At 49.7% G+C, this 117,364-nt stretch overlaps 4 protein-coding genes, 1 long non-coding RNA gene and 1 pseudogene across 23 annotated transcripts; 1 reads left to right on the forward strand and 5 right to left on the reverse strand.

The window, feature by feature from the left end:
- Nucleotides 1–11,920: 11,920 nt before the first annotated feature.
- Nucleotides 11,921–16,930, reverse strand: LOC306661700. The gene is made up of 4 exons (XR_013763940.1): nt 16,811–16,930; nt 15,754–15,793; nt 13,147–13,299; nt 11,921–12,107 (listed from the first exon to the last, which is right to left on the reverse strand). It is a non-coding gene; the product is annotated as an uncharacterized lncRNA (long non-coding RNA).
- Nucleotides 16,931–21,606: 4,676 nt separating this feature from the next.
- On the forward strand, nt 21,607–44,255 carry L3MBTL2 (L3MBTL histone methyl-lysine binding protein 2). Of its 4 annotated transcripts, none has more exons than XM_079140171.1 (17): nt 21,607–21,729; nt 26,693–26,933; nt 29,202–29,335; nt 31,336–31,459; nt 32,251–32,330; nt 33,959–34,076; nt 34,497–34,631; nt 34,900–34,988; nt 39,079–39,310; nt 39,680–39,756; nt 39,925–40,029; nt 40,561–40,708; nt 41,079–41,161; nt 41,499–41,733; nt 42,184–42,249; nt 43,192–43,322; nt 43,776–44,255. In XM_079140171.1, exons 1-17 carry the CDS (start codon nt 21,706–21,708, stop codon nt 43,791–43,793), a joined length of 2,040 nt encoding a protein of 679 aa, XP_078996297.1. In that variant the 5' UTR covers nt 21,607–21,705; the 3' UTR covers nt 43,794–44,255. The 4 variants fall into 4 exon arrangements, with proteins under 4 accessions (XP_078996297.1, XP_078996296.1, XP_078996298.1 ...); XM_079140170.1 differs by having other exon boundaries at nt 43,192–43,308; XM_079140172.1 differs by lacking the exon at nt 43,776–44,255 and adding an exon at nt 41,919–41,974 and having other exon boundaries at nt 43,192–43,308.
- Nucleotides 30,106–54,100, reverse strand: LOC306661290 (chondroadherin-like protein). 15 transcript variants are annotated; one of them, XM_079140166.1, is made up of 8 exons: nt 52,864–54,096; nt 51,399–51,576; nt 49,291–50,991; nt 48,668–48,834; nt 47,786–47,984; nt 34,719–34,805; nt 33,836–33,872; nt 30,977–31,100 (listed from the first exon to the last, which is right to left on the reverse strand). In XM_079140166.1, the coding sequence occupies exons 1-7, from the start codon at nt 52,869–52,871 to the stop codon at nt 33,846–33,848; spliced, it is 2,367 nt and encodes a 788-aa protein (XP_078996292.1). In that variant the 5' UTR covers nt 52,872–54,096; the 3' UTR covers nt 30,977–31,100; nt 33,836–33,845. The 15 variants fall into 15 exon arrangements, with proteins under 15 accessions (XP_078996284.1, XP_078996282.1, XP_078996288.1 ...); XM_079140165.1 differs by having other exon boundaries at nt 31,050–31,136; XM_079140158.1 differs by lacking the exon at nt 47,786–47,984 and having other exon boundaries at nt 30,106–31,100; nt 52,864–54,100.
- Nucleotides 54,101–60,086: 5,986 nt separating this feature from the next.
- LOC306661140 (ran GTPase-activating protein 1-like) lies at nt 60,087–69,902 on the reverse strand (the record flags this gene model as incomplete). Its single annotated transcript, XM_079139925.1, is given in 14 exon segments — nt 60,087–60,444; nt 60,688–60,809; nt 61,133–61,221; nt 62,736–62,838; nt 64,279–64,379; nt 64,382–64,397; nt 65,031–65,150; nt 65,153–65,222; nt 66,299–66,383; nt 66,467–66,566; nt 66,885–66,998; nt 68,028–68,186; nt 69,237–69,425; nt 69,897–69,902. Coding segments are annotated over 14 exon segments (1,344 nt in total). The 3' UTR covers nt 60,087–60,374.
- LOC306661141 (chondroadherin-like protein) lies at nt 69,879–72,371 on the reverse strand (annotated as a pseudogene). Its single transcript has 2 exons — nt 70,602–72,371; nt 69,879–70,147 (listed from the first exon to the last, which is right to left on the reverse strand). The product of its transcript is annotated as a chondroadherin-like protein (transcript).
- An 8,481-nt stretch (nt 72,372–80,852) lies between these two features.
- Nucleotides 80,853–107,356, reverse strand: RANGAP1 (Ran GTPase activating protein 1). The gene is made up of 16 exons (XM_079141198.1): nt 107,066–107,356; nt 103,644–103,793; nt 99,427–99,554; nt 96,301–96,360; nt 94,369–94,548; nt 90,616–90,750; nt 89,404–89,562; nt 88,257–88,370; nt 87,839–87,938; nt 87,671–87,755; nt 86,400–86,592; nt 85,639–85,758; nt 84,094–84,196; nt 82,486–82,574; nt 82,038–82,159; nt 80,853–81,794 (listed from the first exon to the last, which is right to left on the reverse strand). Exons 2-16 carry the CDS (start codon nt 103,753–103,755, stop codon nt 81,725–81,727), a joined length of 1,770 nt encoding a protein of 589 aa, XP_078997324.1. The 5' UTR covers nt 103,756–103,793; nt 107,066–107,356; the 3' UTR covers nt 80,853–81,724.
- Between the last annotated feature and the right edge of the window lie 10,008 nt (nt 107,357–117,364).

Raw genomic sequence — 117,364 nt, forward strand, 5'->3', positions numbered from 1 at the left:
ATTTTCTCCTCTCTCTTTGCTTTGGGTTTATTTTGGTCTTGTTCTCATTCTTGAGGTGGGATGCTTAGACCACTGATTTGAGATTTTTCTTTTTACTTTTTCTTTTTTTTCTTTTCTTTTTGGTAGAGGGATTGAACCAGGGACACTTAACAACTGAGCCACATCCCAGCCATTCTTATTTTTTATCTTGAGACAGGATCTCACTAAGTTATTTAGGACCTCACCAAGTTGCTGAGGCTGGCTTTGAACTTGCAACCCTCCTGCCTCAGCCTCCAAAGTCACGGGGATTACAGGTGTGCACCACCACACCTGGCAAGATTTTTCCTCTTTTCCAACGTAAATCTTTAATGCTATGTATTTCCCTTTTCATTCTGCTTTCTCTTCATCCTGCAGATGCGGACATGACATGCTTCATGTACCTTCAGCTCAACTGTAAGGGTTCAGCCTGCCCCAGCTGCAGCCACCCAGAGTCCCAATGAGCATGACTGCCCCCTAAGTAACCCTGCTCTGTTTTTCCTGCCGAACTTCCCAGTGTGCTATAAATAGACCAAATGTTAGAGTGGTATGTGCATCTTTATGACCTGGACCTTAGTGCCATCGGTGACAGGAATGTGCTTGATGTCCTTGATATTAGCTTGATACAAACCAAGTACATTCTGGCTTGGATGAAGTCATTTTTATCCTGACCTATGCAAACCCCTACTTCTGACCCAAATTATAGGGATTCACTGGTCTTGCTATCACTCAAAATACCCTTCTATACATAAATCCCCAGTAAATTGCATTCTGTGATCCTGGATCTGTCTGCTTTTTCCCTTCTGACACTCTGGGACTGGCTTTTTCTTTCTTCCTTTTTTTTTTTGGGGGGGGGTACTCAGGATTGAATCCAGGGGTACTTTGCCACTGAACTATATCCTTAGTCTTTTTTATTTTGAGACAGGGTCTGCTAAGTTGCTGAGGCAGGGGCTCTGGGGTTTGAGGCCAGCCTGGGCAACTTCTAAATAGACCAATGAAAAGCGAGAATCTACTCAAAATAAATAAAAAGGGCTGGGGGTATAGGTCAGTGAGGGCACCCCTGGGTTCAATCCCCAGTAACTAATACTCTCTGGGTCACTATGATCACAGGTGTGCTACACACCTGGTGGGACTGGCTTTTTTCTGGAACATCAGTTTCGTGGTTTATTTCCCTTGAGACTTCATCTTTGACCCATGAATTATTTGAAACTGCACAATATACTGTTTAACTTCTTTCTCTAACACCCCTCTCTCTCTCTGGTACCGGGGTTGAAATTGAACCAGAAGCAGTTAACCGCTGAGCCACATCCCCAGCCCTTTTTGTTTTTTGAGACAGGGTCTTGCTAAGTTGCTTAGGGCCTTGCTGAATTGCTGAAGCTGGCCTCGAACTTGTGATCCTCCTGCCTCAGCTTACGAGTCACTGGAATCACAGACGTGCACCACTGTGCCCCATCCATGATGGTTACTTTCCAAATGGTAAGAGATTTTCCTGGTATCCTCCTGTTTTTTGTTTTGTTTTGACTAGGAATCAAACCCAGGGGCAATTTACCACTGAGCTACATCCCTAGTCCTCTATATTTTGCTTTAAGACAAGGTGTCTCTAGATTTTTTAGGGCCTTAAGATTTGATTTATGGCCCAAGGTAAGTTCTATCTTGGTATATGTGCCACGGACATAGAAAAAGAACGAACAAGCTGCTGCCATCGGGTAGATTGTTCTGTGACGTCCGAGAGGTCCAGGAGATCCTGCTGGCTGGTGGCGGTGTTGTGTTCTAGACTTTGTATATCCAGTTTTCTATCAATTGCTGAGAAATGGCACCAAGGTCTCCAAAACCAATTATGAAGATGTCTATTTTACCTCCAGCTTCTCGGGGTTTTGCTTTACACATTCTGAGGCTCTGTCATTTGTTACATATGCATTCAGGATTCTGTCTTCTCGATGGACTGACCCTTCAACCAGTATGTATTATACCTCTCTGTCCCTGCTAATTTTCTTGTTCCAGAGTCCACTATTTGATTTTAAGATAGTTACTCTTGCCTGTCTAGTGTTTCCACGTGTATTCTTTTCTCTCACTTTTCTTTCAATCTACAATTATTATATTTTAATCATTATATTATATTGGAAGGGAATTTTCAATGCACAACATACAGTTGGGTCATGGGTTGTTTTTTTGTACCTGGGATTGAACCCAGGGGCACTTAACCACTGAGCCACATCCCCAGCCCTATTTTGTATTTTATTTAGAGACAAGGTCTCATTGAGTTGCTTAGCACCACGCCATTGCTGAGGCTGGCTTTGAACTCTTGCTCCTCCTGCCTCAGCCTCCCGAGCCACTGGGATTACAGGTGTGTGCCACCGCGCCCAGCATGTTTTTACATTCATTCTTCTGCTGTCTTTTCATTGGTGTATTTAGACAGTTTTCAGTTAACATAATTGTGATATGTTAAGACTTAAGTCTGCCACTGGATGTTTTCATTTTGGTCTGTTCTCTATGTTTTTCATTTCTGTGTTCTTTTCCAGGCCTTAGTGTGGGCTACCCAAGCATTTTGGGAATGGTCTGACTTATCTGCATGTTCTTGAACATCTCTGACTCTTCCCACCTTGCCCCAGGCACTACACGGCACAGACAGGACCTAATCCGGGTCTGCTGCTGTGGACATTTTCCCAGGTTGAGTGGAGCCCTGAGACCTCACGCCCTCTGCCACCTCTTGTCCTTCCTCATCACAGGATGATCCGCTGCCTTCTTCTACCTGAGCCCAACGGTAGACATTAGGCAATACCATGGCTTTTGTTTCAATTGTTAAATGCGACTTAGAAATCTCAACACAATAGGGTAGTCCATTTACTTACCCATAAATTTGTCCTTTTGGTGTTCTCTTTTCTTCCAGGACAACCCAAGATTCCCTATTTCATAGTTTGCTTTCTCTTTAACACACTTGAAGGTCTGCTGGCGACAGACTACCCTGGTTGTCTTTCTTCTGAGAATGTCCTGGTTTCCTCTCTGCTCTGTCTGTTCGCTGCTTTGACTTGAAGAGTTTCCCTGTACCTGCTGATGCTTTTGGGTCCTGCCTTCTCCAGATCCAGTCTGGGAAATATGAGGCAAAAAGACCTCGGGAGCACACCAGCATGTCCTTCCGTGAGTCCCAGCCACCCTCTCTGGTCTGATGTCTCATTTTCCCCCTTCCAGTTCTGTGTGGGTAGAACAGTCTCCAAGGGCAATGTCTGCAGCTGCACTGAGCGAGGGAAACAGGGAGGGCACCTCTCGTCCACCTTCCCAGAGAGACTCAAGCAAATAATCTGAGTATTTACAGTAACGTTAGAAAATGAAATGCTTTGGAATAAATCTACGAAACATGAGAAATCCCTGTAGCCTGAGAGCTACAAACAACGGGAGAGAGAAAGTAAAAGGCCGCAGGAGGTGGAGAACAATACCCTGCTGGACACTGGGACACTCAAGGTTGTGGTCATGTTTTAAAATTGACCTAGAGATTTAATGTGATCTCAGTACAAAATTACAGGATTCTTTTTCAATTAACATGTGGATTATAAAATTCACATTGAAATGCAAAATTTATAATAGCCCACACAATTTTAAAATAAAAAGAGCTGGGGATGTGACTCGGGTAGAGCAATTCCCAGTACTGGGAAAAAATGGGCATTTATTGAAATAAAGTTGAAAAGAAATGTAATTGACTTTTCCCTCCCCTCAAAAAACATCTTTTTGCAAGGTATGTTGCTGTCACCCACTCCTTCCTTTACAGCATTCTTTCTTTGACTTCCCTGATGCCATCTCTGTGGATTTCCTCCCTCTCCAACCATACTCCTAAATCCCGGTTATAAGCTGGATGTGAAGTGTGCGCCACACTCTCAAGTTCTAATTGGGTCATGAGGGCTCTGACCCCATCAGTGGATTGACTGCTGGGAGGTGGTGAGAGAGAGTTAGTTAGTTACTGGGGATTGAACCCAGGGGTGCGCTCACTGACCTATACCCCCAGCCCTTTTTATTTTGAGTAGGTTCTTGCTTTTCATTGGTCTATTTAGAAGTTGCCAGGCTGGCCTCAAACCCCAGAGCCTCCTGACTCGGCCTCCTGAGTCACTGAGATTACAGGCATGCACCACTGCTACCAGCTATGAATCTCTATCTGTGCTGGGCAGGTAGCACAGTGGTAGAAGCCCTGGGTTTGATCCCAGCACCGAAAAGAAAAATCCTGTCTTGGGCCTGGATACCTTCCCTCAGGCCCAGGGCTACACTTTTCCCAATGGCAAGGGAAACAGCTCCACCTTGAATATGCAGGCGGCCTCCAACCCCTCCAGCCCCTGCTGAGCTCATCACGGCTCCCTACATTCTCCTTGGGGCCTCCAGGTGTTCAGGTAAGACACCAGGGCATCCTCCTGGGCCCCTCACTCCTGTCTGCTCACAGTCACTTAAGACCACAACCCTCCTCTAGTCAGGATCCAGATCCCTCAGTGGGGCGCTTGAGGGTGCTCACAGTCCAGCCCCTGCCTCCTCCTCTGATTCCACCCCACAGAAGACGGTGCTATTTCCCAATCAAAGGCTTGAGGACGCGTTCTCCCCTCCCTGGGTTCACCATGCCACCCTGCTGGAGGCCCATCCTGTCACTGCTTGGTGAGCAACGCCCCCTCACCTACCACCTCTGCAGTGCTCCCTGACCTTGGGGACCCTCACCACACCTGCAGCATCCCTCACATGGAATCGGAACACCCCCCCACCCCACCCCCACCCCCGGCAAGGCCATGGCTCGGGGAATCGCACAGTGGGGCTCCACAGATGAATGATGACCGAGTGGGCAAGCAGGCTCCGGCCACGCCTGCACGCACACCCCACCCTCCTTCAACCTAATCCTTCCGAACATGGGTGTGATTTCTTTTCCTATTATATTTTAGAAACAACCAAAATTTCTTGAAGGAGGCATCTGGAACGGCTAGCCTGGTCAAGCCGTTGTCATGGAAACAGGACTGCACAACCAGCTGTGGGTTCACCCGGCCTCCCCTTCTGGGGCCGGGGGGTGGACACCTCCAAGGGTAGCTAAGGGGATTCCGAACGTTGGCCCTGATTTTCCCCCGCAGCCTCTGAATTCCGGGAAAACGCTCCCTCGGAGAGGGAGAAGGAAAGGCAGCAGGTGCAAGCGGAAACCTGCTGCCTCCGTGTGAAGGACCCAGATCCAAGTCCTGCCTTCCCTCGAGGCTGCCCTCCCGTCTGCAGCACAGGCGCCAGCTCCTTCTCCACCTTGTGCTTCTGCCAGGCTGGGCGGGACCTCTCAAGTCACAGGCCCCTCTGACCTGCTGTGACTTCACCATACAGACACCTCAGGGTCAGAGCCCACCTCTCTGCCACCTCCCCACACCAGCCAGGCACTATGCTTCCTATGCACCCCTTCAAGTCAGTGTCTAGACAAGACTTTCTGTGAGTGGAAAAAAATTTTATTGGCAGTACTGGGCAATGGAACCCGGAACTTCACATATGCCAGGCAAGCTCTGCCCCTGGAGCCACACCGCCAGCTCTTTTCATTCACTTTCATTTTGAGATAGGGGGAGGCTGGCTGGAACTTGCAATCCTCCTGCCTCAGCCTCCTGATTCGCTGGGATCACAGGCGTGTGCTACTATGCCTGACTGGCTTGCTTTCCTTCTTTCTCTCTTTTCTTTCTGGTGCTGGGGATGGAACTCAGGGCCCTGCACAGTCTACACTGTTATGGTTTGGATCTTGATTGTCCCCAAAAGCTCATGTGTTGAAAACCTGGTCCTAGGATGAGGGTGCTAATTAGGAGATAGTGGAACCCTTAAAGGGTGGGGCCCGCTGGAGGAGGCCAGGTCACTGGGGGAGTGCCCTTGAAGGGGAGTTGGGATCGAGCCCCTTCCTCTGTCTCCCCTTGCTTTCTGGCTGCCATGAGTCGTGCCATGAAATGCGGAGCTGCCACAGGTCCAAAGCAATAAGCCCAGCAACAGCGGGCTGAAACTCAAGCCGAAATAAATCTTTCCTCTTTTAAGTTGATTCTCAGGCATTCTCCCACTGAGCAAGTCCCCCAAGTGATGCTCCCCCAAGAGCAGTCCAGGAAGAGGATGGTCAAACAGGGCCTCTGCTACTCCACCTTTACCTGGCCCAGCCAGCCATGGCCTCCCAAGGTGTCAACCGCCAGCCACTAGCCAACCAGCCCCCATTGCTGGGGTTCCTGGATCTCCCAGCGATGGTCTAATACTAACCTAGTGACACACGCGGCCTGCCAGGGAGAATGCTGGCCAGTGATCTTCCTCCCTTATAAATTTCTGAACAGCATGGTGTCCATCATGCTGCGTCCTTGCTGAGGGTGCAGGTGACCCAGTGGACAGCAAGTGTTCTCATGGCACTGGGCTGGGCCTTGCAGGTAGGGATCCAGCCAAGGTCTGACCCTGGCTTGCCAAGGTACCCAGTGTCCCCTGGGTGTGTCCATGTGGGTGGGGACAGCTGACTTCCCAAGCTCTCCCAGCCTCTCTGCAAGTCCCCTTCCAGTTCACACTGTAACTGTCCCCAGTGCTCAACACAGGGCCAGGGGCACAAAGGAAGCTCTCGATCGATGAGGTGGGGGCTCCTCTTTTAGAAAGACACCCTGATCACCTGCACACAGGATGCCTTCCCTTGAACCTGCAGGGTGCTGGCCTGGGCTCCTGGTCAAATGCTGTCCCTACTTCGTGCAGCAGGAGCACCCCCCACATCCTGGCTGCCTCTGGGCCTGTAACCAGCGCTCGGGCTCTACCCAGCCTGTCCAGCGACCTGCCGCCTTCACAAAGGACAGGACTTGCTCCTCGGTCCACCACAGTCACCTGGCTGCCCGATGACTCCCTCTAGCCTCTTACTGCTCTCCAGATCCACGTCACTGGCTGCTCCTTTACCATCCGCCCCCAACCTGCTCGCAGAGCCTGGGTCCTGCTTCTACCACCATCAACTGAGCAGTGCTCACAACCTGCCAGGAGCTGCTAAGCACTGTGTGCATCACCTCACGTGATACTGTGTTTTTTGTTTTTGTTTTTGCAGTAGAAATTAAACCCAGGGCTTTGCACATGCTCGGTAAGCACTCTCCCACTGAGCTATACCCCCAGTCTTTGTATTTTTTAGGTTGATACAGGCTCTTGCTAAGTTACCCAGGTAGCCTCAACTTATGACCCTTCTGCTCAGCCTCCTGAGTAGCTGGGTTACAAGCAAATGCCACTACATCCAGCCATATTTAAACTCTATCTGGGAATGTACTCAAGAGTGGACTGCTGGATTACATTCTTAGTGTCTTGACCCACCACACTGCTTTCCACAGTGGCAAGGTCATTTGATATCCCCAACAACAAATTGGCCCAAGAGTTCCAATTTCTTGATAGCAGCCATCCTAAGGGATGTGTGGAGGTGTCTCATAGTGGCTGGGACTTTTATTTCCCTAATGACTGAATCTTTTCATGTGTTGGCTGGACATTTGTACATCTTTATTGGAAAAATACCTATTCAAATCCTTTGCCCAATTTTTAATTGAGTTGTTTGTATTTTAGGTTGAATTATAGGACTTCTGAAAGTATTCTGGACATGACCTCTTTATCAGGTATGTGGTTTGCAAATGTTTCTCAGGCTCCCTGGGCTGTCCTTTCACTATTGATTGTGTCCTCTGATGCATACATTTTTGTTACTGGTTTCCTCTTGTCTTTACAGTGCTGAAGATTGAACCCGGGACCCTGCGCATGCTAAGGCATGTTCTAACACTGTGCTCCATCCACAGCCTATGCAAAAGGTTTTTAATTTTTATTTGTATCTGTTTTTCCTTTTGTTGCCATGCTTTCGGTGTCATGTCCAAGAAACCATCACCAAATCCAATATCATAAGGCCTTTCACCTGTTTTCTTCTACGTTTTATGATTTTCGCTCAGAGCGGGAGTCGGGCACAGGTGTGCAAGGCCCTGGACTCAACGCCAGCACTGGGGAAAATCGCTTACACCTAGGTCTCGAATCCATTTCTAGTTATAAGAAACAAGGTAAGGGTCCAATTTCATTCTCTCACATGTGGACATCCAATATTCCCGTCTTGCGGAAGTCCGTCCTTTCCCCCTCTAAATGGTCTTAGCACTTTGTCGAACATTATTTGACCTTATGCATGCAAGGGTTTATTTCCGGGCCGTCTCCTGGATTGAGGGGCCAGTGTGTGTCAGGTTCAGCATTTCAGAGGGAGAAGACAAAGGTTCTAGAGCTGTACAGTGGGGACGGTTGCACAATGACCATGAACTTAATAGCACAGATTCTACACTTAAATGGTTAAAATGATAAATTGTATGCTATGGATATCTTACTACAATTTTTTTAATTTAAAGGAAAAAGAAAATCACAACATTTTCAGATAGGCAAAGGCTGGACTAACTTGTAGCCAGAAGACACTCCAGGAAATGCTAAAGATCTTCCTTCAGATTGGAGGGAGCGGCACATCCAGACAGGCAGTAAGCATGCCCGAGAACGCCAAATACAAACCACCACTGCAAGCCCATGACCCCAGCAACTCAGGAGGCTGAGGCAGAAGGACCTCAAGTTCAAGGCTAGTCTCCGCGACTTAGGGAGACTCTGTCTCAAAAAATAAAAAGGGCTGGGGATGTGTCTCAGGGGTAGAGTGCCCTGGGTTCAGTCAAAGGGAAAGGAAGGCCAAAAGGGCAAAGGAAGAAAAGGATCGAATACTTAAACATAATTAATCTGAGCAACACAAAAAAGGAGGAATAAAAGAACAGAGGGTACAAACAGAGAACAAAGAGTGGGACTAATTAAAAGTAACCACTTCAATAATTACATTAAACACAGATGGAATAAGCATTCTAATTAAAAATCAAAGATTGTCAGACTGGATGAAAAAGGAAGACTCAGCCAGGCACAGTGATGCACACCTGTAATCCCAGTGGTTCAGGAGGCTGAGGCAGGAGGATCACAGGTCTGAGGCCAGTCTCATCACCTTAGTGAGGCCCTGTCTCAAAATAAAAAAATAACTTCCCACTTCAGCCTCCTGAGTCACTGGGATTATAGGCATGCACCACCACACTCAGCTAGGAATTGGATCTTAAGTGCAATGAAGAGTGGGGAGAGCATTTTAAAAGGAGGACGGCAGGACTTGACTTAAATTTCAAATAAATCAGTCAGGCTGTTGTGTGAAGAATCATTTGGGCATTATAAGAGAGGAATCAGGGAAACAAAAGGAAACTGCTGTAGGTTTGCAGGCAAGGGACAGTGATTCTGTCCGAGTAGCTGGGAACAGTATATTTTGGATGTCTTAGATACAGAATGAACAAGCCTTTCACTTTATGCACAGTTCTTTGTTTTTTTTTCTTTTTTTGGTACCAAGTATTGAGCTCAGGGGCACTTAACCACAGAGCCACATGCTCAGCCTGTTTTTATTTTTTATTTTGAGATGGGATCTTGGTAGTTGCTTAAGGCTTTGAATTTGCAATCCTCCTGCCTCAGCCTCCCGAACTGCTGGCATTACAGGCCTGTGCCGCTGTGCCCAGCACTTTAGGCACAAGTTCTGACCCACAAAGACTTGAATGTTCTGCCTGATACCAGTCACTGGGTTTAGGTTTGCTGCTTGGGTTTAGATTTGCAGCACAGAGGGCTTCAGACATGGATTTGGATTCTGCTCGGTCACTTAGTCACTGTGTGACTCCTACGAGTTCTGTGATAGCCCCTCACCTGTAAAACGAGGATCCCAAAACAGTTCAAAGGGCAGTTGTGAAAGTGAAGTAACCTGGTGCAGGAACGGACTCTGCACCACTGAGCAGGTGCTCAGGGACTACCTCGCACCTGCTCAGCGTCCTATGCTGAGGAGCTGCTGGACATCTTCCCGTTCACCCCGTGGGACTACAGGCAGCAGTTCTTTCTCTGGCCTCCCTGCTCACGGTTCCCACCTGCTCCAACCTGTCCTCTAGCCTGCCACAGGGCCTGACCTATGGCATAAATCAACTGCGCCTGGGCTCCATAAGTGCTGCCATGGCCCCGCTGCCTGCGGGTTACATCCTGACGACCTCGGCTCCTCCATGCTCAGAACGCCTGCCTACCCACCAGCCCTTCCCTCGCTAGCTGGTGGCCATCCAAACCATTTAACCGTTGTTCCCTCTTACAATGCTCTGGCAATGCTCTTCCCTCTGCCTGAAGTGCCCTTTCCCTGCATCGCCTCATCGCCCGTCTGTCACTCAGATGACAGTCCCTCATCTGTAAGACACACCTCAAGCATTTACCCCGGCATGCCCACTGTCCGCCCCGGAGCAGGGCTGCTGGCTCCTGAGTGTACACAGCCCACAATTCCAATGGCACCTAGGACCCCTGGGCAGATGCCGTCACCACAGCTGTGCTGCCCAGGCCCCTCCGCCCACGGGAGACGGCCCATAAATGAATGCAGAGCCAGGCAGGTGCGGACCCTCGCCAACGTGCCTCTTCAGGGGCGTCTCTTTAGTCCCCATCAGTGAGCTTCTGGGGGAGGTTTGCAGGGGTTGGCTTGTTTTGTGGTGCTGGGGAGGGAACAGGTCCTCCGGCAGGCGTGCTGGGCAAGCTGCTACCACCACGCACACACCTAGCCCTGGGGAGGTTTGCCTCCTGACAGTTGGGAGAAAGGGCTTTGGGACCAGAGGCAATACACTGGAATGCCAGTCCACCACCCCCTCCCTGTGTGACCCTGGCATGCTGCTACTTAACCTGACTCACTTTCTTCATTTGTAAAATAGAAATGATAATAAGCTCATAGGGCTATTGCTAGGATCAAAAGAGGTTATTTACTTGATGTGCTCAGCTGAGCACCTGGCACAGTTAAATGCTTAATAAACTAACTTTTAAAAAATGCAAAAACTGGGCTGGGTTTGTGGCTCAGTAGTAGAGCACTTGCCTAGCATTTGTGAGGCCCTGGGTTTGATTCTCAGCACCACACATAAATAAATAAATGTCCATCAATAACTGAAAGAAAAAAAAAGTGCAAAAAGCCAGGCATGGTGGCACATGCCTGTAATCCCAGAGGCGTGCAAGTTCAAAGTCAGCCTCAGCGATTTAACAAGGCCCTAAGCAACTCAGCAAGACCCTGCCTCAAAATAAAAAAAAATAAAAGGACTGGGAATGTTGCTCAGTGGTTAAGTGCCCCTGGGTTTAATTCCAAGTACCAAAATAATAATTTTTTAAAAACCTGATCCAGGAGTTCTAAATTCAAGTCCAGTGTTTTTCACATATTTACCAAGTCCGAGGAGAAGGGTCATATTTATGAACAGGCACAGCTTTGGCAGGTTTGGGGGCTGGCATTTAGAGAAGAAAATGGTTTCTTTGCTGCTTTGGGGGTTGAAGCAAGAGGATGACTTGATGAATGTTAGCCTGGACAGTTTGACAAGATCATCTCAAAATAATTTTTTTATTGTTTGCTCTATTTAGTCATACATGACAGCAGAATGCATTTTTTTTTTTTTCCCCCGGTGCTGGGGATTGAACCCAGGGCCTTGTGCTTGCGAGGCGAGCACTTTACCAACTGAGCTATCTCCCCAGCCCAGCAGAATGCATTTTGATTCGTTGCACACAAATGGAGTACAACTGGTGGTACACCATGTAGTCACACCATTGGTGCAATCATACACATGCAGAGGGTTGATGTCTGTCTCCATCCACCATCTTTCCCACCCCTCAAAATAAAAATTTTAAAGAGGGCGGGGGAGGAGGCTCAGTGGTAGAGCCTTGCCTAGCATGCAGGGGGTGGGGCTGGGTTTAGTCCCCAGTAGGCAGACAAGAAGGAAAGGAAGGAAGGACAAGGCTCTCTGGAATCCTTTGCTCTAGAATGTCCACTCTAAATCATCGAGGAAGGAGACAGGCTGGACTCAGCCATGAGCCTCCACTTGGCAGCATTAATTCAAAAAGGACTCTTTAGGAAACGAAGGCTGCGGCAGCACGATAGCCATCTGGTAGCTAATACAGCGAGAGTTTTTTCCCAACAGCTACATGTGAGTAGGGATGCATGGGTTGTAAACGGGAAGCAGCTCATGGCTCTGGTCGCTTCCTCCCCATCATCAGGCACATCTGACAAATGCGGCTCTTAATCTGTAGGTTGCCCAGTCACTGCTGCCCTCCTGCAAGGGAGCACCAGGGTTGACTTACAAAGCTGGAATCCTGAGTGTATTTGTAAAGCGTAAACATTACTTGGCAAAGTTTCTAACCGCGATTCAGGTCAACGAGACACTTTTGCAGCCCATATGAGGCTCCAGTTTGCAACATTCTTAAAAAGAAGATTTTAGGAAATGGAGGCCAGGGCAAGCCACAACGTGAGTGCTTCCAACAAGCTAGTCTTCCTCACCTGGTGTATGTGCGCACAGTGGTGTAAGCCTGTCTGCCTTCACCTTCTCCCCAGTCGACAATACAGCTGCTACTCTTTTTTAAACCTGCACTCAGCATGCTTTTGTGCAAACAGAAGAAAATTCTGCTCAGTCTTCACAGCTCAGCTCAGGTGGAAGCTCCTCCGGCACGTCTCCTCTGATCCTAACGTTCACTGTGCACTGTAGTAATGACCGCATTATAGGCACATACTCCATGCCAGTCCGCTGTATTTTGCTTTTAAAAACCCACCTACTCCTCACAGCATGCCTATGAGGTAGGTACTGCTACCATCCCCACCTTACGTAAGACGAGGTGATTGCCCGAGATCACACTAGAGGGAAGCTAGCATCATAATTGTGTTTATTTTTTTGTACTGGGGATTGAACCCAGGAGTGCTTTATCACTGAGCTACATCCTCAGTCCATTTTTTTTTTTTTTTTTTTTGGGGGGTGCTGGGGATTGAACCCAGGGCCTTGTGCTTACAAGGCAAGCACTTTACTGACTGAGCTATCTCCCCAGCCCCCTCAGTCCATTTTTGACATAAATTTTTGTAGTTGTAGACGGACACAATGCCTTTATTTATTTGTATGTGGTACTGAGGATGGAACCAGTGCTTCATACATGCTAGGCAAGCGTTCTGCCTCTGAGCCACAACCCCAGCCCCTCATCCATTTTATTTTTATTTTAAGATAAGCTCTTGCTAAATTGCTGAGGTTGGCTTCAAGCTCTCAATCCTCCTGCCGCAGCCTCCCAAAATGCTGGGATTACAGGCAGGTGCCACCACACTAGGCTTACCTTAGTCATTTAGTGCACTGTGGCACTAAATACTTGTGGGTGGATGGATGGATGCTGCCCCATAGGCATCATGTATGTGGCATTCTCTGAAGGGTGATCTTGACCACACAGGTGTTTGTTCAACTGCAATTCTATGCCTCAGACCTGCTGGCTCTAGACATGAACAGATCAGGGTTAGAGGGCTCACGTCTGGGGCAGGTGCCAGATATGTAAAAATAATAGCACTGTCATTTGATTTTGCTTGGAAAAGTCAGGGATAGCTTCCTGGCAGAGTCCAGTCTGAGCCTTTACGCTTCAAAGAAAGCGCATGCTCCGCCAGCAGGTGAGGACAGGAAGGAGAGCCCAGGCAGAGGCAGCCTGTGCAGAGGCACCAAGGGACTGAGCCTTTATCCAAAGATTGGCTGCCAGCTCTAAATAGCTCGTTTGCAGGGAACATAATATGCAGGGCCGTTGAGAGTGGCTAGAGGGGAAGACAGCATCTTGGTGCCCAGGACTTTGACTGGATAGGTGTTCAGGAACCAAAAGGAGATTTTATTTGTGTATTTACTGGTACTGGGGATTGAACCCAGGAGAGTGTCACTACTGAGCCAGATCTCCAGGTCTTTTTTATATTTTATTTAGAGAGAGATAGGGTCGCATGAGTTGCTTAGGGCCTTGCTAAGATACTGAGGCTGGCTTTGAACTTGCAATTCTCCTGCCTCAACCTCCCAAGCTGCTTATTTATTTATTTATTGACTGACACTGGGCATTGACCCCAAGAGCACCCTATCACTGAGCTGCACCCCCAGATCATTTTCTTTTTATTTATTTACTCTGGAGTTAGGGTTAGAACCCGGGGCCTCATGCATGCTAGGAAGTACTCTACCATTGAGCCACATCCACAGCCCTCCCAGACCTTTTTATTTTTTGAGAGAGGGCCTATGTTGCTGAGACTGGTCTCAAACCTGCAATCCTCCTGCCTCGGCCTCCCAAGCTGCTGGGATTACAGGCCTGTGCTACCACACCCAATAAAAAGTTTTACTGGGAGGTATAATTTAGGACCATGATATTCATCTCTTCTATGAGAACAATTCCATAATTTTTAGTTGATTTAGAGTTGTGCAGCCATCACCACAGTACAGTTTTAAAGATTTCAATCACCCCAAAAAGACCCCCTCTGCGCAGCAACCAGGAGCTGCTTCCTGTTTCAATCACATGCCTTCCCACTCACAGCAGAAAGAAAAGAAAAAAAAAAAAAAATATCAGAGTTCTCTTTTTAAAAAGTCCCTCCGAGCGTGGAGGTTGGTGGAGAGGGTTAAGAACAGGGGACGTGTCACTCTTTCCCTCCCTGCTCAGGTTTACCCAGCTCAGGGCCTTTCGATAAATACACCGTCAATCAACTGTGTGGCTGTCAGAAGGTCCACCAGATGCTTTTCAGAAGGACACCTAATTGGTCCAAGTGTGACAGAAATCGCATTAAGCAAGGCTCCACACCGTCGTTACAGGAAACCTGTGGTGTCTTTAGATCTGTCATCAGAGAACAGGCTCAGGGTCCACACTGGTGTCCTGCCTCCCTCCTGAGATCTCAGGACTATTAAGGGAGCCACTGCTTGAACCCCACAGCACCGCATGACTCAGGGGGGAGGCTGTTGGTGTCCCTGTGGGTTTACAAATGCTTATTTCCCTGTTCTGTGTAAGGCAATAAGTTATTTATTATTATTATTTTTTTTAATGCTTGTTAACTGGTTTTAAAGTGATCAGCTGCAGTGAGCAAAAGGCAGGGTGGGTTATCATGAGGATTAAAAAAAAAATTCAGGGCTAGGGCATAGCTCAGTTGTAGAATACTTCCCCAGCACCTGCAAGGCCTCGAGAGCAATCCCCTGCACTGCACAAAATGAGTCAATAAAAACAAATTAGGGCTGGGGATATAGCTCAGCTGGTACAGTGCCTGCCTTGCATGCACAAGGCCCTGGGTTCAATCCCCAACACTACAAAAAAATTAAAATAAAAAAATAAATTCAGAGCTGGACCTAGCGGAACACACCTGTGATCCCACCTACTCAGGAGGCTAGGAGGCTAAGGGAGGAGGATCCCTTGAGCCCAGGAGTTTGAAGCTAATCCCACCTCAAAAAAAAAAAAAAAAAAAAAAAAAAAATCAAAAGCACCAAGCACAAGATGTTCGAAAAATATTTGTTGATTCTGAACTGTATCAACAAGGTGAAAACTGGGTTTTCTTGGCACATCCAGAGCTGGTTTACCTAACTTTCCTGAGTTGCAATCTCCTCATTCTAAAAAGGATAAGAACTCCTCCTGCCTTTTAAATTTGTTTAGAGGCCACAGGGTAAGTCCCGCATCTAGCACACATCAGCCATCAGGGGGTCAGCTGGTTTCTCTTTCACAGTTCTGAGGACTGGGGTGCGGGGAGGGCATCTCCCGATATACTGTCAGTATTTATGGGGGTGCAGACTTCTGTGTGTAATAAAAACACCCTCCTACAAAATGTGCATTTGATAAGCACCTGCCAATCAGCTTTCTACATCCAGAAATGACATCACCAAATTAACTGTCATTATTTCATAAACAAACAATTCTGGTTCTTTTAACTGACACTTCAGAATCCCTACTTACTTTTCTCATGTTCCTTCGAATAATTTTCTAGGAGGTAGACCTGTCAATAGGAAGGACAAAAATTATTATTTATCACCAGTACTATGTTAATTAGAAAATCCAAAACACTCAGTTGGCATTTTCAGAATTAAATCAATCCTATCCAAATTTCCTCCCAGTTTTGATTCTGCCTAAAGAACAGGCAGAATCAGTTGGAGGAAGAAACATTCAAAAAATAATGAAAACTGCGTGGTGCTGTGTGTTGCTGGGATACGGTTGTTGGTAGCTGGAGATGGGTAGATCCAGCGAAGTATCCTAACTTAAACCAGGAACCAGGAGATCCGGGATGAATCTCGGTCTGGGAGCTTTATATCCTCCAAGGCAGTTGGTGCCCCAAGAACCATCTGACCCATTCATCAATCCAGGTCACTAGTCTCTGAACTAATAAACCCCTCGAGGACACAGTCTCTTCATCTGTAAAAAGTAGGCAAATAAAGGTCTCTGCCACCGCAAGTCAAAGGGCTTTCCAAGTGCAAAGCTCGACTTACAGACGACTTAGGAGGTGGCACCGAAGGCCTGTCTGCGGCGGAGGAGGCGGGCGCGCTCAAGATCAAACGCCTTCCAGGTTCTCAACAGCTAAAGCGCCCAGGCGCTCCGCTGTCTCGCCCGGGGACTGTCCGGCTCTCAAAGCCGGGCTCAAGGCACCCGCTCAGCCTAGCGCAGGGAGCCCAGGGCGAAACGTGCCGCGTTCGCACGCCAGCTCGGCCGCCGGCGGGGAAGGCTGGAACCGCGCCGGCCGCCCGGGCGCTTCTGCCGGCGGTTACCCTGCCGGCCAGCCGCCCGCACCCCTCCCCGCCTCCGCCCGCGCCGGGGCTGCAGCCCGCCGCGGACGGCGAGGCTCGCTCGGTGCCCATTGCTCCGGCCCAGCGCAGTCCCCGCGCCTCGGCGGGACAGAGACCCAGCAGGCTCCGCCGTCCGCCGCCCCGACCCCCGGGCCAGCCCAGGCGGCGACCCCTCCGCCCGCGCCCAGCCGGGGGTCCCCGGGTGTCGGCGCCCCCGCCTCCGCGGCGCCACTGACCCCGCAGGCTGGACCCGGCCGTCCAGCAGTCCCGGCGCACCCGCCCACGCTCCTGCCCGCTCCCGCCGGGCCCGCCGGGCAGGGGCTGCAGCCTTCCAGCCCGAGGGCGCCGGGCGGGCGCGCGGGGCGGGCCGCGGGAGCGCGGGCGGGGCGGCCGGCGGTTGGCGCTCGGGACCCGCGCGCCGCCGGGCCACGTGCCCCGGGCCGGGAGTTGGGCGGGGGAGGCGGGGCGGCGCGACCCCCTGCGCTCTGCCAGCCCATCTTGCAGAGCCGGCCCACTGAGGCCGCCGGGGCGCGGAGGCGGCAGGCGGCGGAGCCGGGAAGCGCCGCTCTCTTGCCTCCGGATGACATTGGGACGGCTGGCCGACCTGAGTTGACTGTTGTGCCCACCGGCCCCGAGCAGGCTGGCCACGCAGTGAATTGCTTGAACGATTAACTCCAACCCAATCCTTCCCTAACTCTCGATTTACTGGTACCTGGGATTGAACCCAGGGGCGCCGAAACACTGAGCCACATCCCCAGCCCTTTTTAAATATTTAGAGACGGGGTCTCGCTAAACTACTTAAAGCAGGTATTTGCTAAGTTGCTGAGACTGCCCTTGAACGTGCGATCCTCCTGCCTCAGCCTCCTAGTCGCTGGGATTGCAGGCGTGAGCCACCGTGCCCGTTTCCCTAACCCCTTACTCTCCACTTAACCACTCCCCAAGGGTCTAATAAAATAATGTAGGAAAGGCGAGAAGGAAGAGGGTGGTAGGGAAGGGACACAGTATGAAAATCCCTGATGCAAGAGAATTAATTTATCCAATTTTTATGTTTTAAAAACTGGTAGGTAGAGAATTGGCTGGGTAAGTTAAGGTGGAGCCCAGGTAGGGGGCCTTAGTGAGATCTGTTGGGATGATGGTGACCTAGATTTGAAAGGTGGCATTAGGGATGGAAAGAAGCGGAAATATTTGAAATAGATTTTGGAGAAGTAAAGAGATTCACTGATGGTTTCAACCCTGAGTATGCAGACTGAAAAGTCAAGAGGAAGTTCCCAAGTGGTTGGTAGTGCCATGTACAAAAATGGGGGAAACTACTAGAAAAAGAGGTGGGGGTGAGGGAATAAAGTGTTTCCTTTGCTCTATGAAGTTGCATCTAGACAATGGACGTGTGGGTGTAGAGCTCAGATAGCAAGAGGCCAAGGCTGGGGGCACTAAGTGGTGTTTACAGAGCTAAGAAACAAAGTCATCTCTAAAAATGAAAAGTAAAGGGAAAGAGGGCCCGGCTCTGGGCACCAGAAGAGAACTGGCCAGAGAGGAAGGAGAAGAGGGGCCTGAGAAAGGACAGTGTTTCAGGAAGAGGGAGTTATGCCAAGAGGCCCTGAGAGAAACACCCTGGCCTGACACAGCTTCTGACACAGAAGCTGTGTGAACTTGACCACAGGACTCTCCGTGGAGCAGGGAGACAGGCAGGGAGATTGTAGGTATGGGAAAGTCTCTCAAGGGGTTGTGGGGCAATACTGCACAATGACAGGGGACAGAGGAGGTAAGTTGAAGGGAATTATTTGTACAGAATGGGAGACATGGGCACATTTGTGTTGGTATTGGGAATGACTCAGTAGAGTGGGAGGTCAAAGATCCCAGAGGGAAGGTCAGTGACACAGGGAAGGTTCTGGAAAGAGGAGGGAATGAGATCTGTGTGTAGAGTGACCAGCCAACAAGTGTGACTTGGCTGCAGCCTGAGACCCAGGCCCAGGAGCTCCAGAGCAGGAGGAACCACCACGGTGGAGTGGCCACTGTTGCTTAGCAGCCTGCGTTTAATGTGTCTCAAGTGCATTCCTAACTAACAGTCGTTTCAACTGTGCTAACAGCTCCTGTCGCTGGGGCTGCCCTATGCTTCTCTCCCTCCCCTAAAGTTGGGTGCTTTCTAATCATAAATCTGGAAAGCTTGGATTTCTACTTTCTCGTAGCGCTGATGATATGTGATAAGACAAGGCAGAGAAGACGGATTCAGGGGCTCTTGTTCGATTCTAAAGGGACAGTGCCCCAAAATGCAGCATCTCCACCTTCAGTTCAGGGCTCTCCTCTGAGCTCCAGCATCTGCAGTCATCTCAGATAAGCAGAACCCTTCTGCAATTCTTTTTTTTTCTTGCGGTTCTGGAAATTGAACCCAGGGCCTCACACATGCTAGGCAAGCGCTCCACCACTGAGCCACAGCTCAGCCCTCAGCCCAAGCAGAACCCTTCATTCCTTCCGTTCAACCACCCAAACCCATTCGTTCCTCCTACTGTTGTTACCACTACAGAACATGGTGCCACCACCCACCCAGCCAAGGTTTACCTCAGACTCGCTCTGGATTCCTCCCGGTCCCAAACCTACCCCATACCACTAATTCTCAAAAACTTCTCAAATTCTTCCACTTTCTTGCATGCCCTCTGCCCTCCCTGGTTTAAACCATCATTTTTTTAAAAATATGTTTTTAGTTGTCAATGAACCTTTATTTTATGTATTTATTTTTATGCGGTGCTGAGAATCAAACCCAGTGCCTCACACATTCTAGGCAAGTGCTCTGCCACCGAGCCACAACCCCAGCCCCAAACCGTCTCTCTTTAATTGCCCTCAAGAAGAAGCCTGTGGTATTCTTTAGAAATCTTATTATCTAGAAAACTTAAAATCATATTATCCTATTGCTCATTGAGTACCTACTGTATTCTAGACTCTATTCTTGGTTCTGGAAATATAGTAGAGAATATGACTAAGTGCCTGTCCTAATGGCAATTACATTCTAGTGAAGGGAGATAGATAAGGAAACAAATGAACATTCAGACCAAAGCAGTGCTATGAAGGATTGTAAAATGGGTGGGGAGGGAACGACTAATTTAGAAGGTCCCTGAAAAGATGACTCTGAACTAAAATCTGAAAAATTAAGAGTCAGTCATAGAAAAACTCTGAGAAAAACTGTCTTAGCAAGTGCAAAGGCCCTGAGGCCAACTCAAGGTTGGTACTCAAGAAACAGGAAAAAGGGGAGAGTACATGGAAACAGCAAAAGAGGGAGAGGTTGGCACAAGAGGAAACTGGAGAGAAAACTGATACCAACTGTAATTCAGGACCTTGTGGAGAGTTTTTATGGCAAAGAGAAGTCATTAGGGGTTTTAAGCAAGAGAATGACCATGATCAGCTTTTTGATTTAAAAATATTACCAATGGCCAGGCATGGTGCTGCATTCCTGTAATCCCAGAGACTGGGGAGGCTGAGGCATCTTAAAGAGACCCTGCCTCAAATTAAAAATAAAAGGAGTAATAGAGCTCCTCTGGGTTCAATCCCCAGTACCAAAAATATTTAAAAAGCAACTTGTGTGAATTAAAAAAGGTGAGGGTTCAAGCAGTAGACCCATCGAAAGGCTGTTTCAGTAGGCAGGTGAACTGAATTAGGGTGGTAGTGATGGAAGGGTACAGGACATATTTTGGATATGAAAGAACCAACACTTATTGACAGCATGGGTACAAGAACAGGGCAGAAGTAGAAGTAGTCCACACATGTGCTGCATCTCCAATTAGGGAATATATTTTGCATATACTCAGCCTCCACTCATGACATTTAGATTCTCAATTATTTAATTGGGAAACAGCCTAATATAGGCTAGGAATTTAGACCAAATCCTAAATTCCAATCTTGTGTGATCTTGGAAAGTGTTCAAACCTGAAGAGCCACTGTTTCCTCTTCTTTAAAATGAGTCTGGCTGTCTTATGGATCTGAGATGATGTCTTTAAAACTCCACAACAGTGCCTACAACTCACGGTGTGTAGATGGGGAATCCAAGTGAGATGGGGCAGAGAGGTATTTATATTGGAGGTTTTACTATTTATTTTGGAAAAGCAATACAATGATTTCTATAGAAATATACACATAGAAAGTCCTAATACATATACATGTGCACACGCACATGCACACACAACAGGAACTAATAACTTGGCAAAGTTACAGGATATGAGGTCAATATATGAATATTAATTGTATTTCTGTACTAACAATGCATAACCTGAAAAAAGAAAGGTGAACAAGAACCCCAAGTCCAATAGTATCCAAAAGAATGAAATACTTAGAAATAAATTTAGCAAAATAAAAGGTTTATACACTGAAAACTAGAAAACGATGCTAAAAAATTAAAGATGTAAATAAATAAAAGGTTTTATTTATGAAATAGTGATGAGGGCGAATGTTGAGTATTTTGAGCGAGGTGGACATTTATAGCATTGGGCATAAGAGTATTAACGGTTCTGCCTGAATTGGAGATTAGTCCCCCTTCTAGGCATCCTGACTCAAGACACTTTATATTATCCTCCTCCTCCTCCTTTCCCCCAGTGCTGAGGATTGAGCTCAGAGGCACTCCACCACTGAGTTACATTCCCATCCCTTTTTATTTTGATATAAAGTCTCGCTCAATTGTCCAGGCACGCCTCCAATTTGCGATTTGCAATCCTCCTGCCTCAGCCTCCCCAGTAGCTAGGATTACAGTCGTGCGCTAGCACCTTAAATTTCTAACTAGGGAGAATGCAATGCTATTCGTGGCGCCTACAAATATCTGTCATAAATGCTCAATAATCAGCTAATGAAGAATACGACTGGGATGAGAGCACAGGTTATCTTAACGAGAAAAAATAAGTGCTAGCAGTCCCAGCACTGAGGTTTCCGCGTCGCTAGGGCGCCGCCCCACGTGCGCACACACGAGAACTACAAGTCCCACAACCGCACGCGGCTCTCCAGCTCCCCGAGTGAGGGGGGCGCGGAACCGGCTTTCCCTCTTTCCTGCAACGTGATTGGCCCGCGGCTCAGGGCGGCAGCCAATGAGTGTGCTCCGGGAGAGCGGCGAGGCCAATATGGCTTCCTGCACCTGGTGACGGTAGAAGAAATAAGTCTCATGGAGAAACCCCGGAGCGTTGAGGTGAGAGGGAGGAGACTTAGCACGACCGGGAAGGGGAACCCCGAGAGCCTCGCTCGACGGATCCGTCTTCAGGCCTTTCGGCGACGCTTTGCGGGCGGACGGCGGAGGGTGGACGGATTGGTAAACTGAGGTAGTGAGCCGAGCCGGGGCCAGAGGCGGTCGGCGTTACTTTTTGCTCCGGTGGTGCTGGGACCCGCGTCGCTCCAGGAGCTCAGGGAGGAAGAGCTCCGAGCCCGGAAAGGGGAACTGGGTTCAGATCGGTGAGCGCTCCGATCTTTGTCCTCCTCGTCTCGCGGTCGTGTTCCTGAGGGACTGCGAGGCCTTTCGCATCCAGGTGGGAAGCGGAGGGAGATGCAGTTTGACGTTATTCCGTGCCCGAAGCGTTCGTGCGCATGTCTCCCAGCGTACCCGCCGTCCGGTGGTGTGGTTTCCTGTTTATGGTTAAAACAGCTGAGGCTTAGAGAGGTGTGGGTTCCCCAGAGGTTCGACACAGCTGGAAAGTGAAGGAGGCGGGGTACGTCAGCCTCCCAAATCTCGTCGTGCCTTTTCCGCTCTGCTACAACAACGTGTAACCCACCCATCCTTCAGTCACTTGGCTTCTGGGCTCCTCAGAGTTTAATTCCGTTTCCTTTCTAGCATATTTGCATGGGTACTTGAAAATACAAAGAAGAATAGCTGAGAAACTCCAAAAGGACAAAGGAGAATAATAAAGTGGAAAATAATAGCTAACGCTTCCAGAGCTGTTACTGCTGAAAATAGAATGAAGCTTTACCTCTTATCTCAGTCATCTTGTTATTGTCTCCATCGTTTTGATGAAGAAACTGAGGGCAGCAAGGCTAAATATCTTGCACAAAATCACAAAAACAGTTAATAAGTGTTACGGCCAGGTCTTAAACCCAGGCAAATCTGATTTGAGAAACCATGCTTTTAGCCAACAATTTGCCACGACAATTTATTGAGGACTTACTCTGTGTAAGTCACTATTCTGAGTGCTTTATTGTATCATCTCTTTTCTCCTAAATTTTTTTTAAATTTATTTTTATTGTAAACAAATGGGATACATATTGTTTGTTTGTACATGGAGTAACAGCATACCATTTGCATATTCATAAATTTACATAGAGTAATGATGTTTGATTCATTCCATTATTTTTTCCTCCCCCCCCACTCCTCCCACCTCTCTTTTCCCTCTATACAGTCCCTCCTTCCTCCATTCTTGTCCCCCTCCCACTCCCCCATTATGTGTCATCATCCGCTTATCAGTGAGATCATTCCTCTTTTGGATTTTTGAGATTGGCTTATCTCACTTAACATGATATTCTCCAATTTCATCCATTTGCCTGCAAATGCCATAATTTTATTATTCTTTATAGCTGAGTAATATTCCATTGTATACATATACCACAGTTTCTTTATCCATTCATCAACTGAAGGGCATCTAGGTTGGTTCCATAGTCTGGCTATTGTGAATTGAGCCGTTATGAACATTGATGTGGCAGTATCTCTGTAGTGTGCTGATTTTAAGTCCTTTGGGTATAGGCTGAGGAGTGGGATAGCTGGGTCAAATGGTGGGTCCATTCCAAGTTTTCTAAGGAATCTCCACACTGCTTTCCAGAGTGGCTGCACTAATTGGCAACCCCACCAGCAATGTATGAGTGTACCTTTTTCCCCACATCCTCTCCAACACCTATTGTTGCTTGTGTTCTTGATAATCACCATTCTAATTGGGGTAAGATGGAATCTTAGTGTAGTTTTGATTTGCATTTCTCTTATTACTAAAGATGTTGAACATTTTTTCATATGTTTGTTGATTGCTTGTAGATCTTCTGTGAAGTGTCTGTTCATTTCCTTAGCCCATTTGTTGATTGGGTTATTTGTATTCTTGGTGTAGAGTTTTTTGAGTTCTTTATATATTCTGGAAATTAGTGCTCTATCTGAAGTATGAGAGGCAAAGATATTCTCCCACTCTGTAGGCTCTCTCTTCGCATTGCTGATAGTTTCCTTTGCTGAGAGAAAGCTCTTTAGTTTGAATCTATCCCAGTTATTGATTCTTGCTTTTATTTCTTGTGCTATGGGAGTCCTGTTAAGGAAGTCTGATCCTAAGCCAACAAGGTGAAGATGTGGACCTACTTTTTCTTCTATAAGATGCAGGGTCTCTGATCTGATTTCAAGGTCCTTGATCCATTGTGAGTTGAGTTTTGTGCAGGGTGAGAGATGGGGGTTTAGTTTCATTCTGTTGCATATGGATTTCCAGTTTTCCCAGCACCATTTGTTGAAGAGGCTATCTTTTCTCCATTGCATATTTTTTCACCTTTGTCTAGTATTAGAAAATTGTATTTACTTGGGTTTGTGTCCGTGTCCTCTATTCTGTACCATTGATCTATCTGTCTATTTTGGTGCCAATACCATGCTGTGTTTGTTACTATTGCTTTGTAGTATAGTTGAAGTTCTGGTATTGTGATACCCCCTGTTTCATTCTTCCTGCTAAGGATTTCTTTAGCTATTCTGGGTTTCTTAATCTTCAGATGAATTTCATGATCGCTTGCTCTATTTCTGTGAGGTACGTCATTGGGATTTTAATTGGAATTGCATTGAATCTGTATAGCACTTTTGGTAGTATGGCCATTTTGACAATATTAATTCTGCCTATCCAAGAACATGGGAGATCTTTCCATCTTCTAAGGTCTTCCTCAATTTCTTTCTTCAGTGTTTTGTAGTTTTCATTGTAGAGATCTTTTACCTCTTTGGTTAGATTGATTTCCAATTATTTTATTTTATTTTTTTTGAGGCTATTGCAAATGGAGTTGTTTTCCTCATTTCCCTTTCAGCTGTTTCATCGCTTGCGTATAAAAATGCTGTAGATTTATGTGTGTTGATTTTATAGCTTGCTATTTTGCTGAATTCATTGATGAGGTCTAGAAGTTTTCTGGAGGAGGTTTTTGAATCCTCTAAATATAGAATCATGTCATCCGCAAATAGTGACAGCTTAAGTTCCTCTTTTCCTATTCGTATCCCTTTAATTTCTTTAGTCTGCCTAATTGCTCTGGCTAGAGTTTTGAGGACAATGTTGAATAGAAGTGGTGAAAGAGGACATCCCTGTCTTGCTCCTGTTTTTAAAGGGAATGGTTTCAGTTTTTCTCCATTAAGAATGATGTTGGCCATGGGCTTAGCTCCCCTAAATTTTATTAAATAGGTCGTGTTATCCTCATTTTGTGGAAACTGAGGCACTGAGAGATTGACATGTTTTAAGTCCTTAGCTAGTAAGCACTAGAGATGGTATTTGCCCAGAGCCCCAAACTCTACCTTATGTCCTGTCTTTTCTGTTACATCTAAGTGGATTCATGTACAGCATCCCATTCACATCTCACACCCTGCGAGCCAAAAATTTTCTTATTTCATAGATAAGAAAATAGGCCCGTAGAGGTTGAATGACTTGCTCAAAGACCAGTAGCTAGTTAGGGTCAGAACTGAATTTAAAACTGTGCTACAACTTAGTGAGACCCTGTCTCAAAAATAAAATATAAAATAATCACCTGGGGATGTGGCTTAGTGGTTAAGTGCTAGAGGTTTATCCCCAGGACCAAAAAATAAATAAAGTAATAAGTAAACAAGGGGCTGGGCTTGTAGGTCAGTGGTAGATAACTTACGTAACATGTGAGGCACTGGATTTGAGCCTTAGCACCACATAAAAATAAATAAATAAAACAAAGGTTTTGTGTCCACTTACAAACTTTAAAAAAAAAAAAAAAAGAAAGAAAGCCAGGTGCAGTGGAGCATGCAACTGATGCAGAAGGATGGTGATTTCAAAGCCAGCCTCAGCAACCTAGCAAGGCCCTAAGCAACTCAGCAAGACCCTGTCTCTAAATAAAACATAAAAAAGAACTGGGGGTGTGGCTCAGTGATTAAGTGCCTCTGGGTTCAATCCCCAGAACCAGTAAATAAATAAATAACGAAAGAAGGAAGGAAGGAAGCAAGCTGTGCTGTGTATTGCCATGCCAAGCTACTGGTGTGTTATCTGCCTTTCATATCTTCCTTGGTGCAGTCTGGGTCTCAAATTAACTTTTCTCTTACTTAAATTTTTTTTTTAGTTGAAGTTATTTGGGGCACAAATCAGAATGAGTTTATAATATAGATCTTCCACCCTAGAAAGTCTTTTTTGAAGTACTTAGGATGTTTTCACATTGTTAAACAGACTTCAGATCTCCAACTTAGTTTTTTGATCTTACAATGGTATGAAAGCAATATACATACAATAGAAACTATACTTTGAATTTTAATCTGTCCCCAAGCTACCAGTACGTAGCATAATCTTCTCTCATGATGCTGGGCAGTGACTGTAAGGCTCAGCTTCCAGTCAGTGACACAGTCATCTGGGGAAAATAAGTTAGTGCACTATAGTGTACTGTGTTCCTTAGCCGTGATGGTGACTAGGGTAAGCATATTAAGTGCAATTTCCACTTAAAATATTTTTAACTTTTGATGAGCTTATCAGTATGTAACCCCATTAAAAGTCAAGGAACATCTGTATTCTATTTCCTTTTTTAAAAAATAAATTTTTTAGTTGTAGATGGACAAAATACCTTCATTTTATTTATTTTTATGTGGTGCTGAGGATTGAACCCAGTGCCTCACACTTGGCAAGGCAAATGCTCTACCACTGAGCCACAACCCCAACCCCCTATATTCTATTTCATCCATGTTCAAATATCCTTTGTAGATCCACAGAGGAGCCTAGTGAGTTCCTGACATTTTCTGTCTTATGCTATTGTGTTGAGTCATGGTGGAGAAATGTGTAAAAAGAATAATGATGCTCGTGTTTGCAAAAAGGGGTGTTTCAAATGTTTCCCAAAATGTTGATTTGACAAAGAATCAGAAAGGGGGTTGGTAGCAGATCTGCAGATTCTCTCCCTATATACTAATACCAGTCGTATTTTCTCCTACCTGGTCTGTCATCCTTCACTAGGAGACCCCATCTTCAGAACCAATGGAGGAAGAAGAGGAAGATGATGATTTGGAGCTGTTTGGAGGCTATGATAGTTTCCGGAGCTACAACAGCAGTGTGGGCAGTGAGAGCAGCTCCTATCTGGAGGAGTCCAGTGAAGCCGAAAATGAGGACCGAGAAGCAGGGGAGCTTCCCACCTCTCCCCTGCATTTGCTCAGCCCTGGGACTCCCCGCTCCTTGGATGGCAGTGGTTCTGAACCAGGTACCTTCACAATATGCCTTGAAGATGGAGAGGAGTCAGGAGGTTATGAAGGAAAAGGAATGAGTACAGGCAGTTTGACCAGAGCCATCCTGATGTAAAAGACGGCTTGATCTTACAGATCAGATGTCTAAGGACTCGGCCACAAGGGCCATTTCCTCTGTTGCAGTCTGGTTTCAAATTGCGATTTCTTTGATTCAACTAATGTTTAGGCAGCCCACGTTAGCCCATGTTAGTCAGTAACATGGTGCTGCTTTTACATTTGTGTGAGTAGGCTGGAGGTTTCTAAGTGTGAATGTGGAGAAGATAGGAAATCTAAAGAATTGCAGGTGCTTTCCCAGAAGGATAAATAATAGCTTGTGGAGGGCTGGGGGTGTGGCTCAGTGGCAGAGTACTTGCCTAGCCTGTGAGGCCCTTGGTTTGATTCCTAGCACAAAAAAAAAAAGAAAGAAAGAAAAAGAGCTTGTGAGTTGGTGAGAAATGAGGGAATTGCTGGTTGAGGGTACAGGATAAAATGACCTCCAGGAAAGAGGATTTGGGTGGAACCAGGAGCAGTGGCTTATACCTGTTATCCTGGCAAATCGAGAGGCTGTGGGAGGAAAGTCACAAGTTTTGAGACCAGCCTGGGCAACTTAGCAAGTCCCTGTCTCAAAATAAATTTTAAAAAGGCTGGGGATGTGGCTCAGTGGTAGAGCCCAACTGGGTTCAATTTTTTTTTTTTTTTTTTTTTTTTAAGTTGTAGATGGACATGGTACCTTTATTTTATTTATTTGTTTTTATGTGGTGTTGAGGATGGAACCCAGTGCCTCACGTGCTAGGCGAGTGCTGTACCACTGAGCCACAACCCCAGCCCTGGGTTCAATCTTGAGTACTGCCAAAACAAAAGAATTTGGATGGGGGTAAACAGCTAAGAATTCCCATGGATCATCTGGAAGCCACTTGGGCATCTGAGATTTGATTGTTGGGTAGCTGCTGGACCTGTGTCAGGGCCTCCAGTGTGTGAAAGGGCTGTGAGTGAAAGAGGCAGGCTAGATGGTCTGTGATGACATCCCTTTTCCTTGGTACCTAAATTCTGTTTTTGTTTTGTTTTGTTTCCAGTACTGGGGACTGAAGCCAGGGGTGCTCTACCACTGTAGTACATCACTGGTTCTTTTTTTGTTTTGTTTTGGGCGGTGCTGGGGATAAACCCAGGGCCTTGTGCTTGCAAGGCAAGCACTCTACCGACTGAGCTATGTCCCCAGCCCTGTCATTGGTTCTTTTTATCTTTGATTTTGAGACAGGATCTGAGTTGTTAAGGCTTGCCTCAAACTTGGAATCCTCCTCCCACAGTCTCCCAAGTCACTGGAATTACAGGCATGTGCAGCTGCACCTGACTTCCTAAACTTTTTAGAACAGTAATCTAATATTTTTTACCAGTTGATCCTTCTTTCCATTCATCTTTTCTTCTGTTCTGTTTTCCTTTTCTTTCATCTTCCTCTCTTCTATTTTCTTCCAACCATTTTCTTAGAATCTTAGAACTTTAGAACTAGGAGTCATTGGAGACCAGCTAGTCCAGGGGTTCGCCACCCTGACTTCACCTGGGAGTTAGACTCACCTGGGAGTTCATAACAGTGCAATGCCAGTGTCCCACAGCAAACCAGTTAATTAGACTCGCAGGCTCTGGCCTTTTTTAAAAACTGCTCAGGTGATTGAAACATGGATCTAATTCAGTCTCATTATTTAGATAAAGCCACAAAGATTCATTTGGGTACTTTGCTCTTTTCCTCCTTTTATACATATTTTCTCCCTTTCATTTTCTCTTGAAAAGTTGCCCACCCCTGCCTGTGTGCCTGGTTCTTCTCATGCATTGCCTCTAGCCCCACCATTGACATATAACCAAGGGAGGTCAAGTAGCATAGCTTGGGTGAGACAAATTTATGTGTACATACCAGGCTGGGTGTGTGGCACACGCCTGTAGTCCCAGCTACTCAGGAGGCTCGGGCAGGAGAATCCCTGGAGCCCAGAAGTTTGAGGCCAGCTTGAGCAACGTAGGGAGACCCTGTTTTGAGGGGCCAGGGGATACACACACACACACACACACACACACACACACACACACACGCACACACACACAGCAGTACCAACCTCCTCTTCTTCCTCTAGCCTCGTCAGCCTTAGTGGGTACTGGGGCTTATCTGGTTAGTGCAATGTCCCAGGTTTTGAAGGGCCCATCATTTTGTTGGATTTGAGGTGACTGTATTGGGTGAGTCATGTGCTAAGTTCTCTTCCCAGCTGTCTGTGAGATGTGTGGTATCGTGGGCACACGGGAAGCCTTCTTCTCCAAGACCAAGAGGTTCTGCAGTGTCTCCTGTTCCAGGAGCTACTCCTCCAACTCCAAAAAAGCCAGTATCCTGGCCAGATTACAGGTGAGAGGCAACCACTTGCACCCTTCCCTGGGCCCTGGGTGCTGAGACAGGAACCACCAGCTGATCAAAGGCAAGGAACTAGCAAGGGCTTGGGGAGCTCTTTGTTTATGGTTGTCTGAGGCTGCAAAATTTCCTAGTGTTTAGTGTGCCCTTAAACTTCAGGGGACAGAGGAATTCATTCCTGGAGCTGCCCTCCATTTTCCACCCGTGAGGGCTGGCATGCTCAGTCAGTTTTATCTTGGGGGAGCTTGATGCCCTTGCATGCTGCCCTTTTTTTTTTTTTGGGAGGGTGGGTGCATACCCCAGGGATTGAACTCGGGCACTGGACCACTGAGCCACATCCCCAGCCCTATTTTGCATTTTATTTAGAGACAGGGTCTTACTGTGTTGCTTAGGGCCTCCCTTTTGCTGAGGCTGGCTTTGAACTCTTGATCCTCCTGCCTTAGCCTCCCAAGCTGCAGGGATTACAGGCGTGGGCCACTGCGCCCAGCCGATGCTGCACTTTTATAAATGCCTTCAAGGAAGCTGGGAAACAAGCCCAAGGATTGCAGGCCAGGTTGGCTTAGGAAGTTAGTGTCTTTGTCTCTGACTGCATGTCAGGCAGCCACGTAGATAATTTTCCAGTCTCTAGTGGTTGACATTTATAGAACTTGGAGACATGGAAACAGTCAAATCCACACATCGATTCGGTCCAGGGACTTGGAATGACTCCCAGGTGGCTCTGTAGGAAGAGAACAGTGGAACCCTGGCTGGAACCTAACCACAGTTGTTCACGTCTGCAGCTCTGATCTTCAAACTTGGCTGCAGCTTGGCATCACCTGGAAGGTTGCTTGCCTAGCTTGTGTGAGACCCTGGCTTTGATCCCTAGCTGTGTGAAAAACAAACTCGGATATTTAAAAATTCCTACTTCAGCCATTGACTGAATTAAGAACTAAAAATAAATTTGAAATTCCCCCTTTAAAAGCTCAAAAATTTTAGTATCTTAAAGATGTATCACTAAAAATTATAGAAGTATTTGACTCCAGGTGTGTCTTGGATTTAAACCCACATTTCTGCTAGGCACAGAGGCACACACCTGCAATCTCAGTTACTTAGGAAGATGGACAGGAGGCCAGGCCTGGATAACTTAGCAAGACCCTCTCTCAATTGTTTTCTTTTTTTTTCTTGGCTTTTTTTTTTTTTTTTTTTTTTTTTTGGTACTGGGGATTTCACCCAGGCCACTTTACCACTGAGCCATATCCCCACCTCGCCCCCTTTTTAGAAATTTTTATTTTGAGCCAGGACCTCCCTAAATTGCTGAGTCTGACCTCAAACTTGGTGATTCTCCTGTCTCAGCCTCCCAGGTTGCTGGGATTACAGATGTGCTTTTAAAAATAAAGGGTTGGGGATGTAACTTAGTGGTAGAGTGCTTGCCTAGGATGTGTAAGGCCCTGGGTTCCATCACTAGTACTGCAGTAAGTAAATAAATAAACCCATATTTCTGCTTCTCTGATCTCTTTAGTAAATTCCTGGCCTTTCTCGTCAGTGTTGAAGTTACAAGGTACAGGACTAGTGATGTGGCTCAGGAGTAGAGTGCTTTCCTGCACATACAAGGCCCTGGTTTCTCTCTCCAGCCCCACAAAAAGAAAAAAAATTATGACCCAAGGTACAGATCACATCAGTCCTTAAGGGCTGTGCTCTGATGAAGGCCACAGACTGTCTTTCCAGAATTGTTGGCTCCTGTTGGAGAGTTTCTTGCCTCTTTGTGGCCATTCTTCTCTGCAGCCTCAGGAGCCTGGGAGCGGGGAGAGGAGAGTTGAAACTGTTCGGGAGAAGTTCCGAGAGGAAGCAGAACACGTCCCTCCCTGCCCTGCAGCTCCAGTGATCCCCATCCTTCCCCATTCCCACCCTCTGAGCCAAGTGCTGTTACCCATCCTTCAGTTTTACAAAAGAAACTGAAGCCCAGAAGAGGTGAAGTAACTGGACCAAGACCAAGAATGCTCATCTTCTCTCTCCTCCAGGGAAAACCGCCCACCAAGAAAGCCAAAGTCCTTCATAAGGCAGCCTGGTCTGCCAAAATCGGAGCCTTCCTCCACTCCCAAGGGACAGGACAGCTAGCAGATGGGACACCCACAGGACAAGATGGTGAGATAGCAGAAACTGGGGTGGGGGTTAGGGCGGGAGTGGGCTTCCCTAGGATCAGGGACTGGAAAAGCCTGCTGCAGAGTGGACAGACCCAGGTTTGCTGTGGATTGTACCCCCCACCTGCTGCTGTTATGGAAATGACTCCAGAAAATCCCTCAATTATCCTTAGGCTGGCAGGGCTCCTACTCGTGACCACTCAAAAGCCAAGAGTTTGCTTTTGTTTCTCTTTGCCTTTATCCCTAGGGCTTCTCTTTCCTTGGGGCAGTGGAGGCCGGGTCTGGCTCAGAGGGCTTGTGAAGCAGGGTAGCAGGATAAGGAGAGGGACCTTTCTCTCATTTTTCTGAATGTAGCAGTTTCTGAGCAAATTATATGTAGGCCCAAAGCATCTCTGCTAGGTTGGTCTGAGTTCCTGCTTGAAGTTGCCCCCTGTAGACAAGAGGGTTGGGGGCCTAGGTGTGCCCTCCTCCCACCTGTTCAAATTAGCTGTGGCCATTAGGAGACCAGGGAAGCCTGGGATTTAAGCCAGGGATATTGAATTTCCCTTGATTTGGAGTAAGAGGGGGAGAAATTTCCCTCTGAATGTCACTCTGCTCTTGAGTCTAAGCGTCGGCAGCTGTAGGTTGGTCCTCTCTGTCCTGATGGCTGCCGTGGAGCAGGTTTGGTGATATGTGAGGGGCTGCTGGGCTGAGGAAAGGGCTCCGCTTCTGTGCTCCACCTCGTCCTCAGGGTGCAGGCCCCTAGTGTGGCTGTAGGGGTCCCCAGCCTCCACTCTTCCTTTTTCTGCTCTGCAGCTCTGGTCTTGGGTTTCGACTGGGGGAAGTTCCTGAAGGATCACAGTTACAAGGCTGCCCCTGTCAGCTGCTTTAAACACGTGAGTGCCCTGACAGGGAGGGAGGGACAGCCAGACATGGGCTCAGGCTGGCGTTGGTGCTTCCCACCTGGCAGGACGGAGGCACTGCAGAGAGAAGGGGTGTCCATGGTTCCTTGCTGACTTCGTGTCCACTGCTCAGAAAACCCCCTGCTAACACCTGTTGAGGGCTCTGCCCCATGCTCAGCGCCTTCTTCCTGAGGTCCCTCCCTGGCTTATTTACATTATGCTACTTGATGTCTAAGGACCCTTCTTTTTATTTTTCTTTCTTTTTTTTCTGGGGGTGAAACCCAGGTCCTCATGCTTGCTGGGTGCGCACTCTACTACTGAGCTGCTCCCAGCCCTTACCTACAGGCCTCTCCAACTCTGAAACCCTCTCTCCTTTCTCCCCCTGTGTAGCTTTTCCCATTGAAAGCACAGTGCTTTTGTCCTTGCCTGCGCCCCTTGGTCTCAAGAGGCAGGGGTAGATAGCTCTGGGGGCCTATCACTGAGGAGCCAGAAGGGTGAGGTCCTAATGGGGTGGCCTTGAGGTCAAAAACCAATACCTGGCATCTGTAACCTCAGTAGCCTGCAGGCCTGGGAGACAACTGTAGCAGAGTCTGCATTTGTTTTTCGCTGCCATTTCCTGAAGTGCAGACCTCTTTAGTACTGAGGACTCCTCTAACCAAAAAACCCCAGTGCCTACCCTCCTTTCTTAACTGCTCCTGAATGCTGGGAAGTGCCCTACACAAGGACAAGTTGGCCGTCATCAGCTAACTCACCCTGCTCCTGAATTGCTGCTGAAGGGTGCGTCTTCCTGACTGGGGCAACCCTCTTCCTGCCCAGAATTCTCTAGTAGTCCCAGCACTGTCATTGCGGGGGAGTTACATTTTATTCGTATTTAACACACAAGATTCAAAATGCTTTGTAGAAACCTGCCCCTGTGTGTCTGGGCCAGCACAACTATTTCCTGGTTCAGTGACAAAGCAATATTTGTGCCCAGGGAGATGGATAGGATGCCCCGACTGGCTTAGGCCAGGCCTGAGAATGGAAAATGGTGAATTTTCTCAAACTCCTTTAGTCTCACTACTTACCCTTACCATTGGCAGAGAAGCAGGTTAAGCAGTGGGAAGGCAGCCGGAAGGAGCCCACTGCTCCTGGGGGCTTGTCACAAAGGGTGAGGTGGAGAAGGACGAGCCAGGGGTACACTGTGGGCAGGCAGTTCTGTGTGAACAAGGGGTTGTGGTACTTCCTGCCCAGGTTGAGTGACAATTAATAGGTGACAGTGTTTGCACCAAGAACAGTGCCTGCTACAGGGTAAGTGCGACAAAGTGATGCTGCGCAGGCTGGCACAGTGACAGAGATCGGGGGTTACCAAGGAGTGATGTGCCCCAGCCCCAGTGGGGGCTGGCCCTGTAATGATTAGAACGTAGGTCTGTGGCTCTGGCCTCCACCTGTCACCGTGCCTGCCCATCCTCCTGCACCCCGTTCTGGCTCAGTCTTGAAGCACTATGGACACACCTGCTCACCTGTTCCCCTCTACATCCTGAGGACTGGCCTGGTTTTCTGTTGAGGCAGAGAGGACATGAAGACTCACTCTCTCCTGCTTCCCAGGAAGCTCACCCTGCCTTGGTGCTCTTGTGGCCACACAGGTCCCACTGTATGACCAGTGGGAGGACGTCATGAAGGGGATGAAGGTGGAGGTGCTTAACAGTGACGCTGTGCTCCCCAGCCGGGTGTACTGGATCGCCTCTGTCATCCAGGCAGCAGGTGGGTACCCTCTGGCCAGGGCAGCACTTGAGATGTGTCTGCAGAGTGGCATCTCAAGCAGGTGGGTAGTATCACTGGCAGAAGTGGGCTTCATAAATCAAAACCCCACCCACTGGCATTTCTGTTCCCCCTCTTGGGATTATCCTGCCTTGGAAGGGAGCTGGGCCAGCTTGAAGGCTGTAGTTTTATTCCAGGGATAGTCAGGGTATAGAAAATGGATCTCGCCACCATGCTACCATATGCTTCCAAATAATTGGCATGAATTTGTTTTGTTTTGGACAACAGGGGCTCCATTTGCCTGAAAGGAATTCTTGGAATAGGAAATGGGAATTCTGGCTTAGGCTGGAGAAGAGGAAAGACCCAGCAGTGTTCCTGTCCCCATCCTATTCTCCCTCACCAGGGTCTTGTCTTTCCTTTCAGGGTATCGGGTGTTGCTTCGCTATGAAGGCTTTGAAAATGATGCCAGCCATGACTTCTGGTGCAACCTGGGAACTGTGGATGTCCACCCCATTGGCTGGTGTGCCATCAACAGCAAGATCCTGGTGCCCCCCCGGAGTGAGTTGATGAGAGCTTTTCCTGTCTGGGCTCCTGAGTGCCCTTTGTAGAGGGGGAGCCTCTTGGGCTAGAACAGAACCCACTTACCTGTTGCCTCCTTCCCTCCCCATCCTCCTGGCTCCTGGGTTGATCATCTTGTGGAGTCTGGTTTTGTAAGATGAACTCATTGCTGACCTGAAAGGGCAGAAATAAATATTCAGTCCCCTTTGCTGACCAGTGGTGAAGGTACTGCCAGTCTGTAACCAGGATTATGCTGGTGTCTCCACAGCCATCCATGCCAAGTTCACTGACTGGAAGGGCTATCTCATGAAGCGGTTGGTGGGCTCCAGGACACTTCCTGTGGATTTCCATATCAAGGTCTGACAGAAGCCCTTTGGGACTCTTAGCTGCTTCCCCTCCCACCCCTCCCATTTTGCTCTGTCCTTCCTACTATTTATTGTGTATTGAATTAATTTTTTGCGTGTGGGTGCAGTGTTGGGGATTGAACCCAGGGCCTTGTACGTGCAAGGCAAGCGCCCTACCACTGAGCCACACTGCCCCCATCCCCTCAGTGCATCCCCTTGCTTTGATGATCTTCAGTGGCTCCACATTCTTCAGGACAGAGTCCAACACTACCTTGGTGGTGGCCTCTGATTTGGCCACATCAGTCATGTTGCTTTTTCAGCCTTTGCTTTTCTAGGTCCTTTCCTTTGCTCATTTGTGTTTTTCTAGAGTTTTCACATAATAGATTTTATTATGTACTTATTATATACAGAGCACCATGGGAATGAATACAGAGAATACTGACCCTGTCATCCAGGAATATCCCTGGTCTGGCAAAGGAATTGAAAGTCATACACACAAATAACTATACAGTAGTCTCCATTCTTATGTAGGGATGTGCCTCAGAATCATCTGTGTGGCATTTAATTTTTTTTTTTCTAACTACTTTGTTCTTTAACTTAAAGTCACATGTACAAGGCAGCCAATCAGAAGGGTCAGGAGGAAAGACTCGCGCTTTCTGCTGGCGCCTCTTGCCCTGGGCCTCTCCTGTGTAGGTGCTTGGGCTGCGTGTGAGGTCTCCTGAGCCAGGTGTTTATGGTCCCACATGGCCCTGGTAAGCCTCACAGCAGGGGGGACATGGCTTTTGAATTTGGATGAGCAGAACGTGTCTGGTGTGGAAGGCAACCATAGAAAACAAAGATGGGATGGAAGTCAGGGCCATCACACCTAAGGCGCTGGACCCCAGGTGGAAAGGTTGTCCCTGTGGGCCTTAGCTAGGGGAGAGCCGGCCTGGCGCAGGGAGGGGCTCTGAGCACCTCAGAGGAGCTTCCCTGGCTCGCTTGCTCACTGGCTCTTGCTCTCTGTGTCTTTCTGTCTCTCTCTGTCTGTCTCTCTCTCTCATGAATAGAATCTATCAGGCACCACTTGTTTGCTGTTACCTTTCCTATAGTTGCCTTTTCTTACTCTCCATGTTCTTGTCTGGCTCAGGGACACTGTATTGAGCCACATTCCCAGCCCTTGTTTTTTTTTTTTTTTATGTTGCATTGCATTTATTTTCACTGATGTATAATATTACTAGTTTGTTCTTCCATCTTCAACAAGTCTCCTGATTCAAACTTTTTCAACTCGAGAATCGCCAGTAAGAGATAGGTTTTACACGTGACTCAGTATGTATATGGATACATACTCAAGAAATCATGTTGGGTTTTTGATTGAATTACATTGGAGTTGTAGACCAGCTTGGAGTAATTGATACATTTACAATATTCAGTCCATAATTAACTTTATTTCTTCTTTTACTTAGATCTTTAATGTCTTGTGATTTTAATTTTAATAATTTTCACCATAAAAGCCATATGTTCATTAACTTTGTTACAGTATACCTTGGCATGATCATGTGCTTTTTTTTTTTAACATGATAACATAATATAAGTACTAGATTCAATTTTTCAACTTTTTTTTAGTATTTTTTTCATCAATTTGAAAGACTGAGATCAATCTTTAATTTCCCTTTCCATAGGTGATTATATACATATTGAACTTAGATTTTCTGCCCTGAGGGGTAGGCACCCATATTCTTATTTTAAAAATATAAAGGCTGAGACTTGAAAAAGTTTAACTGACTCCAGACCACACTGCAGTAGAGCCAGAGTTGAACTCATGTTCATCTGACTCCGAAGTCTGCAGTTTGAACCTTCATGTATTCCTGCTTGCCAGAGGGAATAGAAAGGGAAAATAGATACTTTATTTATTTATTTTTACATATATTTTTTAGTTGTAGGTGGACACAATATCTCCAGCCCTTGTTTTTTGTTTTATTTATTTTGAGACAGGTCCTGCTAGTTGCCTATGACCCTCTTGTAGTGGGCCTCACCCCGCCTGGCTCCATGTTCTTTCCAACAAAACCAAGCCTTGTCTCCTGTGTGTCCCACAGTGCCTTGCACAGTTGGTGGGCTGGATGATTGGAGGCAATCACTCACTTTCTGAGCCAGCATCTATCTTAGGATAAGGCCGATGATGGTGTTCCGTGCAGACTACTAGGAGTAACAAGGTGGCCTTTGTTTTGCTTAAATTAAAAGGGGCTTGATTCTGGGTAGAAAGACTGGGGTTCCAAGCTGGCAAGCATGGGCTGGCTGTCATGTACCCTGTCCTGTGTATGCACAAAAGGGGACACGGTGTGTGCTTCAGCTGCACATATACTAAAATTGGAATGACACAGAGAAGATTAGCACGGCCCCTGCACAAGGATGACATGCTGACATGCAAATTCATGAAGTGTTTCATATTTTTTTAAAAAGGGGGTGGGTCACAAGCCAGGTGTGGTGGTGCACACCTATAATCCCAGCAACTTAGGAGGCTGAGGCAGGAGGATCACAAGTTTGAGGCCAGGATCAGCAACTTAGACCCTGTCTCAGAATGAAAATTAAAAGGGGCTGGGAATGTGGCTTAGTGGTTAAGTTCCCCTGGGTTCAACCCCTGATACCAAAAATAAAAAAGATAGAGAGAGAGGACACTAAAGAAGAAAGAGATGGCCCCTGGTTGAGGCAAGATGACGTGAGAGAATGAGAAGGCACCAGGAGGGTTCTCATGGCTACCAGAGTTCCAGACAGGCTTCCTGGGAAGCCAGTCCTTGGGAGGCCACTGCCCCAAGCAGAGAGGTGAAGTGCCACCTGCCTGGACATGGAGAGCACAGCCTGGATGAGCATGGCCTTTCCCGTGGGATGCGCACTGTCACCAGCCCCCTCAGAAGATTGGGGTGGGGGCAGGATCAGGTGGGTTGATGGAGGAGGTGCCCATCCAGACACAGTCCTATGAGGCCTGTAGCATAGCCAGTGCTGGGTAGTGTTCTGAGTGGACAGACTCATCAGCCAAGGTCAGGTGTGCACGCCTCTGCTTGTGCGTGCGTCCACTGGAGAAATCATGCACTGGGCACTACTCTGTGTCATGCTCTACGCTGGTGTCTGTACAGAGCTCAGCACTCACTGTGTTGTCCTAAAGGAATAAGGGAATAAAGTGTCACTAGGTTTAGGCCCTGCTGTGTGGCTGCAGAGGAAGGGGCTGTGTCGGGGCAGGTGACCCAACCCAGGCTCCTGCACTGTCTGCCCTCCCAGATGAGCTAGGAGCTGCTGCCTTGAGGGATGGACAGTTGGTGTCAGGATTTATGCTTGGTCTTGAGCTCGTGGTCTGAAAGGCCTGTCTGGGTCAGATCCTGGGTCGGCTTTTCCCGGTGGCTGTTCTGTGACCTCTGTGATACTCCCGACGTGTCTGGAAACAGCACCGTCCTTCAGGCTCATCACCACACCTAGGCGGGCAGCCTCTCCCTAAGCCAGCAGTGCCCTGGAGCTGGAAAAGCCCCTCATTAGTGCCCCACCACTGGCTTTGCAAGGCAGCTCATGGGTGTCTTGTTCACTGTCCCTCGTTGGGTCAGAGGATGTGGATTGCTTCCGAAGTGCTCTGGAAGCATTTCGGAGCCACAGACCTTTGCAGTCAGGGCTGGATTCAGACATGCGGAGACACAAGGGCCTCCAGTTCCTGGACACAGGTCTTGCGTGTGTCATCTGCAGAGGGTCAGGCCGTAGAGGGGAGTGTGAGGTACCTGGGGGTCAGTGCAGACCCACAAAATGCCAGACTGGACACCAGATTCCAGACCCAGCTCTGGCACTGGCGAGTCTGTTCAACTTGGACATGTCACTTGACCTCTCTGGGTCACTTCCATTTTGGTCTGTAGTAGTTTTTGTGAGTCCCAGCCTCTTGGCATTGGCATTTGGTGAGGTGATGCGGGGCACCTGCTGAGAGTCACCTGCCTGCCCTCGATACTATTCTAGGGGATCGGCCCAACGCAAACCTGTGGGAAGGGAGGGCACATTGCCCCCTCTTGCCTTTGTGTCCTCCCCTGACTTGAGGGCAGGAAGGCAGATGGAGGAGCCCCACAGCCACAGCACCCTGCGTCCTGCTGTCCTTGCAGATGGTGGAGAGCATGAAGTACCCCTTTAGGCAGGGCATGCGCCTAGAGGTTGTGGACAAGACCCAGGTGTCACGGACCCGCATGGCCGTGGTGGACACGGTAATCGGGGGTCGCCTGCGGCTCCTCTATGAGGATGGTGACAGTGACGATGACTTCTGGTGCCACATGTGGAGTCCCCTGATCCACCCAGTGGGCTGGTCACGGCGTGTTGGCCACGGCATCAAGATGTCAGGTCAGTAGAGCTCCAGGCCAGTGTGACCCCAGACTGGGAATACCCTGTCCCTCATGACCATCTCCACCTGCAGGTGATGGTACTGAGGTCCAGAGAGGCTGAGGGGCGTGACTGAGGTCACTCAGCTCAGCTTGTAAGTGGTAAAATCAAGATTTGAACCCAGATGCTCTGGCTCCAATGTCGTGAGAGTCTAGGTCTGAAGGACTGTGTAGTCCCCAGGGGAGCCTCCGATGGTGCCTTCCAGTTTAGGAGGGCTGCTCACAGGCTGAGCAAAGGCTGAGCAGCCCGAGTTGCTGGGAGGCGTGGGCATGGTCCCGTAACCACCTTCTAACTCCCTTCTCTTCCTCACTCTCTCCATCTGCTCAAAAGAGAGGCGAAGCGACATGGCCCATCATCCCACCTTCCGGAAAATCTACTGTGACGCTGTTCCTTACTTGTTCAAGAAGGTGAGGCACAGCCGTGGGTGCTTTTCTCCCTGGCCACCATCCATGCCAGGCCTCAGGAGCCTGGTTCTCCCTGGCACTGGCCCTTCCCACCTGTCTCCTTCCCCAGCCCAGGGTGTATGAGGCCTATTCCTCCCACCTTCCCATCTCCAATCACCCTGTTTCTTTAAGGTACGAGCTGTCTACACAGAGGGCGGCTGGTTTGAGGAGGGGATGAAGCTGGAGGCCATTGACCCGCTAAACCTGGGCAACATCTGTGTGGCGACCATCTGCAAGGTGAGCCTGGGCCACCCTCCCACCTCTGATGTGGCTGATGGCACAGACTCTTGGGCCCTGCGCTGGCTGCTCCTGTGGTGTGACTGGTGAGCGGGGCCTTTCCTGCTCCCTGCTCAGAACCTGCCACGTCAGGTACATGGTCCTGGCTCAGGTGCCAGCCCCGCCCCGTCACCTCACCAGGGTGCTGGCCTAGCCAAGGGCACGCCAGGCTCCTGGCCTCCTCCGTTATTGCTTGTGCCTGAGGAGCAGCACCTCCCTGTCCCTGCTGGAGGGTGCTGCTGCCGACGTCCCCATCCAGTCTGTGCCAAGCTGGGCACGTGCTCACCCAGCACAGTGGCAGCAAGGCAGAGGCAGTCCCTGTTGCTGCCTAGGGGAGAGTAGTCCCCTGACAAGCTTGTCACAGGGACCCCGGGTGCTCTGCGGGAGCTGCTGAGCATTCAGTCCCCCAGCCTCTCGCGTTACAGTCATCTTCTCAGAGGGGTGGCAGCTGCTCACAGGCTGTTGTGTGTCTACCCCACGCCCACCCTGAAGGTTCTCCTGGACGGCTACCTGATGATCTGTGTGGACGGGGGCCCCTCCACAGATGGCTCAGACTGGTTCTGTTACCACGCCTCTTCCCACGCCATCTTCCCAGCCACCTTCTGCCAAAAGAATGACATTGAGCTCACACCCCCAAAAGGTGAGACTGGAGTGGCACCATATGCAAGATGAGACCACAGACCCAGATTGCTGGTCACGTCATACCCCTGGGGCATGGAGTCTTGGATGGGAGAGGCGATAGCCACTAGTGTTACACTGCCTGGCCAGTCAGCTCCATGGCCAGCATGCGGTTGGTAAATGGAGCTTCCACTTGGCTGTTGGGCAGTGAACAGCCTGTGCAACAAGACTGTGGTCATTGAGCAGGTGCTAGCCCAGGAAGGAAGGAAGGAAGAGAGCTGCTGTGGAGACCTCATGCTGGGTCCTGACCAAGCTGTAGTGACTTTTCAGGCAGTGTGCCCCTTACCCCTGGCCCACTTCCTACTTACTGCTTCCCCTCCTCTTTCTTCCAGGGTATGAGACACAAACTTTCAACTGGGACACCTACTTGGAGAAGACCAAGTCGAGAGCAGCTCCATCAAGACTCTTCAACATGGTGAGGAGGCCAGGGATGGAGCAAGTGGTCTGTGGCGGCCTCAGGACTGGTTCCACTGCTGTCAGTGGTGGCAATTCCAGCCTCTTCTCCTGAGGCCCTGCTGCTGAGATCAGCTACTTCCAGAGAAGTCCCACACTGTGACATGGCACTCACTGAGCCTCAGTTAGCTGGGCCCCTCAGAGGAGCTGGTGCTTGGAAAAGGGGCTTGGTGGAGTGGGTGTCCAGAGGACCTTCCCCAACAGGCCTCTGGTGCCAGCCCCCTTCCCACTCCTCCCACCCCAGGCAAGCCTGCTGGGGCAGCGAGCTGGCTGGCCTGGCAAGTGCCTTCTTCCCCCAGGACTGCCCCAACCATGGCTTCAAGGTGGGCATGAAGCTGGAGGCCGTCGACCTGATGGAGCCCCGGCTCATCTGTGTGGCCACAGTGAAGCGGGTGGTGCACCGGCTCCTCAGCATCCACTTCGATGGCTGGGACAACGAGTATGACCAGTGGGTGGACTGCGAGTCCCCAGACATCTACCCCGTCGGCTGGTGCGAGCTCACCGGCTACCAGCTCCAGCCTCCTGTGGCTGCAGGTCGGGGCTCCCGTAGTGCTGAGGACTCTTAACTTTCTTCCTCCTCCTCTTTCTTTCCCACCTACCTCCCTGCCCCGCCCCGCCATGCCAGCTCACTCTTTGGCATGAGATTGAGAAGTCTCAGGGACACTCTGCCTCCCGCCCTGCTCCTGACTTCTCTGTCTCCCTCTCCCTCCGGCCTGCAGAGCTCCTTCCTTCATCTTGCCCACTCTGTCATATGCTCGGGTCCTTGTGCACCCAGGTAAACCACCCAGGTCCCTTGAGCAGTCCTGGTGACAAGGGTGGGAAACCGGGACAGCTGCTCCCCAGCCCCTCCCCAGGCCCACCCAGTTCTCACTGCCCTGCTGTGGCTTCCCTCCTTGGGGTGCCCTATGTGTGAGGGGACTGGGGCCTCAGGATGCACCCTGCATCCTCCAGAGCTCTCTTCTCATCTCTTTCCTTCAATAACAGAACCGGCCACACCTCTGAAAGCCAAAGAGGCCACAAAGAAGAAAAAGAAACAGTTTGGGAAGAAAAGTAAGCGAGCCCCCAGGCAGGTGCTCCTGCCACCCACCCCGCTGCTGTCTTCGTTTTCCTCCTCTCTTCTCCTGCCTGTCAGCCGGGGACCCTGCACTCGGTGCATTTGGGGACCAGAGCATCAGTAAGGAGGGAGTTCAGTCTGACAGTGGTCAGGACACTGAGGAAAGGGAGCAAGAGACTGTATTAGAAAGGGGCATCTCCATCGCTGCTGTGCAGAGCTGGAAAACAGCATGCCCCTAAGTACCTGCAGCTGCTAGGTCCTAAGAAAAAGGCACAGAGGAAATATACACTGCTGTCCTAAGGCTGCTGCCCTCTCAAGACCCCCTTGGAGGAGAGGAGCATGGGGGGCTGCCAAGTGGACAAGCAGACTCCACTTAGCAGATCCTGAGCCCTGGTGGGCCACCCTCAGAGCTGCAGGCCCTGGTGGTAGGTGACAGATCCCCTCAACATGGCACCATGAGGAGAGAAGCACATCCTGAAACAGGACAAGCCAAGACAGGGACGAGGCCCCAGGCAGGACTGAGCTCCAGCAAGGGGCTGGCACAGTGGCACACACCTGCAGTCCCAGCCGTCAGGAGGCTGAGGCAGGAGGACCACAAGGGCCAGGCCCTGAGTTCAGTAAGAAAACGTGGAGGTGGGAGGAGGGGCTTGCCACTCAAAATGGTCAGGGCTGGGATGTGGCATGTCAGGTGGAGGCATCAGAGCCCAGACCACCCTGAGCCTTGGCTCCAAGGAGGTGGTAGTGATCCCCCACTGGAGCAGTCCTCTCCGACCTTGGGACGTCCAGCCCCTGAGGAGCACTGTCAGCTGTAGGACAGGCTCTTTGTCCCAAACTGGCACTTCCCTTCTGCCATGCTGCTGCCACTGGACGAGACCCAGCCCTGCAAGCCTCGTGTAGATAGGACCCTAATGCTGGTTTCATTCCATTTTTATTCAAAGGGAAAAGGATTCCACCAACTAAGACTCGGCCCCTCAGACAGGGGTCCAAGAAGCCCCTGCTGGAAGACGACCTGCAGGCCGCAGGGAAGGTCTCATCGGAGCCCATTGCTGACGAGAGTAAGAGCCGCCGGGTGAGGTCAAGGCAGGGCCAGCCTGCTCCATGCTCAGAGGGGGCCCCTCTCCTTCCCCACCTGGGCACAGAAGAGTAGAGTCAGGTTTGAAGAGAGTTTTCTGGGCACCAAGTAGTCCTTGAACCGCTGGGCCTAGAGAGCTTCGCAAACACCTGCCCCCAACTCTGAGCCAAGCTCAGCCCCTGTCCAGCCAGATGCCCCACCTTCTTCCTCTGTGCCTCTACCTGCTGGTTGGACTTGGCAGGTTGGGGGCAGACTGGGAGATGCCACTATCTCTGGCACACCCAATACCCTGAGCCTTCTCTGCTGTAGCTTCTGGGAGGTGAGCAGGAAGGTGGTCTCCACAGCTCCCCGCCACCTCCTGCGGGCCCCATCTGCAGGAAGCCAGGTCCCTTGACCAGCTGTGTACCCCACCTTCCTGGCACTGCACGCTCATTCTCTGCTTCCCTCTAGTCATTGCTGTGTGTGTGAAGGAAGAGCACCTGGACACAGCTTCACCTGACAAGGCTCCTAGTCCAGAGCTGCCTGTCCCCCTGGACAATATCAAGCAAGAGACAGATGACTGAGCCTGCCTGGGCTGGAGCAGAGGGGAGGCCAGGCTCCTCTGTGCCACCACCCCTCCAACCGACTTGAGTTGGGAGACTGAGCCTTTCTTGAGTATACCCTGCCTGGTGTGTGGAGGCTGCGAGCTGAAGAACCTACCTGTTGCCTCCACCCTCCTCTGGAGAGGCCTGTGTGCCTGGGACTGCCTAAGGCCCCAAACTGGTCTGAGTGACTCCCTGTGCGGCCCAGGCTCCTGAAGCTGGTGCACTTGTTGCCCACCCTGCTGTACCCCCCACCGGTGGGCACTGTTGCCATCACACTGGAAGACAAGGGACAAGACAGTGTGTGATCCACCTGTACATTTGCCCAAGAATAAAATTACGAAGCAGCTCTGAGTGGGAAGGTCCCAGACAGAGAGAGGTGGGACAGGAGCAGCTCTGCCTAAGTCAATCCAGGCAGAAGGCCCTGTGCGCCTTGTGCGTGGACGCCCTGCTCCTCCTCACACCCTCGGGCCTGCAGTGGCAGGCAGCAGAGAAGCACTGACCCGGGATAATGGGTGTTGGTGACGTGTGAGGTGGCCTTTACCCCTTTTCTCTGTTGGCATGTGCACTGGCTGACATTTCCTAAAAGGACAGTGGGGGAGGCTTACGGGGCCTGGGCCTCCTGGGCCAACTTGGTGATGGGGGAGGCCAGGCTGCTTGCTGCTGGGGACAGCAGCGTAGGGTGAGCTCAGCCCTTCTAGTTTGGGTTGAACCTGCCTGACATTTTCATTCCTTGTCCCTGTTAACCTGGGTCTGGTATGGCCTTGACCTAGGGTGTGACCAGCTCTGCTGCCCAAGAACCGTTAAGGACAATGGTCCCACTCCTTCCCAGCACCCCCTGGGGTAGGGGAGGAGCAGGTGTAGCAGGTATGCCCGCCAGCTCACTTTTCTTACTGTCCAAGTTCTTTCAGTTCCTTACTTGATTCTCTCCACTAGTCTCTGAAAGTTCAACTGGTGTCTGCCCAGCTGCTTTTCTCCTCCCAGTTAGTCTCCTTCAAAACTGATCCATCCTGCCTTTTCTGTAGCATCCCAGCACCTAGGGTGGAGGCAGCTGGCTCCCCAGCCCTTCCCTTCCCACCTGTGTGTTGGACGGTGGCCATGTGGGTCCCTCTATCCTGCAAGGGCTGTAGCTGTGCTGCCCTGTCCAGCTGCCTTTTGGGTCTGCCAAGGCCCTTGAGCCCCATGCAGGCAACCTGGATCTGGGTCTGTCTGCTGCTTGCCGAAGTGTGCAGACTAGGCTGGCTCAGGACCTGGGACAGGTCCATGCCTGAGTTGGGGGTGGAGGCATCAGTCATCACAGGCTGGGCCTTTCTGGACAGGTGCAGAGAAAGCTTGGTTCTGTTGCCCTTGCTAAAGCCCTAGTTAGAACACAGGCCCAGAAAATGGCCCATTGGCCCAGGCTGATTTCCTTAAGTAAACAGGCTTGAAAAATGGAAGATCACTGGGTTGCCTCAAGACCCAGGCAGGTCTCTGACCAGAACAGCTATTCCTGCCCTCAGCATATGCCAGCTTCCATACTTAGGTGGTGACAGGTCAGTGACATTAGCCCCTGGGGGGAGGATATTGGGAGAAAGAGGGTCCCAGGGTGCAGTTTGGCTCTGCTGTCTACTCAGGAGCCCAGCTGACAGACCCAGGTCCAGGCTGCCTGCATGGGGCACAAGGGCCATTTCATCAGGTACCTTAGCAGTTAGGCATTGTTCTGACCCAAGAGTTTCTGGGACAAGTGGCTTATATGCCATTTGACCTTTTGTTCCTTCCTGAATGAAGAAGTCATGAGCAGAAGGTCCCCATGATGAGGGCAGAGCTGCAGGACATGCTGGGTGACACTCTGGCCCAGGCCTGGCCTCCCCAGTCTCCTCCATTTATATCAGACAGTTAACTCCCCTACGTGCTGAAGTCCAGTCTGTTACCACGGTATCGAGGGTGAAGACAATAAGTTTCTATCCAAAAAAAACCACAGAATAAATGGCATCTGCCATCACCAGCTAAGTGCCCTCTCTCCCTAACAACCACTAATTTGTACTAATTTGTCCTTACATTTCTGCTGTTTCCCCTCCCCAAAGGGAGCATGGAACTTTTCCATCCCTAGTTCCTCACTCAGACCTGGTAAAAAGTTGGGATCCATGAGTGTTCGTGAAACAAGAAAGTGCACCTGATTCGTGTTGCTGGTGCTGTAGGTCAGTTTGATTTGTTGCAGATGGAAGTGTCGACCTCTTAGAAATTTTTACTCAAGGTTCAGAGTGAGCCATGTGCCTCATCTCGCCCTTGGGTGGAACTGAAGGTCCTGGAGTCTCAGCAATGGGTTGCTGGCTAGGAAGAGTCCCAGAACTCTCCTCCTGCTGCCCCTGCCTGAGTCCCCTTTAGGGCTGCTGGTACAGATCAGACCAAACCCTGCAGGAAACCACCCCACACCCCTCCACCTTCCCAGGACCATCCTGGAATGACCACCCTGTTCAAGGGCAGGGGAGCAAGGGAACAACCACGTCTTAACGAGAGCCTCCCACGCCAGCATGAGACCAAGGACAGGGTTAGCTTATGTGCCTTCACAGTAACCCTGTGAGGCACACACTGACCTCACTCTGAGGTGAGGTTTTGTAACTTGGTTCCTTAAATCTACAATGTTAAGTGACAGCAGTGGGGTTAAGCCCAGGGCCCTGCCATATTACCAACAGGACTCGCATTTGTCCCATCAACATCATGGAGCACTTGTGTGTGCCAGACACCAAGTTGGGACCTCAAGGGGAAAAGATGTGCAGCCTCATGCCCTCAGTAGGCTGGCACCTCCAGTCTGGAACACTGCCAGGGTTGGAGCCCTTAGCCTTCAATTCCTCCATATCCCTGGGGAGAAACTGCTATTCATTAAAATAACCCAGAACTCCAGCGCTTGCACTAGGAATTGGTACTTATGGTGCTTAACCACTGAGCGACATCACCAGCTCCCTCCTTCTTCTTCTTTGAGACGGTGTTGGTAAATTGCTGAGACTGGCCTTGAACTTGGGATCCTCCTGCCTCAGCCTCCCAAGCTGCTGGGATTACAGGCAGGCACCACCATGCCCAGCTAGCACTAGGAGTAGTTCCATGTCAGAAATGGATCAAATGGCCTGAGTTCGGATTCCTGCTGAAACCCTGTCTGGAGGTGGACTCCTCAGATCTTCACTCCTGAGCCCAGCTCAGCATCCCCATGTCTCCGCTGGGGCTGACTGGGAGAAGCATCAGGGCTGTTTAACAGCCCAGTGCTTGGAAGAAGGTCAGTGCCACATGAATGTCAGATGAGACCGATGTTGCTAAGTCACTAAAGCTAGCATCAGGTCTGGCTTCTAAGGCAGATCTTACCTGCCACTGGGGGGGGGGGGGTCTTACCTCACCCCCAGCCTACAGAACACTGTTAGGGATTGAATTGTCTTTCCTCCAAAAAGATATGTTGGAGTCTTAACCCCCAGTAACTCGGAGTCTGAACTTATTTGGAAAGAGGATCTTAACAGAGTAATGAAATTAAAACAAGGTTCTTTTAGGGTGGGCCCTGTTCCAATGTGACTGGTATCCTTTAAAAAGAAGGATTTGCAGAGACAGAGGAGAGGCAGGATATCAGGTGAAGATGGAGGCAGGTAGGATTATGCCACCATCAGCCACAGAATGTTTCAGGCTGCCAGCAGCTAGCAGCAAGAAAGGATCCTTCCACTCTAGGCTTCAGGAACAGTGGTCCTGCCAACACTTTGATTTCCAACTTTCAGTCTACAGAACAGTCACATTTCTGTTACTCTAAGCAACCCAATTCCTAGTGCTTTGTTGTAGCAGCCCCCAGGGAACTCACACAGACCCCATCCAATGGCCCCAAGGCAGCCCTGAGGCCTTGAGCCCTGCCACCAGCCCTACGCCAACCTTGTCTGCTCCTTGCTGTGTTCGCTTGATGGGGATCCTCCTGACACCAGGCTTGAAGGCTGGTGTCCGCCCGGCCTTCCTGGCAGCCCAGCCTGGACAAGCTTTGAAGACAGCAGCTGCAGCCTTCACCCTCTGGCCCCGGGCACTGGGAGGGGTGGCACAGGTGGCCCCTACCCGCAAGTTCAGCCCAGTGAGCCACCTGAGGAGGGAAGAAAGCAGGGGAGCCATCAGGAGCCTTCCTGAGGAGAATGAGGGGTGGTGGGGAAACAGGCAGCAATTGTGCTCAGAGTCCTGACTCAGGATCACCATCCATGTGACCTCAAAGTTACTGCAAGCCTCAGACCCCTTCTCCATGAAGGCGGAATGAGAATAGTAAGTTCAGAGGGCCTATGACAGACCAGGTGCTATTCACGTTAATCTGTGTACGCTAATTCAGCTGAATTCTTACAGCAGCCACGATGAGGTAAGTTCGATACCCATCCCCTTTTCACAGATGGGCACAGACAGGTTATGTGGCTTGTGTGTGTTGGTAAAATCTCAGAGTCCAGGTCTGCCTGACTCCAGGGTCTTGTTACTGTCTTGTGTAATTATGTAAAATTAAATAAGAAAAATAATACATTTAGTAGGTCCTAGCCCTCTGTGCAGGACAAATATCATTCCTACTTTACAGATGAAGGAACTGAGGTTCAGAGAGGTCCACCAAGGACCCCCAGGGAGGACAACTGACCCCAGGGGGAGCACATTCTTTCTTGTTCTGGCCTGGCCCACCCTGTCCCCTGCTGGCTGTTCAGCCACACTGACATGGTGCCCCAGGGAAATGGTGGGGGCTTGACTGAGAGCAGCTGGTGGATCCCTGGCTGGGGGTCCAGGTAGAGTGCCTACCTGTGCAGCAGGAGAAGCTGGCAGTCGCAATGGAAGGGATTGCCGCTGAGGTCGATGAGCGCCAGCTGCCTGAGATTGGGCAGGGCCGCCAGAGCCCGAAGCTGGTTCTTCTGCAGGTGCAGGCTCTGGAGCCCCCGCTCCAGGCCTGAGAAGGCCCCAGGAGAAATCTGCAAGGAGGGGCCAGACCCTGGCCTGAGCTCCTGCCAGGTCTGTCCTGCCCCTGGGCTGGGGGGGGAAGCTCCACCCTCTCCAGCCGAGGGGAAGTTGTAGAGCCCAAGGAGGCCAAAGGTTGGAAGGTCAGCACTGGTCAAAACTAGGGTTCCCCTGTTGCCCAGTTCATGGCACTTTCTACAGCAAAGCCTCCAGGGGCTGTCAACAGGAGATAACCCCAAATTCCTTCCTCCCTTCCTCCATGCCCTGGCAGTGCCCTCCTTGGACAGTCTTCTAGTGGTGTGGCACTGAATTCCACCTGGCTTATAATGCACACCTGGATGAATTGCCTATTTAACTCAGGGTCCCCATGCTGAACCTAAAACCTGGCACTGAGGGGGCAAATGGTTGCAGCTGAACGTGTGCCACATGTAGCCCTGTGCTGCCTCCCTGGCCACACACCAGGTGCCCACCTGCTCCAGGTCACTGCTGTTCAGGAAGAGGTGCTGCAGTGACTTGCCCACCGGCCGGAAGGCCCCGTCTTGCAGGGCCCTGAGTGGATTCCCAGAGAGCTGCAGCTCCAGGAGGGCAGGCAGCCCCTCCAAGGCCCCAGTGGGCACTTCCCGCAGCTGGTTCCTGTCAAGGTACAATTTCTCCAGCTCCCTAGCTGTGCCCAGCGCCCCAGGGGACACCTGGGTGATGCGGTTTCCACTCAGATAGAGCCAGCGCAAGGCCCGCACCCCAGCTAGGTCCCCAGGTGCCAGGTGGTCCACAGCGTTGTCCTGCAGGTGCAGGGAGAAGAGGCTGGGCAGGGCGCGCAGGGCGGCCCCTGGCACCTGCAGGAAGCGGTTGCGTTCCAGGTACAGGTAGCCAAGGTGGGAGGCCCCTTCCAGGGCGACCGCGCTGAGCCCGGAGAGCTGGTTGTCAGAGAGGTAGAGGTAGATCAAGCGGCCCAGCCCCGCCAAGGCGCCCGCCTCCAGCTCTGCGATGCCACAGTGCTGTAGGTGCAGCGACACCAGGTGGCCCAGGCCAGGGAAGGCGGCTCGAGGCACGGAGGGGAAGTGGTTCCACCTCAGGTCCAGGAGCTGAGTGCCGTTGGGGAAGCCGCGGGGCACCGTCTGCAGGCCGCGGCCCTCACAGCCACTGTGGCGGGACTCGGCGGCGCACACGCAGGCGCGCGGGCAGGGCGTGGCCGCCCCGTCCTCCTCCTTCGGAGCGCGCGGAGGGGCTCGGGCCGCAGCCCCCGCCCGCTCCTCCTCCTCTTCCTCCTCCTCGGCGGCGTCTCCGGGGCAGCGCAGGTCTGAGGGCCGCAGGGCGTCCAGGGCCTCGCCTCGCAGCCGCCGCGGTCCTCGGCACGCGCCGTCCGAGCGCACGCGCGCCCGCGCCAGCCACTCGAGCAGGGGCCGCGCCTGGCAGCCGCACCACAGCGGGTTGCCCTGCAGCCGCAGCCGGCGCAGCTGGCCCGGGCCCTGCAGCGGGGGCAGCGTGTCCAGCTGGTTCCCTCGGAGGTCCAGGGTGTGCAGGCGCGGGCAGCGAGCGAAGGCCCGGGGCCCCAGGGCCTGCAGTGCGCCGTGATCCAGCGTCAGCTCCCGCAGGCCGGCCAGCGCCAGCCCGTCCTCCTCGCCCGTGTAGGTGAGAGGGTTGTGGCCCAGCTCCAGCCGGGCCAGGCCGTGGGCCTGGGACAAGGCGGCCCCGGGCAGGGCCTGGAGTTCATTGTGGTGCAGGCTGAGCCGGCGCAGGGCGGGCAGGCCGGCCAGGGCCTCGGGGGCCAGCACGCTGAGCGCGTTGTGCGACAGCTGCAGCCAGCGGGCGCGCAGCAGCCCTTGGAAGGCCATGGCGGGCAGGTAGACCAGCGCGTTGTGGGCCAGGTTCAGCGTGGCCAGCGCGCCCAGGGCCCCGAAGGTCCCGGGCCGCAGCTCCTCCAGCATGTTCCGCTCCAGCTCCAGCCGCCTCAGCGAGCCCAGCCCGTCCAGCGCCTCTTGGGGCAACGAGCTCAGGCGGTTGGAGCCCAGGTTGAGGAGGAGCAGGCGGCCCAGGCCTCGGAAGGCGCCCTCGGCCACCAGCTCCACCTGACAGTGTCGCAGGTCCAGATGTGTGAGGTAAGGCAGGGCTTGGAAGGCAGCTGGAGGGATCACCTTGAGCATGTTGCCCTGGAGGTCCAGCCTCTGGGTCAGCTGGGGGCACGGGAGGCAAGGCTGAGCTGCACAGGGACGCAGGCCTGGGGACATTCCTTCCCCCCTTCCCTCCCACTCATTTTTCTTCACCCTGTTTCCTGACCCCTCCTCCAGGAAGCCTTCCTCTCCAGCCACTGAGAATCCCCACTATGACACTTGCACACTGTCTTGTCACTCATAAGCATAGGGTAGAGACAGCATCCCTCCTTGCTTCCCCACAGTGCTCTGCCACTGATCTGCAGTGGATTTGATATCTATCTGTAAGGCACCTACTTAATCTAGCCACACAGGAAGGATTTAAAATCCAAGCTCTCTCAGCCAAGTCAGTGGCAGATCCACTGGTGTCCAACCCAGGCTCCTCCCACTACCCCACTAGCCTCCCTGTGCCCATTTTCTGCCCTGCTGACCTCAGGAATGGTGTCTGGAACCTCAGTGAGGTTCTGGTGACGGCAGGCAACATGCAGCCTGGAGTTGTCGCAGACACAGGTCCGTGGGCAGCGCTGGGCAGCTGTTTGGCACACTGGACCCAGTAGCAGCAGCAGAAGCAGTGGCAGCACCGAGGGGACATGGGTAGAGCTCGGCAGCCTGGGAGAAGCAGAGAGAGAGTGACTGTCCACAGCGGCAGAGTCTTCAACACTGTCCACTGTGCAGCTTCTGCCTCCAGAACCTCTCCGAACCTTTCTCCCTCAGGCCCATGGAAGTGCCATCAGCCTGAGCCCCTTCCTCGCCCCAGGCATCGAAAATTCTGTATCAGTCTAGTTTTACACGGGAGGGAGCCACGGCTCATAAAGTCAACCCTTTGATTACCTGTCCACAGGCTCAGTGACAACAGCTGAGCGTGAGAGGAGCCGGGGGCCACAGTGTGCACCCAGGCCGTGTGAGCAGCCCATCCTTAGACATGGTGCCTTCTCCCCAGGAGCAAGTGGCATCACGATGCCCATCTTGAGATGACAGTTTGTCAGTCAGAGGGGACCCAAACCTAGCTCAAGTTTCAAGGAGGGCTGGATGGCCAGGTGTTGGAGGGCCTGAGATCCTCGGGTGAGCCTTACAGGCAGGGCAGAGCCACTCAGTCACGGCAAGCAGGCAGCTCAGGCTTCTCTCCTGTTCATTTCCCTTCTGTCCTCCCCTCACCTGGGAACCACCCAGCTGACCTGGACTGGATCAGGGGGAGGGAACGAGGGTGTGGATTTTGGACTGTGCTCTGGGCAAGATGTATCAGCTCATCTGCCCACCAGTCATCTGTCCATCCATCCAGGCCTCTTTCCTGACACCCCAGCTGGGAACACTCCAGCATCTTCCTGCCATCTTTAGTGGACGTCCTGACCCTGACTGTGCAGCTGACTTCCACCCTCCTCCTTGTCGTGGTCCCCACCTGAAATGGCTTTGCCCACAGCCCAGGCTTGCCCTGTTCTTCTTTCTGTTCTCAGTTTGTTACAGTTTGTCTGAGCAGCCTCTCCTGATGCCTAGGCTGCTCCCCCTCCCCCTAGCCTCCCTGCCTCTGCTTTCTGACTACCACTGTGTTTAGTTCCCCTTGAGTCCCAGGGTCCACCCCCGTCTTGGAGCTGGTGGCCTTCTCCAGAGCTGTGTCAAAGGCTGTGGCTCGGGGCAGGCCAGGGAGCGTCCTTAGGCAGATGCCTGAAGGGACAAGGTGGAGGGCTCAGGGACTGCTGCTGAGCCCAGGACTAACCCCAGGCGCACCAGAGCAGCCACATTCCCTCCACTGCTCCTCAGGACCCACCTCTGGGAGACCCTTCTTGAATCTCAGGCCCAGGAAGATCCCAGAGCCCCAGTCTGCCAGACTCTGAGACCCAGAGAAAAGCAGGGACTTTCCTGCAACCACCCAGCTGATCTAAGCTGGGGCCCCAGACTCACCCTTCCATGCCGCATCAAACTGCCAGCCCAGACCGGAGGCACAGCACAAGGGAAAGGCCAGCAGCGGTCCCCAGTCTCTGACTGGAGTCTGCAGGAACCCCCCTTCTTGGCCCACAGGCCGGGCGGCAGTGACAGAGCTGAATGGGAGGCATTGTGGGCAGTCCAGCTCAGCCGGGGCTTCCCCAGGCAGTGGGCAGGGGTGGGAGCAGAGGCTGGAGTTACAGGGCCTCTTGCCCAGAGTAAGCCCAGGCCCAGGTCCTTGGGCTGACGGATGGGAGACAGCTGTGAGGAGCCAGCCTGTGGGTCAGCAGCTCTGAGCTGCTTCTGGGCTCTGTGGAACCTCACTGAACCTCAGTTTCCTGGCCTCTGAAAAACACCTAATATTATTAGAGGCTAGCTAACGTAGGCCTCTGGTGCATATTTGGTGCTCAAAAAATGATGAACGCTTTCCTTTGTTTGTGCTTATATACTTACAGTGATACTGTACATTCAATCTTCTGCAAATTTATTTTTTCATTTAACATCAGATTATTGGGAGTTGTTTGAGTTGATGCCTGAGTCATGCCTATTCATTTTGACTATTGTATAGTATTCCATTGTATAAATGTCTCAAATTTACTTATCCATTCATCTTGGACATATTTATTCCAACATTTTGCTATTACAAAAAATGTTGCAAAGTGTATCCAACACATATATTTGCAGGCACATGTACATTTTAAAAATGAAATAATACATCCAGATCATACCAAAATATGTGTCCTGTGATATTTCAGACCCATGTTTCTGATGCAATTGTATTTATTAATCAGTTTGTTTAGCTTTTTTTTTTTAAATAGTCATAGATGGACAGCGTGCCTTTCTTTTATTTGCTTATTTTTAAGTGGTGCTGAGGATCAAACCTAGTGCTCACACATGTGAGGCAAGCACTCTACTCTGGAGCTACAGCCCCAGCCCGTTTATCTTTTTAGCTTTTTTTTAACCTGACATTTGAACATTGAACATGTAAAAGTCTGCCTAAATTGCTGGCCTTGAACTTGCAGTTCTCTTGCCTGTGCCTTCTGAGTCACTAGGATTACAGCCACCACACCTGGCTCATGGTATGTTTGTGACATTCATTCCTGTCTCTAGCCATAATTTTACTTTCTTGTTTTCATTTTTTATACAGCATGCCAGCATTCCAGCTCATGAATGTATCGTAGCAGTGGCTCAGCTCAGAAGAGGCCACCATGCAGGCAGTAAGGCATGAAGGCTGTCAGCAAGGAAATAACTGAACTTGTGGCCGGCCTGTCCTTTGCCGTCATCATGAACTGGCAAACCCCACAGTGTGGGTACGGACAGCCTGCTTTCTGCTCAAGCAGACTTTTCCATTTCTGTCTTCTTGTTGTCTCACTATGCGAGCCATTCATCATCCCATGGCCACCAGGTGTCATTCAGCTTGTCTCTAGAAGGGGACCACTTTGAAGTGCTCAGCGTGTTTGTGCGCGTCTTTTGGTGAACACCTGTGGCCATTTCTGTTGAGGTAGCCTAGAAGTGGATGCGATATGCTGTTTTAAGCTTCAACAGATACTACCAGTTTCTCAATTTTGTACTAATTTACACATTCACCAGCAATGTGTGAGAGCTCCACACATCTTCACCACCACTTGGAATTGTCTGTCTGCAAGTTTAAGCCGTTCTAGTGAGGGTATAATGGTATCTCATAGTGGCTTTAATGTGCATTTCTCTGGAGACTAATGCAATAAGTATGTTTTCCCTTTTATTTATATATATATGTATATATATATGTGTGTGTATATATATATACATATTATATATATACATATATAATTTATATATATACACACACACACACACACACACACACACACATATATATATATATATATATATATATATATATATTTTTTTTTTTTTTTTTTTATGGTACTGGGGATGGAACCCAGGGCCTTGTGCTTGCAAGGCAAACACTCTACAAACTGAACTATATCCCTAGCCCCTTCCCATTATTTCTGTGAAATGTTCTTTTAAGATTTTTGCTCATTTTTCAATTGAATTGCCTGTATTTATAAACTATATTCTGTATATGAATTTTATATATAAAATTATATATTCTCCCTCTGACTTGCCTTATTACTCCCTTAATGATGTCTTATGATAAATACAAACCTGTTATCTTTGCTGCTTAGAATCCAGTATAAATGTACCCACAATAATGGTAAACAAAACATTAAATACAGCTAAATTTGTTCATCCCAAGGCCTTGACAATATTAGCCTACACTACCTCCTAACAGTTCAATAATTTTCCTTTGCTTTTTATATTTAAGATTTTTTAAAATTTTGGTAAAAGGTGGATATAGTGGCACACACCTGTAATTCTAGCAACTCAGGAGGCTAAGGCAGGAGGATCAAAAGTTCAAGGCCAGTTTCAGCAATTTAGTGAGGCACTAAACAATTTAGCAAACCCTGTTTCAAAATAAAAAGGGCTGGGGATGTGGCTCAGTGGCTAAATTTCCCTGAGTTCAATTCCTGGTACCAAAAAAAAAAAAAAAAAAAATTGTTCTTATCATTTTAATTTTTTTTTTTTTTTTTTTCAGTAATAGGTATTGAATCCAGGGTCTGGCACATGCTAGAAAAGAGCTTTATCATTTGAATACATTCCAACCTTTTTTATTAGTACTATTTATTTTGGGGTACCAAGGATTAAACTCAGGGGCACTGGGCTACTGAGCAACATTCCCATTCCTATTTTGTATTTTACTTAGAAACAGGGTCTCACTGAGTTGCTTAGCACCTCTCTTTTGCTGAAGCTGGCTTTGAACTTGTGATCCTCCTGCCTCAGCCTCCTAAACCACTGGGATTACAGGCTTGTGCCATGACGCCAGGCTCTGCCCCAGCCTCCCAAGCGGCTGGGATTACAGGTGTGTACCACTGCATCTGGCTTATTTATTTATTTATTTATTTATTGGTGCTGGGGATTGAACCCTGGGCCATGTGCATGGGAGACAAGTGTTTTCCCAACTGAGCTATAGCCCCAGCCCTATTTATTTTTTTTTAATTTTTGTGGTCCTGGGGATTGAACCCAGGGCCTTGTGCATGTGAGGCAAGGACTTTACCAACTGAGCTATATCCCCAGAACTTTATTTATTTATTTATTTAATTTTTTTTTTTTAAGTAACAAGTCCATTTTTATTTCCGCAATCCCACAGTGCCGGGGACTCGAACCCGGGCCTCGAGCATGCGAGGCAGGCACTCTACGAGATGGGCTATATGGCCTGCACAGACCATTTTTATTAACCTCATTCAACCAGATAATCATTTTCTGAGTTTGAGCTATATATGAAGAGTTAGGTTAAGCCCTGTGAAAGGAAAAGAAAAGAGAGAGAAATTTTTCTCCTAAAATTGTTTTGGAGATAGTTTCTGGAACTGCCTTTCTAGCTTTCATAGTCTTTTTAGGTTAGATTTAATTTCTAGCAATAGGCAACAGTCATCTAGTTGGGTCTCATCTTTCAAGTTAGACATATGGTTTTGTCTAAAATGAGTGGGACTATATAATAAAGATATTTTCTTTTTGTTCTGTTAATTGTCTCCTGTACCTCAACCTCACCCCAGCAGGATTACTGTTTCCTTATTCCCTTCCTTCTTTCCTGTACTGGGGATTGAACCCAGGACCACTCTACTGAGACCTTATTTTTTATTTTGAGACAGGTCTAAGTTGCTTAGGGTCTCACTAAGTTGCTGAGGCTGGCCTTCAACTTGGGTCTCAAAATAACTAAGATGTTCAGGCCAGCCTTGAATTTGCAATACTGCCTTAGCCTTCCAAGTAACTGGAATTATAGGTGTGTATTACCCCCATTTTCTAACAGCTTTTTGAATGGAGTCTTTAGGATTTTCTATACACATGGATCATGTCACATACCAAGCAACAATTTTAAATAGTCCTTATTTAAATAAATTTTATTTTTCTTGCTTAATCCTTGCTCTGGCTAGGATTCCCAGTACTATACTATGTTCAAATGAAGTAGTGAGAGTGGACATCTTTGCCCTATTCCCATTCTTGGAGGAAAAGCTTTTGGTTTTTCACCATTTATGATGTTAGCTGTAGTTTTTTTTCCACATTTATGTTAATTTCCTTCTACTTTTAGTGTGCTGAGCTTTTCTCATGAAAAAGGGTGCTGAATTTTGTAGAATGCCTCTTTTCTGCATATATTGAGAGAATCGTGAATTTTTTTTAATCCTTTTTTGTTAATTTGGTAAATTACATTGATTTTCCTGTTGAACCATTCCAGGGATAAATCCCACATGGTACTGGTATATAATCCTTTTAATGTGCGATCATATATTCTCTTAATGATAATAGAATTATCACATACTTACGTGTTTTGGCACTGGGGATTGAACCCAGGTGTGTTTACCCTGAGCTTCATCCCTAGCCCTTTTTGTTACATCCTGAGACAGAGTTTCACTAAGTTATTTAGGGCCTAAGTTGCTGAGGCTGGCCTCAGATTTGATAGTTCTGACTTACCCTCCTGAGTTGCTGGGCTTACAGCTTTGTGCCACCACACCAGGCTTATGTTAGCTTTTGAACCATTGGTATTACACTATTTTCTTCTCTCAAAGTCACATTTCATCCATCCAACGTCACTATTAATCCATGTGGTCAATGCATCTTTACTGTTCTGCAACATTGCAGTGTGGGGCTTTTACACTGATAAAAAGCCTGAGTCGTTTCTAGGTTCTTGCTATCAGGAAAGTGCTGCTAGGAGCCCCCAACCAGGCTTCCTGGGGGGTTTCTAGTCTGAGCTTAAGAACGAGGTGGCTGGGTTCGGTGGCAGTCTTGCCTGTAGCATGTGCAAGGCTCTGGGTTCCATTCCCAGTAGGTCACTTAAAAAAAAAAATGGAATAGCGGTTGGAGTTGTATCCAGTGCCTGTGGGATGGTCTCTTTTGGAGTGCTCAGCAGGCCTTTTGTAGGGATGGTCCCAGGCTACCCAGGCTTAGGCACTTAGGATCTTCAGACCCAGATCAAGGTCCAGCAGGAGCTGGAACCTGTGTAGTTCTAGGATTGGCATTCAGAGGTCTAGAGGAAATCTTTTTTTTTTGTAAATAGTTTTTAAAAAAGGGACAGAATGGGGCTGGGGATATAGCTCAGTTGGTAGAGTGCTTGCCTTGTGAGCGCAAAGCCCTGGGTTCTATTCCCAGCACCACAAAAAAAAAAAAAAAAAAAGAAAAAAAAAAAAAAAAGGACAGAATGCTTCATTTTTATGTGTTGCTAAGAATTGAACCCAGTGCCTCACACATGCTAGGCAAGTGCTCTGCCACTGAGCTACAGCCCCAGCCCCATCAAGACTTCTTACATCCCTAATGCTTCAAGGTTTTCCTCACCCCACTGTTTAGTCCCTGCACTGAGTGCTTGGTCTCCCAAACAAACTGGGAATTTCAAAAGGTGAGGCCTATGACCCTAGAGCTCAGAACAGGGGATGGGAGGAGGAAGGCAGGGAGAGAACGGCACGGGGCCCTGGCAACAATTCTGCCATCCGCCAGGGAAGATACTACCTATTATGGTTTGAATATGAGGTATCCCCAAAAGCTGTTAATGCAGGTGAAATGATCAGGATTATCAGAGGTATAACCTCATCAGTGGATTAATCCACTTAATGGATTAACGGCTTGAAGGAATTACTGGGCATTAACTAGGCAGGTGGTACATGGCTAGAGGAAGTGGGTCACAGGAGGATCCTATACATTTTGTCCCTGGACCCCCCCTTCTCCCTCCCAGTCATCATGAGCTGAGCAGCTTTCCTCCAACATGCCCTTCATGTTCTGCCTCATCTGTGGCTCAGAGAAATGGGTTGGCTGACCACAAACCCACCTCTGAAACCACAGCCAAACTCAACTTCTCTTAAGTTCCTGTTTAAGTGTTTTGGTCACAGCACCAAGCAGCCAAGAGAAAGCCTAAGGTAAACCTAGCCACTAGGTGAACGCTGCTTAAGAAACCTTAGCAGGATCTTTTCTTGGACGATCCCTGTGAGGAAAGCAAGGCTCCCCATGGGTGTTTGCTGTGGAGGGTAGGAGGTAAGGACGGTCTGCCCAGCGATCCTCACACGTGTGGCAGTGAAGGGACTCCAGGGAGATGGCTTTGCAGCCAGACATCCGGTGTAGTTTCCTGGTCAGGCCTAAATCTGTGAATTGACCTTGCCAGCCAGGCCCACAGGCTCCTGACTGCAGGCAGCTGGGTCCACTAATTAAGAAGCAACGGAGGTGCTCAAGAAGCTGATGCCCAGAGGTGGGGTAATGGGCAAGGTGCAGGCAGGCAGGTAAAGCAGGCCGCGTGGTGAGAAAGCCTGTAATCCCAGTGCCTTGGGAGGCTGAGACGGGAATATTGCAAGTTCAAAGACTAGTCTTGGGGGACTGGGGACAACTTATTGAGACCCTGTCTTGAAAAAATAAAAGGGCTAGGGAATATGACTCAAAGGTTAAGTGCCTTTGGGTTAAATCTCCATTGCTAATAAAAAGAAAAAAAACGGGCCCCCTCTCAGCACCACGGCCCAGAGGGACATCCACAGTGGAGGAAGCATGGGGGCCCTGACGGGAGAGGGTCAGAGAATGTCCTCACATTCAGGGGAAAGACACTTCTTGATCTCTACAGCTGCCACACATGCCTTTATTTAAGCTCCCAGGCACAGCCCAGACACACAGAGCACAAGGAAGAAGCAACAGGTGGGCACACATGGCCACTAGGGGAGGTCACAGGGCACCTCTTGCTCAGCCCAATCCCCATACTCTCCCTTGACCCCAAGATGCAGCTCAGGTGTCAGGGGGACCTGCCCCTCACCTCTCCGGCTGAAGAACAGTCTGGGCTGCCTCGGTGTCCCTTCCGGCTCAGCCCCACGGGACACTCGAGCCAGCTCAGCCTGAGGCAGCCCCTGGCTCTTCTTCTGGTCCCGGTGGCATGGGGCCAGAGCCTTGCCCTCTGCCGATGTACCACAACGGCCGCCCCTTGGCAGTCTCTGGCTGAGCAGTCAGCACAGGAGGCAGGAACGGGAGGATGGCAGTGCTGCAGGTCCAGGCCAGGCAGGAAACAGCCCAACTGTGACACATGGGGCAGTGCACATGGTACATCAGCTCCCAGGCTTTGTGCAGCCCAGGAGCAGGCAGGAAGGCTGGGTAGATGGGACAGCCACCAGGGACCCAGGCCTGAGGGGCAGATCAGCAGAGTGCCCTCAGATGGCAGTGAGTTTAATGGCAAAGCAGCCTGCAGCCCTTGCCCCAGGGGCCAATTCCTCAAGGTGGACCAGGATCAGTCCAGCAGGGAGACACGACAAGGCCAGCCCAACAGGAAGCACACACACCACACATATACTCGGGACTGACACGACACATGAGAAAAGACCCTCCCTGTCTCTGGTCAGAGTCCTGTCCGTGGGGGGCACAGGCTGCAGCTTGGTTCCTCCAAGTCCCCCCCAAGTCACTGGCACAGGCTGAGGGATGAAGAGAAGCCAGCTTTGAGTCTAGACTTTGTACAGCGTCTGTAGTAGATTGTGGCGGGCAAAGGAGCAGGATTCCAGGGCACCGTTGGGCCTGCAGGGGAGAAAATTCAGTGAGTGGGGTAAACATTCCAGGGCCCAGGAGCTCAGCCTCCGGCAGGGGCTCCCCAGCCAGGGAGGCCATTTTTGTGCCAGACTCAATTTATAGAGTTTTCACAATGACTGCAAGGGAGACATTGGCCCCTCTGCCTTTTGCACACTGGGGTGCTGGGCTGGACTCCTAGACCTGGCACCTCCTGAACAGACGAAGGCAAAACGTCAACAAGGCCACACTCACTTGGTCATGAATGCCAGAAGCAGGGGTGCGAGGGCCTTGGGGAAATAGTCCTGCTGCACCATGTGGTCCAGCACCATCAAGGGGCCATACAGGTTGCCAATGGCCTTAATCTTATCTTCACTCTGCAAGGCAGCACAGAAAGGCAGGTGAACCCCACAGTCACCTGGGGGACGCTGGACCCCCAAACCCAGATTCTGCAGAGAGCCACATGGCTGAGGCCTAGCTGATATCTCTTCATGAAGCCCAAGGCTGTTTCAGCAGATCCAGGCCTCGGGGACACCAAAAAACGACAGACTAGGGGCTGGGGATACAGCTCAGTGGGTAGAGTGCTTGCCTCACAAGCATGAGGCCCTGGGTTCAACCCCCAGCACCCCCAGGGGTGGGGAGTGACAGACTAGGACTTGAAGTACAGGCTATGCTGGGGCCTGCCACTCCTCCACCTCACCTTGAGCAAACCCATGTGGACAAGGAGCCTGGTCAGGAAGACGTTGGAGTTGAAGGAGGTGCAGCTGAAGGCCTTCTTCATGAGGGTGTCTGCAGGGGCAGAAGTAAAGTGCACAGGATGCAGGTGATGGGAGAGGGTTAGACACAGGTCAAAGGGCATTCAGCACCCCTCACACACAGTTCCCTCTAGTCTGGTACCTGGTTGCCATCTCTTTGACCTGAGCTAGATATGGTTGGACAGAGAAGAAACTGCCTTATCAAAAGGTAAACATGGGAGCCAGGTGGGTAGCATATGCCTATAATCCCAGTGACTTGGGAGGCTGCGGCAGGAGGATTGCCAAATTTGAGGCCAGCCTCAGCAACTTAGTCCCTGTCTCAAGAAAAAGGGCTGGGATATTGCTCAGCAGTAAAGGACTCTAAGGCTTAATCCTCAGTACACAAAACCCCCACAAACAACAACAAAAACCCAAAAGATGGACATGGGGAGAGAGGACAGGACACAGGCACCAGAGAAGGGCATGGTCCATCAATCAGTTCTAACCTTTTTTGTGCTCTTACCTGTAAAAGGGATGTGGAGACACATCCAAGTGTGCTACCTCCCACAGCGGGGCAGAGTTAAGTGAGGAAGACCACCTCTGGGTGAGGCTGTAGACATTTTGGCAAGGAGGGGGCCTGCAGGAACTATGTGAGGTTTGTGTAGGAAACCGGCTTCAAGCCTTTGTTCCCACCAACACTCACAGCAGGCTCTGGGGAAGAGGCCTGGAGCCACCCACTGACCCTGCCTCTGCCCAGCCTTGCTCTTGGCTGAGCAGCCCCCGTCTCAGAGTGCCAACCCAGGAAGAAGTGCCACAACACTCCTTTTCTCTCCTTTGCCATGAGCTGGGCCCTCACCGGCAGGGCCCTTCCTCTCTGCCCAGCCAAATCTGGTCCACATCAAAGAGATGACAATGAGGTGACAGTTGACAGGTACCAGAATGGAGGGGACTTGAGAATGGGGTAGGAGGGTTGGGGGAGGTGGTGGTCAGGAAGCCTCATGAATGATCTGGTAGAAAGCAGGTGTCCTCTGCAGGTGATCTCCAGAGGGAGGAGAGTGCATAGAGGCTCCCAGGTGGGGACCAGGGCACCTCCCTCACACAACTTATCCATAGGGCCTTGTAGATGTGGCTGCCTGGCTTGAGTCTAACTGTATACAGCCCACATGGCTCTGGGAAAGGCCTCAGTTTCCCCAGCTCCAAAATATAGGAGAGCAAGCTGGGCATGGTGGCACACACTTGTAATCCCAGTGACTTGAGAGGCTGAGACAGGATCAATTTGGAGGCCAGTCTGAGCACCTTAGTGAGATCCTTTCTCAAAATAAAAAATAAAAAGGGCTGGAGTTGTAACTCAGTGGTAAAGTGCCCCTGGGTTCTATCCTCAATACCACAAAAACAAACAACAAAAAAAACACAGACCCATGGATCCAGCTTGCTCAAAAGCCTGATGTAAGAATGGGGTCAAGGGCTCCATCAGAGCTAGAACAGAGGAGTTTCAGCAGCTACGAGTCAATGTCATCCAGGGCCTACAGGATCACAGGTGTGGGGAGCAAACCACCCAGCCTGTGTTACCTACTGCATCCTGCACTGCTGTCCTCACTGTGGCTTCGTCCTTAAACACAGAGGACACCTTCAGGAAGGCAGAGACCACTTTCTCCGGGTCAGATGTGTCAGTCTGAAGATACAAGAGACAAGAGTGGGTCACAGGGGCCCGGGCCCAGGGCCCTGGTGCATGGTGGAGATGTGCCAGGGTTCTGCTGCAGTTTGGAAGAGGTCTTGGCAATACATGCCAGCCTCTGTGGGGCCACAAAAGGCACGCAGCTGTGAATGAATGAACAGATGGATAAACAAACATTCTGTAACCCCAGTCAGTCTGATGGCATATGCTAGAAAAATCCCAGCTACTCAGAAGGCTAAGGCTGGAGGACTGCAAGTTTGTGGCCAGTCTTAGAAATTAGGCGAGATTCTGTCTCAAAATGCAAAACCGAAAGGCTGGGGGTTGTAGCTCAGTGGCAGAACACTTGCAGCACATGAGGTACTGGGCTCCATCCCCATAACCCTTAAAAAAAAATCAAATCATCATCTTCAGGACCCAGCTGTCAGTCCTCTGGTCATCTAGTCTGAAGAAATCATAGCAAATGCAGACAATATTCACGTGCAAGAAAGTTTGCTTCACTTTCAGTGACAATGGGGAAAAGTGAAAAAATATAAATGTCCAGATATGGGCTGGGGAGATAGCTCAGTTGGTAGAGTGCCTGCCCCGCAAGCACAAGGCCCTGGGTTCAATCCCCAGCACCGCAAAAAAAAAAAAAAAAAAAAAAACCAGTCCAGATATCAGATATTGTGGATTGGTTTTAAGTGTCAGGTCTAGACACTGGAATAAAAGGGCATGAAAACAGGTCCACTGACAGGAAATGCAAACGACGTGAAGTGCCACCACTAGGACACAGAGGGTCACATCAAATGATTTCATTTATTATGTAAAGAAAGAAAAAGCCCAGGAGTTTGAGGCCAGTCTAGGCAACACAGCAAGAGGTGGGTGGGTGGGGGTGACAAGATCAGAAGACCAATAAAATCATGTCCAAGGACAGTGCCGGGCAGGAAGCAGGTGCTTGGTAACCATCCCTGAATGAACCATGAACCACCAATCAACCCGGTGAGGCCGGAGCCAGGCTCCAGCAAGGCGGGGTCCTGGAGGGGGCGGAAGCCTCCAGAAGGCTGCAGTGGAAGCAAGTCCACCGTGCAGCTCACCCCTGAGGCAGGGGCCTGCATACAGAGGCTCCCAGGTGGGGAGCACTGTTCTAGAAGCAACTAAACACTTAGAAAGAAGGTACGGGTGGGGCTGCAGGAATCTTGAAGAAAACTCCCTCACTCTAGTCATCGCTGGGGTGTGGCAGGCCACCCCACTGCAGGACAGACAAGATGTTCCCAGTGGGGCTTGGACATCTGCTACCCCTGAAGCGAGGCAGATACAAGGGGAACACTCATGCACGTGTCCATGTTTAAACAACAGTGGCAGGCCAGACCCGAGGAGAGCACCCTCCCCTTCCTCTCCCTTCCCTCTGGCAACTTCGGAGCACAGTGCGAGCAGGTGAGGATCAGGAAGTGCTCTTACCTGCTGGGCTATCAGCAGAGAACTCTTGGGCCCAAGGCGCAGCAGCTTTTCTGGAGAGGGGAATGCCAGAAAGGTAGAGACGTCTGCAGGAGGCGGGGAGACAGCACAGGAGCTGGCTCCTGAGAAAAGGTGGCGGGGTCTATAGACTCCAAACCCCGGATTCCTCAACCCAGCTGTGTCCACTTCCACTCCTCACTCTAGCCGGTCAAGGGCCTGTCTAGACTTCCTCCTCCTACTCAGCAGATCCTCACAGGGTGGGACCCCCACAGATGCTGGCCTCAGCTGGCTCCTGGTCCCGAGACCTTTGGAGTAGGGAACAAGCCACATTCCTAGGACTATAAGTAAATATCTACCAGGGTATGCAATGCCCCAGACATGACTCGAGAGAGAGGCACAGAGAGGCTGAAGCAATCCTTCCTGGAACTAGAGTCTAGCTTGGGTCAGCACTGCCCAGAGACACGGACACCCAAGAAGCGCCTTGCCATCTAACTGCTTCCAGAACCCAGGAAAGAAGCCCAACTCAACAGGAATGCGGATAGTTCTGGTCCTTTGCACCTATGAGAGAACACAAATGAATGGGCTGGGCCCCAATGCCACCACAGCCAAGCAAGGTATACCAAGTGTGTGCCACGTCCTAGCCATGATCTCCAGAACAGAGGGTGGTCCCTAAGAGTAACCAGAATAATCCACTGATGGAAGAAAAAGAAAGTATCAGTGTTTATACCAATCCTAGCAAATGATGAGGCACTCACCCCACTGTTAGGGTCCAGAATTTTTCTTGAGGGTGTGATTGACTCCTCCCCTTGCCCTCGCTGCTCGGGCTCTTCCTCCTCCTCTTCTTCCTCTTCCTCCTCCTCCTCTTCCTCTTCTTCTCTTCCTCCTCCTCCTCTTCCTCTTCTCCTTCTTCCTCCTCCTCATCCTCATCATCCTCACCTTCATCATCACTGCAGAGGAGAATTGACTAAAGCAGATCCTCCCTGCCCAGTGGCCCACACTGGCTCAGAGGTCTGGCTCTATAAGTGCAGGGACATAAGCCAGGCATGACGGAGAGTTCCAGGGCAGAGTATCATCCTTGTAACCCATGCTGTGGACACAGAATCAGATCCTGTCTCTAACTCAAAGGAACCTCAGTCCCACTCAGAGGCAAAGAAAAGTAAGAAAACTCTGTCACAGGCCTTGGTCAGAACCTTTACAGGCTGAGATGCTTAGGACAACGACAGCCACTTCTCACTGACCACAGGAAGCTTCAGGTGTGGGAGAAGGGGAGATAGGGGAGTTCCCTGACCCCAAGGAGAGCATTTCAGTTCTCCTGGACCATGAGCCTCTGGAGGTTCAGCCAACTGTTGAGTCCCCAGTTTCCAGCAGCAGCCTGGGTCCAGGCCTGAGGATATAACTGAGTGACACATGAGCAAAACCCATGGGAGGGGCTGTGATTGTGGCTCAGTGGTAGAGCGCTTGCCTAGCATGTGTGAGACCCCAAGTCTGATCCTCAACACCACATAAAAATAAAGGTATTGTGTCCACCTACAACTGAAAAAAAGAAAGAAACTCCCCTAGGAGATACAGAGGCAGAAGTGGGGTACTGAGGGCACAAACCAACTGTGATCCCACAGGAGCAGCAGCACCCCCTGCCACATGGGCATGGACTCCTCACTCTTACACCTAAATATTCCCCTCTAGTTGGGCCCTTAACACAATAGGGAGCCATCCCCTCCTAGGGAACCTACCTCCCACCCCCGCTGCTCCTGCCACATGAGGATCTGCTCTAACATCAGCCCTTTGGAGACCTGCCACTCTGCAGAGCAGCCATGCTCAGCCACGTGTGTCCTCTGTTGAACAGAGGACATAGCTTAGTCATTCTGCCTTGTTTCTACAAGGAGGGAACCTTGACCTCTCACTTTTCCCCTCTTGTCTAGCACTGGGTCCAGTACATAACAGAGGCTCCAGGAACAGCTTTGGGGTGAATATAAGTGGAAATAATTGAAGAAATAGCTCTGGGACCACCCACAGAGTCCCCTACCTGAGGGACGCCAGCACCCTGGCCATGTTGAAGCCATCCAGCACCTCCTGCAGCTGCTCACAGCCCTCTTCTCCTAGGGTGTTGCCTGCTCGGGGAAGACAGGGAGGTCAAGATGGGTGCCAGGCCCAGTCCCACAGGGCTGTGCTGAGCCTGTCCTGCCCCAACTACCATTGAGGTCCAGTTTCTCCAGTTCAGCCTTGTCTGCCACGGCTTCAGCGACAGCCAGGGCAGCCTCTCTCTTGATTTCACAGAATGACAGGTTCAGCTCCTAAAAGTAAGAGGAAACGATGGAGACAGGACCAGGTCAAAACGTAAATATGATAAAATGCCACAAGCCCAGTGATGTGCCAAATACTACACATACTTGAACCGCATTAGAATGTGTGCACTACTCCCCGCCTCCCATTTTTTTTAAATGAAGAAACTGTCTGAGGAAGGTGAAGAGACTTGCACAAAATCACAGGTGTGGAGGAGCTGGGCTTTGGCCCGCCACCTGCTTTCAGCCCAGAACCCCACTCTACATGTACAGGGCTCCTCAGGGGAAATGCAGGCCTGGAAGCGAGGCTGGAGGCAGCAAGGCTGGCACCTTCAGCTTGGGCAGGCCCCCACGGACGGCATCCGCGATGGCAATAGCCCCCTTGGAGCGCACGAGGCAGTCCCCAAAATTGATCACCTCCACCTGCCGCAAGGTCTTCAGAGTCTACAAGGAAAAATCAAGGGCCCGAGGTGAGGATACAGACCTCAATTGGGCCCGCTGCAAGCCTAGCAATGTCACACCCCACATCAACCACAGCAGTGTCCTCTCGGTCTGGACACATCTTCCACATCAATTCCGCATCAATTTGTCACCCCTTTTTTGGCCTTTAGGGCCCTGGCTAAGCCTCTGCCACCATATTCCTTCCCCATGTTGCAGTCACACTTCCTGAAACACAAAATCTAATCAGATTGCACCATTGCCTAAAACCTTCCATGGCTCCCTTTCACTTACAGAAGAGTCTCATGGAGTTAGTGAGGCCACAGTCTTGCTGCCTCTCCTTCATCCCTTCCACACCCTTGAATCCTAGTCATTTCAAACCAGGATCAATCAAGCAAGGCTTCCTCTCCTGTCTCTGGACTTTCCACATTCTGTTGGTCCCTATGCCTGAAAGACCAGTCCCCATTCTTTGTCCAGAAAAAGTTCAGCTGTCCTGAAAAACTTAGCCAAAATGCAACTCTTCCAGGAAGCCTACCCAAGTCCAACCTGAGCACAACCCTGTGTGCCCTGACACCTGCACTCGCCTCTGCCAACACCCACAGCAGCTACTGGGCCCAGAGCTCTGCAGAGACCTGGTCAGTGACTTTTCTCTTTAAATTGGATTCTGTGAAGGTGGGTCCCTGCACAGCCTGTACCTGGTATAAACAGGGCACTGAAGAGGGTCTCAGTAAGTAGCTGATAAATGAATCAGTGAGGAAACAGATGGGACCAGACCAGCCCTCTTGTGTGGCCTGAGAACAAAAATGCACCAATTGCTGGGTGGCGTGGAGGCTGCTCAAGATTTAGGCAACAAGAACACTCAGAGCTGCCCAAGAAGGGAAGGTCCCTTTGTGACATGTGACCTATTTTGGACAAGTGCCATGCACGTGGGGCACACACTGTGGAAGCAGGGAGGCAAGGGCCCCTGTCCATGAAGTAAAGACAGCAGCCGGACCCCATCTACTAGCACAATCTGCCCCAAAATGCCCACTTCACCTCAGCCATGGCCACTGCACCCTTCTCAGTAAAGGTGTTGTCATTAAGGTTGATGACCCGCAACAGGGGGTTGATGGCAAAGGCCTGTGCCAAGGCTGTGACACCAGGGTGGTTGATCCCATTCTGTGGCATGTGCACCTCCTCCAGAGTTCCAATGATCTGCAAGACAAAAGGTAAGAGAGGAAAGGTGGGCCTGTGCCAGTGACATCTGTCAGGCAGAAAAAGCACAGGGAGGGGCTGCCACCGGCACTGAGTAGGGGCTCATCTGTGGGTTTTGGGGTGCAGATCTCAAAGCATGTTTTTGGACATGGCTGCATGTGAGCATCTCTGTAACTTCCTGAAGAAGAGCCAAATAGGATCAGGATCCCCACCAGATACAGAAGACTAGGGATCAGAGAAGCTAAGCAACTGCCCAAGCGACTGCCCAGGGTCACATAACTCTGAAGAGAGAAGCCTGGAACCAGAATGTAGACTTCTTAGTCTGGTGTCCTCTGCACTATTAAGACCATGTAGCCAGGGGTTCAATGAGACAGAGGCAAGACTGCAGTGACCACTCTCACAGAGGCTGGTAAAGGATTCTTTAAGCAGCTCAGCAGACAGGCCACTCTAAGACACAGACTGAGGGATGCTGCCAGCATACCACTTGCTCTACAAAACATTTAAATTAGGAGCAGAGGAGAACAGAGTCCGAACTTCCTACATCTGCACAGGGCAGGGGAGTCCTCATACAGCTCACCAACAGGGTCTTAACAAGGACCCGGGGCCAAGGGTACCCAAGAGTACTGCACGTGGTATCCTAGCCCCTTGGCTGCTTCTGTCCATCTCCCTGTCCTGGGACAAGTCTGATGTGCTCATCTCTGCCCTAGAGTGGGGGCCCTGAGGGATTGAGGTCAGCTCTCTCCACTATGGCACTGTCCTGGCACTGATGCTGAGCTAGCAGGCAGCACTCAGGTAGAGCAGCTTTCCCTACCCAAAGGCTCACAGTCTTCTCAAACAGCACTCAAGGGAGCTGCTGCTGACTCACTGGAATCTTTCTGGACATAGACTACAGTATTTCTGGTCCACCACAGGACATGCTAACAGGCTCACAGAAGGTAAATGACTTGCCCCAGGTATTGAAGCTGAGGATCTGCCCTGGGATTGACACCCAGGATGGGTCTGCTACCTAGTCTACCTTCAAGCCTGGTCGAACAGGTTGGAATAACTCACCCCAAAAGCTTCTGCCAAGGCAGTGGCTCCATCATTCTCCAGACGGTTTCTGCCAGCCACAAAGACCTTCAGAGCCAGTGGCTTGCCCTGGGCACTGGATTTCCGGTGACACTCGGTCAGAGCCCCTGCCAGGATCTGTTGGAAAGGGAAGGGACACAGTCCATGGCAGGAGGCCCTTCTCCCAGCAGCCTTTTAACTGCTTTTTAATGTACCACACCTCTGCCAGGAGTGGATCAGGGGCTCAGAACAGCTAAAGCACAATGGCCACAGCTCGCACACCCCGGTTTACAGTGAGCTTTACTATTTCTTGTTTGTGTGTCACCAACCTGTGGGATTTAGCTTCAGGGAGACTGGGGCCTGTTGAAGGATGGGAGAGACCATCGAACTTGTGATCTTCCCGCCTCAGCCTCCTGCATTGCTGGGATTATAGGTATGCACCACCAACAGGTGGGCCTTTCTTTCTTTTTTGAGACAGCATCTCACCATGTTGCCCAAATTGGTCTTGAACTACTTGGTTCAAGTTATGATCCTGCCTCAGACTCCCAAATACCTGGGACTAGAGGCATGTGGCACTGCCCAGCTCAGACTGACCCCAGGGGGGCACATTCTTTCTTGTTCTGGCCTGGCCCACCCTGTCCCCTGCTGGCTGTTCAGCCACACTGACATGGTGCCCCAGGGAAATGGTGGGGGCTTGACTGAGAGCAGCTGGTGGATCCCTGGCTGGGGGTCCAGGTAGAGTGCCTACCTGTGCAGCAGGAGAAGCTGGCAGTCGCAATGGAAGGGATTGCCGCTGAGGTCGATGAGCGCCAGCTGCCTGAGATTGGGCAGGGCCGCCAGAGCCCGAAGTGGTTCTTCTGCAGGTGCAGGCTCTGGAGCCCCCGCTCCAGGCCTGAGAAGGCCCCAGGAGAAATCTGCAAGGAGGGGCCAGACCCTGGCCTGAGCTCCTGCCAGGTCTGTCCTGCCCCTGGGCTGGGGGGGGAAGCTCCACCCTCTCCCCGAGGGGAAGTTGTAGAGCCCAAGGAGGCCAAAGGTTGGAAGGTCAGCACTGGTCAAAACTAGGGTTCCCCTGTTGCCCAGTTCATGGCACTTTCTACAGCAAAGCCTCCAGGGGCTGTCAACAGGAGATAACCCCAAATTCCTTCCTCCCTTCCTCCATGCCCTGGCAGTGCCCTCCTTGGACAGTCTTCTAGTGGTGTGGCACTGAATTCCACCTGGCTTATAATGCACACCTGGATGAATTGCCTATTTAACTCAGGGTCCCCATGCTGAACCTAAAACCTGGCACTGAGGGGGCAAATGGTTGCAGCTGAACGTGTGCCACATGTAGCCCTGTGCTGCCTCCCTGGCCACACACCAGGTGCCCACCTGCTCCAGGTCACTGCTGTTCAGGAAGAGGTGCTGCAGTGACTTGCCCACCGGCCGGAAGGCCCCGTCTTGCAGGGCCCTGAGTGGATTCCCAGAGAGCTGCAGCTCCAGGAGGGCAGGCAGCCCCTCCAAGGCCCCAGTGGGCACTTCCCGCAGCTGGTTCCTGTCAAGGTACAATTTCTCCAGCTCCCTAGCTGTGCCCAGCGCCCCAGGGGACACCTGGGTGATGCGGTTTCCACTCAGATAGAGCCAGCGCAAGGCCCGCACCCCAGCTAGGTCCCCAGGTGCCAGGTGGTCCACAGCGTTGTCCTGCAGGTGCAGGGAGAAGAGGCTGGGCAGGGCGCGCAGGGCGGCCCCTGGCACCTGCAGGAAGCGGTTGCGTTCCAGGTACAGGTAGCCAAGGTGGGAGGCCCCTTCCAGGGCGACCGCGCTGAGCCCGGAGAGCTGGTTGTCAGAGAGGTAGAGGTAGATCAAGCGGCCCAGCCCCGCCAAGGCGCCCGCCTCCAGCTCTGCGATGCCACAGTGCTGTAGGTGCAGCGACACCAGGTGGCCCAGGCCAGGGAAGGCGGCTCGAGGCACGGAGGGAAGTGGTTCCACCTCAGGTCCAGGAGCTGTAGTGCCGTTGGGGAAGCCGCGGGGCACCGTCTGCAGGCCGCGGCCCTCACAGCCACTGTGGCGGGACTCGGCGGGCGCACACGCAGGCGCGCGGGCAAGGCGGTTGCCGCCCCGCTCCTCCTCCTTCGGAGCGCGCGGAGGGGCTCGGGCCGCAGCCCCCGCCCGCTCCTCCTCCTCTTCCTACCTCCTCGGCGGCGTCTCCGGGGCAGCGCAGGTCTGAGGGCCGCAGGGCGTCCAGGTGCCTCGCCTCGCAGCCGCCGCGGTCCTCGGCACGCGCCGTCCGAGCGCACTGCGCGCCCGGCGCCAGCCACTCGAGCAGGGGCCGCGCCTGGCAGCCGCACCACAGCGGGTTTGCCCTGCAGCCGCAGCCGGCGCAGCTGGCCCGGGCCCTGCAGCGGGGGCAGCGTGGCCCAGCTGTTCCCTCGGAGGTCCAGGGTGTGCAGGCGCGGCAGGCGAGCGAAGGCCCGGGGCCCCAGGGCCTGCAGTGCGCCGTGATCCAGCGTCAGCTCCCGCAGGCCGGCCAGCCGCAGCCCGTCCTCCTCGCCCGTGTAGGTGAGAGGGTTGTGGCCCAGCTCCAGCCGGGCCAGGCCGTGGGCCCTGGGACAAGGCGGCCCCGGTCAGGGCCTGGAGTTCATTGTGGTGCAGGCTGAGCCGGCGCAGGGCGGGCAGGCCGGCCAGGGCCTCGGGGTCCAGCACGCTGAGCGCGTTGTGCGACAGCTGCATCCAGCGGCGCGCAGCAGCCCTTGGAAGGCCATGGCGGGCAGGTTAGACCAGCGCTGTTGTGGGCCAGGTTCAGCGTGGCCGAGCGCGCCCAGGGCCCCGAAGGTCCCGGGCCGCAGCTCCTCCAGCATGTTCCGCTCCAGCTCCAGCCGCCTCAGCGAGCCCAGCCCGTCCAGCGCCTCTTGGGGCAAACGAGCTCAGGCGGTTGGACCCAGGTTGAGGAGGAGCATGCGCGGCCCAGGCCTCGGAAGGGCGCCCTCGGCCACCAGCTCCACCTGACAGTGTCGCAGGTTCCAGATGTGTGAGGGTAAGGCAGGGCTTGGAGGCAGCTGGAGGGATCACCGTGAGCATGTTGCCCTGTAGGTCCTGCCTCTGGGTCAGCTGGGGGCACGGGAGGCAAGGCGTGAGCTGCACAGGGACGCAGGCCTGGGACATTCCTTCCCCCCTTCCCCATCCCACTCATTTTATCTTCACCCTGTATTCCTGACCCTCCTCCAGGAAGCCTTCCTCTCCAGCCACTGAGATCCCCACTATGACCACTTGCACACTGTCTTGTCACTCATAAGCTAGGGGTAGAGACAGCATCCCTCCTTGCTTCCCCACAGTGCTCTGCCACTGATCTGCAGTGGATTTGATATCTATCTGTAAGGCACCTACTTAATCTAGCCACACAGGAAGGATTTAAAATCCAAGCTCTCTCAGCCAAGTCAGTGGCAGATCCACTTGGTGTCCAACCCAGGCTCCTCCCACTACCCCACTAGCCTCCCTGTGCCCATTTTCTGCCCTGCTGACCTCAGGGAATGGTGTCTGGAACCTCAGTGAGGTTCTGGTGACGGCAAGGCAACATGCAAGCCTGGAGTTTGTCGCAGACACAGGTCCGTGGGCAGCGCTGGGCAGCTGTTTGGCACACTGGACCCAGTAGCAGCAAGCAGAAGCAGTGGCAGCACCGAGGGGACATGGGTAGAGCTCGGCAGCCTGGGGAGAAGCAGAGAGAGAGTGACTGTCCACAGCGGCAGAGTCTTCAACACTGTCCACTGTGCAGCTTCTGCCTCCAGAACCTCTCCGAACCTTTCTCCCTCAGGCCCATGGAAGTGCCATCAGCCTGATCCCCTTCCCTCGCCCCAGGCATCGAAAATTCTGTATCAGTCTAGTTTACACGGGAGGGAGCCACGGCTCATAAAGTCAACCCTTTGATTACCTGTCCACAGGCTCAGTGACAAACAGCTGAGCGTGAGAGGAGCCGGGGGCCACAGTAGTGCACCCAGGCCGTGTGAGCAGCCCATCCTTAGACATGGTGCCTTCTCCCCAGGAGCAAGTGGCATCACGATGCCCATCTTGAGATGACAGTTTGTCAGTCAGAGGGACCCAAACCTAGCTCAAGTTTCAAAGGAGGGCTGGATGGCCAGGTGTTGGAGGGCCTGAGATCCTCAGGGTGAGCCTTACAGGCAGGGCAAGAGCCACTCAGTCACCGGCAAGCAGGCAGCTCAGGCTTCTCTCCTGTTCATTTCCCTTCTGTCCTCCCCTCACCTGGGAACCACCCAGCTGACCTGGACTGGATCAGGGGGAGGGAACGAGGGTGTGGGTTTTGGACTGTGCTCTGGGCAAGATGTATCAGCTCATCTGCCCACCAGTCATCTGTCCATCCATCCAGGCCTCTTTCCTGACACCCCAGCTGGGAACACTCCAGCATCTTCCTGCCATCTTTAGTGGACGTCCTGACCCTGACTGTGCAGCTAGCTGACTTCCACCCTCCTCCTTGTCGTGGTCCCCACCTGAAATGGCTTTGCCCACAGCCCAGGCTTGCCCTGTTCTTCTTTCTGTTCTCAGTTTGTTACAGTTTGTCTGAGCAGCCTCTCCTGATGCCTAGGCTGCTCCCCCTCCCCCTAGCCTCCCTGCCTCTGCTTTCTGACTACCACTGTGTTTAGTTCCCCTTGAGTCCCAGGGTCCACCCCCGTCTTGGAGCTGGTGGCCTTCTCCAGAGCTGTGTCAAAGGCTGTGGCTCGGGGCAGGCCAGGGAGGCGTCCTTAGGCAGATGCCTGAAGGGACAAGGTGGAGGGCTCAGGGACTGCTGCTGAGCCCAGGACTAACCCCAGGCGCACCAGAGCAGCCACATTCCCTCCACTGCTCCTCAGGACCCACCTCTGGGAGACCCTTCTTGAATCTCAGGCCCAGGAAGATCCCAGAGCCCCAGTCTGCCAGACTCTGAGACCCAGAGAAAAGCAGGGACTTTCCTGCAACCACCCAGCTGATCTAAGCTGGGGCCCCAGACTCACCCTTCCATGCCGCATCAAACTGCCAGCCCAGACCGGAGGCACAGCACAAGGGAAAGGCCAGCAGCGGTCCCCAGTCTCTGACTGGAGTCTGCAGGAACCCCCCTTCTTGGCCCACAGGCCGGGCGGCAGTGACAGAGCTGAATGGGAGGCATTGTGGGCAGTCCAGCTCAGCCGGGGCTTCCCCAGGCAGTGGGCAGGGGTGGGAGCAGAGGCTGGAGTTACAGGGCCTCTTGCCCAGAGTAAGCCCAGGCCCAGGTCCTTGGGCTGACGGATGGGAGACAGCTGTGAGGAGCCAGCCTGTGGGTCAGCAGCTCTGAGCTGCTTCTGGGCTCTGTGGAACCTCACTGAACCTCAGTTTCCTGGCCTCTGAAAAACACCTAATATTATTAGAGGCTAGCTAACGTAGGCCTCTGGTGCATATTTGGTGCTCAAAAAATGATGAACGCTTTCCTTTGTTTGTGCTTATATACTTACAGTGATACTGTACATTCAATCTTCTGCAAATTTATTTTTCATTTAACATCAGATTATTGGGAGTTGTTTGAGTTGATGCCTGAGTCATGCCTATTCATTTTGACTATTGTATAGTATTCCATTGTATAAATGTCTCAAATTTACTTATCCATTCATCTTGGACATATTTATTCCAACATTTTGCTATTACAAAAAATGTTGCAAAGTGTATCCAACACATATATTTGCAGGCACATGTACATTTTAAAAATGAAATAATACATCCAGATCATACCAAAATATGTGTCCTGTGATATTTCAGACCCATGTTTCTGATGCAATTGTATTTATTAATCAGTTTGTTTAGCTTTTTTTTTTTAAATAGTCATAGATGGACAGCGTGCCTTTCTTTTATTTGCTTATTTTTAAGTGGTGCTGAGGATCAAACCTAGTGCTCACACATGTGAGGCAAGCACTCTACTCTGGAGCTACAGCCCCAGCCCGTTTATCTTTTTAGCTTTTTTTTAACCTGACATTTGAACATTGAACATGTAAAAGTCTGCCTAAATTGCTGGCCTTGAACTTGCAGTTCTCTTGCCTGTGCCTTCTGAGTCACTAGGATTACAGCCACCACACCTGGCTCATGGTATGTTTGTGACATTCATTCCTGTCTCTAGCCATAATTTTACTTTCTTGTTTTCATTTTTATACAGCATGCCAGCATTCCAGCTCATGAATGTATCGTAGCAGTGGCTCAGCTCAGAAGAGGCCACCATGCAGGCAGTAAGGCATGAAGGCTGTCAGCAAGGAAATAACTGAACTTGTGGCCGGCCTGTCCTTTGCCGTCATCATGAACTGGCAAACCCCACAGTGTGGGTACGGACAGCCTGCTTTCTGCTCAAGCAGACTTTTCCATTTCTGTCTTCTTGTTGTCTCACTATGCGAGCCATTCATCAGTCCCATGGCCACCAGGTGTCATTCAGCTTGTCTCTAGAAGGGGACCACTTTGAAGTGCTCAGCGTGTTTGTGCGCGTCTTTTGGTGAACACCTGTGGCCATTTCTGTTGAGGTAGCCTAGAAGTGGATGCGATATGCTGTTTTTAAGCTTCAACAGATACTACCAGTTTCTCAATTTTGTACTAATTTACACATTCACCAGCAATGTGTGAGAGCTCCACACATCTTCACCACCACTTGGAATTGTCTGTCTGCAAGTTTAAGCCGTTCTAGTGAGGGTATAATGGTATCTCATAGTGGCTTTAATGTGCATTTCTCTGGAGACTAATGCAATAAGTATGTTTTCCCTTTTATTTATATATATATGTATATATATATGTGTGTGTGTATATATATATACATATTATATATTATATATATTATATATATACACACACACACACACACACACACACATATATATATATATATATATATATATATATATTTTTTTTTTTTTTTTTTATGGTACTGGGGATGGAACCCAGGGCCTTGTGCTTGCAAGGCAAACACTCTACAAACTGAACTATATCCCTAGCCCCTTCCCATTATTTCTGTGAAATGTTCTTTTAAGATTTTTGCTCATTTTTCAATTGAATTGCCTGTATTTATAAACTATATTCTGTATATGAATTTTATATATAAAATTATATATTCTCCCTCTGACTTGCCTTATTACTCCCTTAATGATGTCTTATGATAAATACAAACCTGTTCTCTTTGCTGCTTAGAATCCAGTATAAATGTACCCACAATAATGGTAAACAAAACATTAAATACAGCTAAATTTGTTCATCCCAAGGCCTTGACAATATTAGCCTACACTACCTCCTAACAGTTCAATAATTTTCCTTTGCTTTTTATATTTAAGATTTTTTAAAATTTTGGTAAAAGGTGGATATAGTGGCACACACCTGTAATTCTAGCAACTCAGGAGGCTAAGGCAGGAGGATCAAAAGTTCAAGGCCAGTTTCAGCAATTTAGTGAGGCACTAAACAATTTAGCAAACCCTGTTTCAAAATAAAAAGGGCTGGGGATGTGGCTCAGTGGCTAAATTTCCCTGAGTTCAATTCCTGGTACCAAAAAAAAAAAAAAAAAATTGTTCTTATCATTTTAATTAAAAAAAAAAAAAAATTGTTCTTATCATTTTAATTTTTTTTTTTTTTTTTCAGTAATAGGTATTGAATCCAGGGTCTGGCACATGCTAGAAAAGAGCTTTATCATTTGAATACATTCCAACCTTTTTTATTAGTACTATTTATTTTGGGGTACCAAGGATTAAACTCAGGGGCACTGGGCTACTGAGCAACATTCCCATTCCTATTTTGTATTTTACTTAGAAACAGGGTCTCACTGAGTTGCTTAGCACCTCTCTTTTGCTGAAGCTGGCTTTGAACTTGTGATCCTCCTGCCTCAGCCTCCTAAACCACTGGGATTACAGGCTTGTGCCATGACGCCAGGCTCTGCCCCAGCCTCCCAAGCGGCTGGGATTACAGGTGTGTACCACTGCATCTGGCTTATTTATTTATTTATTTATTTATTGGTGCTGGGGATTGAACCCTGGGCCATGTGCATGGGAGACAAGTGTTTTCCCAACTGAGCTATAGCCCCAGCCCTATTTATTTTTTTTTAATTTTTGTGGTCCTGGGGATTGAACCCAGGGCCTTGTGCATGTGAGGCAAGGACTTTACCAACTGAGCTATATCCCCAGAACTTTATTTATTTATTTATTTAATTTTTTTTTTTTTAAGTAACAAGTCCATTTTTATTTCCGCAATCCCACAGTGCCGGGGACTCGAACCCGGGCCTCGAGCATGCGAGGCAGGCACTCTACGAGATGGGCTATATGGCCTGCACAGACCATTTTTATTAACCTCATTCAACCAGATAATCATTTTCTGAGTTTGAGCTATATATGAAGAGTTAGGTTAAGCCCTGTGAAAGGAAAAGAAAAGAGAGAGAAATTTTTCTCCTAAAATTGTTTTGGAGATAGTTTCTGGAACTGCCTTTCTAGCTTTCATAGTCTTTTTAGGTTAGATTTAATTTCTAGCAATAGGCAACAGTCATCTAGTTGGGTCTCATCTTTCAAGTTAGACATATGGTTTTGTCTAAAATGAGTGGGACTATATAATAAAGATATTTTCTTTTTGTTCTGTTAATTGTCTCCTGTACCTCAACCTCACCCCAGCAGGATTTACTGTTTCCTTATTCCCTTCCTTCTTTCCTGTACTGGGGATTGAACCCAGGACCACTCTACTGAGACCTTATTTTTTATTTTGAGACAGGTCTAAGTTGCTTAGGGTCTCACTAAGTTGCTGAGGCTGGCCTTCAACTTGGGTCTCAAAATAACTAAGATGTTCAGGCCAGCCTTGAATTTGCAATACTGCCTTAGCCTTCCAAGTAACTGGAATTATAGGTGTGTATTACCCCCATTTTCTAACAGCTTTTTGAATGGAGTCTTTAGGATTTTCTATACACATGGATCATGTCACATACCAAGCAACAATTTTAAATAGTCCTTATTTAAATAAATTTTATTTTTCTTGCTTAATCCTTGCTCTGGCTAGGATTCCCAGTACTATACTATGTTCAAATGAAGTAGTGAGAGTGGACATCTTTGCCCTATTCCCATTCTTGGAGGAAAAGCTTTTGGTTTTTCACCATTTATGATGTTAGCTGTAGTTTTTTTTCCACATTTATGTTAATTTCCTTCTACTTTTAGTGTGCTGAGCTTTTCTCATGAAAAAGGGTGCTGAATTTTGTAGAATGCCTCTTTTCTGCATATATTGAGAGAATCGTGAATTTTTTTTAATCCTTTGTTAATTTGGTAAATTACATTGATTTTCCTGTTGAACCATTCCAGGGATAAATCCCACATGGTACTGGTATATAATCCTTTTAATGTGCGATCATATATTCTCTTAATGATAATAGAATTATCACATACTTATGTGTTCTGGCACTGGGGATTGAACCCAGGTGTGTTTACCCTGAGCTTCATCCCTAGCCCTTTTTGTTACATCCTGAGACAGAGTTTCACTAAGTTATTTAGGGCCTAAGTTGCTGAGGCTGGCCTCAGATTTGATAGTTCTGACTTACCCTCCTGAGTTGCTGGGCTTACAGCTTTGTGCCACCACACCAGGCTTATGTTAGCTTTTGAACCATTGGTATTACACTATTTTCTTCTCTCAAAGTCACATTTCATCCATCCAACGTCACTATTAATCCATGTGGTCAATGCATCTTTACTGTTCTGCAACATTGCAGTGTGGGGCTTTTACACTGATAAAAGCCTGAGTCGTTTCTAGGTTCTTGCTATCAGGAAAGTGCTGCTAGGAGCCCCCAACCAGGCTTCCTGGGGGGTTTCTAGTCTGAGCTTAAGAACGAGGTGGCTGGGTTCGGTGGCAGTCTTGCCTGTAGCATGTGCAAGGCTCTGGGTTCCATTCCCAGTAGGTCACTTAAAAAAAAAAAATGGAATAGCGGTTGGAGTTGTATCCAGTGCCTGTGGGATGGTCTCTTTTGGAGTGCTCAGCAGGCCTTTTGTAGGGATGGTCCCAGGCTACCCAGGCTTAGGCACTTAGGATCTTCAGACCCAGATCAAGGTCCAGCAGGAGCTGGAACCTGTGTAGTTCTAGGATTGGCATTCAGAGGTCTAGAGGAAATCTTTTTTTTTTGTAAATAGTTTTTAAAAAAGGGACAGAATGGGGCTGGGGATATAGCTCAGTTGGTAGAGTGCTTGCCTTGTGAGCGCAAAGCCCTGGGTTCTATTCCCAGCACCACAAAAAAAAAAAGAAAGAAAAAAAAAAAAAAAGGACAGAATGCTTTCATTTTTATGTGTTGCTAAGAATTGAACCCAGTGCCTCACACATGCTAGGCAAGTGCTCTGCCACTGAGCTACAGCCCCAGCCCCATCAAGACTTCTTACATCCCTAATGCTTCAAGGTTTTCCTCACCCCACTGTTTAGTCCCTGCACTGAGTGCTTGGTCTCCCAAACAAACTGGGAATTTCAAAAGGTGAGGCCTATGACCCTAGAGCTCAGAACAGGGGATGGGAAGAGGAAGGCAAGGGAGAGAACGGCACGGGGCCCTGGCAACAATTCTGCCATCCGCCAGGGAAGATACTACCTATTATGGTTTGAATATGAGGTATCCCCAAAAGCTGTTAATGCAGGTGAAATGATCAGGATTATCAGAGGTATAACCTCATCAGTGGATTAATCCACTTAATGGATTAACGGCTTGAAGGAATTACTGGGCATTAACTAGGCAGGTGGTACATGGCTAGAGGAAGTGGGTCACAGGAGGATCCTATACATTTTGTCCCTGGACCCCCCCTTCTCCCTCCCAGTCATCATGAGCTGAGCAGCTTTCCTCCAACATGCCCTTCATGTTCTGCCTCATCTGTGGCTCAGAGAATGTTGGGACCACAAACCCACCTCTGAAACCACAGCCAAACTCAACTTCTCTTAAGTTCCTGTTTAAGTGTTTTGGTCACAGCACCAAGCAGCCAAGAGAAAGCCTAAGGTAAACCTAGCCACTAGGTGAACGCTGCTTAAGAAACCTTAGCAGGATCTTTTCTTGGACGATCCCTGTGAGGAAAGCAAGGCTCCCCATGGGTGTTTGCTGTGGAGGGTAGGAGGTAAGGACGGTCTGCCCAGCGATCCTCACACGTGTGGCAGTGAAGGACTCCAGGGAGATGGCTTTGCAGCCAGACATCCGGTGTAGTTTCCTGGTCAGGCCTAAATCTGTGAATTGACCTTGCCAGCCAGGCCCACAGGCTCCTGACTGCAGGCAGCTGGGTCCACTAATTAAGAAGCAACGGAGGTGCTCAAGAAGCTGAGCCCAGAGGTGGGGTAATGGGCAAGGTGCAGGCAGGCAGGTAAAGCAGGCCGCGTGGTGGAGAAAGCCTGTAATCCCAGTGCCTTGGGAGGCTGAGACGGGAATATTGCAAGTTCAAGACTAGTCTTGGGGGACTGGGGACAACTTATTGAGACCCTGTCTTGAAAAAATAAAAAGGGCTAGGGAATATGACTCAAAGGTTTAAGTGCCTTTGGGTTAAATCTCCATTGCTAATAAAAGAAAAAAAACGGGCCCCCTCTCAGCACCACGGCCCAGAGGGACATCCCACAGTGGAGGAAGCATGGGGGCCCTGACGGGAGAGGGTCAGAGAATGTCTCACTTCAGGGGAAAGACACTTCTTGATCTCTACAGCTGCCACACATGCCTTTATTTAAGCTCCCAGGCACAGCCCAGACACACAGAGCACAAGGAAGAAGCACAGGTGGGCACACATGGCCACTAGGGGAGGTCACAGGGCACCTCTTGCTCAGCCCAATCCCCATCTCTCCCTTGACCCCAAGATGCAGCTCAGGTGTCAGGGGGACCTGCCCCTCCCTCTCCGGGCTGAAGAACAGTCTGGGCCTGCCTCGGTGTCCCTTCCGGCTCAGCCCCACGGGACACTCGAGCCAGCTCAGCCTGAGGCAGCCCCTGGCTCTTCTTCTGGTCCCGGTGGCATGGGGCCAGAGCCTTGCCCTCTGCCGATGACCACACGGCCGCCCTTGGCAGTCTCTGGCTGAGCAGTCAGCACAGGAGGCAGGAACGGGAGGATGGCAGTGCTGCAGGTCCAGGCCAGGCAGGAAACAGCCCAACTGTGACACATGGGGCAGTGCACAGGGACATCAGCTCCCAGGCTTTGTGCAGCCCAGGAGCAGGCAGGAAGGCTGGGTAGATGGGACAGCCACCAGGGACCCAGGCCTGAGGGGCAGATCAGCAGAGTGCCCTCAGATGGCAGTGAGTTTAATGGCAAAGCAGCCTGCAGCCCTTGCCCCAGGGGCCAATTCCTCAAGGTGGACCAGGATCAGTCCAGCAGGGAGACACGACAAGGCCAGCCCAACAGGAAGCACACACACCACACATATACTCGGGACTGACACGACACATGAGAAAAGACCCTCCCTGTCTCTGGTCAGAGTCCTGTCCGTGGGGGGCACAGGCTGCAGCTTGGTTCCTCCAAGTCCCCCCGAGTCACTGGCACAGGCTGAGGGATGAAGAGAAGCCAGCTTTGAGTCTAGACTTTGTACAGCGTCTGTAGTAGATTGTGGCGGGCAAAGGAGCAGGATTCCAGGGCACCGTTGGGCCTGCAGGGGAGAAAATTCAGTGAGTGGGGTAAACATTCCAGGGCCCAGGAGCTCAGCCTCCGGCAGGGGCTCCCCAGCCAGGGAGGCCATTTTTGTGCCAGACTCAATTTATAGAGTTTTCACAATGACTGCAAGGGAGACATTGGCCCCTCTGCCTTTTGCACACTGGGGTGCTGGGCTGGACTCCTAGACCTGGCACCTCCTGAACAGACGAAGGCAAAACGTCAACAAGGCCACACTCACTTGGTCATGAATGCCAGAAGCAGGGGTGCGAGGGCCTTGGGGAAATAGTCCTGCTGCACCATGTGGTCCAGCACCATCAAGGGGCCATACAGGTTGCCAATGGCCTTAATCTTATCTTCACTCTGCAAGGCAGCACAGAAAGGCAGGTGAACCCCACAGTCACCTGGGGGACGCTGGACCCCCAAACCCAGATTCTGCAGAGAGAGCCACATGGCTGAGGCCTAGCTGATATCTCTTCATGAAGCCCAAGGCTGTTTCAGCAGATCCAGGCCTCGGGGACACCAAAAGAACGACAGACTAGGGGCTGGGGATACAGCTCAGTGGGTAGAGTGCTTGCCTCACAAGCATGAGGCCCTGGGTTCAACCCCCAGCACCCCCAGGGGTGGGGAGTGACAGACTAGGACTTGAAGTACAGGCTATGCTGGGGCCTGCCACTCCTCCACCTCACCTTGAGCAAACCCATGTGGACAAGGAGCCTGGTCAGGAAGACGTTGGAGTTGAAGGAGGTGCAGCTGAAGGCCTTCTTCATGAGGGTGTCTGCAGGGGCAGAAGTAAAGTGCACAGGATGCAGGTGATGGGAGAGGGTTAGACACAGGTCAAAGGGCATTCAGCACCCCTCACACACAGTTCCCTCTAGTCTGGTACCTGGTTGCCATCTCTTTGACCTGAGCTAGATATGGTTGGACAGAGAAGAAACTGCCTTATCAAAAGGTAAACATGGGAGCCAGGTGTGGTAGCATATGCCTATAATCCCAGTGACTTGGGAGGCTGCGGCAGGAGGATTGCCAAATTTGAGGCCAGCCTCAGCAACTTAGTCCCTGTCTCAAGAAAAAGGGCTGGGATATTGCTCAGCAGTAAAGGACTCTAAGGCTTAATCCTCAGTACACAAAACCCCCACAAACAACAACAAAAACCCAAAAGATGGACATGGGGAGAGAGGACAGGACACAGGCACCAGAGAAGGGCATGGTCCATCAATCAGTTCTAACCTTTTTTGTGCTCTTACCTGTAAAAGGGATGTGGAGACACATCCAAGTGTGCTACCTCCCACAGCGGGGCAGAGTTAAGTGAGGAAGACCACCTCTGGGTGAGGCTGTAGACATTTTGGCAAGGAGGGGGCCTGCAGGAACTATGTGAGGTTTGTGTAGGAAACCGGCTTCAAGCCTTTGTTCCCACCAACACTCACAGCAGGCTCTGGGGAAGAGGCCTGGAGCCACCCACTGACCCTGCCTCTGCCCAGCCTTGCTCTTGGCTGAGCAGCCCCCGTCTCAGAGTGCCAACCCAGGAAGAAGTGCCACAACACTCCTTTTCTCTCCTTTGCCATGAGCTGGGCCCTCACCGGCAGGGCCCTTCCTCTCTGCCCAGCCAAATCTGGTCCACATCAAAGAGATGACAATGAGGTGACAGGTGACAGGTACCAGAATGGAGGGGACTTGAGAATGGGGTAGGAGGGTTGGGGGAGGTGGTTCCAGGAAGCCTCATGAATGATCTGGTAGAAAGCAGGTGTCCTCTGCAGGTGATCTCCAGAGGGAGGAGAGTGCATAGAGGCTCCCAGGTGGGGACCAGGGCACCTCCCTCACACAACTTATCCATAGGGCCTTGTAGATGTGGCTGCCTGGCTTGAGTTCTAACTGTATACAGCGCCACATGGCTCTGGGAAAGGCCTCAGTTTCCCCAGCTCCAAAATATAGGAGAGCAAGCTGGGCATGGTGGCACACACTTGTAATCCCAGTGACTTGAGAGGCTGAGACAGGATCATAATTTGGAGGCCAGTCTGAGCACCTTAGTGAGATCCTTTCTCAAAATAAAAAATAAAAAGGGCTGGAGTTGTAACTCAGTGGTAAAGTGCCCCTGGGTTCTATCCTCAATACCACAAAAACAAACAACAAAAAAAAACACAGACCCATGGATCCAGCTTGCTCAAAAGCCTGATGTAAGAATGGGGTCAAGGGCTCCATCAGAGCTAGAACAGAGGAGTTTCAGCAGCTACGAGTCAATGTCATCCAGGGCCTACAGGATCACAGGTGTGGGGAGCAAACCACCCAGCCTGTGTTACCTACTGCATCCTGCACTGCTGTCCTCACTGTGGCTTCGTCCTTAAACACAGAGGACACCTTCAGGAAGGCAGAGACCACTTTCTCCGGGTCAGATGTGTCAGTCTGAAGATACAAGACACAAGAGTGGGTCACAGGGGCCCGGGCCCAGGGCCCTGGTGCATGGTGGAGATGTGCCAGGGTTCTGCTGCAGTTTGGAAGAGGTCTTGGCAATACATGCCAGCCTCTGTGGGGCCACAAAAGGCACGCAGCTGTGAATGAATGAACAGATGGATAAACAAACATTCTGTAACCCCAGTCAGTCTGATGGCATATGCTAGAAAAATCCCAGCTACTCAGAAGGCTAAGGCTGGAGGACTGCAAGTTTGTGGCCAGTCTTAGAAATTAGGCGAGATTCTGTCTCAAAATGCAAAACCGAAAGGCTGGGGGTTGTAGCTCAGTGGCAGAACACTTGCAGCACATGAGGTACTGGGCTCCATCCCCATAACCCTTAAAAAAAAAATCAAATCATCATCTTCAGGACCCAGCTGTCAGTCCTCTGGTCATCTAGTCTGAAGAAATCATAGCAAATGCAGACAATATTCACGTGCAAGAAAGTTTGCTTCACTTTCAGTGACAATGGGGAAAAGTGAAAAAATATAAATGTCCAGATATGGGCTGGGGAGATAGCTCAGTTGGTAGAGTGCCTGCCCCGCAAGCACAAGGCCCTGGGTTCAATCCCCAGCACCGCAAAAAAAAAAAAAAAAAAAAAAAAACCAGTCCAGATATCAGATATTGTGGATTGGTTTTAAGTGTCAGGTCTAGACACTGGAATAAAAGGGCATGAAAACAGGTCCACTGACAGGAAATGCAAACGACGTGAAGTGCCACCACTAGGACACAGAGGGTCACATCAAATGATTTCATTTATTATGTAAAGAAAGAAAAAGCCCAGGAGTTTGAGGCCAGTCTAGGCAACACAGCAAGAGGTGGGTGGGTGGGGGTGACAAGATCAGAAGACCAATAAAATCATGTCCAAGGACAGTGCCGGGCAGGAAGCAGGTGCTTGGTAACCATCCCTGAATGAACCATGAACCACCAATCAACCCGGTGAGGCCGGAGCCAGGCTCCAGCAAGGCGGGGTCCTGGAGGGGGCGGAAGCCTCCAGAAGGCTGCAGTGGAAGCAAGTCCACCGTGCAGCTCACCCCTGAGGCAGGGGCCTGCATACAGAGGCTCCCAGGTGGGGAGCACTGTTCTAGAAGCAACTAAACACTTAGAAAGAAGGTACGGGTGGGGCTGCAGGAATCTTGAAGAAAACTCCCTCACTCTAGTCATCGCTGGGGTGTGGCAGGCCACCCTCACTGCAGGACAAGAATGTTCCCAGTGGGGCTTGGACATCTGCTACCCCTGAAGCGAGGCAGATACAAGGGGAACACTCATGCACGTGTCCATGTTTAAACAAACAGTGGCAGGCCAGACCCGAGGAGAGCACCCTCCCCTTCCTCTCCCTTCCCTCTGGCAACTTCGGAGCACAGTGCGAGCAGGTGAGGATCAGGAAGTGCTCTTACCTGCTGGGCTATCAGCAGAGAACTCTTGGGCCCAAGGCGCAGCAGCTTTTCTGGAGAGGGGAATGCCAGAAAGGTAGAGACGTCTGCAGGAGGCGGGGAGGACAGCACAGGAGCTGGCTCCTGAGAAAAGGGTGGCAGGGGTCTATAGACTCCAAACCCCGGATTCCTCAACCCAGCTGTGTCCACTTCCACTCCTCACTCTAGCCGGTCAAGGGCCTGTCTAGACTTCCTCCTCCTACTCAGCAGCAGATCCTCACAGGGTGGGACCCCCACAGATGCTGGCCTCAGCTGGCTCCTGGTCCCGAGACCTTTGGAGTAGGGAACAAGCCACATTCCTAGGACTATAAGTAAATATCTACCAGGGTATGCAATGCCCCAGACATGACTCGAGAGAGAGGCACAGAGAGGCTGAAGCAATCCTTCCTGGAACTAGAGTCTAGCTTGGGTCAGCACTGCCCAGAGAACACGGACACCCAAGAAGCGCCTTGCCATCTAACTGCTTCCAGAACCCAGGAAAGAAGCCCAACTCAACAGGAATGCGGATAGTTCTGGTCCTTTGCACCTATGAGAGAACACAAATGAATGGGCTGGGCCCCAATGCCACCACAGCCAAGCAAGGTATACCAAGTGTGTGCCACGTCCTAGCCATGATCTCCAGAACAGAGGGTGGTCCCTAAGAGTAACCAGAATAATCCACTGATGGAGAAGAAAAAGAAAGTATCAGTGTTTATACCAATCCTAGCAAATGATGAGGCACTCACCCCACTGTTAGGGTCCAGAATTTTTCTTGAGGGTGTGATTGACTCCTCCCCTTGCCCTCGCTGCTCGGGCTCTTCCTCCTCCTCTTCTTCCTCTTCCTCCTCCTCCTCTTCCTCTTCTTCCTCTTCCTCCTCCTCCTCTTCCTCTTCTCCTTCTTCCTCCTCCTCATCCTCATCATCCTCACCTTCATCATCACTGCAGAGGAGAATTGACTAAAGCAGATCCTCCCTGCCCAGTGGCCCACACTGGCTCAGAGGTCTGGCTCTATAAGTGCAGGGACATAAGCCAGGCATGACGGAGAGTTCCAGGGCAGAGTATCATCCTTGTAACCCATGCTGTGGACACAGAATCAGATCCTGTCTCTAACTCAAAGGAACCTCAGTCCCACTCAGAGGCAAAGAAAAGTAAGAAAACTCTGTCACAGGCCTTGGTCAGAACCTTTACAGGCTGAGATGCTTAGGACAATGACAGCCACTTCTCACTGACCACAGGAAGCTTCAGGTGTGGGAGAAGGGGAGATAGGGGAGTTCCCTGACCCCAAGGAGAGCATTTCAGTTCTCCTGGACCATGAGCCTCTGGAGGTTCAGCCAACTGTTGAGTCCCCAGTTTCCAGCAGCAGCCTGGGTCCAGGCCTGAGGATATATAACTGAGTGACACATGAGCAAAACCCATGGGAGGGGCTGTGATTGTGGCTCAGTGGTAGAGCGCTTGCCTAGCATGTGTGAGACCCCAAGTCTGATCCTCAACACCACATAAAAATAAAGGTATTGTGTCCACCTACAACTGAAAAAAAGAAAGAAACTCCCCTAGGAGATACAGAGGCAGAAGTGGGGTACTGAGGGCACAAACCAACTGTGATCCCACAGGAGCAGCAGCACCCCCTGCCACATGGGCATGGACTCCTCACTCTTACACCTAAATATTCCCCTCTAGTTGGGCCCTTAACACAATAGGGAGCCATCCCCTCCTAGGGAACCTACCTCCCACCCCCGCTGCTCCTGCCACATGAGGATCTGCTCTAACATCAGCCCTTTGGAGACCTGCCACTCTGCAGAGCAGCCATGCTCAGCCACGTGTGTCCTCTGTTGAACAGAGGACATAGCTTAGTCATTCTGCCTTGTTTCTACAAGGAGGGAACCTTGACCTCTCACTTTTCCCCTCTTGTCTAGCACTGGGTCCAGTACATAACAGAGGCTCCAGGAACAGCTTTGGGGTGAATATAAGTGGAAATAATTGAAGAAATAGCTCTGGGACCACCCACAGAGTCCCCTACCTGAGGGACGCCAGCACCCTGGCCATGTTGAAGCCATCCAGCACCTCCTGCAGCTGCTCACAGCCCTCTTCTCCTAGGGTGTTGCCTGCTCGGGGAAGACAGGGAGGTCAAGATGGGTGCCAGGCCCAGTCCCACAGGGCTGTGCTGAGCCTGTCCTGCCCCAACTACCATTGAGGTCCAGTTTCTCCAGTTCAGCCTTGTCTGCCACGGCTTCAGCGACAGCCAGGGCAGCCTCTCTCTTGATTTCACAGAATGACAGGTTCAGCTCCTAAAAGTAAGAGGAAACGATGGAGACAGGACCAGGTCAAAACGTAAATATGATAAAATGCCACAAGCCCAGTGATGTGCCAAATACTACACATACTTGAACCGCATTAGAATGTGTGCACTACTCCCCGCCTCCCATTTTTTTTAAATGAAGAAACTGTCTGAGGAAGGTGAAGAGACTTGCACAAAATCACAGGTGTGGAGGAGCTGGGCTTTGGCCCGCCACCTGCTTTCAGCCCAGAACCCCACTCTACATGTACAGGGCTCCTCAGGGGAAATGCAGGCCTGGAAGCGAGGCTGGAGGCAGCAAGGCTGGCACCTTCAGCTTGGGCAGGCCCCCACGGACGGCATCCGCGATGGCAATAGCCCCCTTGGAGCGCACGAGGCAGTCCCCAAAATTGATCACCTCCACCTGCCGCAAGGTCTTCAGAGTCTACAAGGAAAAATCAAGGGCCCGAGGTGAGGATACAGACCTCAATTGGGCCCGCTGCAAGCCTAGCAATGTCACACCCCACATCAACCACAGCAGTGTCCTCTCGGTCTGGACACATCTTCCACATCAATTCCAGCATCAATTTGTCACCCCTTTTTTGGCCTTTAGGGCCCTGGCTAAGCCTCTGCCACCATATTCCTTCCCCATGTTGCAGTCACACTTCCTGAAACACAAAATCTAATCAGATTGCACCATTGCCTAAAACCTTCCATGGCTCCCTTTCACTTACAGAAGAGTCTCATGGAGTTAGTGAGGCCACAGTCTTGCTGCCTCTCCTTCATCCCTTCCACACCCTTGAATCCTAGTCATTTCAAACCAGGATCAATCAAGCAAGGCTTCCTCTCCTGTCTCTGGACTTTCCACATTCTGTTGGTCCCTATGCCTGAAAGACCAGTCCCCATTCTTTGTCCAGAAAAAGTTCAGCTGTCCTGAAAAACTTAGCCAAAATGCAAACTCTTCCAGGAAGCCTACCCAAGTCCAACCTGAGCACAACCCTGTGTGCCCTGACACCTGCACTCGCCTCTGCCAACACCCACAGCAGCTACTGGGCCCAGAGCTCTGCAGAGACCTGGTCAGTGACTTTTCTCTTTGAATTGGATTCTGTGAAGGTGGGTCCCTGCACAGCCTGTACCTGGTATAAACAGGGCACTGAAGAGGGTCTCAGTAAGTAGCTGATAAATGAATCAGTGAGGAAACAGATGGGACCAGACCAGCCCTCTTGTGTGGCCTGAGAACAAAAATGCACCAATTGCTGGGGGTGGCGTGGAGGCTGCTCAAGATTTAGGCAACAAGAACACTCAGAGCTGCCCAAGAAGGGAAGGTCCCTTTGTGACATGTGACCTATTTTGGACAAGTGCCATGCACGTGGGGCACACACTGTGGAAGCAGGGAGGCAAGGGCCCCTGTCCATGAAGTAAAGACAGCAGCCGGACCCCATCTACTAGCACAATCTGCCCCAAAATGCCCACTTCACCTCAGCCATGGCCACTGCACCCTTCTCAGTAAAGGTGTTGTCATTAAGGTTGATGACCCGCAACAGGGGGTTGATGGCAAAGGCCTGTGCCAAGGCTGTGACACCAGGGTGGTTGATCCCATTCTGTGGCATGTGCACCTCCTCCAGAGTTCCAATGATCTGCAAGACAAAAGGTAAGAGAGGAAAGGTGGGCCTGTGCCAGTGACATCTGTCAGGCAGAAAAGCAGCACAGGGAGGGGCTGCCACCGGCACTGAGTAGGGGCTCATCTGTGGGTTTTGGGGTGCAGATCTCAAAGCATGTTTTTGGACATGGCTGCATGTGAGCATCTCTGTAACTTCCTGAAGAAGAGCCAAATAGGATCAGGATCCCCACCAGATACAGAAGACTAGGGATCAGAGAAGCTAAGCAACTGCCCAAGCGACTGCCCAGGGTCACATAACTCTGAAGAGAGAAGCCTGGAACCAGAATGTAGACTTCTTAGTCTGGTGTCCTCTGCACTATTAAGACCATGTAGCCAGGGGTTCAATGAGACAGAGGCAAGACTGCAGTGACCACTCTCACAGAGGCTGGTAAAGGATTCTTTAAGCAGCTCAGCAGACAGGCCACTCTAAGACACAGACTGAGGGATGCTGCCAGCATACCACTTGCTCTACAAAACATTTAAATTAGGAGCAGAGGAGAACAGAGTCCGAACTTCCTACATCTGCACAGGGCAGGGGAGTCCTCATACAGCTCACCAACAGGGTCTTAACAAGGACCCGGGGCCAAGGGTACCCAAGAGTACTGCACGTGGTATCCTAGCCCCTTGGCTGCTTCTGTCCATCTCCCTGTCCTGGGACAAGTCTGATGTGCTCATCTCTGCCCTAGAGTGGGGGCCCTGAGGGATTGAGGTCAGCTCTCTCCACTATGGCACTGTCCCTGGCACTGATGCTGAGCTAGCAGGCAGCACTCAGGTAGAGCAGCTTTCCCTACCCAAAGGCTCACAGTCTTCTCAAACAGCACTCAAGGGAGCTGCTGCTGACTCACTGGAATCTTTCTGGACATAGACTACAGTATTTCTGGTCCACCACAGGACATGCTAACAGGCTCACAGAAGGTAAATGACTTGCCCCAGGTATTGAAGCTGAGGATCTGCCCTGGGATTGACACCCAGGATGGGTCTGCTACCTAGTCTACCTTCAAGCCTGGTCGAACAGGTTGGAATAACTCACCCCAAAAGCTTCTGCCAAGGCAGTGGCTCCATCATTCTCCAGACGGTTTCTGCCAGCCACAAAGACCTTCAGAGCCAGTGGCTTGCCCTGGGCACTGGATTTCCGGTGACACTCGGTCAGAGCCCCTGCCAGGATCTGTTGGAAAGGGAAGGGACACAGTCCATGGCAGGAGGCCCTTCTCCCAGCAGCCTTTTAACTGCTTTTTAATGTACCACACCTCTGCCAGGAGTGGATCAGGGGCTCAGAACAGCTAAAGCACAATGGCCACAGCTCGCACACCCCGGTTTACAAGTGAGCTTTACTATTTCTTGTTTGTGTGTCACCAACCTGTGGGATTTAGCTTCAGGGAGACTGGGGCCTGTTGAAGGATGGGAGAGACCATCGAACTTGTGATCTTCCCGCCTCAGCCTCCTGCATTGCTGGGATTATAGGTATGCACCACCAACAGGTGGGCCTTTCTTTCTTTTTTGAGACAGCATCTCACCATGTTGCCCAAATTGGTCTTGAACTACTTGGTTCAAGTTATGATCCTGCCTCAGACTCCCAAATACCTGGGACTAGAGGCATGTGGCACTGCCCAGCTCAGAAACTTTCTTATGGTCCTAAACATGTGCCGGACTCTAGACAAGAACTCAAACCTTGCAGTTTCTCTTCCAGACTCCAAGGTGCCTGAGGGAGCTGACTGTCAGCACCCTACTCTAGCCACCCCATCTGGCCTACACTCAGGCCAAGTAGACACAGCAGGGTGTCACCTGCAGGGGGCATAAACCTAAAAACCCAGCCTACCCTGTCCCTTGATGTGAAGCAAGGAGGTAGCTTCTAACATGGTTATACCAACAGCCGATTGCTCATTGGGATTCAGAGGCCAAAGTCAATGTAACAAGATTCACAACTGCTGCAGGCCGGAGAGAAACACCACAGAGCAGCCCTAAGCGAGGCACTTTCGCAGTCACATCTTCAGACTTCACAACTTCCGAGAGCCCCACGCAATTAGGAAGCTAAGACTCAGAGAGGAAAGTGACTTGGCTAAGGCCGGCACACTCGTAACTGGCAGCTACTGCACCAGGGCCACACTCAATACCACCACCTGAAAGGAATGGACTGAAGGACTGCAGCTCCCAGGAGGTGCAAAATGGCAAGGCCAGGACTCAGAGCCTTATTAAGTCAGTGGTGAGGGAGGCAGCAGAGAACTACAGGAGTCCCCCTTGTTCACAGTCTCAGTTACCCACAGTCAACTGCAGTCCAGAAATATTTAATAAAAAATTCTGGTTGGGGACGTAGCTCAGCTGGTGGAGTATTTGCCTTGCATGCACAAAGCCCTGGGTTCAATCCCCAGCACCACCACCAAAATAAATAAATAAAAATAAAAAATAAATTTGAAGCCAGCTGCAGTGGGGCACACCTATAATCCCAGCAACTCAGGAGGCTGAGGCAGGAGGAGCACAAGCTCAAAGCCAGCCTCAGCAATGCAGCAAGATCCCATCACAAAATCAGAAATTAAAAATAGGGCTGGGGATGTGACTCACTAGTTAAGCCCCTCTGGGTTCAATCCTTGGTACCCAAAATGAAAAATCTAGAAATAAACGACTCTTAAGTTTTAAATTACACGTGTCTGGGTAGAGAGAAACCTCATACCTGTCTGTCATGGGCATCCCCTTTGTCCACAGTCCACAGGCGGTGCCTCTGCCCTTGAACCTCATTTGGTAATCACCTGGTTATCAACCATGACTGTATCACAATGCTTTTGTTCAAATAACCTTTATTTTACTTAATTTTAGCTCGAAAATGTAAGAGGAGCAATGCTGGCAATTTGGATATGCCAAAGAAGCTATAAACTGCTCCCTTCATGAAAAAGTGAGGTTTTTTTTTATTTTTTTGTTTTTGTACCAGGGATTGAACCCAGGAGCGCTTAACCACTGAGCCACATTCCCAGCCATTTTTTGTATTTTATTTAGAGACAAGGTCTAGCTAAATTGCTGAGGCTGGCTTTGAACTCGTGTTACTCCTGCCTCAGCCTCCTCAGCCACTGGGATTACAGGCGCCCATCACCACACTGGTGGAAAGTGAGAGGTCGGAAGGATAGCAAACAAAATCTTAAATGGAGGTTGCTAAGATCTACAGTACATATTTTGTGAGAGAACTGATATTCACCTTTTTAATTCCCTTCTCAGTGCAGGGATTGGGCCCTAACCCTACCCTCACACATGCTAAGCAAGTTCTCTTCTACCAAGTCATACTTCCAGCCCTTCACATAATTTTTATTTTTATTTTTTAGGTACTGGGATTGAAGCCAGGGGTATTTTACCACTGAGCTACACCCCCAGTTCTTATTTATTTATTTACTTGCATCTACTGGGTGTCTCAGAATGTATTCCTGTGGATAAAGGAAGGACTATTGCACAAGTCTCAGAGCTGAGCTGGTCTATCAAGGTGGCCTCCTGGCCGTGGGGTTTTCAAAACTCTGCTTTCCCACATCATCCCAACCACTACAAATATGGGAAGGCCAGACAACTACTTGCCAGCTAGGGAGACTCATGGAGCCTGTGTCTCCTGGCACTGCTACATGGCAGGGTAAGGTACAAGACAGACTAGCGTTGCTGGCTCTCCCAGCGCCCCTCACTCCAGGTTGGGCTATACTTGTTTTATATGTGGAAGCACATTTTAATGGTATCTGAAATACATGGATAGCCTATCACCTAAGTGCCCAGAGCATATCCCTCCTTTCCTTCCTATGGGGCATAGGGCACCCCTCTGTGGGGATGGCCATTGTTCCTCAGTCTAGGGCACCGTAAGCACAGTTCTTCTTGGTGCTCTGAAAGGAACCTCGTGGACAAAGTTCAAATTCCAATCCCTCCCACACCAGCCACGTGATCCACTCCTCCCAGCACAAGTCTACTCACTCATGGGAAAACAGGGAAAGCACCGTCCACCTTTCAGTGTGAACCATGTACACAATTTCACAGAAGATGCCCCCAATCCCTATTAGTTTCCTATGCCCGAGCTCCTTCCTCCCTGTGGTCAGGATGTAACTAAGTGGGGGGTAAGCATTGGACTCTGCCTCGGCTCTCAGTCTAAAGGAGCCCAAATAGAAGACGGGGCTGTAGCTCACTGGTGGAGCGCTTGCCTGGCACATGTGAGGCACTGGGTTCGATCCTTAGCACCACATACAAATAAATAAATAAAATAAAGGTATTGTGTCCACCTACAACTAAAAAACTATAATAAATAAAGGAGCCCAAATGGACCAAGAAGGGAATAAGGAGGGCTGGCCTCCTCAGTGTGTATTCTGGGAAGCAAACAAGCTCCCTTCTACACCACCCAGCCTGACTTGCTGGCAGGCCAAGGTGCAGCCAGACTGGGTCCAAGAACAAAGACGAGCTGTGACTGCTTCCAGAGCGCACTATCTCTCTTTCTGGGCAACTTCCTCTCCTTGGATCTGCCGGCTGTTCCGAATGATGGGAGCTGCGGGGATGCCCCAATCCTGCACTTTGCAGAGCCTGCAGAGCTAGCAGGTCGAAGCAGGTTATGCAGCAGTACCGCCTCCATGCTGTTGCCAAGCCAACGTGAGAACCTGGGATGGTTGCTTGGCAACCCTATCCTCCCAGACTCTCCTCCACACTGCTGCAGGTTGCTGCTTTTGCAGCCTTCCTCCTTTGATGAGAAAAGTGAAGAATGACACCACAGAAGGGCCAGGGGCAGAGCACACGCTTGGATGTGGACACAGTAGGGACTACACAAGGCTATCACACCCACCTTGCCACCACCGATGCCCATGCCACAGTTGTTGAGCTTGAGTTCGTGCAGGGTGAAGCAGGCTGGGCTCTTAAGCAGGGCCTCGAAGCCACGCACACCATCAGGTCCGAATGCATTGTCACTTAGATCCAGCTCTACCAACTGGGCCCCAGCAGTGATGAGTCCCTCCCCTAGTGAAATCTGGGCATAGAGAAAGCTTAGGTCAGTCTTTCAGACACCCATCAGGTGCACAGTTTTCCTTGGTATGTTCCCACATTGGAAACCCTGCAGAGGGCTCCTGATCACCAGCAAACGGGACCTGTATGTGTGATAGTCTGGGAAAGGCTCCCTGTAGGAGGTGGCATCTGATCTCAGTCTGAATGGAAGTTAACCAGTCAACATGAGAGGATTCCAGGCAGCAGTAAAAACAGCAGAGACAACAATAGCACAGAGCAGGAGGCTGCAGGCTCAGAGGCTAACACAGGGTCAATCAGGTGAGAGCCTTGAAGACTATGCCCCTAAGTCTGAGAAGAGGCTGCAGGATAGAGAAAACACATCACCCAAACCAGAGGAGATGGCAGGAGGAGGTTGCAGGATGTGTGCCCACCTGGGAGTATGAAGCAGAGACACAGGTAATAAACATGGCAGCCAGTGTGGCAGCAAGCAGAGGGGGAAAAGCCCAGTGCACACCCAGAGGGAGGAGACCCTGCTGAAGTTGGGGGCTCCCCAGATGTGTAGAAGGAGGCAGAGAGGTCCCACAAATGCCTGTGGGATTTCTTGGAGTGTCTGGGCAAATGGAGGTGGCATAAACCAGACTTGGCAGGAAGACGCTGAGTTCTCCTGAGAACCTGCCAGGCTGGGGGTAACTACAGCATCCTCACCCCTCAGAAGAAATGGTCAGAGGGGAAACTCTGACAGAAATGGAACTGGGCAGGTGGCTCAGGGTGGCAGGAATGTGGGAGGGGACAGTCTGCCCTCACCCAAACCACAAGCATGGTAGCCAAGGAAGTTTCTACTGTCCTCCTGCCACGCAACAAAGCAGGATTCTCTGACAGCCTTGCCCTCAGAAGGCCTAGCGATGAGCCCCAGCTGACCTCCACCCTCAGGTGGCCATGGCCATCCACTCCTCCTTCCCTGGCCCCAAGTTCTCTTAACCCTCACCTAAAGATTCACTGGCCTCATTGGGAACGTGGAGATAAAACTATCTCTTTATGCTTAACTACGTTAATGCTAAAATTATAGAAAAGCAACTGGCATAGTGAAAGTCCCTGTAAAAGGGAAGGTGGTGGACAGGCTGCTCTGGATGGCAGTGCTGGCCAGAAGACCAGGGTGAGCATGCTAGCCACTGCCTCCAACACCTGTGCCTTGAGGGCCTGCACAGACCAGCCCTGTACTAGGACAGGCCCCTCCCAGATGCCCAGGCAAGTCTTCTGTTGTGTGATGCTCCTTACAACACACACACATGCACACGTTCACACTCTGAGTCTGGGAACGTGACCCTACTCAATGTAAGCATCAGGAATAGGAGGCAGAGGGAAGCCACCCATGACAAGAACCAAAAGCAGTGGTATGGAGAAAGGGAGGGGCTAGAGAAAGACAGAGCAACCATAACAGGCTGTGTGCAGACTGAGGTCACGAGGGAGCAGGACCCCAGGTGGCAGGGAAGTGGTGCCAAGAAAGGATGGTCAGACAGGAGATAAGTCCAGTGAGGGGAGGAAGCCCAGGAACACCTGTCCTTAGTTCTACTTCCTCTAATATGAATTCTCCTATTGGCTCTGTGCCCTGTATCACCTGTTCTCATCTCTGTCCTTCCTGTTAGGACATAGGGCAGACGCTGGATGGCTTCCATTTTAGTGGCCTAGTTGTTCGTAGGGCTTATCTTAGTCTCCAGAAAAAACAGGTATGACAAAAAGGTTGGGAATGGCCTGGGAAGAGTGGCAGTTTATTCCTTACCAGGGCCGGAGGGATCTCGGACCTCAGCCTCCCTGTGAACATGTCACTCCAGTGGCATCGCTGTGTAGGAGAAAGAAGGGAAGAGTTAGGTGGAACTCCCAGAGGCAGCCTGAAGTAAAGTCCACAAGCAGAACTTCACCCTGTGCCCTTGGGACACCTGAGTACTACAAGATGTCTTAATTTGGGTTTTGCCAGGAAAAAGCTAAACCAGTTCTCGTTGACCTGGTGGAACTGGAGGCTTGTCCTTAAGCCAAGAGGAGACAGAAGAGTCAAGAACATTCCTAATCTGTCCAACCTCTTGCCTGGACACATGTCATGATCCTGAGTGACTGAGGAACATGAAATGATACAGGACTCAGCACCAAAGAAGTTCTTTTTCAAGTGTCTTTTCAATTCTACTAATCACCTCCAGAAGACCACATTCATTTGGGACTGGTGAATCTTGCCCACCCTCTATTTCTTGCCTTTTTTTTTTTTTTTTTTTTTTGCGGTACTGGGGATCGAACTCAGGGCCTTATGCTTCCGAGGCAAGCACTCTACCAGCTGAGCTATCTCCCCAGCCCTATTTCTTGCCTTTTTAACAAAGGCAGACAGGCTCAGGCTCAGAGCCTTTAGGTGACAACAGTGTCAAACTGTCATTACACTATTTCATGTCCTTTATCGTAAGGCATGCTGGTTTTCCATTTATAGAAATGATGTTTGGTGTGAAATTACTTAAAACTTAGCAAATTTAGTAAAAAATTATCAAGTAAATGTTAGAAAGATGAAGGCCACACAGCTTGATTGTGACAGTCCTATTCCCCAATTCTGGTTGCTGTGTCCACTCCCAAAATAAAACCCTGGCAACCCCTGTCTTTTCCAGGCCAAAACCAGGACTGACGTAACACTGGGAAAGTCATTCGCACCTGAAGCTCCAGATCTTACATAAACCAAGCCCAAACTCACATACTCGGGAAGTTCTTTTACTTTTGTCTTGCAGTGCTGGGGATGAAACCCAGGGCTCGGCGAATACTACATCCCCAGTTATTTCATTTCATTTACGTCATGTCATGTTATTTCATTTTTTATTTTGAGACAAGCTCTCACCAAGTTACCCAGGCTGTCTTTGAATTTGGGATCCTCCTGCTTCTGCCTCCTGAGTAGCTGAGATTACAGGTGTGCGCTACCACACCCAACTGGGAATTTAGTTTTCATAAAAAAATTCTCATATTTTCCAATATGAGAACCAGGGACCTCAGCTATATACTCTATAGGAGGTCTGCTGAGTTACACCTGTATTAGGGTCCTTAGGACCAGGAATAGGTGGCTACAGCCTGAGTGCCACAGTTTGGACACTGGTATCTCACCCCAAAGCTCCCCAAATCCAAGTCTGATGAGCTGAAGGGTTAGCATGGAGCACAGGACCTGGATTCCAATCCCTACTCAGCTGACTCTAGGTCACTCCTTGCCCTGCACCCTGAAATTCTCTCTGAATAAGGCTTTAAGCCTTGATGATCTTCAAGGGAACAGGAACACAGTTATGAGCTTGGGTTCACATGAACTCGATCTCAGCCTACTTCTATTTGTGTGACCCTGGGTTGCACTTTTGTCAACTGTCAAGACTTCACAGGGAAGATAACATCATGTCTTGCATTAGCACCAGGTTCTGAAGGCTATCAAGGGCAGCCCCATCCTGCCCCTGCCTTAGGGCTTCTTCTTCCACAGAGGCAGGCTAGAGACCAGCTGGGTCTGCACTAGCTAAGAAATGCACTTTGCATTCCTGCTGGCCAGGTTCTCAGGATGAACTAAAGAAGGAGGAAGAACCAAATTCAGTGTAGCGTGAATAGGAGGGTGGTGCTGGTGTCTGAACAGGCCCACGGACACTAGGTTCAGCTCCTACTGTGGCCTGCAGCCTCCAGGTCCACAGGTCCTCTATTCCTGTTCTTCACGGGTCATGGGGCAAGCTGACTTCTTTTGTAAAGGCTGAGGGTAGAAAAGCAGAAACATCACAGGCTTGGCTGACTATGGTCTTCCTAAGGAAACAAACTTTAAGAGCTCTGTTGTAAGCAGGCTTGCAGAATACTGCAATGTACTGGCATTACAGTCCTGCACTGATTTGACCCCACTGAGTCTCAGTTCCCTTGACTTATAAATGGGTACACGAGACTGGGCACAGTGAAATACACCCCTCCCCCAACCTCCAGTACCAGGGAATGAATCCAGGAGCAACTGACCACAGAGCTACATCCCAAGCCCTTTTTATTTTGAGACACAGCATCACTAAGTAGCAGAGGCTGGTCTCAAATTTGCAATCCTCTTATGTCAGCCTCCCAAGTAGCTGGGATTATAGGTATGCACCACCACACCACATCCCTGACATTTTGAATGCTAATACCTCCACTTTTCTCAAAGAGCAAGTTGTCAGACTGGTATTCAGTGGAACCCATTTTGGGAACACTGGGTTAAAAGACTGAATTGCCTTATGTGTTGGCAAAGGAAGGGGCACTGCCTAGATTTAACCTTCAAGAAAGAACCTGGGGGCTGGGGATATAGCTCAGTTGGTGGGGTGCCTGCCTCATATGCATAAGGCCCTGGGTTCAGTCCCAAGCACCACGAAATTAAAAAAAAAAAAAAAAAGAAAGAAAGAAAGAAAAAGAAAGAACCTGACTCAGCAGTGGGAGCAGTAACTGCGGCCTCTGGTTCCAGCACCTAACCAGCTGACTGCAGCACTGCAGCTCAGAGGCCTGGCCATCTCTGCCTATCACAAGACTATTTCAAATGTACAACCTGTGCTCTGGAGCTTCCAGCGGGTGGGGTTTTCAGAACAATCTCAGGCATGTGCTGGCTAACTCTATACCCTTCCTTCCCCAAGGCTGTCAGATCTGCATTGTAAGTGGAAGGTTCTCTACAGTTTTTCTTTCTCAGGTGTCACCCCAATAAACCTCCTACACTTCTAATGCCATCTGAGGATGTGCTCACTGCAGAAAGTGGAACCAGTCAGTGCTGTGTGACCTGGGGTGGCCAGAGGAAGAGACGTGAAGGTGTCAGTGGCAGGGGCCTGGGAGGATCTGGACATAGGGGTTTGTGATGGTGTGAGCAGAAGCTTGTTTTCAACCAGCCCAGGTCAGCTTGCCCTGCAAATCTCACCTTCAACTCCGACTTCTTCTCTAAGGCCTTGGCAATGACCTTGGCTGCTTCCACACCCACTGTGTTGCCCTCTAAGCGCAGAGCCTCCAAGCCATCGAAATCTTCAATTTCTTTAATCACGTCTTTAGCTGCTCAGGAACAAAGAACAGTACTTTAGGTTTTTGGAATCACAAATAGTTGTGGTAGGAGAGAGTTTAGAACACCTATCACTCACATACTCCAAGGGTTATGGTGCCCCTACCATGTGTAGAGAGGAGAATCAGACAGGCTCAAAGCAGCAGGGGGCACAGCTACTCAAATAATTCCTCTGTAATGACTGCTAAAACAAGGTATGTATAAAAGGTGAAACATCAAGGGAAAGATCAAGTAGCAGCTTACAAGGATGATTCTGATAAGTGGGTGTTACAGGGAGCAGACCAGGTCAAATGGACACACACCCAACTCAGAGGATCAGCATGCCCCAAGGCACAAATGACTAGCTATATTTTATGATGAAAAATTCTAAATCACCTAAATGTGTATCAAAGGAGGATTAGCTGCCAGATGCAGTACACGCCTGTCATCCCAGCAGTTCAGAAGCTAAAGCTGGAGTATCACAATATTGAGGCCAGTCTCACAACTTAGCAAGACCCTATCTCAAAACAAAAGGGAATGCAGCTCACTGGATTTCAAGGAATGACTGCCCGGGAAGGAGAGAAAAATGGCAAAGCCAAGTTTCAGACTGGTTTCCAAATAGAACCTATATGCTCCTCTCCAAACCCTTGCTTCTGAGCCTAACCATGGCTTTCGTGCAGCCCCCACAGAAGTCCCTTAAAACCCACCCACCCTGTTTTCCTAAGTAACCACTCTGGAACTCTGCCTCCAAGGGCTCTGTGGCCTAGGTCTCCTCTGCAGCTGGTTCCTAGTGCAAGGGCTGGGGTGACCTCTCTGCTCTTTGGAAGCCTCACTCCAAAAGGGAGCCCCAATTGCTATCTAGGGAATGGCCAGGTCAGTGAGACAGAATGAGTGCTCAGGATAATGTTCACACAGTCCTTAAAAGCATGGGAACAGAGATGCCAGGACCCCAAAGAAAGAACTAACACACTGTGTGCATGATGTCAGTGCATGGACACGGGAACTGTGCTCTCCACAAGTTCAGCCCTGGGGAGAGTCATGGACACAAACCAAGTTTGGAAGGAAATGCACCAGAATGAGAGAGCAGGGTCAGGAGGGGTGGAGTCACAGGTGCACTTGCCCCGCCCCTGATTTTACAGTAATTGAAAAACACCATTCTCACATAACAGGTTAGGGCTGGGCCCCACTTATCCCTGAGTAACCAGTCATCATGAGGCCTTCTGAAAAGGCTTCTCTTTACAACCTCTAATACTCAAGAGTAATAAGTTTGGGATGCTGGTTACTCTGCCATGTAGAGCACAAAGTCCTTAGATAATTTACTGGGGAGAGAAAAGGGCCTTGTTCTAATCACCAGCACCAAAGCCTCCTTTGACCCTGATTCACTTCTGGCCAATACAGAGAGCCCCCTTCTTGGCTCACACTGAGGCCTCCGGCTCCTCAGCACAGCATACAAGGGCTTCTACCCAGGTCCCCTATGGAATTTGGATTTCCTTTCTCCCCAGCCCACCCACCCTCCAGGTCTCAGCTCCTGAGCCTACTCCTGTGTTCTCCTTGCCTACAGTGCCCTTTCTCCTTCAAAATCATCTTTCAAGAACAATTTAAACGCCACATTATCCATGGATAAGCTCAAAGTGACCCTCTCCTGCCTGACTTCCTTGGGTCTTTTGTTTGTCTCTCAAAATATGAACAAACTGTTGTGTGAGTACTACATTCCTATTCCAGGAGTCCTTACAGGCTGGGACTGTAAGCTGGGCATCTCTATGACCACAGGATGGGAGATACCATGTACAGACTGGCAAAATGGGGATAAAGCCTATCTCAAAGGATTGTTTTTGGGTGGGTGGGGTTGGGGATCAAATCCAGGACTTTGCACAAGCTAGGTAACCACTCTACCACCAAGCTACTGCCTCAACCCTCTAAAGAAATTTTGTGGGGCTGGGGATATAGCTCAATTGGTAGAGTGCTTGCCTCGCATGCACAAGGCCATGGTTCAATCCCCAGGACTGGAAAAAAAAAAAAAAAAGAAAGAAAGAAATTTTGTGAAGATAAACTGAGATACAATTTGTATGAAATTTAATACTCTGCCTGACACTCTTCAATAAATGACAATTAATAGCAAATCCATGTTTACTGAACTAAGCAGAATGTCTACTCAGAAGCATAGGAAGAAGGATTCAGCGAGACCTCTGTTAAAATACTGGCTCTGCATTTATCAGATGAATGACCTTGGACAAGTTACCTATATCTCCATACTCTTCCTTATTTATAAAATATCAACATTGTCACCTACTTTCTGTAAAGATTATGCAAGGATCTAAAAGAGATGAAAAACAGGAAGAAGCTCTGTGAATCCTGAAGCACTATGGAGCTGAACAGAATGTGCATCGCCATGTTCCCAATACCCAAGGACTCTGTTCTGGCCCAAGGGAGGAAGCAAGGTTGCCTGCACACCTTGACAACCAGGCAAGTTCAAACCAGTTTCTCTGGCAAGTCCAAACCAGTTTCTCTGGTTGAGCCTGAACCCCAGGAGGCCTCAATAGTACTGTGAGGTGCAAGCAGGGCATGGTGGCACACCTGTAATTTCAGTGGCTCAAGTGTTGAAGCATAAAGATCTCAGGTTCAAGGACAGCCTCAGAAATTTACTGAGGTCCTAAGCAACACAGTGAGACTCTGTCTCATAATAAAAAATGAAAAGGGCTAGAGAATTGGAGATATTGCTTAGTAGTAAATGACCTTGGGCTCAATCCCCAGTACCAAAAAAAAAAAAAAAAAAAAAAAAAAAAGGTAGCCAGTGGCACACACCTACACACCTATAATCCCAGCAGCTCTAGAGGCTAGGACAAGAAGAGGAGCACAAATTCAAAGCCAGCCTCAGCAATTTACCTAAGCAACTTAGCAAGACCCTGTCCCAAAATAAAAAATAGAAAAGGGGCAGGGATGTGGCTCAGTGGGTAAGTGCCCCTGGGTTCAATCTCCAGTACCATCAAAAAAATAAATAAAAAGGATGGGGAGCCAGGTGTGGTGGTACACGCCTGTAATCCTAGAGGCTCTGGAGGTAGAGGCAGGAGGATCAAGAGTTCAAAGCCAGCCTCAGCAATTAAATGAGGCCCTAAGTAACTAAGTGAGACCTTATCTCAAAATAAAATATAAAAAAGTGATAGCAATGTTGCTCAGTGGTTAAACACCCTTGGGTTCAATCGCTGGCCAAAAAAAAAAAAAAAACACACAAATTCTCCCCTCCCTGCAAAACAACTACTACTAATGCTGCAGGTGCCTTCACTTCCAGATACCCTAAGTGCCAGCCAAGCCTTGGTCGGGGATAGAAACACAAAGCTGCATCCTGGTTCACACAATGGAGCCTCCATCCCATCTCTCTCCCAGGAGCACCTGGCGGCAGCGCGCGCGCACACACACACACACACACACACACATTTTGATAATGAAGATTTGAAGGGACTCACACACACAAGGCAACTGCTAAACTATACCTCCAACCCTTTACATTTATTTTGAGATAGTCTTGCTAAGTTGCCCAGGCTGACCTGGAACTTGGAATCCTTCTATTATCAGCCTCCAAGTCACTGTGATTACAGGCCTGCATCACTGCCACAGGAAGATTGCTTTTTAATGCAATCCACCAGGGCCTCGGCTCTGAGAAAGGCAGCAGATACACTCTAACTCGCCTAGGGTCATGGGAGTGAATGAAAGTAGGGGTCAGAAGAGTACCAGAGCTGAAGTCAGAAATCAGAAGCTATATGCTGGGCCTAATTGTTCCTCTCTTTACCTCTGCCCTCCTGAGATAAGAAAACAGTGAACACAAGAGTGCCCATTGCTAAAAACAGACCAGCAGGGATGTCTATGGGAACTCATAGGAAAAGGTTTTTTTTTTTTCTTTTTTTTTAAGTGCTGGGTATTGAACCCAGGTGTTGCACATATTAGGCAAGTCATCTACCACTAAGCTACACCCTCAGCCCTGGACAAATGATCTGTGAGTCTCACTGTTAAAGTAGGCCCAACAATAGTCACTCAGAGCTACCAAGACAAATAATGGAAAAGACATAGTTCAAAGAGCCTGACAACCAGTAAGTGTACATTGCACTCACCATCTTCCGCTGTGTTCAGTTTGAGGCTCTTGCCCTTGAAACTCAGCTGTCCCCCCGCCACCTGGGTTTTGGCCAGGGTCTCTGCCAGCTTGGCAATGTCTTCAGAGGCCATGCTGGCCACAATGGTGGGCTCCCCTGGAGATCTGCAAACTGAGGAGGCAGAAGTTGCATTAAGAAAGGAGTCTTGTGGTGCACACCAATAATCCCAGCAGCTCTGCAGGCTGAGACAGGAGGATCATGAGTTCAAAGTCAGTCTCAGCAATTTAGCAAGGCCCTAAGCAACTCAGGGAGACCATTTCCAAATAAATTTAAAAAAAAAAAAAAAAAAAAAAAAAACAGCCTGGGGATGTGGTTAAGCGCCCCTGGTTTCATTTTCTGGTACCAAAAAAGAAAGGACTCTCCTGAGGCCCCTGGTTGCAGGGGAGAGTCTCAGGGTAGGACAACAGTCATCTCAGGGACTGGACCCCTTTGTCCCCTGCCATAGAGAACCCAAGAGCTAAACCACTGGGAGAAACGAAAACAGCATTAGTAAAGGAATCATTCTAGAAAGGTGGAGGAGGTAGCAAGAAAGCAAAAAGATCATGTTTAGCCTCTGAAGAATTAACTTGCTTCAAGTCCTCCTCTGCCAAACTGCCCTAGTAGGGACACCGGGAAAACCATGTGAACTGCCCATTTCCTGGGCCTTCAGGTGAATGGCAGTTAAGTCTCAGATCAATGGCTTCAAAGAAGCTACTCCAAGCACACACCCGCCTGATCATCTTGGTGACTCTCTGTTTGAAGGCCCCATTCATCAAACAGGACAAAGATGGCTAAGGGATCCAGGTCATCCATCCCAGGGACTGCCCCGTGGCCCACCCTGGCATGACTCTGGGAGTGGGGCACAGGGCTAAGCCCACTGGAAGTATGGTATTAACCCTGGCCAGGATACTGGGCAAGCCATGGTGGCCCCTCATGGATTCCTAGGAGACCAGAGGTCTCTACATCATAAGGGTTATCATCACAATAGGCCAGTATATAAAAAAACAAACTCAATCTCTGATAGCAGATGTGTGGAACTTGTCAAGTCAAGTAATTCTGTCTCTAGCAGACAGCACTGGGTGTTCTCTAATTTAATTCCAACACTGTCTACCTGGAGATAGTGTCAGAGTTCATAGGTTGACAGTTCAATCCCATAGACTGAGCCCACTTCTGATTCTAATGTAAACCCCAGGTTGGTTTTCCTGTGCATTTGACCCATTGACTATGGGGCAAGAAATAGGAGAAGGGGCTTAGAGTATCCATGTCCTCTCTGGCCCTGCCACCCTCCAAAAACCTCCTCCACATGCTCAGCAATCCAGAAGCGCTTCAAACCCTGTCCTCCTAGGGTTTTATGGAAGTGACATCACATAGACATAATTGGTTAAATCACTGTCCAATGATGATCAACTTAACCTTCAGCCCCACTTCCCTCATCAGAAGTTGGGGTGTGGGAGTAAAGTCTCAATCCTCTAATGCTGCCTGGGTCTTTCCAGTGACCAGCTGGAAGCTACTAGGGGTCACTAGCCACAGCCAACCCACAAAAAGTCATTAACATCCAAAAAGTCACATTATTTCAGGATTTTAGGAGTTGTATGCCAGGAAGCTGGACAAAGACAAATATAGATATATACTCCACAATATTACACCAGAGACAGTTGTTTCTTCCAGTCTGGAGCTCAGCAGACTGGCAGAATAGACAACAAAGAGGAAATGGCAGGTCATCCAAGACCAAATAAGAGTAAAAAACTAGGAGTTGTAGGCTAGAAAGCATCTTCCCCCATTTCCTCACCATCAGACACAGTTGCTGTTATTGTTTTCAAGCTGGAGATGGAATCTAGAACCTGTACATACTAGGCAAGTGCTATATGCGGCACTGAGCCACATCCTCAGCCCTCAGATCCAGTTATGATAGCCCCTCATTCTTCTATGCCCTTCAGGCTTCCCCTGGGCTCAGACAGGCCCTCCCTGGAACCCAGAGCTTTCTCCTTATAAACATGAATTATTATTCTGGGTAATGCATCTAGTATTCACTGGACAAAAATTTACTATAATGAGTACTACTGTGTACCCAATGTTGTTCGAGGTATGAGGAGTACAGCAGTAAATAAAACAAAAATCCTGCCTTCTTGAACATGTTTTACACAACATAGTTTGTATGATTAAAACAAAGAGGAAATGGAATAAATTCTTTTTTTTCCCCCGAGTTGCAATTTAAAATACAATAATTAGAGAAGGAATTGAGGAAAGAACTACTTAAGACCTGAAGAATATCAAGGTCTGAACCACACAAACACCTGAGGAAAGACCATTCCCCTGAAAAGACTAGAATACGTACAGGCTAATGGGGGGAAGAGGCGAATGGAGGAACTCAAAGAGGCCAGAGGGGCTGGAGCAGAGAAAAGGAGGGAGAATGGACACAGGAGATGAGAACAGAGAATTAAGAAGAAATTCAAGTTATAAAGGCCATTTTCAGAAATGTGGTTTTCACTTTGAGTGATAAGAGTCACTGGAGGTTTTCTAGCAGAGAAGAAACATGCTCTGACTTATGTTTTGACAGAATCACGATCTGCAGGGGCCTGGCATTTAGAAGGTGCACAAATAACCGGATGAAATGTAAAATAATAATAATAATAATAATAACCTAAAAGCCAACCACCATCTGCAAATGTGAGATGGGACAATCTTAGGCTAGTAAAATGGTGGTGGTGGGGGGGGATATCCAGGTGGAATAAGGACATAGAACTTTGCTGGACGGGGATCAGATGCTCATCCCAGGAGAAAACACACACACACACACACGCTATCCCCCATCCACTTTAAAGACTGAGAAACCATCTATAGATACTGATTTGCCGAAGGTCAGCAGAGGGCAAGCAGAAGAGTAAAGACAAACGGTTAATACAGAAACGTCCTCTCCCCTCTTGGTTGCCGCGTGAAAGGCGTCCTTAGGTGCACGTCCATCGGTCCTGCAGAGCGTCGGCTGTGACTCACGAGGATCCCGGGCAGCGGCGCCCGCAGGCCGCCAGCAGGCGTGGGCCAGCCGGAGGAGGTGGCGGGGGAGCGACGCGCGAGGGCAGGCGGAACATGACAGGGGCGGCGGACCCCACCCGGCATCGCCGGCGGATTCGCACCGCCTCCAGGTGACACCCACGCTCCTGTGAGCGCCAGTGCTGGCAGCCGCGGGCTGGGTGGTGCGGCGAGAAAGACAGCCGCTCCGAGCCTCAGTTTCCCCTCCTGTGAAAGAGCCAGCGCCGCCCAGCGCCGCCCTCCCCGCGCCGTCCGCTCGGCGGCAGAAGGCGCCGCGGAGGCCGGGGGCGTGCAGAAGGCGCCGGGCGGCGCACACCCGCCTCGCCGGCGCCCCAGCCCAGGAAGGTGACGGGAAAGGAAAGAGACCCCGGCCCTACCGTAAACAGGCGGCGCAGCCGCGTGGGGCGGTCCGAGCGCGCGCGTCCGCCCGGAGCGGTGGGGACCGATTTAGGGTCCGGGTCGGGTCCGGCCGGCTCACCGCCCCCGGGTCCAGTGGTCCAGACGCCTGGCCGCCTGCTGGCCCGCGCTCCCGCGACTTCTCGTCACTCGTGTCTCCTACACCACCTGCTCTCCGCACGGCGGCGGATGATGGCGGAGGAGGAGGATTTTGAAAGCCGGCAGTTTCTTTCCTTCGATTTGATTTGTTCGAGCCCGGGCTGGCCTCCCCCGGCCCCGCGCGCGCAGCCCACCGGGTAGGGAAGTCCTGTCCTCCCGCGCGGGCGCTGCAGGGCGCGGCTCGGCGCGTGCCGCGAACTCCCAGTCCCATGGTGCACCGCGCCCGGGCGTGCCGCCCGCCTCTTTGCCAGCCCTCTCGCCTTCTGGGTCTTTCTGGCTGAGAAAGCAGATCGGTACTCAGTCGGAGCGCCCAAAGACTACGATTCCCAGCAGGCTGTGCGGAACCTGACCACGCCCTTCCGGGGAGGTCTGCGTTCCCGCTCACGCAACTTTATTGACAACGGCTGCTGCTGCCTGAGACATGATGCTAGATCTCTTCAACAAGAAATTGGGATCCGTTTCCGGAAGGAAAAGATTCCCTTTCTTTGGTACCATGAAATCGAAAGCATATTGAAGGCGTCTACATAAGTAGCTGCAAATTACTTGATAATGAAAAAGGGGAAATAGTAACTATACTGGAGAAACCCTGCGAACACCACCATAACCGGTGGTCCTGGTCCGCGTGAACTCAACAACAGGACAAACTGACCTCCATCTCAGCCTCCCGATGTGATCCACTGAGGACGCAGCAACATCGTCCACTCAGCAATGCATAGAATTTATCTGATGAGACAAGAGAAACCCAAGCTGAGGGACATCTTCGGAGTAACTGGTCTGCACCCGTTCTTTGTCTTCATGACAAAGAAAAGCTGAAGAACTGTTGCTGATTAAAAGAGGTGAAAAGTGGGCTGAGGTATAGCTCAGGGGTAGAGCACTTGCCTAGCATGCACAACGCCGTAGGCTTCATCCCCAGCATTGCAAAGTAAATAAATGAAAAGTGAAAGACATGACAACTAAGCGCAATAAGTGACCCTGGATATGATTCTGTATGCTATACAGACAATATTCTGTATGCTATAAAAGACAATATTGAGACAATTAACAAAATTTGTATTTTAGATGATAGTATTACCCTGTAGTAATCTTGTACAATACAAATGACAGCCGAATTCCTACCCTGCCCTAATCTTGCTTATCTTTGAGGACTGGATACCTGAAGGCCAGCAGTCTCTTCAGGTGGGCTCGTGAATCTGATTGCATCTAAGATGGCTTGCCAGAGTGACAGCCAGACAACCTCTAACTTCGTTATAATTTCATGCACACGCTAAATCACACACACCCCAGCACCATGGCAGTTGATAATCACCATGACAGCTGGGAAAGAACCAGAAAAGGCTCAAAACAGGTGATGCCTGAATTCCCAGGAAAAATCTCTGCCCATTCCCAGAAAAGACATGAATGTGCCTTCTCTTTATTAGTCTATCCTTCTCCCTCATTTCTTTTATCCTATATCTATAAGCTCCTAACCCCCAAGGAGCAGGAATTTGATTTGAGAGTTTAACTTCTGCTTCTCCTATTCTTGGTCAAGAAAAAGTCTCCTTCACTGCTCAATCAGTGACTGAGTTTTGTTATTGGTTCCACAATTCCCAGAGGGAAAGAGAACCCAGACTTTGGGGTCAAAAAATTGGTAATGATAATATTGTATTGATGTTAAATTTATTTATCTTATTTATGATACTGGGTATAAGTATGATGATAAAAAAAAGAGAGCGGGATCTATTTTCCACTGTCATCATATAGAACTCCTAAAATCCCTGGAGGACACCCAGCCAGTGTCTGCTGCAGAACCAATTGCTTGCTTGATGTGTGGGAGAAAACCCCCACACATCTGGGGTCACAGAAGTATTCTCTGTTGATTCTTCAGTGAGCAAAATAGGAAAAACACTTTGTTTTTTTCCTCTACATCTCAATAAGATTACTCTTGTTCTTATGGGGGAAAACGCTTATATAAGTAGGGGAATGGAGTCTGCAAAATTACCCTCAAATAGCTAAGAAAACAATGTGTGTATATAAATACATGGAGAGACACACAATGTTAATAAGTAAATCTGGGTGAACAATAAATGGGAGTTCTTTGAACATTTTTGCAACTTTTCTGTAGGTTTGAATTGTTTAAAGTATAAAAATACAATAGCTTTTCTTCTGTTTATTTTGTTTTTTGAGGGTGCTAGGGATCTAACCCAGGGCCTTGCTCATACTAGGTAAGCACTCTATCACTGAGTCACACTCCAACCCCTCTTCTGTTTTAAAGAACTTTTTATATTTGGTACTGGGGATTGAATCCAGAGCACTTTACATCTCAGCACTTATTTTTTATTTAGAGACAAGGTCTCAATAAGTTACCGAGGCTGGCCTCAGACCCACATATTCTGGCCTCAGCCTACTGAGTTGTTGGGATTACCAGTGTTCACAGACCATGCCTGGCTACAAAGTACTTTTTAACCATTATATAAATAACATGCTTTAACTATAAAGGGTTCAACCCATATAAAACTGGATAAAGGGAAAAGAAAGTAAACATGGCCCTGAACTATGACTCCCAGAGATAGTCCCTATTCACATATGCAGTCTTCTTTCCAAAGTTACTTCTTACAACTCAGCCCACACTTGCCGTTGCTTTACGTGCAACTCAGAGTTAAACAGAGCATGTGTCAGATCCTTTCACACACATCTAACTGAATATTTACAACAAGAAAGGAAGTGGGCATTATAACCACTCCTCCTGCATAGAGAGAAATTGGCTTTCCACAGGAAATGTTACCTCCCTGTTCACGCAACTTCTGAGACCCTGTTTCTGACTCCCCACCGTCCCTGTTTCTGACTACAAGCCCATGTCCAAGACACCACCCGCAGAAGCCCTTTGGTCATCACTCCAGTGGGAATAGTCTCATCCTTCTGTAGGTGTCCATAGCAAACTTCAAACCCCACAACAGTTGATCTGTAGCCCTGAGGGCTTTTTCCATCAGATTTAATATTTCTTTCTCTTTTTTTTTTTTTAGTACCAGGAATTCAGAGATTGAGAGTACCCAGAGGCACTTAACTAGTAAGCCACATCCCCAGTCCTTTTTATTTTTTATCTTGAGACAGGGTCTCATTAAGATGCTGAGGGTCTTGCCAAGTTGCTGAGGCTGGCCTCCAATTTGCAATTCTCCTGCCTCAGTCTCCGGAGTTGCTGGGTTTATGGGCATGTGCCACTGCACCCAACTCAGTGTTATTTCTTAAGACTTCTCTGGGCCCTCAGACTGAGACTTCTCAGAGGGAAGAGGAAGGTGGATGACAGGACATCTCAGATGATCCTTCCTTTTCTCACCCAGCTAATGGATCATAGGATTTGCAGAACTGGAAGGGACACTTGTCATCTTGTAACCAAAAGCTCGGTCCTTGTCCCTGATGCCAATTCAATAACGAGGGCGTGGTTTTGAGAAAAAGCAAAAAGACGTTTTATTGCTTTGCTAGCAAAGGAGAAGCTCAGGGGACTCCTGTCCCAGAGACTGCAATTCTGCCCATCAGGAGGAGCAGGGGGCTTTTAAAGGCGCTCTTCAAAGGCTACGTTCCAGGTGTACCTCAGGGGGTCCCAGGGCGCCCTGAAGTGTGTTAACATTCACTTGTTAATTTGGGAGAGATTCACTTCCCAGATCCTCTGGCAGTTTTCTCCTTCCTGTGGAGCACAGAGAGCTCAGGGTCATCTAGCTCCCTGCTTCCAGGTTAGGGAGGGAGAGGGAGAAGAGAAAAAGAAAACTTGTCCCTTTTAAAAATAAGCCTCAGAGCTATATTCAAAAGGGCAAGTGTTACAATCTCTCTCTCTTTCTCTCCCCTGGCCTCTCCGCAGTTATCACCTGAGAGCAGTGCCTGGCCCCAGAGGGCACTCCGCCTTTAACGGAAGGACACAGCCAGCCCTGCCGCCCCTTTCCTCATTTCAACAGATGAAGTGCGGGGCCCTGAGAGTCCAATAACCTGCCCAAATTACACAGTGATTTAGAGAGACAGTGGAAACCAAGTCTTGGGGGCCCTTTTAAACACACAGGTGCACACAAAGCAAGTCGCTCAGTGTGAGCCCAGTGTGAAAGGGGAGGGGGCTGGGGGCGTCCAGACCTTTCTTTTTCTCTTGTGAGGCTTTTTTTTTTTTTCTTTCTTTCTTTCCTTTTTTTTTTTTTTTTTAATATTTTGAAGAGAAAAGCAGGCTGCCTTTGATTAGTCTGGTTTACTTAACTGAGTGTTTTAAATTCCATTCTGGTGCCTGAAAGCAAACTTAATTGCTCATTGTAAATAGAATAAATAACAATATTTATCTTGGTTTTGTAAAAAACTACCAAGGCCGTGGACTTGCCACTTAGTCAGATCAAAAACAAATGGCTGAAATATGCCAGACACGTGAGGAATGTGGGAAGACATTCCCAAGACCCAACCAGTGCTGGCCTGGGGCCCCTGGAGAGAGATGAATCTGCCCACCCCCAAGGTAGGGAATCTCCTCCAGGGTCACCTCCTCTCCTCTCAAGGGAGAGGGTGGTGACATCATCTATGAAGGCCACTCAAATCACATATACCCACTTCAGGCCCAGGACTCCTGATTAGAAAACAGTATTATTTTATTTTATTTTTAAAATTTTTTTTTCATACATGTATATAGGGTAATAACGTCCATCTCAATCCACCATCCGTCCCATCCCCACCATCCCACCCCTCCCCTCACTCCCCTCTATACAATTCAAAGTTCCTTCATTCTTCCCTACCCACCTCCCACTATGGATCAGCATCCACTTATCAGAGAAAACATTCCATCTTTGGTTTTTGGAGATTGGCTTACTTCACTTAGCATGACATTCTCTAGTTCCATCCATTTACCTGCAAATGCCATAATTTCATTCTTCTTTAAGGTTCAGTAATATTCCATTGTACATTTTCTTTATCCATTCATCTGTTGAAGAGCATCTAGGTTGGTTCCTTAGTTTTGCTATCATGAGGCCACCTTGGGCAAATTAGTGAGACCTGGTCTCAATATAAAATTTAAAGGAAAAGGTCTGGGGATGTGGCTCAGTGGCAGAGTGCTTGCCTTGCATATTCAAGGCCATGGGTTTGATCTCCAGTACCACCAAAAAAAAAAAAAACAAAAAAACTGACATTCATTTTTTGAAATTAATATAATATAGAGTGTAAAGAAGAAAGTTAGGGCTGGGGATATAGCTCAGATGGTACAGTGTTTGCCTTGCAAGCACAAAGCCCTGGGTTCAATCCCCAGCACTGCAAAAAAAAAAAAAAAAAAGAAAGAAAGTTAAAAATTACCTGTGGGTTTTTTTTTTTTTTTTCCATAACAAAAATGTGCTGTGGATGAATGAATGGGAGAATGAATGGATGGATGATAAATGAATGGATAGAAGAATATGTAATAAAGAGAGCAAAATGTTAACAGTGGTAAATAATCTGGAACATGTGGTACGGTACATCACTGTGCAGTGCTTTTGACTTGCTGTGTGTTTGAATATTTTCATAATAACACGTTGGGGACAAATGAGACTATATTTTATTGCCCCCGTTACCATCCTTTGTATTACAGTTGTCTGTGACCAGCCTATCACACCCTTGAGGCTTATGAATTTTCCTCTTCTGGTGCTGGGGATTGAACCCAGGGCCTTGTGCTTGTGAGGCAGGCACTCTACCAACTGAGCTATATCCCTAGCCCTTTCCTCTTCTCTTCTCTTTTTTATGTCACCTTTGTCACCCTCATGTTTGACAATCTGAATTCTATGGATTGTGTCCCAGAGAATATTTTTTTAAAAAATATTTTTTGAGGGGCTGGGGAGATAGCTCAGTTGGCAAAGTGCTTGCCTTGCAAGCACAAGGCCATGGGTTCAATTCCCAGCACCACCAAAAACAAAAAACAAAAAACTTCAATTTTTTTTTTTTTAATATTTTTTGAGGGGCTGGGGAGATAACTCAGTTGGTAGAGGGCTTGCCTTGTAAGCACAGGCCCTGGGTTCAATCCCCAGCACCCAAAAAAATATATATATATTTTTTTTGAGATGTAGATAGACCTTTATTTTATTCATTTATTTATATATTGTGCTGAGAATCAAACCTAGTGCCTCACACGTGCTAGGCAAGTGCTCTACCACTGAACTACAACCCCAGCCCCCGTTTACTTTATTTTTAAAATAATAATCATGTGTACATCAATGCTTTGCATGTAATATCTCACTAAATCCTCATAGTGACCCCATATTCATATTAGTCAAGGTTCTCCAGAGAAACAGAAACAGTAGAATAGACAAATTTGTTGTTCACAAGTTCTTATCTTTTAAAAAAAAAAATTTTATAGTTGTAGATGGACAGCCTGACTTTATTTATTTATTTTGTTTCTAATGCAGTGCTAAGGATCAAACCCAGTGCCTCACATGTGCTAGGCAAGTACTTTGCCACTGAGCTACAGTCCCAGCCCCCTTACCTTTTTTAATTTTTAATTTTTTTTTGCAGAGCTAGGGAACAAACCAAGGGCCTCATACACGTTCTCTGTCTCTGAATTGTTCTCCCAGTCTCCTGACAAATCATAAAATCTACATTCAACAAGCTGAAGACTCAAAAAAGCTAATGGTTTTCCTCCAGTCTAAAGGTGAGTAAACTCAGAGTTAATGTTTCAGTTTGAGTCAAAAGGCAGGAAAAAATATCATTGTCCCAGCTCAAACACCAAGAGAAAGAATTCCTTCTTACTCAGGGGAAAGCCAGGATTTGTTCTATGCAAACGTCCCACCAACTGGATGAAGTTCATCCACCTTACAGAGGGCAATCTGCTTTACTCAGACTATACATTCAAATGTTAAACTCATCCCAAGAACACCCTCATGGAAATACCCAGAATAATCTTTACCATTATTTGTCTGAGTGGCATCCCATAGTCCAGTCAAGCTGACATGTAATATGGCTATCATAAGAGCCTGTGGAATGAGGACAGTCATATCAACATCAGACCACATACATGATAGCTCACACCACATAGCCTTGGTCTGTAGTAAGCTGTAGCCATCTGGGTTTGTGGAAGTACATTCTATAACATCTGAATGTTGACAAAATCACCCAGCAACATGTTTCTCAGAATGTATCCCCATCCTGAGGCAATAGATGGCTGTTCTCTTGTTACCCCATCTTAGTTCGGGCTGCTATAACAAATGCCATAAACTGGGAGCCTTAAGCACCATAAACCTATTTCTCATAGATCTGAAGGCTGGAAGTCCAAGATCAGGATGGTCAGGTTCTGCTTGGTAAAGGTTACCTTCCTCATTTACAGATGGCCACTTTCTTGCTGTATATTCTCCTGGCAAAAAGAGAGAGAGAGAGAGATCATCTCTCTTTTAAGGACATACTAATCCCATTCATGAAGGCTCTGCCCTCATGACCTAATTATCTGTCAAAGGTCCCACCTCCTAATACCAGCACATTGGGATAGAGTTTTAACATGTAGATTTGGGGGGACACATTCAGTCCACGGCACGGAGAGAAAAGGAACCTAGGCTTAAAATGGTGCATACATCTTCAGGGCCCTCCCCTAAATTCCAAGTTAAGATCCCTTGTTGCAGGACTAGGGCCTGGGACTCTGCTGGAACTGTGGGGCAATGAACACTTGCTGAGAATAAATGAGCCCTGCATGTGGTTGCAACTCTGGTTGTCAAATGCTCAGGCTCTCCCAGAAATAAGGAGGCCTAAGCCTGGTACTGAAGGTGCTCACTGAAGAAGTGATACAGGAATGATATGCCTGTCAGTTCCTTAAGATCTGGAGCATGAGCCTTTTTGGATTCCCATTCTCCAGCAACCCACTCCAATGACAATAGGGATAACTGGTGACAAATCTGGATCTAAGATGGCCACAATGATCATGCCTTAGAGGTGAAAGTTCTGGGACTAAATCCTGCCTCTGTCTCTTTCTTAAATGCATGACCTCGACCAGGCCACTTAACTGCTTTGTGTCTGTTCCTCACCTAAAAGCAGGTAAAAACAAGGTTTTTGAAAGGATAAGAGAATCAACGATGCAAAGTCTTTGGTTCATAAGTAGTAGCTGCGACTGACACTTCAGCTTTAATGTGGAACATAGAGCCCTACAGTCCAACATCAGAACTTTCTAGAAAATAACCTACTGGTGCCAGGTCCTCCTCTCCAAAGCACCCACACCTCTGGCTGGGGTCTTGTAATAAAGGCCCCTTTTACCATCTTGGGCAGTCAGAGCAGTTTAACAAATTGATGTCACACTGAAGACATGGGGGGGAGGGGCTGGCATTCAGCTGAATTTCCTTTAAATGATGGACATTTCTCTTCTAATGATATATGGTATTTCACTAGGACCTTGGGACTGAAGAATCTCCACCCTATTTGCCAGTTAATTCCCTGGGGCAAGATGTGGCAATCCAACTGGCTTTGGCATTCTCTTCTATAAAATGAGAGTGCTTATAACTATGGTGGCAAATAAGCTGTCGATACTGTTCCACTGCAAATTGCATAGGAGAACTGACATCTATTTGGCCCTTATTGTGGAAGAGTAATTGCACTACCTGCTTAACAGGCATTATTTCATTGTAACAAACCTCGAACAACAAATCCTTGAAACAAACTTTATATTGATTCAGTGTTGTATTTTACAAATGAGGAAATTGATACTGAAGGATTGCCTGGGGTCACACAGCCAGCAAGTAACAGAGCTAGGGACTTGGTCTTCCTAATTTCACCTCATTGACACCATTACATCACCCAACCACTCAAAGTCATTTTGTCACTGCCTTTAGCCCATGATCTTGAATCTATCCCAGGCCACACATGAACAGCAGTGATGTCTGAGGCCACTGGCCACTGCTTTTGTTTATGAGAATGTCCTCATCATGCCAGAGTCTGTCTTTTCTTCCTTTGTTAATCTCAGTGGTGAAGAGGGGAGAAGGAAGTCACAGAGGAAAGAGCTTAAGAACTTATAAAGGTGCAGTGCATTTTCTTCTCCAAGTCCTCCTTAAAGCAGAGGTGGTGGAAAGTGTCAGAGGCCATGTAAAGGACAGAGACTCTAGAGACACAACTGTCGCCAAAGCCATTTAATCTCTGAGCTTCAGTTGCCCATATGTAAAATAAGCCTGTTAAAACCAATGTTCCAGGATCCTTGTGAGAATTAAATTTAAGTCAACACAGCCTTAGGTTCTTGACTGTCCTAGCACCTACCACTCCCACTCCCTGTACTTAAATGTTTACAATATGTCTCACTGGACTGGGAACACAGTGCAGTGGTGAAGTACTTGCCCAGTGTGCATGAGAGGCCCTGGGTTTAATCTCCCATACAATCTAAATAAATTAATTAATAAAAAAATTGTAAAAATGTGTCTCGCCATTGTATCCCTAGTTCCTAAAATTTTGTCTGACACAAATGTTTGTGGAAGAGATAACATTTGTGAAGAGAAAATCTGTGAGGCTCACAGCTGATCTGCAATAAATGAACATACACATAAACATTTGTGTGCATGAAATAAAAAAGGGGAAGAGGAAAATTTGAGAGAACTCTCACCAGGATGTGGATCCTCCAGAAATTGACAGGGCTGGTGTAGTGGTTGTGTGGGATGAACTCTATTTGGAATCAGAAACTCTGGATGCAAATCCAGCCTGACCATTACAGCTCCAAGGCAGTGCACTGAATGCTTATAGCTGAGCTGGTCTGTCCGCTTAATCTGCTCTTACTAGTGGGCCCTCTAAGTGGGCTCAAATCCTTCCTGGAAAGAATTCTGACAAGATTTTCTCCTTGGTCAAAATCTACTTAAGCTTCCCTGAACTCCCTGAACTTTCCAGCTATGCCAAGACTTTTGGACTCCGGTGTTTATCTCTGCATTGTCCAATTTTAGCAAGAATCCTGCCAAGTTGGTTTAGCTAACCACCCATCCTCCATGTCTGATCACTATCAATATCTTATCTGGTTCCTCATCCACCACTATTCCCCGAGGTAATGTTGGATCACCCTGGTCTGTCTTCATCAAGAATCCTGTTAAATGGGTTTAGGCAGAAACACCCCTTACCCTTCACGCTTCCTCTTCATGATTTTCCGTCTACTGACCCTCTTCGTGCTCATTGGCTATCAATTCCCAGTTGCCCTTGCTGTAACCGGGGTTTAGCCC

Source organism: Sciurus vulgaris (genome assembly GCF_902686455.1).
Source record: "Sciurus vulgaris genome assembly, chromosome: 5".
Taxonomy (NCBI): Eukaryota; Metazoa; Chordata; class Mammalia; order Rodentia; family Sciuridae; genus Sciurus; species Sciurus vulgaris.

What these genes read in the sequence shown, in the direction of transcription:
- L3MBTL2 (XM_079140170.1), top strand. Translation starts at nt 21,706, where the DNA reads ATGGAGAAACCCCGGAGCGTTGAG. An exon ending in GTATCCTGGCCAGATTACAG is followed by an intron (nt 29,336 to 31,335) that starts GTGAGAGGCAAC and finishes TCTCTCCTCCAG; the next exon opens with GGAAAACCGCCCACCAAGAA. An exon ending in CCAGCCTCCTGTGGCTGCAG is followed by an intron (nt 41,734 to 42,183) that starts GTCGGGGCTCCC and finishes CTTCAATAACAG; the next exon opens with AACCGGCCACACCTCTGAAA.
- LOC306661290 (XM_079140154.1), bottom strand. An exon ending in TTCCAGACACCATTCCTGAG is followed by an intron (nt 50,992 to 51,398) that starts GTCAGCAGGGCA and finishes CCGTGCCCCCAG; the next exon opens with CTGACCCAGAGGCTGGACCT. An exon ending in CACAGCAAGGAGCAGACAAG is followed by an intron (nt 34,806 to 47,785) that starts GTTGGCGTAGGG and finishes CTGCCCTTTCAG; the next exon opens with GTCAGCAATGAGTTCATCTT.
- RANGAP1 (XM_079141198.1), bottom strand. Translation starts at nt 103,755, where the DNA reads ATGGCCTCTGAAGACATTGCCAAGCTGGCAGAGACCCTGGCCAAAACC. An exon ending in CCGAGATCCCTCCGGCCCTG is followed by an intron (nt 94,549 to 96,300) that starts GTAAGGAATAAA and finishes CTCTATGCCCAG; the next exon opens with ATTTCACTAGGGGAGGGACT. An exon ending in AGCAGTGCAGGATGCAGTAG is followed by an intron (nt 82,575 to 84,093) that starts GTAACACAGGCT and finishes CTGCCCCTGCAG; the next exon opens with ACACCCTCATGAAGAAGGCC.